Genomic DNA, 144,179 nt, shown 5'->3' with positions numbered 1-144,179 from the left:
TCTTAAATTGTGTTGCTGGTAAGTCTTCTTCATACAGTATCAAATTATTTTTATGTGCGATCTTCTGAGTCATTCCAAACTACAGACATATTGGCCTGCTGATCACTCAATTTAAATTCAATAGCTGTTCCTACTTAGCAAATTTTGTGTATGACATTGATCAGACAATATTTTACACGGGCATGAATGGCTACTAATATACTTTTTCCTAACTTTTAGGGACATCTGTTAAGAATAACAAGTTATGTGCAGGTTTGATTGAATTGACTGTTCCTTAAACATTGACTCATGATTATTCATACCTACTAGGGCTCCTCCCTCAGTGCTACTGTGAGAGTTAGGCTCTGTTCAAATGGCCTCCTGATAGATAAGTGAATAATTTTAATTTTATAGATCTGAATTCTATCTTCCTCCCCTCACTTTGTATCTTGACTGTATGTAAACTTCTTTTAGATAACTTAGAATCATACCATCTCACTTTAACTCCCATTGTAGAATAGGAAAATCAGCATGTTTATTTATTGACATGAACTTGCAGCAATATGGATAGGCAATTAGTTTTGTTATCTAATTACCATCAGAAATACTTCTTAAGATCAATTACTCTAAAACACCATTATTTTGGGCAAATCATCCTGTATCACAATTAGGATTGGCTGTGAGTGCCAGTAACTCAAAAAACATTAGCTTAAACCCAACAGAAGCTTATTTCTCTCTCATATACTGAAGCATACGGTTTATCTCTCACGCTCTGGAGTGCATGTGACTTACCTTGGCCTCTAGCTTACTAGCCACTTTCTTCCTCATTCTTCCCAATCAGCATAATGTCACCAATGTAATGGATCGATGTGATATTCTTTGGGACTGCTCAGATCCCTTTGGACTATGTGATGACAGAGGACAGGCAAGTAAACATAGCTTCGTGGCAAAACTGAAAATGCATTTTTGTCCATTTCAGGTAAATGAGAATGATTTCTGATCCTCTTTACTGACTAGGATAGAAAAGAAGACATTTGCCAAATCAGTGGCTGCATATCATGTACCTGATGCCACGTTAATCTGCTCTAACACAGACACCAAGTCTGGCATGGCAGCAGTGGATGGGCCTATCGTGCAGCAGTCCCTGATCATTCCCCAGGATCCATCCAGTTCTACAGGGGCCAGACTAGCAAATTAAAGGATTCATGAGCTCCTTTTAGACCCTTAAGAGTAGCAATAATCTCTACCATCCCCTGAAACAGACTATTGTTTTTGAGTTACTACATTGGCTACTGGGGGTGAGGGTAAGGGAGTAGAGGGTAGAGGGAGGGTTGTGTTTCATCCACTTGGTCTTCCCTCCTATGATAGCTCTTACCCCACACACAGGCCAAGCACAATGTGGGGGGCAAATCAATTGCCAAGTACGTCCATCCCAATTACACATTCAAAGACTGAGAAAATGACTACCAGGTGGATTCATTAAAAAAAGAGACATTGTAAGCTAGACTTTGGCCCCCATATGCCTCCATGCTAACAGGGGTCCATGATGGTGCCCTGAGTCTCTGTATATCAACGTCAACTCAGAGCCTATGTCCAATAGTCCTCAAAATGTCTGCATATTTCCCTTTCCCAACTGTAGGGGAGCAAAAATAATTTTCCCTCTATTCTTCCAGGTTCTTGGCTGAGATCCTCCTGTAATAAAAGACAGATTAACAGGAGAAAAACAGAAGTTTAATAATATGTATGCCTCCCGTATACATGGGAGAGACCCAGAAAAACTGAGTAACTCCCCAAAATGGCCCAAGCCACCACCTTAAATACCATCTTCAACTAAAAAAAAAAAGATGTTGGGGTTGGGGGAGACCAGTTGTGGGAGGTGGCCAGGAAAAGCACGGTAAACAAGGATAAGGTTGTTATGCAGATTACGTCTTTGCCTTCTCCATTGATAAAGATTCTAAAGATTTAGAATCATCCTTCTCTTGCTGGTACAGAGAGGGAGACACCCTTACAAATGGAGATTTCCCTTATAAATGTAGAATATCTCTTACCAAAAGATAATTTTTACTCGATTTTCAGAACTTCTCCTGTGTCTGCAGTTTCTTAAAAATAAGCAGCCTGTAATAATCCCTATGCCAAAGGCATATTTTGGGGTGGCGAATTCTGCTCCTTTTCACAAGTGTCCAGTCACCTGAGTAAACGACAGCTGGTTCCTTTGGAAAAACACTGGGGGAATCATTGTGGTCTATATTTGCCATAGTGTTGCAGGCTCCTTCTACCTGGGGACCTAAGGACATGGCCCCCTCGCCATCTATTCATTCAAGGGGCTCCAATTCTGAAAACTGGCTCACTAGACAATGAAATGAGCAATGGGTCATGACTGTTTATTGGAGCAACACTTTAAGCCTTTTACACATGCATGTTTGCTTCCTTTTGATTGTGTATATTAAGCAGCACTCTTGTTGTGTACCCATCAGTTTTCCCCTAGGGAGCTATAGTGTTGCCCATAGGGAGCTGTAAGTTTTTAACCATCTTCACAATTTTCTCCTAGTTAAGGCCTCTTGGTGGCTACTCCAAACTTTCTGGTCACGATGATAATTGCGCTCCCATGGCTTCTGAAGTTTAAGCACCACCACCTGGCCTCTATTGCTTTTGAGTCCCACCCCATCATCTCCCTTGCTGTCAACAAGCCAAGCTTTGCGACAGTCTCTCTGACTTAATCCCGGCCTTCATGCAGAGGAAGCCACCACTAAATGTCTTAGTAATGCTGAAACCTGGCTCCCCAGTGCATTTCTGATGGTCTTGGTGAATGGTGTGTTCTCTGGGCTTTTCCATAGGGCATAATCCACTGGAGAGTCATCTGGTCTCATATAATATATGCATTCCTGTCTGCCCGCTTCTCTCAGACTCTTTATTCCTCGCTCTACCATTTGTTATGGCAATTTAGGCATTTCAGTTTGGCTCATCTTGGGCCATCACTTTCTCAGGGCATCTAGAAGCCACCCTAACAATGAGTTTGCCTCATCCCCTGGGATCCTTAAGGGTGTTAAGTCAATAAACTCTCCCCCATCCAGTCATAGTTTTTGGCCCCAGTTCATTGGTACCCCTCAGCTCCTGCCTGTACATGCTTAACAGGTCTTGCAGCTCCATTGGGGTATGGTCCCTTTCCTCCTTTATCAGACCCAGCACTTCCCAGCTGAGTCATGCTGCCACGTGATCCTAGTTATTGGCCTGGCAACCAGGAGATAACGTAGGGCAGATCCTGAGGGTGGACTCCGTTGCCTCGTTAGGGAGAAGTCTCTATAGCATCTTTCTACACTAGAGGTAAGGAGCATGCTAGCTCTTAATAGGGATGAGCAGGCCGCCTCCGAAGGCTCTCGGGGTTCAAAGAAGTCTGGTGCAAAGAACAAAACCCAACTGAGTAAATTTTAAAGATCTTATTGGCTTTATTCAGTGATTTGTGAATCGGGCAGCATCGAATCTATCAGATAGAAAGGAGCTCCAAAGAGTTGTACAATTTGATACAGTTTTATAGACCAAGATGAGTAAGAATAAGTAAGTAAGAAGAAGAAAGTTATGCTGGGCATTTGCTAGTTGGTTAAAGCAGGATTACTTTCTTTGTACCGAGCAAAGAGAAGTGTTGGCGCCAGGTCAGGCAACCTGTGCTGAGCAGGCAAGCACTGATTGGTTGACCTAGGCCTTCCTTTTCGGGGAGAACTGGCATAGAAATTTAGTAAAGTTTTGTTTTGCTGATGTGAGGCTTAGCATGAGTGACTCCATCTTGAGCCTAATGTGGTTTCTTTAACACTGGGAAGCCAACATCTTCAGGGGCATCCACCCACACGTCCTCATCCCACGTAGCAGAGTCCGCGTTACCCCAAATAGCGCTCTGACCTTGACATAAACTGCCTCAGCTGAGCGTTCCATCATCTTTGAAGGTCAGTGATTATTAAATCTTGAGTTTTGTTTTCAGCTTTTCTGTTCTCCCACTGCAAGAGATACGGGCCTCTTTGTAACCTACCAAAGAAGTCTTGGGGCCTCCGCACCTGTTTTTTTCAGTTGTTTACTAACCGCCCTCAGTTTTTCATTATCTCTCTGTGGGCTGTCATTGAAACTTAATAGCAACCAGACAATTCCATTGTTCTTATGTGCATTGCCACCTCCCTCCCTTCCCCACCCCCCACCTCTGGACTTTCAAATCCTTGCACCAGCCAGAGCATTCCCTTCCATTGGAACCTTCTCCCAGTCACCACCAGTGCAAGTTTTAGCAATTAGACCGTGACAATAGGTCAGGGACTCTCCATGTCCTACATGCTATCCCAGATGGGGTCCTCATTGCCAAACAGGTGATGAGTGACCCAGTCACCAATCCCCTTCTTTCCTCCAGCTTTCTCAGACCATTTCCAGTACCAACTGCGTCAGTTCAGGTCCTCTGGGCAGCAAACGGTGAGACAGAGTGAAGAGTGCCTACGGTTTATTGGGGGGAGGTTAACACTTGGGAAAAATGAAGAGAGAGGAAGAAGAATCAACAGAGAAAGGCTTCAAACCGTGACGCAGATCTGTCACCTATGATAAAAGGCAGGGGAAAGTCGAATTGGGCAGAAAGAGCCTCAGACTGCAGTGCAGATCTCACAAAGTCTCAGCCAACCTGGTGGGGAGTTCCGAACAAAGATTGCCCGATAGTGATTACCTATGTTCTGCAGAAACGGCCGGGCCTTTATAGGCACATCATGCTCAGTCTTTGGCTAGGGCTGGCCCCAGAACAGCAGAGCCTCACAATTATGTGCTGACAGAGACCCTGAAGACATTGCATGTGGAGGCTGTCATCTAACTGCACTCCTTGCAGCTGGTGAACAAGTTCTTTCTCGAAGGAAGATGCAAGTGGTGCATCTCTTTGTTCGCCTTAGCAGGCAGTAACACCAGATGTTGACCTCATTTGCATCAGTAGTATGAACACCTTCTATACTAAACAAGTAAGTCGTAGAGGCTTTTATTCTTATGGTTCCTTTTTAAAGAAAACTGCCTCACCTACAACCTCTACAGAGAGAAAAGTAGATAAAGAGTGTGTCACTGCCATTTATTAAGCACCTGGTATTTTTAGATGCTAAGCAAGGTGTCTGGTATAAATTCTCTTAAACCTTTACACTATTCATTGTCCAAGGGTAACCCTAATCTCCAAGGATGGGCCATCCCACGCTATTGTCAAAACTGAATAGAACATAAGCTGCCACCCTCACTGACTCAGCTTCAGATTCACTCTGGTCCCCTTTCTCCCACTGCTTTGTTTTTTCAACTCCAAACTTGTGTGTGACTTTGGCTGACACACATTCCTGGCTTTATCTCTGGGTTTCTTCTCCTTTTGACTATGCCTTAGATTTTTTGGGGGGCGGGGGGGGGATTCTTTTTTTTTTCAATTATTTTATTGAGGTCATAATGGTTTGTAACATTGTGTAATTTCAGGTGTACATTATTATTGATCAGTTTCTGTATAGACTGCATTGTGCTCACCACTAATAGTCTAGTTTTTATCCGTCCCCATATACATATGTGCCCCTTTACCCCTTTTGCCCACCCACTATCCCCTTCCCCTCTGGTGACCACTAATCTGTTCTCTTTATCCATGGGTTAGTTTATCTTCCACATATGAGTGAAATCCTATGGTGTTTGTCTTTCTCTGTCTGGCTTATTTCACTTAACATAATAACCTCAAGGACCAGCCATGTTGTTGCAAATGGGACAATTTTGTCTTTTTTTTATAGCTGAGTAGTATTCCATTGTGTATATATATATATATATATATATATATATATATATATATACACATCTGCTTTATCCATTCATGAGTTGATGACTACTTGGGTTTCTTCCACGTCTTGGCTATTGTGAATAATGCTACAATGAACATAGGGGTGCATAAGTCTCTTTGAACTGTTGATTTCAAGTTCTTTGGCTAACTACCCAGTAGTGGAATAGCTGAGTCGTACGGTATTTCTATTTTTAATTTTTTGAGAAATCTCCATACTGGTTTCCATAGTGGCTACACCAGTTTGCATTCCTACCAGTAGTGTATGAAGGTTCCCTTTTCTCCACATCCTTGCCAACATTTGTTGTTTTTTGTCTTGGTAATTATAGCCATTATGATAGGTGTAAGGTGATATCTCGTGGTAGTTTTGATTTACATTTCCTTAATAATCAGTGATGTTGAACATCTTTTCATGTGCCTGTTGGCCATCTATATATCTTCTTTGGAAAAATGTCTGTTCATATCCTCTGCCCATTTTTGGATCGCGTTTTGTTGTTGTTGTTGTTGTTACTGAGTTGTATGAGTTCTGTATATATTTTGGAAATTAACCCCTTGTTGGATATATGATTTGCAAATATTTTCTCCCAGTTGGTGGGTTGACTTTTCATTTTTTTCATGGTTTCCTTTGCCTTGCAGAAACTCTTTAGTCTGTTGTAGTCCCATTTGTCTATTATTTCTTTTGTTTCCCTTGCCTAAGTAGACATGGCATTCAAAAAGATGCCGCTAATACCGACATCAAAGAGTGTATTGCATATATTTTCTTCTATGAGTTTTATAGTTTCAGGTCTTACATTCAAGTCTTTAATCCATTTTGAGTTAATCTGTGTGTATGTGTAAGATAATGGTCTACTTCCATTCTTTTACACAAAGCCATCCAGATTTCCCAACACCATTGATTGAAGAGACTTTCCTTTCTCCATTGTATGTTCTTGACTCCTTTGTTGAAGATTAGCTGCCCATAGATGTGTCATTTTATTTCTGGGCTTCAGATTCTGTTCTGTTGATCTGTGTGTCTGTTTTTGTGCCAGTACCATGCTGTTTTGATTACTATAGCTTTGTAGTACATTTTGAAGTCAAGGATGGTGATGCCTCCAGCTTTGTTCTTTTTTCTCAGGATTGCTTTAGCTTCAGGGTCTTTTGTTGCCCCATATGAATTTTAGGAGTCTTTGTTCTATTTCCATGGATAATTTGACTGCTCCTTAGATTTGCTGCTCATTTTCACTTGGTTGGCCTTCTAGGCTTCTGTCCCTCAGATACAGCGACCCAGGCTTTGGTCTATTTCCTGACCCACACCCTGGTACTCTCAGGTCTCTGCTCCCAATCGTGAGTTTAAAAGGCACCCAAGTGCCTACCAAGGGGTCATCCCTGCTTGGTCTCCATTAGTTGAGGAGTAAGAAAAAATAATAGGACAAGATAGATATTTTTACCTCTATTTTACAGATGCAAAAACCGAGTCCAAGAGAATTTAGGTAATTGCTCAAAAGCTAGTATTTTTCATAGCTAGGTGTCCTAGCTACTGTTAAGAGACATATTTAAAACTTGGGAAATAAGGGGAAAATTAGGTTGCATGTCCTTTCAATGCCATCTTAGGATGTTTACAGGATCGCCTAAGGATTATTTAATTATTTAAGGGATATATCTGTGTGCAACTGACATTTGCTATTAATTAAGGGCTCAGACTCTGAAGTTATATGGTCATTTTTATGTCAAATAAAAAATATAACCCAAAATTACCATTTCATTGCCCTTCAGACATTAACCAGTTTTGTCTCTAACTTAACAAACTGATTTCAAGCTTCCTTTTCTGGTGGACTGTAAATATTCCAGTCCTCAAAATGCTGTTTGAACCAGCATTACCATCTTATTCATTCCCTCATTAATGAGTTAAATACAATCTTTGGCATAGTCCCACTCTATATTTGTATGAGAGCCATGTTTTTAACTTTTGAAAATCACTCTTTGACACCATGATAATGTCTTAAAAGTTCTTGATCTTTCCCTCTACTAGATGACCTTTCAGTATGGGCATGTTGATATACGTTGGAACAGAAAAAGAGCTGTGATCCCCTGAGGTTAATTTTCTCTAGAATTGAGAGAGATATCTTATGCTGCTTATTTCTGCTCATGTCAAGGATAGGCCCCCATCTTGGGCCATTTGTGTGAGAAGAGCTTTCCTCTTGTAGAGATTTCCGGGGAAAGGAATATCACAGGTACACTGACATCAGATCTGCCTAAAATGTTGTTCCTGAGATCACTGAAATCTTTTTTTTTAAAGATTTTTTATTTTTTCCTTTTTCTCCTCTAAGCCCCCGATACATAGTTGTGTATTTTTTTTAAAGATTTTATTTTTCCTTTTTCTCCCCAAAGCCCCCCGTACATAGTTGTATATTCTTCGTTGTGGGTCCTTCTAGTTGTGGCATGTGGAACGCTGCCTCAGCGTGGTTTGATGAGCAGTACCATGTCCGCGCCCAGGATTCGAACCAACAAAACACTGGGCCGCCTGCAGCGGAGTGCGTGAACTTAACCACTCGGCCACGGGGCCAGCCCCATAGTTGTGTATTTTTAGTTATGGGTCCTTCTAGTTGTGGCATGTGCGATGCCGCCTCAGCATGGCCTGATGAGCAGTGCCATGTGCACGCCCAGAATTCAAACTGGCAAAACCCTGGGCTGCCGAAGCAGAGCGCGGGAACATAACCACTCAGCCATGGGGCCGGCCCTGGAGATCCTTTCTTTTTTTTTTGAGGAAGATTAGCCTTGAGCTAACATCTACTGCCAATCCTCCTCTTTTTGCTGAGGAAGACTGGTCCTGAGCTAACATCTTTGCCCATCTTCTTCTACTTTGTATCTGGGACGCCTACCACAGCATGGCTTGCCAAGCGGTGCCATGTCCGCACCTGGTTCTGAACCGGCAAACCCCAGGCCGCCAAAGCAGAACATGTGAACTTAACCGCTGCGCTACCAGGCTGTCCCCAGATAACTGAAATCTTAAAACAAAGCCTAAGTGCTTGAAGTGGATGCTTATATTCCTCTTTGAGGGCTCTTTTGCTTTGGGAAGCCTTTGGGATATATAAAAGTAAAGCCAAGATCCTATTCCAGAATAGACTATGAAGAGCTAATCTACTCTGTATAATGTACAAAATTGTCTTCATTGTGAGCAGGGTGACATGCTGAGAGTTTATGCTGCTTTGTGTTGTAGGGGAGGAGGAAATTTTCCTCTACTCTTCTAGGTTCTTCTGGGTGATATAAGAATTAAATTGACACAAGACAGAAGAACAGGAGTAAATCAAACAAAGTGTAATAACATGTATACATGGGGGAAACCCAGGAAAACTGAGTAACTCACCAAATATCCAAAGCCACCACCTTAAATATCATCTCCAACTAAAGATAAAAGAGGATGTTGGGGGTAGTGGTTTGAGACTTCAAAGGGGAGCAAGGCAATTCACACGGAAATGGAAAAGCAAATGTTTCATATACAAACGTTTGCTATGCCTTGCAAAGACAATGGGACCTGGAGAGGACTTTAATCAAGTGGGCCTTGCTAGGTTCCTCCTTGTCTACCACACCTAGTTCATGTTATACTATAGTTATCTATGGTGATAGCTCCTTCCTGGAATAGGCCTTCTATCTTAAATTCTTTTTTTCTTTTTAGGAAGATTAGCCCTGAGCTAACATCTGCTGCCAATCCTCACCTTTTTTTCTGAGGAAGACTGGCCCTGAGCTAACATTCGTGCTCATCTTCCTCTACTTTATATATGGGACGCCTGCCACAGCATGGCTCAACAAGCAGTGCATGGGGCTGCACCCAGGATCCGAACTGCTGAACCCCGGGCTGCCGAAGCAGAACATGTGAACTCCACTGCTGCACCAGCAGGTTGGCCCCTATCTTAAATTCTTTTAGGCAGTTAGGGGGAAGGTCAAAGTTTCTTCCTGAGCCTTTTGTTCTTAAAAATAATCAAACGAAAGAGACACATTTTGGGGTAGCAAATTCTGCTCCCCTACAGTATCATGGTGACCATTGTTGCCTGGCAAGATGCTAGAGTCCCTTCTCCTATTTCTAACACACAGAAATTCTAGATAAGAAATGAGAAAATATTTTTAAAACATAGTTGAGCTCCTAAGCAAATCCCCAGTTGTCAGAAGAATGAGGGATGTTGGAATCAAAGCAGTGAGGAAGAATTGAAGCCAGGCAGTTTTTGGAGTATTGGGTCTGGAGATACAACTCAGGGGTTACACTATTGACACAAGAACAGGACTGGAATCCAGGCTAAAGGAACAAGTCACATCAGAAAACCAGACCTAGCCTCTCTAAATAAAGGTAGGCACTAGGAAGGGGTTTCCCTGTCCTTAGTCAGAAAGTAGAAGTAGAGTATACACAAGCAGGGTGCCCTCCTTGAGCCACTGGAGGAAAGAGAGCTGCCTGCAAGCAACTGGAACCCCAAGCATGACCTCTGCCTGGGGTGGCTACAAGTTTGCAGTACCTTAGAGTATGAGTTTTCTCTGCTGAGAAACTTGCTTGAAACTGATCTTGAATTGATGAATTTTGCAAGACTAGAAGAGAGGCAAATGTTAAGCCATCCAGTTGAGAGACCTCCTCAACCCAGGGCACACAGAGGACTCTAATGGAAGCTAATTCCCACTGAAAATAAGCCCACAGCAAAAAAATTACAAACTACATGAGAACAGTCTCTTCCCTGAAAGTCTGCCCTGGGTGATGCTATTAATCAGAGAAGCCATTGCAAGGAACCACAGAAAAATCTAATAGGTGTGGGGGAAGCATCTTCTCCTTTTTCCTTCTTATTAATGAGCCTATTAAAAGGCAGAATTTGCCTCTTTAAGGAATGGAAAGAACTGTGCCTTAGTTTTGGCACCTCCAGAAGCTGACTCTGAGACAAGGATTCAAGTGCAAGTAATTGACTTGAACTGTACAGAAATCACTGGAAGTGGTTGGGGGGGGGGGTGGAGGAGGGGGTGATGCAGAGAAGGCAAAGCAGATAAGGTGCATTATTAAGCCAACTACTCTGGTGGGCACCTGGAGCTTGACCCCATGAGGCAACTCAGAGAAATGATATAAAACACATACCTCAGAATTATCCTGCCCAAGAGCGGGCCAGAGCTGGGGTATTAATAATGAGATACAGTATGATTTATAATGAAGGGAAATAATTATAATGAGAGTTTTGGCTGAGAGCTGTTCTCAGAGAGTTGATTCCCTGGCACTTCTGCACTGCTGCACCAAACAGGGTAGTTCTGGGGGGAAAAAAACCTTTAGACACAGATGCAGCTATTGGCCAGTGGAGGCAGAGACAGCACACTGAAATGATTAAGATGGGAGGGCCATGGATGGGGCACTGAGAGTGTTGGCTATAAGCAACATTTGACTGTGTGTCTACCTTTTCATTCTCTTTGCCTAGGTGGGAGTCAAGAGAGTGCACACAGAATATAAAGCCCCTTCTCAGGAACACATTTGTAAGTTTCTTTTTCCCCTCTGACTCTTCTCTCTTCTAGTCCTGGGAAGCCTTTATATAGCTTTAGGTGGTTCTGATTGATCTGGTCTTCTTCCAGATCTTTCTGTGTATACCCAGAAGCCTTCAGTGCCTTGGCTTTTGATACCCAAACCACTCAAGGTCTTGCAATCCCAAAACCTTTTCTCTCATAAATATCAGCTCTGCAAACAGTTTCAAAAGCTTGTTTTATAGCACAAAAGTAAATGTTTCTCTTTCCTGTGTTTCTGCTCACTTTTAATAAGGGAGGGGATATGGAGGTATAAAGAAATTATCAATAATGAAAAACATATTGGTTTATATTTCAAAATACTATTCTCCTGAGCCAGCCCTGATGGCCTAGTGGTTAAAGTTTGGTGCACTCCACTTTGGTGGCCCAGGTTTGGTTCCTACGCGTGGAACCACACCACTCATCTGTTAGTAGCCATGCTGTGGCAGTGGCTCACATAGAAGAACTAGAAGGACTTGCAACTAGAATATGCAACTATGTACTGGGGCTTTGGGGAGGAAAAAAAAAAGAGAGAGGAAGATTGGCAACAGATGTTAGCTCAGAGAGAATCTTTCCAACCAAAACAAAACAGAACCTATTCTGCTACAGGAAATATGACATTGCTTTGTTTTCTATAAATCACCTTAAATTCCATTTTGAGGATCCATTCCCTCTGGGAAGATGATCTCAATCAATATTGGAACAACTCCCCTCTCATTGTAACATCGGAAACCAGGAGTCTTATAGAGAAAAGGGGAAAAGATCCTGTGTAACAAGGAATTTGGCCTTGCCAAAAGAGTGTTGGCAATCTTGTCTCCTGGAGGTAACTTCTAAACCCTTGGAAATTCCCATGTGATAGGAGTGTCTTTGTTTTTCATAGTGAGCTCCTTGGACCACACCTGATAGTTTATACTAACAAGATGACTCAGGGTGGGGCCAGCCACACTAGATAGTCTTTCTGTGTGGACTGGCCACACTAGAAAGACTAACCATGTGATTGGGGGTGAGGCTGGAGATTGAATTCAACCACAATTCAATCAATCATACCTACATGATTTAGCCCCAATAAAAACTCTGAACAACAATGCTTGGATGAGCTTCCTGGATTGACAATACACGTGGAATATTGTTGGCAATGCTCTGTGCACATTATTACACATCGATGTCAGGAGGGTAACGCATCCTGAGGAGAATGGAAGCTTGGAGTTTGGAACCCTTTGGAACCCTTTGGAACCCTTCCAGACTGTGCCCTGTGCATCCTTGGCTGATTTTAATGTATACATTTCCTGTAATAAATCTAATTGTGAGTATCATAGGTTTCAGTGAGTCTTTCTAGGGAATTATCCAACCTGAAGGTAGTTTTGAGAAACCCCTGCTTGTACACTGTTGGTGGGAATGTAAATTGGTACAGCAACTATGAAAAACAGTGTGGAGGTTCCTCCAAAAATTAAAAATAGAACTACCATATGATCCAGCAATTCCACTTCTGGGTATATATCTAAAGAAAACAAAATCAGGGGCCAGCCCCACGGCTGAGTGGTTAAGTTTGTGTGCTCTGCTGCAGGTGGCCCAGTGTTTTGTTGGTTTGAATCCTGGGTGTGGACATGGTACCACTCATCGAGCCACACTGAAGTGGCATCCCACATGCCACAACTGGAAGGACCCACAACTAAGAAAAAGGAAAAAAAAAAAAAAGAAAACAAAATCACTATGTCAAAGTGATATCTGCACCCCCATGTTCATTGCAGCATTATTAACAATAGCCAAGATATGAAAACAAACTAAGTGTTCATCGATGGATGAATGGACAAAGAAAATGTGAAATATACATTATATATATAGTATACATATAATATATGTAAAACATATATAATGGAATATTATGCAGCCATAAAAAAGAAGGAAATCCTGCCATTTGCAACAATATGGATGGAGCTTGAGAGCATTATGCTAAGTGAAATAAGTCAGGCAGAGAAAGACTAATATTGTATGATCTCACTTATATGTGGAATCTAAAAAAAACAATAAAATAAAACCAAACTCACAGAAAAAAGATCAGATTTGTGGTTGCAAATGTGAGGGGTAGAGGATGGGGGAATTGGAGGAAGCTGGTCAAAAGGCACAAACTTCCAGTTATAAGAGAAATAAGTACTGTGGATGTAATGTATGGCATGGTGACTATAGTTAACACTGCCGTATGGTATGATGAATAAATGAAAAGCTGTAAGAAAAATATATATATTGACGTATATGAGGAAACCATTTGGTTTAAAACTAATTCGACCTGAACTTGTTTTTCCAGAAAAGCCTGACGTGTCCTGTCCAGCATGTGTTGTACATCTGCTTTAAACATTTACAACATCCCAAAGCCAAAAGTGATGCCCTTAAAGACAGAAATGTATGCCTCCCCCTATATCAGCATTTCTTTGAAGATAAGCATTTCTTCCCAGAAACTAAGGGCCAAACTGACCTACTGTGCTCATCTTTGACCACTGACTGCTGTGCTAGCAAAACGTCTTATGACTGTAGTAAGAGAGATGTTCCTATCATACTTGATGTATGTTCCTTGTTCCAAGAAGGTATAGAGGCATACTGTGCACCTCGCTTCTTCAGAGTGCTTCCTTCCTTGGTGAAGGTGTTCTCCTGGGCAATATAGACCTCAAAACTGGCTCATATGATAAAGTCACCCCAATTTTGATTTATAGATTGATTATTTATTATTTGCATGGATAGGTATATTTGAAAGTTGCTAAGAGAGAAAACCCTAAAAGTTCTTATCACTGAAAAAAAAAATTTGTGACTTAGGAGGTAATGAATGTTAACTAAACTTATTGTAGTAATCATTTCACAATATATATGTGACAAGTCATTATGCTGTATACCTTAAACTTATACAGTACCGTATGTCAATTATCTCTCAATAAAACTGAAAAAAAAAAGGAAACCCCTGCACTTGTAGTTGGTGTCAGAATTCTTGAGCAGACTCGGCAGTCCGGAGGGTTGTGCCCTTAACCTTGCAGTTTGGCTAACGCCATGTAGGCCCATGAAAGTTATCCTTTCATCGTGGCTGATTGTTCTGTTGTTAAAGACTGACTTTCCCTTGAGGTACAGCAATCTCCTGCTTTTGTGCCCTGCATGGGTCACAGAATTTGCAGAGGTGAGAACCTCCATGGCTAGGGTCAATGTCCACCTTGCACCAACCCCTTTGAGTGTTTGCTGCCTCCCTGAGATTCTGCCAAATCACTGGCCCCTTTCTCTCCTTTCCATCAAAAGTATTCATAGTAGCACTGTTCGTAATAGCCCCAAATTGGAAACAATCCAAATGTCCATCAAAAGTAGAATGGATCAGTAAATTGTGGTCTAGTCAGACAATGGGATATTATACAGCAACAAGAATGAATAAACTAAATGACACACAACAACATGGATGAATCTCACAAACTTAATGCTGAATGAAAGAAACTAGAAACAAGAGTATAAACTGTATGTTTCCATATGTATAAATTTTAAAAACAGGTAAAACCAATCTAAAGTATTTTAAGTAAAGCTGTTAGTGCACAAAATTGGGCTTCTCCTACCTGATGCATATAAGCAAGCAAATTAATTACAGCATCAGCTTTTGGGAAAAGAGATCAGCTTTATTCTGCGAGATCCATCGGCAGAGAGACACAGGGCTTGTGCCCTCAGATCTGTCTCCCTGATTCAGGATTTGGGATGAAATTTAAGAGGTTAGGGAGAACAGGCTGGCACATGGAAACACTGGTAGGACAGGTTTTGATCAGTGGGCTTCAAGCGTTTATGGTAAGGTTCTAAACATTTATGATGAGATTCTAAACATTTATGGTAAGGTTCTAAACTTTTATGGTAAGGTTTTAAACATTTACGGTAAGGTAGGGAAGGAATTTTAATGCCAGATATTCCCAAATGATGAACCCCTCTGATAAGAGTCCAACTTGTAAGTTCAGGTCCTATTCTGTTCCCTTGGTTCTGTAGGGAGAAGAGTCTTTGGTTCTGCGGTCATTTCAGGTCAAGATTTTTTCTGTGCATGCTCTGGCTACATGACTTTGCAACTTTCTGAAGGACAATTTCTTAATCACTCTGTTGATAAGAGATGGGTTCTGTTGAACTGGTCCTGGAGGGCCCGCGCTTACAAGGATAACAATTGAAGGGTAACAGAATAGGCCACGCCAAAATATGTCTCTCTGGCATAAGAATTATTTTGAGGTAGTGTATTTTTGAGAAAAAGCAGACACAAGAGAAGCTCTAAAAACAGAGTAGAATTTACCCTTTTGTGAGGGACATTTACATTTATAAGGTTAATCTCCATTTACATGGGTTTCTCCCTTTCCATACCAGGAAGAGAAAAATGACTCTAAATCACAAGAAACTCTTATCAATGGACAAGGTGCCCAACTTAAATCTGCATAACAGTCTAACTGTGTTTTTCTTGATAACTTCCCATCACTGGCCTCCCTATGCTCACACCCCAACATCTTTCTTTTGCCTTTAGCCAAAGATAGTACTTAAGACGGTGTCTTGGGCCATTTTGGAGAGTTTTACTCAGTTTTGCTGGTAACTCCCATGTATCCAAGAGGTATATATGTTATTAAGCTTGTGTTTTCTGTCCTGTTGATCTCTCTTTTACTACAGGGGTATGTCAGTCAAGAGCTCAGTATAGTAGAGGGAAAATTGTGTTTCCTCCTTTTCATGGTTATTCAAGGAGATAGTGACTTGAAAGGCTGCACAAGGGAGCTTCCGGGATTCTGGAAATATTCTCTTTCTTGATCTGGATACTGGTGACATGTGTGTTCACTTGGTGAAATTTTGTAGAGCTACACACTTATGATTTGTGCATTATATATATGTTATATTTTAATTAATATGGTATCCCACTCTCCTTTTGCCCTTATGGACATTTCTCTTCAGTGAACTCAGGGTTTACAAAAAATTCCAAGATGGGAGACGTCTTGTACATGACTTTTGCCCAGGGTGACCAACTTGTCCCAGTTTGCCTGGGACTTTCCCAGTTTTTTTATGGAAAGTTCCACATGCCAAGAACCCCTTCTGTCCAAGTCCTGGGCAAACTGGGACAGTTGGCCACCCCACTTCTGCCTACAAATATAATATAAATTTGGGAAGAAGCACGAAAACAATTAATTAACTTTTTGGAATGGGGGGAGGAGGAGCATAAATTATGATCTCCATAAATTACCTCCCTACAACACTTACAGTTTACTCATCATCACAATTAACAAAAGATCTCTCTGTTTGGGAAATCAAAGACACACTACATCACTTTGAAAAGTCAGAATCTGCATTAACCTAAAAGCTCAAGTCACACGTGCACGCGTGCGCGCACACACACACAGAACCATCTGAACTTAGATCCAGAGGGAGATATTCAGTTGGAAAGTTTACATTTAAAAAGGTCAAGTTATTCTCGCTGAAGTTCCTGTAGACAAGTGATTTTAGAGATAGAGGCCCCTTGAGATCTACAGGAAATGCTATTATAATACAAATAAACCTTCATGCAACCCAGCTGTGACATTTGATACCAAAGAGAATATGACTGAAAATACACAGCACCACTCTGGCTTTTCTCAAACAAAAAGGGAATTGTCAGAGACAACTATAACTTGCAAGGACAAAAACCAAAACATGTGTATTTCCATTTATAGTTCAAAGGATAAAGATGCTGGGGGCAGGTGGTAAGGGTGGGCTGCAGAATAGCTATCAAACGGAAGTATTGAGTTCAATCTTGGCCAAACATTTCCAAAATGGGAAGCCAGAGAAGAGAGGACCCGGTTTAAATGAACTTCTCAGTCAGTAAGTCCTTTAAACAAAATGTTGTTCCTTTAACGTCTTCTATTACACAATGATTAAATGGGCTCCCACAAAGATCTGATTAAAAACATTTTCTGGGGCCTGTTTCTCCAATTCTAGTTCCATAACACTTAATGTTCCCTCCAAAATTGCTTTGGGGAGAGCAATCTCCTGTCAGGGAAATGAATTCAAAGTGCTTCCCTGCAAGGGCTGAGGGAAATTCGCACCTTCAATCCCCAACTCAGAAAGTATCAGGCTTTAGATTGCTTTTGGAAGTTCACAGAATAAATTCAACAAGCCTGATATTGAATGAGATCATCTTAGACAGTCTACATACACACTTAGTCTTTAAAACTGTTACCTCACAAAAATGGGGTTCTCCTGCCCAATGCGCATAAAGAAGCCAATTAATTATGGCAACAGCTTTTGGGAGAGAAATCAGCTTTATCCTGCAAGATCAATCTGCAGGGGGACAGGGGGCATGTGCCCTCAGAGTTGTCTCCCCGATTCGGGATTTGGGGTGAAATTTAAGAGGTTGGGGAGAACAGGCTGGCACATGGAAACACTGGTGGAATAGGATTTGATCGGTGGGCTTCAAGCATTTATGGTAAGGTTCTAAACAATTATGATGGGGTTCTAAACATTTATAATGAGGTTCTAAACATTTATGGTAAAGTGGGGAAGGAATTTTAACTGCGAATCTTACTGAATGACAGACCCCTTCCTTCTGATAAGAGTCTGACTTTTAAGTTCTGGTCATGCCCTGGTCCTTTGGTTCCGTGGGGAGGAGAATCTTTGGTTTTGTGGTCATTTCAGGTCGATATTTTTTCTTCTGTGTGTGGTCTGGCTACGCGAGTTTGCAAATTTTCTGAAAGGCATTTCTTTTTTTTTTTATTTAAACATAACTTTTTAATTTTTATTTTGAAATAATTCCAAACTTACAAGAGTTGCAACAATAATAGTACAAATAACTTTTTTCCTGAAACAGTTGAGAGTAAATTGCCAACATGATACCCCAGTGACTGCCTAAAACTTTAGTGTATGATTGCTGCAAACAGGGATGTTCTCCTACATAACCACTATACAACCATCGCAATCAGGAGATTAACATTCATCCATTACTATCCACTAATCTACAAGCCCTGTTCAAGTTTTGACAATTGTCTCAAAGGCAATTCTTAATCACTGTGCTGATAAGAGATGGAGCCTATTCGAACTGGCCCGTGGTTACAAAACTATCATTTTAAAATAGGTGATTACTGATATTCTTCAGCAGAATGTACTTGTTTACGTAAGTAAACTGTTTGAGTAGCATGTTTTGTAATCATTCACTTTTGTAAAATTTCTCCTTTTCAGAGACAGTACTTTAAACTTTTGCCTTCATGACATTTGGACACACTGTGTATTTCAACCCTGCATGTACACAGCTTAGTATTCAGCCATAGACCTCAAAGGGACCCCTATACAGGTTTCTGGATCTTTTCTGTCTAGTCCCCTCCCCTCCAGTACTTTACTCAGCATACACATCTCCCTTCACCAGACAATCTTTCTGGACACATGGATAAAGGAGAGCAGAATTTGCCATCCCAAAATATGCCTCTTGGGCATATTGATTATTTGAGGCTGATTGTTTCTAGGAGGCTTCAGACTCAAGAATATCTCTGAAAGCAGAGTAGAGGTTGCCCTTTTGTAAGGGACATGTATATTTATAAGGGAAATCTGTGTATCAGGGTGTCTTCTTCTCTGTAGGAAGAGGATGACTAAATCTCTAGAAACTGTCACCAGTGGAGAAGGCAATGACCTAAATCTGCATAACAACCTTACCTTTGTTTACTGTGCTTTTCCTGGAAACCTCCCATAACTGGTTCTCCCCACATCTTCTTTTGTCTTTAGCTGGAGATGGTATTTAGGGTGGTGGCTGGGGTCATTTTGGGGAGTTACTCAGTTTTCCTGGGTCTCTCCCACGTGTATAGGAGGTATACATGTTATTAAACTTCTGTTTGCTTTTCTCCTATTAATCTATCTTTTATTACAGGGAGGTCTCAACCAAGACTTGGAAGGGTAGAGGAAAAATTATTTTTCCTCCCCTACATGGGCAATGATGTGCATTGGAAAAGTTTGCTTGGCTTTGTGTCTGCTTGGGAACAAATCCTTCACAGCCTTTGTCACACATGACTCTAATTCTTCCCTCCAAATGGATCCTCTAGCCAAAGCCCTAACTTAACACAATTCCAGGGAGCACCATTCACATAATCCAATGGGTGCTACTCAACTAGAGTTGTGTGATGTCTAGGCCTTGTCTCACCCTCCAGTGTTATTTCTTTTCACCTGAAATGAGTATTGGTCAGTTGTTCACGTTATCCTTAAAGCCATGGTTTCCACGCTTTTTTGATTGATTGCCCCATCAGTAAAAGGATTTTTTGATTGCACTCTCCAAAATATATACAGCCAGCCCTCTGTATCTGCAGATGCGAAACCCATGGCTATGTAGGGCCGACTGTGTTCATCGTACTATGCTATTTTATAGAAGGGACTTGAGCATCTGTGGATTTTGGTATCTGGGGAAGTTCCTGGAACCAATCCCCCTCAGATACCAAGGGACAACTGTTCATACTTATATTTATAAAATATATACATGTGCCAGCACACACAATAAAGAATTTTTTAAAGTTTGAAATACAAATTAAATAGGTATAGAATGTCTAATAATTTTTAAAATCATCATATTGGATGAAAAAGCAAGATCCAAATATGCTGCCTATAAGAAACTCACTTCGAATTTAAAGATGTGAATAAGTTAAGAGTAAAAGCATGGGAAAGTATATCCTATGCTAACACTAATCAAAATAAAGCTGGAGTGGTTATAGTAACATCAAAGTAAATTTCAGAGCAAAAAATAATACCAAGGATACAGAGGGTCATTTTGTAACATTTGTTTGATAAATGAGTTAATTCATCAATAGTATATAACAATCATAAATGTTTATGAGCTTAATAACAGAGCTTCAAAATACCTGAAGCAAAAACTGATAGAACTGAAAGGTAAAGTAGATAATTCCACAATTACAGTCAGAAATTTAAATACCCTTCTCTCAATAATTAATAGAACAAGTAAACAGAAAATCAGCAAGTTTATAGGAGACTTGAAAAACACTATTAACTAATGTGACCTAATTAACATTTATAAAATATTCCATCCACCAAAAGCAGAATATGCATTCTTTTCAAGTACGTGTGGAATATTTACCAAGATAGGTCATACTCTGGGCCATAAAGCAAGTTTCAATAAATTTAAAAGGATTCAAATTATGCAAAGTGTATTACATGACCACAGTGGAATTAAATTAGAAATCAATAACAGAAAGATCTCTGGAAAATCCTCAGGTAACACAACTCTAAATAATGCATGGGCAAAGAAGAAATCAAAAGAAAAATTGGAAAGTATTTTGAACTGTATGAAAATGAAAAATGACATATTAAAATTTGTGGGATGCACCTAAAGCAATGCTCAGAGGAAAAGTTATAGCACTAAACACCTATACCACAAAAGAAGAAAGGTCTGAAATCAGTGACCTCAGCTTCCATGATTAGCTGGGAACTTAACTGATCCTGTACAAGACATGTACAGAGATTATCTCTACATAGATTCTCTTCCTCTGGATTCTCTTTTTTGAGATTCTTACTCTTGGCCTCTTTTGGTGACTGGTAATGACAATGGGCCATATCCCTTCTTTCTGTCACTACCCTCTCAGCTAGGAAGAAGCTCCCCACCCCCATTTGCATCCCCTTAGAAGCTTGAGCAGAAGCCAAGTTCAGGTTCAGGAGAAAGAACACATGAGAAAGGGCGTTGAGGCTAGTTTCCAGTCTAGGCAAAAACAGTGCTCGCTCCTCACTAGTGATCCAGTCCACCTCACCTGGGCTGATGTGCACACAGAGGTTTGGGGGTCAAAGCACTACAGAGTATATACCAACCAGCTTAGGCTGCCATAACAAAATACCATAGATGGGGTGATTTAAACAGCAGAAATTATTTTCTCACACCTCTGGAGAATGGGAAGTCCAAGATCAAGGTGCTGGCCAATGCAGTTCCTGGTGAGCGCTCTCTTCTTGGAATGCAAATGATCAACTTCGTGCTATGTCCTCACATGGCCTTTCCTCAGTGCACTGTGTGGAGAGAGAGAAGAAGAGATCTGTCTCTCTCTCTTCCTCTTCTTATGAAGCCACTAATCCCATCATGAGGGCCCTACCCTCCTGACCTCATCTGACCCTAATCACCTCCCAAAGGCCCCATCTCCAAATACCATCACACTGGGGATTAAGGCTTTAGCATGTGAATTTGCGAGGTAGGCAAACATTCAGTCCGTAATAGAGTGTTCCTACTAAAGACCTCTCCCAGAAGTCTGTAACACGGCAGGTTGCTTGTGAAGAATTCTGGGACTTTGGTTCCAGTCATCATTATTTCCTCCTTGAAGACCCAGCAAATATTGTACTTCCCTTTGGATGCTAGAAGAGAAAAGAAGCCCTTTATGAACTCAGAGCACATAGCGCCATTACAATGTTAGTACAATATCCTTAACAAGAAGAAAGGGAGATATGCTGCAGAAGCGGGTGAAGGGCAGAGAGAACTGCCGAGTAGCTGAATGCCAATGAAGCAAAGGCATGACTTCTTATCCAACGCGACCTTGATTATCAAAGACCTTCAGGTCTTGCCTCTACCAATCATCAGCTGTGGACAAGTTACTTATCTCTCCAAAGCCCAAGTGTCACATTTGTAAAATGAGAATAGTAATAGAAAGCACTTCTCAAGTTTGTTTCGAGAGCAAGAGACTATATGAAGGATACTTGAAAATGTTTATTTCAATGTTAGTGTTGCTAATTATTTGGGTCAGTGTCTTCTCATCCATTATCTCCCGTCAGGTCCACACATCTGAGACACTGTATCACATAATTGTGTTCCCACAGTTTGTACCCTTCCTCCTATCTCCTGGTATGAATACTCAGAGACATTAAACCGAAGTTCAATGCCTTTTCACCCAGTCTGAATGCTTTCATGAATTTTAATAGTCTGAATTATATCATCCCACCAGGACTTCTCCTTGTTAGAATCAAAAAGATCCAACTATCTTCCAACTATTTTGGTTAAATATTTTCAGTGTAGTTTAAGATTATTAAAAAGAAAAATCTATTAATTCATTAACTCAATAAATATTTATTGGGTCCACCAAGTACTGTCCTAGGTACCAGGTATATAGCAGTGAACAAAATAGACCAAAGTCCCTTATATTTCATACTAGGATAAACAATTGTAATAATATAAACTTCTCCAAGTCTGCTGACTTTGTTCCAGAACTAGTGTTTAGACTGGTCATTGTCTCTATTCTCAAATAAAACTGGTATTTAATTTGTATTTTGACATGCAAACTGATGAAAGTATCTTTAGTGTTAGAGATGAAGGGATCTGGAGTAGATTTATCAGATGAAATGAACATCAAGAAAATGACACGTAGGGGCTGGCCCTGTGGCTGCGTGGTTAAGTTTGTACACTTCACTTTGGCGGCCCAGGGTTTCGCCAGTTCGGATCCTGGGTGCAGACATGGCACTGCTCATCAGGCCGTGCTGAGGTAGCGTCCCACACAGCACAACTAGAAGGACCCACAACTAGAATATACAACTATGTACTGGGGGGCTTTGGGGAGAAAGAAAAAGAAAAGATTGGCAACAGATGTTAGTTCCAGTGTCAATCTTTAAAATAAATGACATATAATAAGAAAATAAACATGCTGAGAAGAAAAAGAAAAATCTCTGTGGCAATCATTAATTTCTCATTCTCTTTAAAGGTTTATTTCATAATGTAAGAAGGGAGGAAACATCATGAGGTATTTAGAATATATTACAAGCTCTAAATCCACATTAAACATATCTAAAAGAGAAATGAAAATTTTTGTAAGTAACTTCAGCAATCCGATAATCATATTGAAAAATTATAATGGTGTGTGGGGTTTCTCATCTTTACAGTTTTTAAAGTCACCGTGCAGCTGTTTTGCTAGACTTTCAAAATCAAGTTTGAACAGGGCCCAGAAAGTCAGCTTCATTACTAGTTATGAGATAATCTTTGAGCCTTTATACCAATCATACCAAAACTAGCTAAAGCTTAGCTGCAATTTTTTTTTGCAGCGGGAGAGCTGTCTGTGTCTCCTTTTTCATAGTGAGTCCTTTGATACTGTATGATATGGCAATCTGAAGGTGCCAGTTTTCTAGTTCGCTGGCCCCATGCCTTCTCCAAGTTGCTGACTCACTTTACAGAGTAGAATTAAGAATGCGGCTGAATCAATAGGCATCTGTGGCAGAGAGTGCTAGTTCTTCCCCAACACCCATTTTCTCTTTCTTCTAAGGAAACAGAAATTTTAGCTAGGCACAGCATTAACAAAGGTCGGCCAGATCTTGGAAAGCAGCTCACCCGCATCAGAAGCAATAGCATTAGGGTAAATAAGAAAGATTTATAATGTTGAACACTGTCTGCTGCTTCTCACTACTTTTAGCAACATCCTACAGAGGGATGGACCCCACTCAGAGGTAGCCAGACAGCAACCAAAAATGGAAGAGAACATAGCTCTGTCAGGAGTCATTCGATGCCTGTGGCCTGCGATTTCAGAGCCCCATACAGTTGAAACAGCCAACTGCTGTCTGCAGCTCCACAGTGAAGCAGTTTAAAGAGGCTGCAAAAAGGGGAAGATTTGGCAAAAGATACTACTTTGGCTCCTCAAGCACCTTCCTTCTTGACTGGTAAATGAGAGCCAGAGCAGAGGTAAAGAGGATATTAAGGATGACAACTTCCCACCCAAACCTATTAAGAAGACCTTAAAGAAGCAGCTACCAAGTTGAATGAGAGGACAATGAGTCAGCACAGAGAACCGTGAAACAGCAAGAGAATTTGCCTGGAACAGATCCTGGGCTATGGTTACTTCCTTTTTATTTTTTGTTTTTCAAACTAGAGTTTCTTTTTTGTTATCTTTTTACATTTCTTTTTTTTTTTTAATATATATTTTATTATTATCCTTCTTCCTCTGGAGTGTGCTCAGGGCCACTCTGACACTCTGTCTTTTCATTATCAGCCAAGGAGAGAGGGTTTCGGTAGGGCATAGCTGCAGGGCCTCCTTGAAGTACTTGGGAAGCAGGAAGCCATCAGCTTTCCCTGGAGTCAGAATCACTTCATTGGCAGAGCTGAAGAAAAGGGTTCCATCTGCCAGGGCCAGGGGCCCATTGATGAACATGACCCATCTGCAGTTTGACCACATGCCACTGACACCAGGATCCCCAGGCAGTCCTAGGGCCAGGTGGATGTGCATCCTTCCCCAGCAGGACAGGCCCTTGAGCAAGATGGATGGCCAGTGCTGCCAGAATGTGCCATGGATGAGCATCAGGGCAGGGCCTGTAGGGTCCCCAGGGGCATCAACTCCAACTAAGGTACCTACAGAGAGTGTCCCTGATTGGTCTGGATGAGAAGGCCAGTGCTGGAGTCCCCCAGCTGCAGGGCAAAGCGCTGCTTCCCTTTGGTGTCCACCACACAGTGCACACCTTTAGCTGAGATGCTTCGGAACTGGGGAGCTGCAGGAGGGCGCCCAGGGGCACAAAGCTGTTGGCCCCCGTGGGAAACCTCAGCTTCAGGGCCCCGTGGCACAGGGCGCAGGGCAGAGCCTTGGACAGTTGCACATCTGATTCTTGGGATCTGTGAGTCCTTCTGCCCCCAGGCCCTGCTGCTTCCTGCCTCCTTCCGCCAGAGGAGTTCATGGCCAAGACACACTCCTGCTGCTGAGCAGCTGACCGTGCAGGATGGTTACTTCTATATCTAATTGACAAGCAACAAATAGACCAGAAGCCTATTAAGTGTTACAGGGAATCTAAAAGCCAAAGCAACCAAAAGCCTGGCAAATGTCTGTGATGATTAGAGCATCTGTAAGGCAGGAAAAATGATTTTCCCTCCACCCTTCTAAGTTCTTGGCTGAGAACCCTCTGAAATAAAACATAGATTAACAGGAAAAAGCAAACAGAAGTTTAATAACACATATGCCTCTTGTATACAGGAGAGAGATCCAGGAAAACTGAGTAACTCCCCAAAATGGCCCAAGTTATCACCTTAAATACCGTCTCCAGCTAAAGACAAAAGAAAATGTTGGGGGTGGGGAGCCAGTTATGGGACATTATCAGGAAAAGCACAGTAAACAAGGGTAAGGTTGTTATGCAGATTTAGGTCATTGCCTTCTCCACTGATAAGAGTTTCCAGAGATTTAGAGTCCACCTCCTTTTCCTGGTGAAGAGAGGGAGACACTTAGAAATAGAAATTTCCTTTATAAATGCAAATATCTCTTACAAAAAGGTAACTTCTACTTGGTTTTCAGAGCTTCTCCTGTCTCTGCTGTTTCTTAAAAATAATCAGCTCAAAATAATCCTTATGCCAAAGAGACATATTTTGGGATGGCAAGTTCTCTTCCCCTTCACCTCCAAGCAGTGTTGGGACCCCCAAACTGCTCAGCAGGAAGCAGGCTGTGAAAGCTGAGCAATCGTTGAGAAAGGCCCACTGCAGATGTGACCACAATAATCACTGAAAAGCAGTTCCTTTAAGAGAGCAGAGCTAAGGGCTGTCAGATGAGCTAACTAAGGAATTTAACCCAATGCTAGGACACGGAACTTTTGCATTTCTAAGCCAGTAGGACTCAATATTTGCCGTGAACTGATGAGCACTGAGTGGTTCCACTTCTCCCTTTTGACAAATAGAAGTGGCAAGCAATAGGATATATTGGAGTATATGAGGAAGCCATTTGGTGTAAACCTAATTCGGCCTGAACTTGTTTTTGCAAAAGGACCTGACCCTGGCCGTTGAGCATGCATTGTATATCTGCTTTAGACATTTCCTATGGCAAGAACAAAGGCCCTTAAGATAAAGGTGCAACTTCCCTCCCCCTCCCAACATTTGCATTTCCTTAAAGGTTAAGCATCTTTCCTTAGGCTAGGAACTGATTGCTGCACTCACCTGTGACCACCCAGCTCGAGACAACAGACTTGCTTCCTGCTGCGCCCAGCGAGATAGCAGACCCACTACCTGCTGTATCCATCAAGCGCTGTGCCAACAGGGGAATCTTGTGACTATTGGGGGAGGGACCTTTCAATCATATGTAAAGCATCCTCTTTGGGGGTATATAACCACTCTGTACACCTCACTTCTTTGGTGCCCTTTCTTCCTTTGGGAAGAAAGGCCCCAGGCCATGGTCCTCACATTTTAGCTCAGAATAAACTCTCCCAAATTTTCATTTATAGATTGGTCATGGATTATTTTCATTGACACTTTCTAAGATCAGTGTTTCTGTTCTTGTCACCTTGCTCCTGCTCTACCATTATGTTGTGGATGGGGCATATCACTTGTCTTATTTTTCATAGTTTCCAGGATCACAAGGAGACACATCTGAACCTGACATAGAGGATCATACATCACTCAGAGATCCTGGACTTTGAGATGTATGTAGTCTAGGGGAAGAAAAATAATTTTCCCTGTACCCTTCTAGGTTCTTGGCTGAGGCCCCCATGTAATAAAAGATTAATAGGAGAAAAACAAACAGAAGTTTAATAACACGCATGCTTCCTGTACACGTGGGAGAGACTCAGGAAAACTGAGTAACTCACCAAAATGGCCGAAGTCACTGTCTTAAATACCATCTCCTGCTAAAGACAAAAGAAAGATGTTGGGGAGCCAGTTATGAGACATTATCAGGAAAAACACAGTAAACAAGGGCAAGCTTGTTACGCAGATTTAAGACCCTGCCTTTTCCATGGATAAGAGTTTCTAGAATTTTGGCCACTCTCCTCTTCCTGGTGTAGAGGGAGAAACACTCTTACAATGTAAATTCCCTTTTAAATGTTAAGTCTCTTAAAAAGATGATAACTTCTACTCAGTTTTCAGAGCTTCTCCTGTGTCTGCTGTTTCTTAAAAATAATCAGCTCGAGATAATCAACATGCCAAATAGGTGTATTGTGGGGTGGCATATTCTGCTCCCCTTCAGTAGCAATGGAATTGTCCTTAGGAGTTCTCTCCCTTGGCAACACATATTTTCTATGTGCGGGAAGAAGTGCATGCATAGATGTTTATGTGGCCAGAAAAGCAGAGTGGCAGTGTTGTGGCACAACACTGGGGTTCTGTTGCCTGATGCACATAAACAAGCCAATTAATTATGGCATCAGCCTTTGGGAAAAGAAATCAGCTTTATCCTGCAAGATTGATCTGGAGGGAGACAGGGGGCATATGCCCTCAGATCTGTCTCCTTGATTCAGGGTTAGGGCTGAAATTTAAGAGGTTAGGGAGAACAGGCTGACACATGGAAACGCTGGCAGGATAGGATTTGATTGGTGGGCTTCGAGCATTTATGGTAAGGTTCTAAACGTTTATGATAAGATTCTAAACATTTTTTTTTTTAAAGATTTTATTTTTTCCTTTTTCTCCCCAAAGCCCCCCAGTACATAGTTGTGTATTCTTCGTTGTGGGTTCTTCTAGTTGTGGCATGTGGGACGCTGCCTCAGCGTGGTCTGATGAGCAGTGCCATGTCCGCGCCCAGGATTCGAACTAACGAAACACTGGGCCGCCTGCAGCGGAGCGCGCAAACTTAACCACTCGGCCACGGGGCCAGCCCCAGATTCTAAACATTTCTGATGAGGTTCTAAACATTTATGGTAAGGTGGGGAAGGAATTTTAACACCAGGTCTTCCTGAATGACAGACCCCTCACTTCTTTTAAGTTCTGGTCATATCCCAGTCGTCTCCTTTCATGGGGTGGAGAATCTTTGGTTCTGCAGTCATTTCAGATTAAGATTTCTTCTTCTGCACATTTTCTGAAAGGCAATTCTTTGGGGTTTATTTTCCCTTAAAGACTGGCACCTGAGCTAACATCTGTTGCCAGTCTTCGTTTTTTTCTTCTTCTTCTCCCCAAAGCCCCCCAGTATATAGTTGTATATTCTAGTAGTGGGTCCTTCTGGTTGTGCTCTGTGGGACGCCGCCTCAGCATGGCCTGATGAGCGGTGCTAGGTCTGCACCCAGGATCTGAACTGGCGAAACCCCAGGCCACCGAAGCAGAGCACGTGAACTTAACCACTCAGCCACAGGGCTGGCCCCTGAAAGGCAATTCTTAATCACTCTGTTGAGAAGACAGGGTCTGTTGAACTGGTCCTGGAGGGCCTGCAGTTACAGCAGAGGCAACAGTTTTCCCCCAATATCTGTTTGCCTCTTCTTCTACCATAATACAATTTTGAGCTGAGTATATGACCACCAAAAATAAAAACTTTATTTCCCAGTCTCCTTTGTAGTTGGATGTGGTCATGAGACTAAGTTCTAGCCAATGGTGTGTGAGAGGGCACGTGTGCAACTTCCAGGTTATGCCCTTAAAGGGAAGACACGTGTCTTTCCCTTTCCTCTTTCCTGCTAGTTGGAATATTGAGGTGGGAGAGCCATCTGGGATCAGGAAATCATGGCAGCACTCTATGAATGGCAGAACAAGACAAAAGGAGCCTGGTTTTCTGACACTATAGAGCACTATACTAGCCTAGGCTTTTATAGGAGAAATTTTATTTATCTGTTATACATAGTCAAACTTATATCTTAATTAATAAGTAATTATACATCACAATCAAATTCTAGAAACCCAGAAGAAAATAGTTGTCTAAGAATGACAACTTCTTTAGCTTTGAGCAATATGAAATGTAAAATGTGATAGACAAAGGATTAATAACTATACCATATTAACAAGTCATTTAAATTTATAAGAAAGACATCTAAATCCTGTAGTTAAGAGAATAAACAGTCAAGTGATTCTTGAGGAAATACATATGGTGAAGGAAAATCACTTGGAAGATGTTTATCCTCTATAGATATCAAAGGAGCAAAGATTAAACTAATCAAGAAATTTCATGTTACCCCCTGATAATTATATTAGCTAATGCTTATTGAGGACCTATTTCATGCTAGGCACTATGCTAAGTGTTTTATATCACTTAATCTTCACAGCATTTTATATATGAAAAACCAAGACTTGAAGAGGTTAAGCAACTCACCAAAAGTCACATAATTAAGAAGTACTTAGAGCAGGATTTTAAATCCAGGGGTTTCTGACTTCAGAGTCAGTACTCTCAACTACTAAACTATATTACCTCCCATGCCCAGAGTCACATTTATACTGATGATAACACACATTGCTGGAAAGACCGGTAAGTGGTTTCTCATTCATGGTTGTCCAGTTTGCTTTCAGATACCTTGCTGCCCTTCTCTTGCTCTGTTCTGCAACATGGGAGACTAAATTTTCCAAGTTCCTTTGTTCTCTGGCTTCTAGGTGGTTTTGCCCAACGGACAGTACTTGCGGAAGATTGGAGAGCAAGAAGAGAGTTCCAATTCTTTTCTCTCTCTCTCTTTCTGCTTCTTACAGCATCTCTTCTGTGGACCCAGCTTTTGCCAGACCAAACCTCCCTTGATAGTCCCAGAAACTGCTGGACGGTTCTGACTAGGCAGACTTAGTCATGCTTCTAGTTCCCTTTATTTTTATTTATTTATGTATTTTGAGGAAGATTAGCCCTGAGCTAACTACTGCCAGTCTTCCTCTTTTGGCTGAGGAAGACTGGCCCTGAGCTAACATCCATGTCCATCTTCCTCTATTTTATACGTGGGATGCCTACCACAGCATGGCTTTTGCCAAGCGGTGTCATGTCCATACCCGGGATCCAAACCGGCAAACCCCGGGCCGCAGAGAAGCAGAACGTGGGAACTTAACCGCTGTGCCACCGGGCCGGCCTCCAGAAGAAAGGCTTCCCTCACTGGGAATCGAACCCGGGCCACAGCGGTGAGAGTGCCGAATCCTAACCACTAGACCACCAGGGAGCATCTCTAGTTCCCTTTAGATAGCTCTGGTTTCTGGGCTCTGGTAATACCACCTCATCCCTCCATCCCTAGGGGTGGCAGCATATTTCTGCTGTTGCCAATCTCTGAGTTATTTCACCACTGACTTCTCAGCTTCTCTATTACTTGTAAAGTCAATTTCCTGTTTTATTTTTCTTTTGTTAAAAGTACTAGAGTGGTTTCTGTGGTTTTTGCTGGAACCTGACCTAATACACAGACAATATATCCCTTTTGGGAATAAGGGCAATAATGATGATGATACATGTTGACGTAGTTTTCTACCCTTAAAAATGTAGCCTAAGGAAATAATTTAAAAGAAACAACAGCAAAAGAATTTGCACATAGATGTCTATTTCAGCATTATTTATAATAGCAGAAAATTGGAAATCACCTGAATGTTCAATATTAGGAGAACAGACTAAAAAATCAGGGTATATAATACAATGAAATAAAATGCAGCCATTATAATTATTGTATCAGTCAGCTTTTGCTAGATTATGCTGCAGTAAGAAATGATCCCCAAATCTCTGATTTACCACAGGCTTATTTCTCACTCAGTGATCTATCCTTTGCAGGCTAGCTGCAGCTCTGCAGGACCCAGGGTCTCAAGGCAGTGGAAAAAGAGCAAGAACAGAATAATACAATCACTCTTAAAGCTTATGCCCAGATGTGGGATATGTCATTGCTGCTCAAATTCCACTGGCCAAGTAAGTCATATGACCAAGCCTGATATCGATGAAGCCGATACTGGTCCTACAGTGAATGCCCATCAGGAGCTGGCTCTGTAAATATGGCCCCAGAGGAAAGGGCAGCAAATATTTTCAACCATAATAAAAATCTACCAAAGTAATGAAGACTATGAAGAAACATAGAAAATGTTTGATATAATGATATGGAAAGTAAGAATATACAAAAAGATTTTATATACACTATCATGGTGGCGTCTGCTAGCTGTCCAGCAAAATCCATTCCAATCTGTTTCCTAGGCATATGAAGTTAGATGTAGTCATACGACTAAGATTCTAGTCAATAATACACTCTACCTGGAGATAGCGTCAAATCCCACAGGTTAAGAGCTCAGTCTCACAGTGCTGCGCACCCTCCCCACTTCAGATGCCAATTGCAAGTCCGGGTTGTCACTCATGCTTCTGACCAACTGGCTATAAACTGGAAGTTCCCACGACCCTCTTCTTGGGCTCAATTAATTTGCTATCAGAGCTCACAGAATTTAGGAAAACAATTTACTTACTGGATTACCAGTGTATTATAAGAGGATAGAACTCAGAAACAGCCAGATGGAAGAGATGCCTATGGCAAAGTATGGTGGAAGGGGCTTGGAGCTTCCATGTTCTCTCTGGCATGCCACCTTCCTGGCATCTCTACATGTTCACCAACCAGGAAGCTCTCTGAACCCAGTCCTTTTGGGTTCTTATGTAGGATTCATTAAGTAAGCATGATTAAATCATTGGCCATTGGTGATTAATTCAACCTCCAACCCTTCTCCCTTCCCCAGAGTTTTGGAGGTGGGGCTTAAAGTTCCAACCCTCTAAATACAGGGTTGGTTCCCTTGGCAACCAGCCCCCATCCTTAGGGATCCTTAGGGGCTTTCCAAAAGTCACCTCATTAACCTAAACTCAGGTGTGGTTGAAAGGGACTTGTTATGAATAACAAAACGCACTTTTATAGTTCTTATCACTTAGAAAATTCCAAGGGTTTTAGGAGCTCTGTGCCAGGAATGGGGACAAAGACCAAATATACATTTCTTATGATAAATCACAAGGGCCCACTCTCTTGCACCCTGATTTACTATCTCCCAGCTATTCCCTCCTACATCATTAGGCTCATGACAATGGGTCAGAAAATTATAAAATGAGAAGTTAAGAAAGAATTCTTGTGATGTCACGAATCTCTAATTGAGAGCATGAAGTTTGAGAGTAAACAAATGATTTTTTTTTTTTGACAAAGATTAGCCCTGAGCTAACATCTGCTGCCAATCCTCCTCTTTTTTGCTGAGGAAGACTGGCCCTGAGCTAACATCCATGCCCATCTTCCTCTACTCTATATGTGGGACGCCCGCCACAGCATGGCTTGACAAGGGGTGCCATGTCCGCACCCAGGATCCGAACCGGCGAACCCCAGGCTGCCAAAGCAGAACACGTGCACTTAACTGCTGCACCACCAGGCCGGCCCCACAAATGATCTTTTTAGGTACCAAAAGGAGAAGTTTAAAAAAAAACTCTCTACATAATTTTTCCCTGCTAAAACTGAAATAATAATAAACTTTACTTTTAAATATTTATTATTTCATTAATAACAACTGAACATATATTTACTCATTTTCATTATGAGTTTACACATGACCTCTTTAAGGATAATATCCCCAGACAAATTTGTCCATCCTGTAACTTCTCCCATCCCCAACTCTCCCAAATACTTCCTCTCAACCCATAGTTTCTAGAACACCAAAGATGTGAACTATAGCTTCATTTATTTCATTCCATTATGCTTATTTGTTTATGTGGCACTTTTTTCGAATGGACTGGAAATACCTTGAAGCCAAGGGCATTGTTTTATTCATCTCTATATCCTCAAAACCTGGCTCAGTAAATGTATGTTGAGCAATGAATGAATTCCTAAGGCTATGAGTAAATGACACTCACTGATTCTGGTGTTCCTGACAGAGTTCATTGCATTTGGGAAAGCAAGGGCCGAATTCTCATTTTGGCTGGACCAGTTACCTATTACCTTGGGCAATTCTCTTAACTTTAATCTTCATCTGTCAAATGTCTCTTTGTACTATGCCATGTTTACTATGAAAAGGAAACTCTGTGGTCCAGAAAGATCTCAAGACCATCTGGGAGAGAAAGTGGCTGAAACAGAAGCCATTTTTTTATTTAATTTAATTAATTAATTAATTAATTTCAGGAAGATTAGCCCTCAGCTAACTGCTGTCAATCCTCCTCTTTTTGCTGAGGAAGACTGGCCATGAGCTAACATCATGCCCATCTTCCTGTACTTTATATGTGGGCCGCCTACCACAGCATGGCTTTTGCCAAGTGGTGCCATGTCCACAGCCAAGATCCGAACGGGCCAACCCCAGGCCGCCTAGAAGCGGAAAGTGTGAACTTAACCGCTGTGCCACCGGGCCGGCCCCAGAAGTCATTTTTTCATATGTATTGAGGGCTTGGCTCTAATCTTCCCAAGAGCAATGAAGACTCAGTTACAACATTTTGTCAGCAGTATTAATCCATAAATCACTTACTTTTGGTGTGGAAGGATTTAAATCCTGCCTCTGTCCAAACTTACTGTGTCAACTTAAATTCTCCAGGTTTGTTTCCTTTTGTAGAATTACAATTAATTTAAAAGATGTTTATGGAGCACTTATGTCTTGAGCACTTATTATATGTTGAGCACTAAGCACTAGGCAAAGATAGGATGCATTTTATTAACACAGAATATAAATATTTTTGGTCACTTTGCTTTCCCTACACTCAATCATGGTCTTTGGTGTTCAAACAAGTTATTTCTTATACTCATTGATTCATGGCATATCAGTTTAGAATTTTTTGTTTGCAAGCAACAGAAAATTTATCCTAAACAGGCTTATGTAAAAGGAAAATGTATTAGTTCATGTCACTGAATAGGATAGGGGATAGGACTGGAGTTGAAATGACATCCTCCCGATCTAGTTCTTCTCTCTTTCTCTCCAGCTCTAGTTTCACTTCTTTTGGGTTGGTACCATTTTTTGAGGAGGATTAGCCCTGAGCTAACTACTGCCAATCCTCCTCTTTTTGCTGAGGAAGACTGGCCCTGAGCTAACATCCATGCCCATATTCCTCTGCTTTATACATGAGACGCCTACCACAGCGTGGTTTTTGTCAAGCGGTGCCATGTTCGCACCCAGGATCTGAACTGGCGAACCCCAGGCCGCCAAGAAGTGGGATGGGCGAACTTAACCGCTGTGCCAGCGGGCCAGCCCCGGTACCATTCTTTAGACAGGAGTTCTCACTGTAGTCATGACATGGCTGTGGGAACTCCAGATCTTCCATCCTCTAGAAAAAAGTGAATGTGTCTTTCCTAGATGTCTCAGCAAAAGTCTCATTGCATCTGATTGGCTCTGCCTAAGTCATGTGCCCACCCCTGAACCAATTACTGTGGCCTGAGGATTGTGCAGCTCTGATTGGCCAGGACTGAATAATATAATTACCCTTGGAGCCAGAGTGAAGCCAACTTCACTAAAGGCACATACAGTCAAAGAGAGGAGTAGTCTCCTCCATCTCCCACCAAGGAAAATCTGGAACAATTACTAGAAGAAGGGTTGGTAGGCACAAGACAGTAAAACAACTCAGTCCAGTATACATAGGTTTATTATACAGAGGTCTTAGATTAGGTTCTCTGGAAACAGATTTTGAGATGAATAACTGAGTGCAGGTTTATTGAGAAAGTCTCTTGGGAAATACACCTGTAAGGAAGTAAGAAAAGCAAGATTGGACAGAGGGAGACACTGACCCATGATGAGGTTGTAAGCAAGGCTTCAGCCTATCTTATATAGAGCTCTGGAGCTAGACCGGTCCTGTCACTGACTGGCCGCCCTGAGGAACTCAAGGAGGGGTTTGGAAGCATTTAATTGTTGTTCCAATTTTTTTCCCTTTGTTATGTTAAGGAGATGCAAGCACCAACCAACCACCCGGAACCAGACCAAGCCTCACCATAAGAGCTATGCCTATGAACTTTGCTTTATTTTTAGCGCTAAGATCTCTTCAGGAGGAGCTTAGGTCTTATTACCATCACCTACAGTGTATGTGGAAACATGTTTTCCAAGTGAGCCCGAGAAAGTCAATACCCACCTCTCCCTTTTGACTATTCATTCCCCATCCAAAATAAATGTCCCTGCTTCCCTTTGTTTGGGGATGCCATGACTTTGGAAATGATTCCTCATGGTCTCCTATTTGCGGCAAATATGCTTTACTTTGTGAGACAACTACTTCTGGTATAGAGTCTGATTTAACTCACCAGGAAGGGATCCACTTCCGTTTTGGTAACAGTCCTTCAAAGTTGACTCAAATTCATGCAAGGATGCCAAGTCTTTGTATTTCCACGTCAGCCAGTCATTGGCTGTGGGCCACCCACTGGGAAAGTGCATAAACTTTGTGAGGCAGATCCTTGAAGCAAAGGCACTTCCCAGTGAAGGACATAGATGTCAGCTGTCAGGAACTGATAGTCCCAGCAACTTGGGGATAGATACATTGCCCTGAAGAGGGGATCTTGGTGGAGCACCATAGTGTCCACTACAAATGCTCTCTACCATTGCTGTAATCTTAGTGAGGTCACTCCATATGAACTCTTCCTAATTCACCTATCCACTCATTCTCTTGTACCTGCCTAGCCTGAAATGGTGATGTTTTGTTTTGGAAGGCAAAGTTATGCTCAGAGACTGAGACTGTCTTTGCCAATAGTTTATTTCACAGATTTGCTGTGGGGCTGATAATAGTTTCACAAGCCAACAGCATATAGGATAATGTGTCTTAATAAGCCAGTCAAGAAACACCGGAACATACTCCAAAACAACGATAGATTAATCACATTATTGTTTCAGGCAAGGGGAGATGAAAGGAATCAAGTCCAAATTAATTAAGGTGTACCTTTTTATATGAGTAGGTACTCAGGAGAGATGGCTTGATCAACTGAGAGCTGATGTCTGGCTGCCAGTGCAAAATGAAAGCGAAAAGTCCCCTGTTGCTAAAGCACGTTGCTAGGGAATGATGGTGCTGGTGTTGGAGGGCAGGCTAATCTTCATGGGGCCACTGCGTGATTTGTCACCACTACTGATAAGGCAGTCACCCTTACCACGATAGGAGCTAATGCCCCCCAGTCTTCGGATAGTTTATTTAGGTCAGCAAAGAGTGCCATCCCCAGACCAAAACTCTCGAATAATTTTCACCAACTCTTGGTATTTATAGTCTAAATGTCCCCTTGCCATAGTTGCTTCTCCACATGCTCTTATTGATAAGCCCCAATCAGGTCCCCTCAGCAGCTAGGCTACTGAGTTACTAATGACAACAGATGAGATGATGACATCTTGACACAATTTGCTTCATTTTTATATTAAGACAACTTTTTTCTTTGTCATAAACAAATGAATTAAAATAACTTCACTTAAGTCATAAATAAGTGGATTTGAAATCATATCAAACCAATACACAACAAGTGTTTTCCTCTGCTGTCTTCTCCTACCACTGTTATCTACCCACTGGATCTATAGCAAACTTACCTACTAGCTCATTAGAGAAGAGATTTTTTTTAAAGAAATCTATTTGTGATTCTCTCAGCTTGAGAATTGAGGAAGGTGGGCAACTGTCAGCCTGTGTATGAGGATTCTCTAAGAGCATCGTTGAGCTTATCTAGCATTGAGGAGAGAAAATTGAGAGTCATAATGAGTTTATTTAGAAGTAGATATTGAGCATGTTTTCTACTTTAAATGTGCCTGAGTAGTCCCTCACTGACAAGGTTCCTTGTAGGCTTGCTCCAGAAGAAGGGAGAGCAAGGGATCCCATCAATGGAACCCAGACTCACCCTTCAGGTCCAACAAAGATTTCCTCTCACCAAGGCTCAATTAGCTACTCTTGGCCCAACCCGCCACCTGCAGAAATCAACACTGAGCCACAGTATGGCACCATTTCTAAAGGAGATAGCCAGCCACTTGGGCAAATTGATTACTTTGGATCCCTTCCACATGAGGTGTGTGTGACTGTGCAGAAGAAATTCATTCTTTCCAGAACTGATTCATACTGTTGTTATGTTTGCCTTTCCTATCCACAGTTCCTCTAGCAGCACTACCATTCAAGAGTTTACAAAATGGTCATCTATTGACGTGGTATCCCATACAGTATTGCCTAAAATCAATGGACCCCTGTTATTGCAAAGGAGTTGCACATGACCACGAGAATCATGGGTCTCACCAAATATGTCATCACCCAGGAGCACACGGCCTAATGAAATGGCCCATTAAAGGCCCAGCTAAGCTTTTTGCTTTTAGACCATATCCTGTGGAGTCGGGGTGCCTTGGTGAGAGGAAGCCTTGGTTAGTCCCATGAGTAGCTATTATACTTGTCACCATGAGAGACCCTGAGTAAGACTAGAAGAAGAGCTGACCAGCTGAGCCCAACCCAAATTGCTGACCTACTGCACAATGAGCAAATAAACAGGTTATGATTTTAGACTATTATGTTTTGGAGTGGTTTGTTACGTGGCAATAGATTATTGATACAACAAATGAGGCCAAAATATTTGACATAGTACATAAGACGTATGTGATACAGCTGAAGAAAATACCTGCAAAGTTCTATCACATGCTAAAGAGAGCTTCTGGGCCCTTCCCTAAAGGCTCAGAAGAGGCAGCAAAACCGGTTCTATGACTATCACCCAAACACTCCCTCCAGCCTAAATAGAAGAGGACGAGAAGGAAGAGTTTTATTAGTTGTCATTTTTGAGGGAGTGTTGTAGATTTTCCCTCCCATTGGGGAAGGCAACGCTAAGAGAGGGGGCCTCCGAGAGCTGAGTTAGGAGCGTCTTCACGATGTATCACCCTTCAGCTGCTTGCTTACTGAACTGCAGCTATCTACAGGGCCAACTCACACAGAGAATTTTAGGGAGAGCTGACCACATACCCTTGGAGTTTGGAGAGTGGAGTCAGCATAGACACTGCTGCCCGCCTCTTGCCAGAAGAATTCAGAAGACAGGAAGCTTGCCGGAACAGCAATGACAGGGCAGCATGTCTGTTGCTCCAGCATGGCAAGGGTATGTGAGTTTCCCACGGATCAAGTGACTATCACAGAAAGCAAAAAAGCTTGAGCCTCTTGCTTGTGCCCTCCCAAACGCCGTGCCAGTGGGTGAGGGGATCCTGGCAGTTTGGGTATTCCAAGAGAGGTCTTCCACAAGAGGCAGAGGTTGAGAAGAAGTTAGAAAAGGTTGAGCCTATTTCGAAGAACTGTGCTGCGTGGAGGGTGCTGGAGAAACACATTCACCTCATGAGAGAGCTGGCATTTGGATGCCAGTCACATAGAAGGCATGGACAACCAAGACGGGACTTACAGCAACATCAAAAAGTAAAAGAGACCGGGGGCTGAGGCAAGAGAGGCCAGACAGAGGAAAGGGCATCATTTGTGTCCTAAGATGTACTATCAAATCTTCCCAGTGGGAGATAAGAAGAACCCCCAAAAGAAACCAAGAGAGCAAGAGCCGATTTTAGGCCTCTGCCATGTCCAGAGAGGACAAAGCCATCTTATGACTGTACCTGTAAAGCAATCACTTGCCCACCTCCATTCCCGCCCTCTTCATCTTTGGAGGAGGAGAAACTGGTTAGCAAAATGGAGGAGGAGAAGTAGAAGCCTAAGTAACAGAGAGAGAAGGATTATACCCTCTTTGACTTCAAGCTCCTCACAGGTGGCAGGACCCAACTGGGAGACAGGACAAGATATAACTTTAAATCAAATTTAAAGTTTTGATTATTTTATGGGACTGCTGGTTGTCCCCCCAACCTTTTTTCTAAAGTCAGAATTTTTAGCTAGGTTCAAGACTGCTTAGAATAAGACCACATTTCCCAGTCTCCCTTAATCACAGTAATGTGATTAAGTTCTGGCCAACGGATTGTGAATATAGGTGATGTTAACAACTTTTGGGTCATTCCCTTAAAGGAAATGGGTAGGCCTTCCCTTTCCTGATGACTGGAATGTGACATGGTGCTGAGCCCTTCTGGACCAAATATATTATGGTGTACTCTAGGGATGGTGGAGGAAGAAGACAGGAGACAAACGCCTGCTCACTTTGTGGAACGGAGCTGCTGTGTTAGTCCACTTTGGCATTTAGTAAGCAAAAAGTCTCAGTGCCGTACTATGATGTACATTTGTTTCTCACTCATGGGTTTGTGAGTCAGCTGGGGCAGCTCTGTTTAGTATAAAACCCTGAACTTGAACAAGTCTTCTACGAATGTGAATGTTTTAATATGATGGTCCCCACTACGTGAGGTGTGTGACAGGAGTGAATGGCCCCTTTCTGACCAGATCTGGCTTCCAAAATGAGTGGCTCTCAACACTGTGCTGAACTGTCATCATTGTTTTTTTCTCATCCATCTCCATCCCAGGCCAATAGCTCCCTGAGGTCAGAGCACGTGTTTCCTCAGTTCTTGGCACACAGGCAACTCTGAACAAGACACGTTTGAATGAATGAACAGATGAATGAGCGAGGAAAAATAAAACAGAAGCAGTTAATAGTATGAGATTTGGACGGCTCATGGAGCGCCAAAATGAAAGAGAAAGTTAGATGGTAATGTGAGAAACAGGAGGGCTGTGGCTGCCAGCTGTGCGCCCAGCTCCGATCACACGGCAAGCTCTCAATAACACGAATCAACAAGAGGATGGAGGGGCCGCTAGGACTCTGCAAAGAATACTCGGTGACAAGGAGGGTAGGGAGAAGGAAAGGGATGGAGGACTCCCGGGACGCCAAAGTGTGTTGGCCCTTCGGGCTCTCGAGAGACTGTTATGCCTTTAAGGGACGCCTCTCACTCCCCCGCAGGCTCCCGCTCCGCCCCTTCCTGGGTTTCGTTCTGGGTTCCTCCGCCCCCTTCGTCTCCGCCCCGCGTCTCTAGAGGAAACAGGTAAAACACGGAGAACCGGGTTTTTCTTTTTTACTCCGGGGCCCGTTCTGGGCATGCGTCACTGCCCGCCCGCGCGCAGGCGCAGTAGCTTCCGCAGTAACCGGGACTGCCCATTTTCGATGCAGGGGAGCGTTTGCTCCCAAGCCAGTTCAGGCTACCCTAATTGACCACCTTTCCCGTGGGCCCCCGCCCTCCGATGGCTGTGGGGGAAGCCTCGCGAGATCGCCTTCGGCAGTCCCCGGCGGCGCCATCTTTGTGCCTGGCGAGCGACGGCGCCCGACGGGAGCCCTGAAGCCGGCGGTTCGCTTGCCAAGCACTCGCCGAGACCGGATCTAGGAAATACGAGGCGGGCCTCGGTGGGAGGGACGCACTGAGGGAGGAGGGAGGAAAGGGGGCGGCGGCGGCGGCGGCAGCGGCGGCGGCTCTCACCAGATCCGGGCCCCGCGCGGCGCGCACCCGAGGGGGGTCGGGCGGGGAAGCGGCGCCGGCCCGGACCCCCCGTGGGAGCAGGCGGTGGCAGCGGCGGACGGGGAGCAGCGGCTGCCGGGTGAGTGTCCTCGAGGAGGCCCGTCACCTGCCCAGTGCGTCGGGGGTGGCCCCGGGGTCGTCCCGGTGACCCCGCGCCCGGGCGGTGGGCGTGTGCGCGACTGCGGGTGCCCCGGGGGCTCGGCTCGGCCTGGGGCTGCGGCGGACACCGGGAACCGCGGGGCGGCAGGAGGTCTGCGCAGGGCCTCGCGCTCCCGCTCCCGCCCCGGACGCCCCGGGAGGCCGAGGAGAGAGGGAGTGGCCGGGGGCCTGGGTTGGCCTTGGCCCCTCCAACGGAGGGGATGATGTCCTTGCGAAGAGTGAACCTCTGTGGACGGGCTTCAAGCCCCAGCAAGGCGTTTGGGGATGAGGACTAGCACCGCCAAGGTTGGGGCTGTTGAGGGTTTTGAGAGACGTGGGGAAGATTAGTAGTGATCGTAATAATTGTTCTAAAAGAGGTTTGCAGATGGCTGTTGGCAGGTGTGGAGTCAGGAGAAAGCGTTGTCTCTGTTCGTTTAAAGAAGATCACAGAAGCACTTCTGTGAGGTCCAGTAACAGATGTGAGTTAGTCCCAGTTGGAATTCTCTAGTTTATTACCATGTACCAGCTCGTTAAAGCGCATAAAAGCAGGACTTGGGGGATGGGATGGACGGACAAGGTGGGTTATCCAGTAAGCTACGTATAAAGTCAAACTTTCATATTGGTGATGAAAAGCACTTCTGTCTTTACTGAAACATAATTTTTTAAATTGCTTAAGACATCTTGTCACTTTGGGTCCAGACAGGGCTTGTCAATTCCATGTGTTCTTTCGGGATGTTTGTCAGTTAGACAATAATTTTGGCTTGTGATGTATTTAACTCTGGTTTGTAAAAGGACAAGAATGAATGGGAAAGAAGAACAATTTGACAAACTTCGCTTCTTTGGCACACTTTTTCGTTTTGGAAGGATAAGGGGATTTACTTTTTTTCTTTGCTTTGCAAATGTTTTGCAGTAGTATGCAAGAACATTTGTGAGAAGAAAGAAGCGTTTCAACCAAGAAAGGGCTTTTGAGATCAGAGTTTAGTTTTTCACAGTATTAAGTTATAAAAGGTGTCATCACCCATGGTAAGTTTTGTGATGGTGTCTTTTGATGAACTCTGGAAGAAGAATGCAAGCATATACATGTACATAATTTTAAGTCAGTGTGTGATACAAAGTTTTTCAGCTTTAGACCTCCCCTGCCCCCCATTTGCCTACAACTGGCTTAATCAAGGGAAACGCTTTAGTGAAGGTAAATATTAGATACGTGATTTCCATCTTTACATTTGGCAGAACATAATAATCTGTGTTTTGTCACTCTTAGTTTTCTTCCACGTTTATTTGACACAGCCTTCTCAATTATGGATACCATAGTTTGTGTTGGAGTGAAGGGAGCTAACGTTGAATATATTCAGGCACTGGGCTCAGTGAGTTATGTCCATCTGCATGTAATCCTCGTAGCTACTCTGTGCTAAAGATAATGTTATCTCTGTTGTACAAATATCGACAGTAACCCCAGTATTTTTCACTAACTTTTCCTTTTCGTATAGCTAGTGAGTTGCAGAGCTAGAACTCAAACTCATGTGTGTCTGATTCTAGAATATGTGCTTTTTCTACCGTACTCTGCATAAGTGTATGTGCTGACTAATACAAAGTTTATGAAAATGGAAATTTTTGTTTCAAAGAAACCTTTCAATTCTGTTGGTAATCTCGAAAGCTTTCAGTGTCCTTGACTGAAGATAATCTCGTTTTTTTTCTTTTTATGTCCATTTTCTAGCCAGAGGTAACATTTTAGCAGAAGTCTGCTGATTATTAAAGATTCCCAGTAGCCATTAGAGACCTAGCTGAAATTCAGATGTTCAGCAATTTTGTGTCCAGTTTCAGTACGCCCAAGATAATTCAAAGATCAAATATTTTGTTTATTCTGGTCCTGAATAGTTTTCCAAATTGCATTACTAAAATAAAATATCAACTGTTTGTAGGGGTTTGAATTTGCTTTATCATAGCTGGGAGGTACACACACCCATACCCTCCCACCTACTCACCCACCCACCTACTTCTCCAACAAGTAGAGTACTTGATAACAGACACTGTTTTTCTTCTTTTTAATTTAGTACAGAGGTTTCAGACCCAGTTCGAGGTTTCCAGAAAATACGGCAGCTATTCTGGGATCCAGCATAATCTTCTATGGGGCTAGGGAATAAAAGACTTTCCGGGTTCCCAGGCAGTATCTGAGATGTCTGGCAAACAGGAGGAACGTCTTGCTAGTGCACAGCCATTAGTGACTTTTGTCCCCCACTGGTCTCTGCTCTTGCATCTTTGATGTGCTGCTGAGTTGCCAATCCTGGCCATTATCTCTACTCAAGAGAGAGTTCATCTGGAAGAGTAGCTGCTGAAATTTAAAAAAAAGGAAAGGTTGTTAAGTGTCTGGCATTCATCCTCCAGCAGGTTATTTGGTTAGGTTTACCTGTTGAATTAATTACCCCTGGCTGAAAGTTCTGGGAAAGTCATTATGGAACTTGGGATTTGCTGCTGCTGCTTTTAAGAAATAAATTATTTGGGAGCCTTCGGTTAAGTAACCGTATCTCCCGGAAGCAATGGGCATTAGAGGCTGGAGGCAAAAGAAGTCCTGTGCTCCTCAGGACACATCTGCTCGTGTGTGTGTTATATGGAGTTTGGAGCTTTGCTTGAAATACCTTGGAGTCCTGACAGGCAGCGTTTGGTCTGAAGGAGCAAGTTTTTCATTATAGTTATACTCCCAAGAAAGAGTTAAACATACTTCCTTATTTGTGAAGGTAATTACTCATGGTATTTGGGCTATTGGGTGAAAAAATTGACGAATGATAATGTAACTGAGTGCTCACCAAGTAAATAAAAAAGCTTTTCTGAAATGATTTATATTGCCACTATATAAAGAAAAGACACCAGGAAATTGTCTCAGATGTCTTTAGAAGTTTATTTTTATACCTTCTCCATAATAAGCCTCAATTTATTCCCATGGCCACAAATATTCGTTTGTCTAAAAGTGAAATGGACCTGATGAAATATTTGGAACTGTCAAAATGAGTTAATCCTAAATATTTAAGAGCATTTATTATAGTTTACCTCATGGGCAGTTCTATTCGTTTATTTGTCCGACCCTTCAACATCCCACTTCCCTCCTGCTTCAGATTTCTCTCCTTTTCTTCCTCTTTCTGACACTGCTCTACTGATAACTGGAGCCTTGCTGTAGTTCTCAGTTGACGCTGAAGTCTTTGGGCAGAGTGGCTGCTGACACGGTGGGCAAGGAGACTCCTCTAAGTCGATTCCCCTTCTCCGAATCCCAGTGCTCTAGAAGGTCAAGAGGGACTTGGACAAGACCCCTTAGCCCAGGCCGTTCTTTCTTGAAAAGGAGAATGAGAGTAGCCAGAGTGAGGGAGGCAGTGTTAAGACTCTTGCCATGGTTTCTCTTTTTCTTTTCCTTTCCTCTCCTAAGCGTTAAGGAGGAGAGTGTGTCAAAACCCACTGCTGCGGGAGCAGGCATTGTTCCCTCGTCCTTTTCTACAGCCCACGCCGACCCCCGCACTTTGTCCTCTCTCCTTTTAGCTGCCATCTCACCCTTCATCCTTCTCTCCCAAGTAGGTTTTGCCTTTCTTATCTCAGGATCTCCTCCCACCGAAGCTCTGCCTTTTTGTCCTTCAAACTCTGCAGCCTAATGCACCGCCTTTCCTCGTGGCTCTGCCTTGAACATGGAAGCCTAGGCCTGTGGTCCTAGGGGAGCTCAGACTCCCAGTTAGGGGAGGAAAGAATAGTTTCCGACTTCCAGAATTGAATAGGGCAGGGGCAGTTGCTTTTAGTTTAAGTTGAATGCTAAATGGGTTTTCCCATAGAAACACTGCCCATGCAGGTCTGGTATTTTATTATCCTTCTGTAACCTTATGGGTGTTTAAGCTTTAAGCTTTTGTGTGCTGGTTTGGAAACCTGGTACATAGACCTTTGTTTCCTGGGAAGGCAACTTCTGAGATTCAAATAGATGATTTTAAAAAATCAGCTTGTGCTCTAGAAGTTGTTGGAGGTTCGGTGCTTTTTGTTAATCATTCGGTGGGATGGTAGGGAGTGCACCTTTAGCTATCCAAAATTAGATGTGTTACGTGGATCAGATGGCTCTTCTAGGAGATAGACTGATAGCCTTTTTAGATTGTCAGTGAAGAATTTCTGCGTTTAGGCACATGTTTTGAAATACAGTTGAAGTTCAGTCCATCTCAGGTTAATGTTTGTCATTAAAGCAGATGTTACAGTGTTGTGGAAAGAACAGTTTTGCTTTGTCATGAAAGGAATATCTTGTTCCCACTATTTCTTGCTGCTGTTTTGAAACTTTTCAAGGGTCTTGGAACTCGTGCAGTTATTTTACCCTAGTTTAACTAATGGTAAATGTGGACAGTATGTTTTTCCTGAAGATTTTGAAGTAAAGTTTTAGTAGTCTTGGTGAAGTTAGATGCTGTTAGCGCTGTCTGTAGTGTTCAAACAGTTAAGTGAGGGATTTCAAAGTGATCAAAGTAAAATATATTTTAAATTTGTTCTCCATGAATGTGTTCAGTCTTAGCTTGGTTGAAGAACATTCCTAATAAAAGGCAAGATGGGTGTTCTTTTTAATCTCCAAACCACTCTTTTTTTAAAAATGAATTTGAGTAAGCACCCTTTATTTTAAAAATGAGTTTACCAAAATCAGTGTTACCTCAATTAAAAAAAAGAGTTTACCAAATTATTTCATTACACACAGAGTGCAGTGGTTAAAAACGTGATCTCTAGAGGTAAAAGGCTCAGATGTTCGAATCTTACTTTTGACACTTAACTAGTTTTGTGATGGTCTTTGGCAAATTGCTTAATCTCTGACCTGTTGCCTCATTTTTGAAATTGGGATCGTGTAATAGCTACCTCACAGGACTTTTTTGTGCAGATTAAATGAGCCAGAGGATGTATAATGCTTAGAACATGCCTGGCAATGGTAAATGCTCAAAGTTGGTTCTTCCTGTTATTATTACATTGTCATTGTCATTATTACTGCTGCTGTTACTACTTTAGCTATCTTCTGAAATGACACCTCTTCTGTCTTGGATGTGTGTGTGTGTGAAAGATATACTTGTTTATTCAGTAGTAATTTTTTGGTGCAAAGCTTATGGGGGTCCCGGGAGAACAGTGTATTAACTATTAGATATATCCAAAATTGGCCATAGGGCAGGAAATCCATAACATATTAAGCTAATTTTTTTCAGTAACACCATTCCTATTGTGTTAAGTATAAGGAACTATGCTACTTTGATGTATGAGCAAAACTGGTTATTTGAATAACCACAGTGTCTTTATTAAAATCTGTTTTATTATCTTGGCATCTATAAGACCAGAGTCTGCGTAGACAGAGCCTCAATTTCTAAATTGTCCATTTATAAGACTTTCTTTTTGGAAATCAGCACCATTTTCCCACAGAAATAATGTCATATATGGCCTTCAGATTCCCTGTCCAGCCCAACATATCTGAATTTGAAGACTGATAGTACTAAAAACGAACTTCTCTGTATAATAGTGTCTCAGCAAGAACATGCGCTGAGAATGGGTACTGAGAGATTATGAGAACAGTCTCGAAGATGCGGCAGCGGGGTCACATTCCTTTGTGATTTTAGCAAGGACTCAAGCCTTGGGCGGAGGGCTTTCTCCTCTGGTGGAGGCTGAGGAGAGAGTGGAGGGTGGGACCTGATCTCTAGAAGGCGGGAGCTTTTTCCTGGCTTGGCTCCTCAAAAGGCTGTGTAGTATAGTGCTTGCCCTCAAATCTCTGTTCCATTGCTTACAGGACTTCTCGTCTGTAAAATGCAGGTACAGATACTGCCTAGCTTACAGGGCTCTTGGGAGGGTTACATGTATGAATATATATAAAGCACTTAGAACAGCACCTGGCCCATAGGTGAGTGCATAAGAAGTGTTATATATTTATTATGAAGCTTTACTGTTTTAGAGCCTTTAGAATTACACCAACTCCCGCCCCTTTGCTTGGGTGTCCATGCCCATATCTGTTGTACTTAAATAGGATTGGTCTCCTCCTTTATCCACTGAGATGGTTTCATAACTTTTTATTTTCATCCCTGCCTAAAGTAAGCATCTTTTTTTTTTTTGGAGGCTTTTCTGGGGTTTACTTTATTTAGTAACATTGGAGAAATAGGTAACATTTCTTCTGTGAACCCACCCCTGTCCCCTATGCAGGCCTTGCGGGGATGGCGATACATTACTTGAAGGTACTGACTGTGGACATTTGATTGGGTTGGAATTGAGGTACAAACTTCTCAACCTTTGGTAGTTCACGCTAAGTCCTTTGTTTTTAAGTAAGCTTTTTATTTTGGAGTAATTTTGAATCTATAGAAAAGTTGCAAAGATAGTACTGAGTTCCCGTATACCCTTCACCCAGGTACGCATAACCATGCTTCATTTGTCAAAACTAAGACACTAACATTGGTATATTAAGATTAGCTAAACTGCAATTTTATTCGATTTCACCAGTTTTCTTGCTAATGTAGGATACCACGTTGCATTTAGTTGTCATTTTTAGTTGTTTGCGTTTATATCATTGAGATCTCCTGTTCTTTAGTGAATGAGTTTCTGTGGCCACAAAACCATTTTCTGATTTGAGTTGTCTGCAGGTCCTCAAAAGGCCAGGGGTTTCCCCTGGTGATGGCAAGTCCAGGGATTCATCTTAGCCCTGAACTTTATAGTTTGACATAAAAGTAGAGAGACTTAATGAGAGTGGAAAGAATGCTGTAGGGATGGGGTAGAGACTAAAGCATTTTTATAATTTAAAAAAATGTTTTCACAGGATTAAATGGGTTGTTTTATGTACTGTTCACTTTTGATGGATTTAGCTTCAAAATGACAACTCATCCTTCCTTTTAAAAATGTTAAAGTTATATAGAAAGCATATTTTCTTCATATTGGATATAGAAGGTAACTGGAATGAATGGGAGAAATTAATTTTTTGTACTTATGATTTAATAAGAAATTAATATTTAGTACAATAATTTAATGTCAATTACTTAGCACATTTGTTTATACGTACTGGTTTCAGTTTGTCGTCATGATTGATTTTTTTTTAAGTCTTTTTCAGGAGTACCATATGCTGTGGTGCCATTGTCATTCTAAATTATCACATATGCCTTAAGTTTGACGTAAGAGTCATCATTTAGCGTAAACAGAAAGTTATCTGTTAGGCTGCACAGCATGAACTTGACTTCTAGAAAGTCTTATCTTTTCTGCCTCAGAAAGAGCTTTTGGCTATTAGTCATGGATGGCAAAGAAATTAATTTTGAGTTGATAACATTTGGATGAAAATATTTCAATTGAATATGATATGCATTGAGACACACTGCCAGTAAACAAATTCTCTTGGTGGGTGGAAATCCCCTAGAACTTACAGAAAATTGGGAGAGGGGTGAACTTAACTTAGGTTGTTTCTACTTACTGAGAGCTGCTTATGACCTTGTATAAATCACCCAACTTCAAAGGACCTTGGTTTCTTCATTTGTAAAGTTAGGAAATTTGACTAGATGTGTGAGTTTATTAGTTCATTTCTGAGGTTTGAAAGACCCTCTTATTTAATAAAAACCTGTAAGATCGAGTTGCGTGTCTTTGATCTTTATGAATCAACACTAGTCACTAAATCTAGTTATAAATCAGTTTATCTTTTTGGATTCGAATAGTTTCTAACCAATGTTACTGTAAGTTTGAGAGTCACTAGTTGGTTTGACACCTCTATTAATATTTTTTGGTAACTAGCATGTTGTCTAATACCTGCTTTTTTAGTTTTTGTTAGTTATTTCTGTGCTTTGACCTGAAGCAATGGACTTCAAACTTTTTTGCTGTTGTATCCCTTAACCAATTTTGAAAAACAGATACTGCTTTACACTTAAAAAATAATTTATTAAAGTTTAATATATGTGTAGAAGTACACATCAGTAGTGAACAGCTCAGTGGATTTTCACCAACTGAGCCCACTCGTGTACGAGCACCCAGATCAAGAGAGTGAATGTTACCAGCCACCTAGGAGCCCCTTTGTGTGCTCTTCTGGTCACTTATCATCCTGTCCTCCAATTATTTCCCCACTTTTAACATCACAGATTAGTTTTGCCTACTTTTGTACTTTATATAAATGGAATCTCACTGTGATCTCTTGTGCACCCTTATGAATGTGAGATTTAGCTACATTGTGTGTAGTTGTAGACTACTGGTTCTCATTACTGTATATATCCCATCGTGTAAATATGTTACTATGTATTGTTCTCTTGTTGAGGGATGTGTAGGTAGGCTTCAGTTTTGGGAGAATGTCTTTGTGACCTTGGAGTGGGCAAAGCTTTCTTAAACAGGACTTTTTCAATGATAAATACTTCTTTTAGAATTCTGACTGGAGAAAGAATAGGAGAACTGGTTTGTTTTAATATGGGCATCTAAAAAATTTTTGAGTTAATATATAATAAACTCCTTTACTCTGTAAATCTCAGGGAAAGTGTCCGTATTCATAACTAAATCTTCTAGGTGACTGAGATTTGTGCTTTCATAGCTATTTTGGGTGGAATTCCTTCAAAAATGTGTTATGTACTTCTTTGCCTATTTTGTTGCTGATTTTTAGAAGTTCTTTATTATATGTTAGAAATGAGCCCTTGCTGGTTGCAAGGGCATGGTTTTTTATTTTTAATGCGTCTTTTGATAAACCAAATTTCTTAATTTTAATGTAGTATGATTTATCATTATTTAATGTTTAAACTAGACATCAGATCAGGTTCAGTTTAAAATATCCTCTCCTGTTCTCTCTCATCCTCCAGAAGCTTTATTATTTTGGCTTTCATGTATAGGTCTAGCGTCTGCCTGAAATTGATTTTTGTGCATCATGTGAGAAAGGGGACAATATTATTTTTTTCCACATGGATGGCTAACTGTCCCAGCACACGATCTTTTCCTACTGTTGTCAGGAGTCAAATATCCCTATGTCTAGGGTTCTGTTTCTTGGCTGTCTATTCTGTTCTTTCGGTCCTTGGACTGATACCACACTGTCTCCTTTACTATGGCTTTATCGTAAGTCTCGATGTTGAGTAGAACAAGTCCTTCCACCTGGTTGTCCTTTGAGAGCGTCTTGGCTATTCTTGGCCCTTTGCACATTAACATGAATTTTAGTATCATCTTGTCACTTTCCACACACCACAAATACACACACACACGAACTTGTGATTTTGATTGTGTTTGTATGGAATCTACAGAGCAGTTTAGGAAGAACTGACATCTTTATCATATCGTTTTCTGATTCATGAACACAATATACTGCTCCATTTATTTAGATCCTTTTTAATTTCTCTTGATAATGTTTATAATTTTCTCCAGAAAGTTGTTCACGACTTTTGAGAGTTTTATGCCTAGATTTTTGATATTTTTTGATATCGTAAATTTTTATAGACTTCATTTTGTTTGTTGTTTATAAAAATACAATTGACTTTTTTATATTGACCAAAATCTAGCAATTGTGCTGTTTATTGCTTTTAGTAATTTTTCTTTAGAGTCTTTTTATTTCTTCCTTTCAAATTGTTATACTTTTATTTGTTTATTACTGTGCTAACTAGTACTTAGCTTCTAATATTGAATAGTAGTAGTGATAGAGGGCACCATTGTTTTGTTGCCCTTCTCAAAGGGAAAACTTTCAACATTTCTCCACTAAATGTGGCATTTGCTTTAATTTTTTCCCACTCTATTAAATTAAGGAAGTTTCTATTCTTGGTTTGGTAGGAGCTTATATCATGAATGATACTGGATTTTATCAAATGCTTTCCCTACTGTTAATGTAATCGTATGATGTTGCTCCTTGAATCAAATTATATCAGTTGATTTCCTAATGCTAAATCAACTTTGCATTCCAGAAATAAACCCAGTTTGGTCATCATCACATTTTCTTTTTATTTTTCTAAGGAATTTTGTATCTTTGTTTTTGAGTGAGATTGGCCTCTAATTTTGTTTTCTGGTACTGTCTTTGTGAGATTTTGGTGGCCTTGTAGAATGAGTTAAGGAATATACCTCCTCTTTCTTTTTTTTAAAAAAATTTTTTTAAAACTTATTTTAACTAAAAAACCCAGTTTACCCATTTCTCGCACCCTCACTCCCCATCTCTTAAAACCACCAATCTGTTCTTTGTATCTATGAGTTTGTTTTTTAGATTCCACATATAAAAAAGACCATATGGTATTTGTCTTTCTCTGACTTATTTCACTTAGCATAATGCCCTCAAGATCCATCCATGTTGTCGCAAGTAGCAAGATTTCATTCATTTTATGGCTGAATAGTATTCTATTTTGTGTGTGTGTGTGTGTGTGTGTGTGTGTGTGTGTGTGTGTATACACACACGCGCGCCACAATTTCTTTATCTATTCATCCATTGATGGACACCTAGGTTGTTTCCATATCTTGACTACTGTAAGTAATGCTGCATTGAACACGGGGGTGCATATATCTTTCCAAGTGAGTATTTTCATTTTCTTCAGATACATACCCAGAAGTAGGATTGCTAGATCGTATGGTAATTCTATTTTTAATTTTTTGAGAAACTTCCATACTGTCTTCCATAGTGGTTGCATCAATTTATATTCCCACCAGCAGTGCGCAAGGGCTCCTTTTTCTCCACATCCTCACCAAAACTTATTTTTTGTCTTTTTTTTTTTTTGAGGAAGATTAGCCCTGAGCTAACATCTGCTGCCAATCCTCCTCTTTATGCTGAGGAAGACTGGACCTGAGCTAATATCCGTGCCCGTCTTCCTCTACTTTATAGGTGGGACGCCTGTCACAGCATGGCTTGCCAAGCGGTGCCATGTCTGCACCCGGAATCCGAACTGGTGAACCCTGGGCCGCCGAAGTGGAACGTGTGAACTTAACCACTGCGCCACCGGGCCAAGCCCTCTTGTCTTTTTGATAATAGCTATATTTTGTATATTATTCCCTTATCAGATATCTGATTTGGAAATATTTTCTTCCATTCATTAGGTTGCCCTTTCATTCTGTTGATTTTCTTTGCCACGCAGAAGCTTTTTAGTTTGATGTAGGCCCACTTGTTTATTTTCGCTTTTGTTGTCTTTGCTTTTGGTGTCAGATCCAAAAAATCATTGCCAAGACCTATGTCAAGGAGCTTACCACCTATGTTTTCTTCCAGCAGTTTTATGGTTTCAGGTTTTACATTCAAGTCTTTAATCCATTTTGAATCAATTTGGGGATATGGTATAAGATAGTGGTCCAGTTTCATTTTTTTGCATGTGGCTGTCCAGTTTTCCCAACATCATTTATTGAAGAGATTCTCCTTTCTCCGCTTTATATTCTTGGCTCCTTTGTCATAAATTAATTGATCACATGTGTAGGTTTCTTTTTGGGCTGTCTGTTCCACTGATTTATGTGTCTGTTTTTATGCCAATACCATGCTGTTTTAATTAGTTTTGTAATAAAGTTTGAAATCAGGGAGCATGATGCTTCCAGTTTAGTTCTTCTTTCTCAAGATTGCTTTGGTGGGGGTCTAAGGATTTGCCCTGAGGTGATATCCGTGACGGTCTTCCTCTATTTTTTGTGTGTGGGCTGCCAGCACAGCATGGCCTCTAACAGCAGTGTAGGTCCAGTCCTGGGAACTGAACCGAGGCTGCCAAGGCACAGCACGTCAAACTTAACCACTAGGTCAATGGGGCTGGCCCGATTGTTCTTATTTTGAACATTTCCGAGTGTACATCAATAACAAGTTCAGTGAACCTCTGATGCTGCAGTCATCAGCGTTTCACCATACTTGTTTCATCTTCCCCCAACCCTTTTTTCTGCTGAGAATTTATAGCCTATCAAAGACATTTAATCTCTAAATAATGTCTATAAAACAAGACATTTTCTTACATAACTGCAATGCATTGTTATATACAACACACCTGATAATGGTTCCTTGGTAACATATATGATACTTAGTCCATGTTCAAGTTTTTCCAATTGTCTAAAATGATTTTTTTATAGTCGGTTTGTTTGATTCATCAGAGGATTCAGGTGGTGACAGCTTGATCCCTTCATGAAGGTCCACTTTTCACCTAATGCTTTTACCGTCCATCGACTGTCATTGCATGGATTAGCTATTTAATTGAAAGGTGCAAAATTGTGATTGTTCTAATTTGATCAGTTCTGCAATGATTAGCTGAAATTTTTCTTTATGGAAGAACTTTTTCCTCATTCACTAGGGCTATTTGGTTAACCTGAAATATCTACTAATGAGTTCTTGAGTTGTTAAGGTCCCCTAGTGAGGAACCAAGAGTCTGCTTTCTTCTTTAGCTCAGACTCTTTTTTAATTCACTAAGGCTTCTGATAAGTACTTTTGTCCCTTCTTGAGGAAGTTAAAGTTACTCTTGAATGGTAGACTAGTGATTTCATGGCTTGGCTTGTCGAGGGCCTCCCGGTCCTGAGTGAGCAGTTCTGATTCTACTGAGAAGGGGTAGTGAGGGGACAAAGAAAAAACCGTCAGCCCCTTTCGCTGTTGGGCCTTGCAGTGAGGGTATGGTGCTCACTTGGGGTGTGGAAGTTTTAAAAATTCCGCTTCTTTACCAGAGAATAAATCAGACTCAGTATGGAGTTGTTTAAATTTAAAGACCTCTGGCCCTCAGGGCTGGCCCAGTGGCACAAAAGTTAAGTGCGCATGTTCCGCTTCTCGGTGGCCTGGAGTTCACCAGTTCGGATCCTGGGTGTGGACATGGCGCCGCTTGGCACGCCATGCTGTGGCAGGCATCCTACATATAAAGCAGAGGAAGATGGGCACGGATGTTAGCTCAGGGGCAGTCTCCCTCAGCAAAAAGAGGAGGATTGGTGGCAGTTAGCTCAGGGCTAATCTTCCTCCCCCAAAAAAAGACCTCTGGCCCTTAAAGGCCCTCAGCACAATTTTGTAGTCAAACTCATTACAATTTAATAACTTATTTAATACAATAGTTTAATGTACTTATTATAGGGAGCTGCAGGGACCCCTGATGGTTTGCCAGGAATGCAACTAAGATTCCTCTTGCCAGCTTTCTCTGAAGCCAAAACCTCAGAAAAGCTTTGGCTGTCCCCTCTGCTTTGCCAGCTCTGCCTTAGCCACTAGAGGTGACTGGAAAAGGGTAGCAGGGTGACTCAGGCAGTCAGGTAAACTTTCTTTTCTTTTCTTTTCTTTTTTTCTTTTTTGCTGAGGAAGATTGGCCCTTGAGCTAACTTCTGTTGCCAATCTTCTTCTTTTTGCTTGAGGAAGATTGACCCTGAGCTAACATCTGTGCCAATCTTCCTCTATTTTGTATGTGAGTTGCTGCCACAGTATGGCTGACGAGTGGTGTAGGTCCATGCCCAGGAACTGAACCCAGGCCACCCCAGTGGAGTGCACCAAACTTAACCACTAGGCCATGGGGCCAGCCCCTGAACTTTCTTTTAGTATCTATGGAATGTAAATCTTATTCACTAAAATTTCAGTTAGTAAAGGTATACAGATGGCTGCTTTCTTTTTCCTGACCTTTCATTCATATACTGTATCACTTGCTTGTGCTGTCTTCTTTAAACCTTTCACAGTTTGAATCTTACCTCTTTGGCCTTTCATTTTTTTAGGACAGCGTCTTCAGCCTTTTCTTCAAGATTTTCACCGTGACTTGTTGCATGTCAAACTGGACAAGGTATCTTAGTTGAAGTTTCACCAATTGAAAAATTAGAGGTAAGGAGTGTATATCTGTGTGTCTCTGTATTCTTGTAGCCATATTAGAGCAAAAAACTTTTTTGAAAACTAATCTGTATTGCTCTTCACATGTTTGTTTAACCCATCCCCTCATCCTCATCCCTTTTGTGCATTTAAGAGCAAGGATGAAAAAAATAAAAATGTCCAGGTGATTTCATGTTTAGATTTAGGCCCCAAGTCAGGACCCTAAGCAAATTCTTTGTACAATTTATTTGCTACTAGAAACCTCACCAGCAGACGAAAGGGTAATTTAGCAGTTGATTTGAAATCAAAGGGGCTCATCCCACTCAGAACCTAGACACGCAGTACCTGAAGCTGCTGGAGCTTGAAAGACCTGCTCCAAGGAGTACTAGGTGTGTGTGCATGTGCTGATCTTCCAGCTTTCTAGTTTTTATTGTAATTTTTCTTAATCTCAGATCTATATCAGTACCTCAGTTGTATAGATGATAGATCTAGTATTAATGAATAAGGATATAATTTTTAAAGTGTTATTACAGTATAGTTCTTTTTTTTTTTAAAGATTTTATTTTTCCTTTTTCTCCCCAAAGCCTCCCGGTACATAGTTGTATATTTTTAGTTGTGGGTCCTTCTAGTTGTGGCATGTGGGATGCGGCCTCAGCATGGCCTGATGAGTGGTGCTGTGTCTGCACCCAGGATCCAAACTGATGAAACCCTCGGACACCGAAGCAGAGCGCACGAACTTAACCACTCGGCCGTGGGGCTGGCCCCCCACAATATAATTCTTGCTTTGAGCCGGTGGTAGATCTATATCAAGAAAGACTATATAGCAGTGTCAGCTTTGGTTTCTAGATAGTTTGTTTTTCCACCTTATAAAAATGTTCCCACTCTTTAACATCTGTTTCGTAGTGTAATAACATACGTGGGTGTGTGTTGTGAATTAAACACTGGACAAGATGTTATGAGGCCTGTTTTATAATCTTAGCTTTTTAGCAAGTTTTTAAATCCATCTAGCCTTTGGTTATCTCATGTAAAACAAGGGGATTGTACTGACGTTGGGTTCAGGGTTCCTCAGCTTCGGCACTATTGACACTTTGGGCCAGATAATTGTTGTCAGGGGCTGTCCTGTGTACTTAGGATGTTTAGTAGTGTCCCTGGCCTTTGCCTGCCAAATGCCAATAGCACCCCTCCCCAGTATGACGGCCAAAAATGTCTCCAAACATTGCCCAATTTACCTTGCGGGGCAGAATTGCCCCCAGCTGAGAACGACTCGGGTAGATGATGTGTAGAGTTCCTTCCAGCTTTATAATTCTATTGTTTTTATTTTTAAAAATCCTGTGCTTCTTTGCAACCCAGCTTAAATGTTCTCTCTTCTGTGAAGCTTTCCTTGGTGCTACTTTTCCTTGTCCTTAATTGTTTCTTTTTCTCACAACTTACAGGACTTAATCCCACTCTATTAGAACTATCAGTGTGTCTCTCTCGCTTCGAGGCATGGGCCTCCTGTATCTCCAAGCTGAGTGCTCAGATTTTATTAAATGAGTGAGCCGTGGAGTCAGGAGTATTGTCAGGTTAGACGTTGTTAAAGAAGTGATTATGAATGGCATTTTTGTTAATCTTTCAAACTCTTCCAGTATGAAATTCCAACAGTTTGTGGTCTTGAATTTCTGAGTTAATGAGACTGGTTACTCTTTTTTTTTCGTTTTAATCTTTTAGAAGGTTAAATAGTGTGTGTGAGGGAGCTGCAGAAAAGACATCAAGGCTGCATTTGAGGAAAATACAGTCACACAAAAATTGATAACATAAAGGGTTAAGTTGTTTCAGCTTTCATATCCAGATGTTTCTCAGATAACTCCACTTTGTTAATTAGAATGCTGCCATCTATTCAGATAAAAAGGAAAGGTAGCAGATATTTTTCTTGTATAACCTAGAGCACCTCACCATATTCTGTCAGTATTTCTCAGAGCAACCCACAGTAAGAAATACATTTTAATCATCATCTTGCACATAAACACAGACCTCAAAGAAGTTTTTTGAAATAATGTTACCATACAATGTGTGAAGCACTCTGATATTTTCTGTTATGTTTCTTTCCTTCTTTTTTTTTCTTAAATACTTGTTATCACCCAGTAAATTTATTATACAATTCACTAATAGGTCACAACCCACCATTTGAAAAACACTGTTCTAAGTAATCTCCTTAAGTAATAAAATGTGGAGATGATCTGTGTCTGGCATATGTTACCAGTAGGTTGTCCTGTCTTTCTTTTTAAATAATGTCATATTTAAATAAGTCAAATAAGAGTTGTCCCAACAAAGACCTTGGAACACCTCAGCCAGAGCAAGTTAGATTTCCAATTATTTTAAAGTCCTATATTTTGTCATTTATACTAAGTATTTAGTGTGCACAAGGCACTATAGTTCAAAGAGCATGTTTGGTTTTCGTTCTCAAGATTTATGGTGATAAAACCTAGAGGGGAAGAAAAAGTTAATAAACATTTCAAGTGCTGAAAGTAGTAATAAACACACAGTGACTTCTGTAGGCGTTTAGGAAGGGGAGAAAGTTGTGCTGAGTCAAGTTGATGGGAGAAGGTTAATATGAATGTGGGGTAGATTTTGCATTGTCGTATCAGAGATTAGAAAAAGATTACACGGGGTAGAAAACAGCATTCATGTAGGTGCACGGTACTTCTTGCTCATACTTAAAGTTTATTTTTTGTGTAATGTTTAAGATAAAGTGAGAAATTAAAAAATAAAAAGTATGATAAAGCACTGAAAATATACAGTATATAAATAGGGTGTGTCATTTTAGTTCTATTGTGGTTATAAAATGAGGTTGAGTCAGGAGATTAATTAGAAAGTTACATGCATGATAGCTTTGATATAAGCCAATATTTGCCCTAAAATGATAAAGTTAACATTGAATGACTAGGTTTACTGAGAATGAAGATAATTTCTAAATGATGGGGAGAGAGAATGCTCATCTGTCAAAATAAGCTATTAAGGCTACTATTCTTTAGATAAATTGCTCTTCATGGAACAGAAATGGGTTATATAATAGCATTTTTTTAAAGTTATATACTATTTTGGCTATGCAATTGAAATTTTATATATGCTTCCTAGGCCCAGGCTTCATCCTTTCTTCTCTAAGTAGAATGGGGTCTCAGGATAGTAAGTCACAACCAGGTGTGCTACAGAAGCCTTAAGAAAGCAAGCCATGGCCTATCTTTTTGTCTCTTTGAACTGCTGCTCTCTTCTGTGGGATAATGTAGAATTTAATTACTGTGAAAGATATTTGTGACCTAAAGGAAAAGAAGGAAATTCAGCTTATGATGATACTTGGGAAAGAACCACCTGACCTAAAAGTATGGTCTAGCATCCTGTCTGCTGTTACTTTAAGGCACCAGAAGTCTGAGTTTTTGTCATTTTTCCGTATTGAGTTGAGAAGTTAACAAAAGGATAACTATCTCATTTTGTTAGATTTCCAGACTACTGAAAAGAAGGTGCTTTCAGAGCTGGAGATGTGTATAAGACTCCTGTGCCAGGGCTCATAAACCATCTTGAGGTAATTAAAAGAAAACTTTTAAATATACTTTATTTTTTGGAACAGTTTTAATTTTACAGAAAAACTGAGAAGATAATAGAGTTCCCATCTACGCTGCACCAAGTTTCCTCTATTATTAACAGCTTTCATTAGCATAGTACATTTGTTACAATTAACTAACCAGTTTTAAAACATTGTCACTAACTAAAGTCTGTACTCTATTCAGATTTCCTTAGTTTTTACCTAATGTATTTTTTCTTTTTCAGGATCCCACCAGGATACCATGTTACGTTTAGTCATCATGTCTCCTTAGGTTCTTCTTGGCTGTGACAGATTCTCAGACTTTCCTTGTTTTGATGACCTTGTCAGTTTTGAGGAGACCTGATCAGGTATTTTGTAGAATGCCCCTCAGTTGGGATTTGTCCGATGTTTTTCTCACGGTTACACTGGGGTTATGGGTTTTTGGGAGGATGACTACCGGTAAACTGCCATTCTCACATTCTCATCACATTGTATCAAGAGTATATACCGTCAACATGATTTATCACTGTGAATGTTGACTTTGGTCACCTGGCTGAGAAGGTGTTTGTCAGGTTTCTCTACCTGTAAGAGTACAGTTACTCCTTTTTTTTAAAAAACCCCTTTTTGTACTGTGCTGTTTGGAAAGAAGTCACTATGTGTGGTCCACACTTAAGGAGTGGGAGTTATGCTCCATTTCCTGAAGGGGAATTCTTCTGTGTGGGAGATTGTCTCTTCTCCCTCATTTATTTATTTATTCATTCATTCAGTTATTTCTTTATATTAGTATGGGCTCATGGATATTTATTTTATCCTTTGGGTCATAATCCAATATTACTTTATTTATTTTTTGGCTCAAATTTTTCCAGCTTTGGCCATTGGGAGCTCTTTCTGTTGGTTCCTGTGTCACTTAGACATGCCCCTATTGTAATAGGGTTCTTCTTTTGAGCACATCCTTACTTTCTGGCACTACAAGATACTCCAGGCTCATCCTGTATATCCCCGTCCTAGTTCTAGAATCAGCAATTTCTCTACAAATCCCTGGTTCCTTTTATTAGAGAGTGCTATTGGAAATCAAGATCTGGGTGCTAGGTGTGCTTGTTGCTACTGGGATATCGTTGCCTCTAGGCCCTCTTAGCTGAAATCCCGTGTATATACTATCTGTATATTTATGCACATCCATAAATATTTCTGTGTATCCCATTTCTGTATATCTGTCTGTATCAATATTAAGCTAAACATGAGATCATACTGATATCTCCAACTCTAATCCATTATCATTCTAGCCTTCTCCCCTTGCTTGTCTGTAACCTTCCACTATAACAGTGAGAAACCTGGCTCCTACCATTCACCATTCATTTTCTTAATTGTTCAGCCCTAGTATACGTGTATAGATATGTATCAGAATTGTCAACCTGTACCCCCGTGGGAAACAGTTTTATCAAGTAGAGTACAATGCTTATAGACTGTACTTTCAGGGATCATTTCTGTAGGTTGTTACTAGAGTACAGTGCTTATGTACAGTTCCCTCTGCTTTTAGTCTTATAGATTCCGCTCATTTCTAAAGTTATTTAGATCAGCATTTTCCTCCCTCATCCCCTGCAGTGGTACTGTTTCATACATTTATAATACAGTTAGATGCTGTCATACGGTCTCCATTCCTTCCTGGGATTCCCCTGACCTCCTAAAAGGCTTTTTAAAATTTGCATGCTTTAAGGTTTGCTCTTTGTGTTATAAAGTTCCATGGGTTTTGACAAGCGCATAATGTCATGTATCTACCGTTACAATATCATACAGAATAATTTCACCGCCCTAAGCATCTCCTATGCTTCACCCATGAACCCTCTCTTCCTCCCCACAAACCCCTGGTAACCAGTGATCTTTTTACTTTCTCTATAGTTTTGCCTTTTCCAGAATGTTCTTGAGATATTTTTAGTCACTTTATAAAGGAAATCTTTGATTTCTCTAACCTAGATACCATTTTTTCCCAACCACCAATTCAGTATTCTTAATTGAACAAAATATTTCTAGTAAATAAGAATGAAGGCTTTTGCATTTCTTTTTCATACACCATTATAGAAGGTCATTAAACTTTGTTTATTTTTTAATATCTTACCTCTTTGTTACTGACCTCGGAACTGGGAGGAGATGCCAAGTACCTTTATTTTTGTTTTTGTTGGACAGGTTAGTGGAGGAAGGCAGGGGGTGGCCTGTATGATATGTCCTGCATAGGTGACAGCTGGCAAACAGATAGTCACTTAGGGGGAGGATGTTAAGCTTAAATTTAATCTGAATATGTTTCTATTTGTTTCTGGGGGGCTACGTTTAATGTGAAAATGCTTTTGATGATGGGGCTGGCCCGGTGGCACAGCGGTTAAGTTTGCACATTCCGCTTCTTGGTGGCCCGGGGTTCACTGGTTCAGATCCCGGGTGCGGACATGGCACTGCTTGGCACACCATGCTGTGGTAGGCGTCCCACATATAAAGTAGAGGAAGATGGGCATGGATGTTAGCTCAGGGCCAGGCTTCCTCAGCAAAAAGAGGAGGACTGGCAGTAGTTAGCTCAGGGCTAATCTTCCTCAAAAAAAACAAAACAAAACAAAACAAACAGACAAACGAAAATGCTTTTGATGATTCTTTTAATATGAATATTATTTTGATCCATAGTATATCTCTTTTGAGAATATAACAGTATGAGATAGATGTCGTTAATATGTAACTATTTCAAAATGGTTTCCACTGTAGGGAAAATCATATAGGACAATTGTCTTAGAAATTATTTGGAAGGCTCGTTTAAGGGAAATAATAATCACCATATTCCTATCTCTCTGTTGTTATTTTGGTAGCACCTTTGCATATAAATGTGCAAAATCCTGAAATTAGGACCCTTACCTCTGCCAGTAAAAGACCATTTGTTATGCCCCAATGTCAGCCACTTGTTGTTGCTGTTTACCTTGAAGAATTCACAACCTGGTACAAAAATTCTTGTTTTAAAAGCAGGTTTTGGTTTAAACTTTACACTGTCTTTAAGAGTTATGATATCATCAAAGTCTTACCATGTGGCCAACAGTACAGGAGAATAATGGTTAAAGCATAGCCTTCAAGTTTGTATCCTAGCTTTGCTGCTTGTTAACTGTGTGACCACAGGCAAATTATTTGATTTGCCCTTTCTGAGCCTCACATTTCCTCATTTGTAAAATGTGGATGATGTTATTCTGTCTCCCATGGATGATAGCAGAGATTAAATGAGATAAAGCACTTAGCACAGCGCCTGGGACATAGATATGGCTCAAGAAATACTATCTAAAATTAAAACCTCTAAAACAGCAAGAAGATGGATGAATGTTCCAAAGCTTTGTACTAGTATACGTGTTTTTGTTCAACCGTTATTACTTGGACAAGACCAGTCAGAAAAATGAATGATTCCTTTATTTTTAATCTTAAAAGTCCTCTCAGGACGATGCTAACTTTTCTTCAAACTTGGGAAATGCTCGCCTCACCAAACAACATGCTAGTAGTGGTTGTCAGCCCGAGATCCTGTTGCCTGTCCAGGGGCCACTTGGGGGGGCTGCTGGGATTTTACAGGAGGGGCCAGGATGCTAAGCACCTTGCAACACACACAACAGGCTCGCATTATGAAGAATTATTGTGCCCAGATTACCACATCAGTAGCATACTGTTGAGACACACTAGACTAGACTGATAGAGTATTATCTTTAAACCTCACTGTCGAACACATTTCAGGTGTCACAGACCCAGCAAGTATATCAGTGAGTGAAGCAAGGCTGGCCTGAGTGTGTGGGACACCCTAGGGAGTGTAGGAACTAGGCAGGCTGGAGAGTATGTGTCCTTTCTAAATGGGAGCAACGCCTCAGCTTTAGCCAATTGTTGCCTACTGTTGCTAGCTCTTCTGATTTTTTCAGAGAAAAGCTAGATATCCACAGTTTTATGTAAAATTTCCCTATTTTAAAGTGTGGCTCAATTTTTTTTTTTTTTTTTACACTGCCAGAGCCAAACCAAGCAGATCAATGAACTGGATGCGGCCCACAGACCATTGGTTTGTAACCTGTGATATGATTATTTTAGGAAGTGAACTAAAATTCTGGCAGAGGTAAACAGTCACAGCCACAGCAACACTGCCCTGCACGTTTGCTGAGTTGGAAAAGTCTGTGGAAACAAAGCACTCGGTGTCGAGGTCATTTTCTAGAGTGTGGAGAATGGCGGCATCAGAGCAGAGCTCTGGGGGACCTGCCTCTCTGATTGGGAGCAGGAATTCTGTGGGAGAAATCCCAGCACTTGCTTTCTGAGGGACACAGCCCACTGGGCCTTGTGGTGCTGGCACTTCTGAACGAGGTGGGTAGCTGCCCCCCTGGAGGAAGCCTCAGAGTGGTTCTCCTGCTAAGCGTACCATCCTGGCCCCCCATTCTCCTCCTGCTTCAGAAGTTACAGGAGTCCCTGCAAGGCTGCGAGGCGGTAAAGGCTCCACCCTGCAGCCTCCTGGTTTATGTGGCTTCGGGACTGGGTGACGATCAGAGGATTTAGGCCTTCGATATCTCTGCTTTCTTGATCTAGGGTCACCGCCTACGTAGCTCCACATTCCACAGCTGTGGCCATCTGTGCTTTACTGGAGGTGTTTCAAGGGTGTTCCAGGAGTGGGGTCACGTCCTGGCCTAGCCAGGACAGTTCAGATACTGCTTGAGTCCTCTGCCTAGTTTTAAGGTGTCAAATCATCACCCATCACTTTATTATAAAGTTGTTAAGAAACAAAGTCCATATGTTTTTGCATAGTTGTTGTATTCATCGATATATATGGACTGGAATAGATTGTATGTTTTGATCTGCACCATATCCAAATCTGTAATATACTATATGCCAATGTTCCATTGTAGTTGTATTCTATGGGATTAATTAAATACAAAAATACAGTGTAGTACTTTAGTGTAAAACTTTAAGTGCTTTTTAAGGAAACAGGCCCATCTTATTGGCTGGAATATATTCTGTTTGTTAACTATCTATTGGCTTAACCTCCCAGTGGGCAGAAAGGAAATTGCTTTTTTTTTTTGAGGAAGATTAGCCTTGAGCTAACATCTGCCACCAGTTCTCCTCTTTTTGCTGAGGAAGCCTGGCCCTGAGCTAACATCCGTGTCCGTCTTCCTCTACTTTATATGTGGGACGCCTGCCACAGCATGGCTTGACAAGCAGTGCCGTGTCTGCACCCAGGATCCAAACCAGCAAACCCCGGGCCGCCAAAGCAGAAGGTGTGCACTTAACCACTGTGCCCAGGCCGGCCCAGGAAATTGCTTTTTTAAAAGAAGTATATTAACATTTTAATAATCATCAAGAAATTACTAAGTTTATTTGAGAGTGTTATTTTGAAATACTTAATGATTATCCATGTCTGTTAATGCTTGTGTGAGCGAATGTTTGTACAGGACAGAGTGCTAACCACTATTAAGATTACATACATAAGCCCTTAAAGAGAATACATTTTTATCAGTTTAGATTCCTACTCAAAAAGTAGGTCTACTATTAATCATTTTTTCAGACGATAGCCATCTTTGTGGGCGTGTAAGTTGTTGGCTTCAATTTTAAAGATGCTTTCTAATATGTTTTTTCAAGGGCAAGTATTTGTAACCATTTTTTTTTTTTTAAAGGCAACTTCTTCCCTTTAGCTCTGCCTCTTGTGTGTCCTAAAACAGCTTGTTTGTACAAGGATTCTTTCCTCCCCTCTCAGCCCTCCACCTTGCAAATGCCTGTAAGCTCCTATTTGGATGATAAAACTGATGAGGGTTTGCTTCTTTTTTTCCCAGCCAGTCAAAGAAGGGCACTCATCATCGCTCTGCTGGGAACGTCCTTGATTCCTACCAATGACATAGTGGAAAGAACAGAGATTTTGGAGAAGGCAGGCTTGTGTTTGAGTCATGTTTCTGCCATATGCCCATTCTCTGAGTTTCTTTTCTTATTTGTAAAGTGGAGATGATAATAGCTACCTTTCAGGGCGTAGTTGTTCAGTAAGTGATAGCTGACGATAATAGTGATAAAATTAATGGTACCTTTGGCCTTGGTAGCATCTGAGGTTCTGATGGCTGACAAAGCTGAGAGCTAGCAGCTCCTAGGAGCTTTGAAATACACGGAGCCCAAGCTCTTGACGCCTGAAACCTCTTTGTTCTTGTTGACCCTTGTTGCCTTTTCTTTCTTCTCATAAAAAGGCAATTGTATTGCCCTTATATTTTAAAGACTTGACATTAGGATTGAGAATGAATAAAACTGTTCTTTGAAGCCACTAGGAAAGCTCAAGTTAAGCCTTTGCGTGTTTCAGAATCTCTTTACTGACAATGATTAAATAGTCATCAAGTATTCGGAATGTGGTTAGCCCCTCAAATATTGAGGAATCATTCCTGGTAGGAAAGCTGTTATTTCTGTAGACACAAGCAGAGTTGATTACCTAAGGTCATTCCTATCATTAAATTCAGTGAATTCCGTTTTTTTTTCATTTCACCTAACAAATATTCAATAAATACCTGGTCTGTGCCTAGTCAGTTGTATACCCTTAAAGGACATGCTGAATTGGAATCTAAGAGTTCTAGGTCTTAGCCTGTCATTTAAATGAAAATCCTGAAGTCTTAAAGCTGTGCTGTCCGATAAGGTAGCTGTGACTAACTACTGGTGGCTGCTTAGCACTTGAGATGTGGTCAGTCCGAATTGAGATGTGCTGTAAGTGTGAAATACACACTGGATTTCAAGGACTTATTTTGAAAAACGTATGTAAAATAGCTTATCAATGATTTTTATATTGATTTTATGTTAAAGCAGTAAACAGTATTTTTGATATATTGGTTTAAATGAAATTAAAATTAATTTTACCTGTTTCTTTTTACTTTCTTTTTTTTTTTTAATAACTTTTTTTTTTTTTAAAGATTTTTATTATTTCCTTTTTCTCCCCAAAGCCCCCCGGTACATAGTTGTATATTCTTCGTTGTGGGTCCTTCTAGTTGTGGCATGTGGGACGCTGCCCCAGCGTGGTTTGATGAGCAGCGTCGTGTCCGCGCCCAGGATTCGAACCAACGAAACACTGGGCCGCCTGCAGCGGAGCGCGCGAACTTAACCGCTCGGCCACGGGGCCAGCCCCTCTTTTTACTTTCTTAATGTGGCTACTAGAACATTTAAAATGATTTACATTATATTTTTATTGGACAGCGCTGCCTTAGAGCTTCAGTGACTTAGCAAGGTTGCTCATCTAGTTAGGACTCCAGTGGCTAGTGCAAATTATGGATTGCCTTACTGTGAAAATGGCAGGTAATGTTTGCTTTGATCAAAAGGGTGGATAATTCAAACCTTGTTTGAGAAAAAAATTAACATTAAGGACTTTGAAATAGTTTGCATTTTAAATTAAAGCCTAGATTGTTAATCTGGTAGAATCTCTTAGCATTTTGGATTTGGGGTATTTTAAAAGGGGCAAACTGTAAAAATATTCTCATTGATTCAGTGGCCTAACCCTATTTTCCTTTTTTTATAAGCATTCACAAATCACTCTACATAGGTGATCTCTGATACCCCCAAATTTTTATTGGGAGTTTGTGCAGGAGGAGGGGGGCAAGGTTCATCTAAAGGTTCATATATATATTTCTCTGTCTTACTAGCTAGATTGGTTTAGTATAGTAAACTTAATTCTTCATCATTTAACAAACACTTGAACGGGTACTAGGTGCAAATGCAGTGGTGAACAATGCATAGCCCCTAACAGAATTGCAGGCTTTCTGTTTGGTTTTATTTTGTTTTGACTTTTTATTTGGAAATAATTCCAAACTTACAGAAGTTGCAAGAATAAAAATAGTACAAAGAACATGGTATACCTTTTAACCAGATTCACCTGTTGTTAACATTTCTCCCTTTTTGCTTTGTAATTTGTTCCTTCCCTCTGTGTGCATGTGTGCATACACACATATATAGGATATGTATTTTTTCCTGAACAATTTGAGAGTAAGTTGCATATGTCATGCCCTTTACCCCTAAATGCTTCATTGCTTAATTCCTGAAAATAGGGATATTTTCATATATAACTACAGCAGTTATCAAGTCAGTAAACTTAGTAGATTCAATAAATTTAACATTGGTAGAATACTTTTCCTAATCTATCATCCACATTTCAATTTTATCAGTTGATCCACTTATTTTTTTAAATATTTTCTTCATTTAGTATAGGATCCAGTCTAGGATTTAGTTGTTATGGCTGTGTCTTCTTTAATCTGTAATATTTTTCTAGCCTTTGCCTTGTATGACGTTGGCAATTTGTGGTTTTTTTTTTTTTTTTTTTTGAGGAAGATTAGCCCTGAGCTAACATCTGCTGCCAATCCTCCTCTTTTTGCTGAGGAAGACTGGCCCTAAGCTAACATCCATGCCCATCTTCCTCTGCTTTATACATGGGATGCCTACCACAGCATGGCTTTAGCCAAACAGTGCCATGTCTGCACCTGGGATCTGAACCAGCAAACCCTGGGCTGCCGAGAAGTGAAACGTGCGAACTTAACCGCTGCACCACTGGGCCTGCCCCGACATTGGCAATTTTAAGATGACGTTCTCACTACCCTACTCCCTGCTTTTTTTTTTTTTTTAAAGATTGGCGTCTGAGCTAACAACTGTTGCCAATCTTTTTTTCTTTTTAATTGCTTTTTCTCCCCAAATCCCCCCAGTACATAGTTGTATATTTTAGTTGTGGGTCCTTCTAGTTGGTGGCATGTGGGACGCCGCCTCGACATGGCCTGATGAGCGGTGCCACGTCGGTGCCCAGGATCCAAACTGGCAAAACCCTGGAGCATGCGAACTTAATCACTCGGCCACAGGGCCGGCCCCCTCCCTGCTTTTTTTAATAATAGAACATTTCTCATTTTGGATTTATCTGTTTTCATGAGTAGTTTCAGGTTATGCATTTCTGGCTGGAATACCATATAATGATATATTCTTCTCAGGGTATCACATCAGGAGGTGTATGCTGTGCATCTGTCCCTCATTGGTGATGTTTTGATTACCTAGTCAAGAGACTGTTGGCTATATCCACTCTATAGTTAAATTTTTCCCCCTTGCAACTAATAAGCAATTCTTTGGGGAAACACTTTATTAATATATCCTACTCTTTATCCAGATTTCCCCCTAGATTTAGCATCCTTTGATGATTCTTGCTTGAAGTAGTCTGTACTGTGATGGCTGCAAAATGATGATTTTTCCAGCTCCAACACTCTCTGCACATTTACCAGCTGGATTCCACTGTAAGCAAAAGCCCTCCCTTCTCCATCTATGTATGTTTGTATTTAACTGTCTACTTATTATTGATGTGGACTCATGGGTTTCTCTTTTCTACAGGCCTATAATTCATTACTATTTTTAATTATTTTGGTGCTCAAATTGTCAGAGATTTAGCCAGCGGGAGCCTCTTCAAGCTGATTTCCAGGTTATTCTAACAAACAAGCTCCCACCTTTTTTTTCCCCCCTGAGGAATATTGGCCCTGAGCTAACATCTGTGCCAGTCTTCCTCTATTTTTGTATGTGGGTTGCCACCACACCATGGCTGTGGACAAGTGGTATAGGTCCATGCCCAGGAAGTGAACCCGGGCCACTGAAGTGGAGGACGCTGAACTTAAACACTTGGGCATGGGGCTGGCCCCTACATAACTCTTGACAGTCTTGGCTTAGAAAGAAGAGAGAGAGCTAGATGCCCAGTAAAAGTCAGCAGATTGCATGCAAAATGAAATTCCTTTCCTATAATGAAAGTCAAATTTCAGATTACATATTTATTTTTTAATTACATATGTAATTATAAACCAGCAGAAGTAATTCAATATTTTCCTTAAGCATTTTTTATTTTTAAAATATTCTCCATAGTTCTCTACATTGCCCCAAGTAATGGTGTAATTTAAGTTTTGGGGCCTATTTGCAAGAAATAAAAGATCTGGTGTGGGATGATACTCTCATATGTGTGTGGTTTAGACATGTATCTTATAATCATGGTTTCCGTGTATCCTATGAATATGCAGGTGTTTACTTCTCATTCTTAAAAATATTTGACTATCTAGTGAGTGAACACAGGAAAAATATTACGAGATTGTATGGTATACACTGTATGTTTTTTCCCTTTTAAAAATGGGAAATACAAGTTAAACAGTGGATCAGTTAATTGTCCCTTGATGCTACCAGTTGATTTATCATTTCATTATTACTTTACTACAGTCAAGTGTTGCTTAATCACGGGGATTTGTTCTGAGAAATGTGTCGTTAAGCGATTTTTTCGTTGTGCGAACATCATAGAGTGTACTTACAAAACGTAGATGGTACAGCCTACTATACACCTAGGCTATATGGTACTAATCTTACGGGACTAGCCTTGTATATGCAGTCTAGCGTTGACTGAAATGCTGTTAGACAGCACTTGACTGTAGTTGCCTTTATTTATATGGGTGCTTAATTTGACTAGTGCCAGTGAGATTTGAGGTCAGTTACCTCTAATCAAACTGTCCCCGCCAATCCCACCATCTTCGCACCTGTGCCAGTCGCACAGAACTAGGCGAAGGCCTAGCTAGGCAGGTCTGGCTGATAGTAGGCTACCAGCATCATCTTTGAAAACAAAAGATTCTCCATTTTCATTTTTCTTTGCCCAGTTGTTTCATTTAGACGTTGGGTTTCCTTTACCTGGACTTCAAATTTGAACCTTTTGGCTTCAAAGTATAGGGAGAATATAAGGCAAAGAGGACAAGTATGCCTTGCAGTGTTGTTATCAAGTCTTTCCTTATTTTATTATTTCAGACATTAAAATGATTCCTCTGCTTTAGAGGAGTGATGTGATAGCCTTTGGGAAACTGAATGATTATACACAAGGAGGATTTCTCAAGGCTAGAAAAATATGGTGGCCAAAGAATAATACTCTATTTTTAATCTAGCTGCTTGTGTTTTTTTAAACAGTAAAATGAAACTGAAGTTTTGGGGAATTTTTTTTTTGGCTTTTTTTTAAACCAGTGATTGGCTGTATTACATCAGAAGGGCTTTGGCTAAATTTAATTTGTCAATTTTCCAACTTTGGAATTAGATATACTTATTTTAGTTCTCTCCATTTTAATATATTGATGATTTCTGTTTGAATAAAGTGAAATATGTAATTAAATTTAACCATACTTTAATTTCTTTTAATAGAAAATGATTGTAGCGTTGGAAGATCATTGCTATTGGAAGGCCGGTTAGCATCCATTTCCTGAGAGAAACTTGACCACCATTTGCTCTGGCATGGCGCAAAGCAGTCCACAGCTTGATATGCAGGTTCTCCATGACCTCCGACAACGTTTCCCTGAGATTCCAGAGGGTGTGGTGTCTCAGTGCATGTTACAGGTAGATTGCCCACCATTGATAGTGATATTAAGTTACAGTTTTCCTTATTAGAGCTGGCTTTGTGTCGTGGTGACTAGAACTCAGTTAAGTTTTCTTAGATATGTGGTGCGGGGGCAGCATTTAGAGCAGGATTTCTCAACCTTGGCGCTGTCAACATCTTGGGCTGGATAATCTTTGTTGTTGGAGTCTGCCTTGTGCATTATAGGATGTTTCGCAGCATCCCTGGCCTCTACCCTCTAGATGCCAATAATATCCTTGCAGTTGTGACAACCAAAAATGTCTCCAGACATTGTCAAATGTCCCATGGGAGGCAAAATCTCCCCCATTGAGAACCACTGATTTAGAGAAAAGAGTAGAGGCATGCAGCAAAAAAAAAAAAAAAAGGTTCTCCTCACATTTCCCTTCTTAAATTTTTTGGGTTGTCTCATCAGTTCCCAAATCCTTAGAATTGAATTTTGAATCTCAAATTTATCATTATAACTTCTTAGACTATGTTCTCTTGAGCCTATTTTTCAAAGTTTGTAGAGTCCACTTCTTATTGTTTTTCTACTTGGTAAATGCTTACTAATGCCTAATTTGTAAGTGTAAGGCTACTTTCTTTAGTTTAATCATGTTCTTTTTGTCTTGTTGTCTTTTATTGAAATAAGTCTTTCATCTCTGATAGAACATGTCTTCCCAGTCAAGGGGCAACAGAGAAACAGGCCTAACACTCCCCCTGTTGAGTTTTGCATCATCCTTCACAGGATCTCAGTAGGTTTGGGGTTATAACATTTCCCTATTTGGTTGACTTTTGGGAGCAGCACTTCTGTCCTGCCCACTGGACTTCTCGCACACACAATCAGTTCAAACTCTGCCTTATGGCGTAATATGCAAACTGTACCTTATTGCAGTGTGAGCGGCTCAGGATACAGCCTAAGTCTATATACAGTTGAGGTTAATCAGAAATAGAGACTCACTGAACAGTGGTGGTAACAGAGCTGCTTCCTTTATTTGCAAGCCCTTCTACTAGGTCTAGACTTTTGGGCTTATGGGTTTTGTGCTATAGCTTGCTTTTGTTTTTTCTAACGCACATTCCCAGTCTGAATTTACACTCTTTATTTTAGCCCCATTTTGGTCTCTGGTAGAACAAAGGTACTTCCCACTGACATGAAACCAAACATGAGTGAGGCCTCTAGTTAAAACCACTTCCTAGCAGTCACCTTCCACACCTATCTTAGGACCGCACCTAGCTCTAACCTTGTTTTATTTTTAACTTAATTTTATTTAGCCCTTTATTACCTGTATTTTTTCATAGCTTAGTGTCTTCATCTCACTTAGTAAACTGAAGGAATGGAACTTTAAATTCAACTCTGAACATTTGTTGATAACTTACATTGTCCTAAGTCTTTTACTTTTTTTGTCCCTTTGGCATTAATAGAGTTTATTGGTAGGAAGACTTACCACCTACTGGCTCTGGAAAGTTTCTCTGTTGGCATGAAAATATGAGACTCAATAGTTTGCATTTCATATACAAGCCTTAAAGCCTCTCTCTGGTCTGTCATCCCTTGATTTAGGATCACTTTTTAGGAGTATGACGCTTATGTGCCTAAGTCCTTTCAAGAGTGTTCATATGTTCTTAAAAATTCTGACCCCTTACACGCCACAACTAGAAGGACCCACAACTAAGAATATACAACTATGTACCGGGGTACTTTGGGGAGAAAAAGGAAAAAAATAAAATTAAAAAAAAAAATTCTGACCTCTTTATCCAACTAAACAATTTTGATTTCTTTAACTATTCTTCATATTTACTGTTTGATAAATTTTTATCCAGTTTTTTTCTTTTAAGACATTTAGCAGGTCAGATATGACATTTGCATCTATTCTGGTGGTATTCTTTTGAAAATACTTCCATAAAGATAATACTTAAATATCTTGTATTTGTGGTTTTAATTTCTTTTTAAAAAAAAATTTACTCAACTTGTCACTGTAGACATGCATTTAAATTGGCTGACAAATCCAACTTTGTATCATTTCGAATTTGGATCCTTTTTGTGATGATACTGATTAGGCTACCTAATTCAGTGTAGAAAACATGAAATTTCCCGATCATTAATAAAAATGTCAAATAGTAAAGTGACCACGACTGCTTTAGTTTTCAAATAAAACTCTAGTTTTTGTTCTCCCCTTAATCCATAGGTTTATAAACAACTTGAAGGAGATACTTTATTTTCACTTTTTATATATTTTTTTCTTTAGATAGCTGTCAGTGACATTTTCTAGTAGGCACTCAGTTTGAATCCTTTGGCTCCAAATTTGCTAAACCTAAAACGCTAGTATTCATTCCCTTTGAAATAACTTAAAGTTTCCCAATTATGATGACCTTCTCTCTAGTTCATAAATATACATAGATATGCACATACATATATTACTATATATTTATTTTAGGAAAAAGTACATTTTATGTAAAAATGAAACACTTCACTTCTGCTGAGAATCAAATAAGGTTAAACCTAAAACAGGACATACAATGCCACAATTTCAGAGTGGGGAGAGTGCTTGGGGTTCATCTACTCAAGTAATTTACAGATGAGGAAAGAGATCCTGGGAAGTTACATGGCTTGACAACAGGCGCTTAACTAGTTAACTGGAAAGCCAGTTCTAGATTCTTGGTCTCCTGACTCCCACTGTTCTTTCCACTATAACAGTAATTTCAAGAGAGAGGATGTCAGGCCAAAAGTACATTACTATACTGAAGCTTTAGGAAGTAGAAGAGATTCAGTCAAGCAAACCTTTGCAAAATGAATTCTCAGAAATTTAAACAATTGGCTGTATCAAACTCCATAGATAACTTTTATCCTTTTCCTTATATAAAGTTTTTGATACTAAAATTCAAATACTTTAAAAAATATTTTCTGAGCCATAGGAAAAAAACATAATTGTTGAAATATAAGAAAAATAATAATGAAAACTCAAAGTTTGGGCTTTCTCTTTCTTTCTTTTTAAATTTTTTTCATTTTTAAAAAAGTTTTTTTTAAAGATTTTTATTTTTCCTTCTCCCCAAAGCCCCCCAGTACATAGTTGTATATATTTTAGTTGTGGGTCCTTCTAGTTGTGGTACGTGGGACGCTGCCTCAGTGTGGCCTGATGAGTGGTGCTAGGTCCACACCCAGGATTCAAACCGGTGAAACCCTGGGCCGCTGAAGCAGAGCACGCAAAATTAACCACTCGGCCACAGGGCCAGCCCCTGGGCTTTTTCTTATCCTGTTTGAAAATCACGTTGATCAAGAGAGAGAAGCTTGATATTAAGCAAATTTGGAGCCGGAGGATTCAAACTGAGTGCCTACTAGAAGATGTCACTGACAGCTATCTAAAGAAAAAAAAAATACAAAAAGCGAAAATAAAGTCTCTCCTTCAAGTTGTTTATAAACCTATGGATTAAGGGGAGAACAAAAACTAGAGTTTTATTTGAAACTTAAAGCAGTCATGGTCACTTTACTATTTTACTAACCTAATTTTACTATTACTCTGAATTCTGTGTTTTAATGGAAAACCTACGTTATAACATCCTAAAATTAAAAAAGCGGGAACCTTTTATTAGTTTGACTACTGCTGATTGGAACATCTAAAATGTCAATTTACTATTACCATCTTTGCATGTGTATATAACTCAAAAAAATCAAATCTTTAAATGATTTTGCAAGTTTACCCAGCTACCTTTCAGTGGATAAAGTTTTGAGACTCTGGGAGCGTGAATGAATTTCGTTAAGGCAGTCAAGACTTGGTTTTTTGTGTTAAATTGCCATAGCTTTGGTAAAGTCATAGAACCATAGTTCAAAAAGTGGGCTTATTTTTTACTGATTTCTCTCTTTAGCTTAATTTTTCATAATGATACAGACAGTTGAAGTTATATAGTGATAACTTTGGTTAAAAGGAAAGTGAAGGCTGCTTTAGAATTTTTATTGTTTTGACTCTTCAGGAATTTCATTATAATTTTTTTTCTCCTTTTGTGGTCTTTTGAAAACTAAAACATCGTTATTTTCATGTTTATCAGTTTAAATATTAATGATGGATATTACTTATACTTGTATATTGCAGCAATTGTGGTGAATCCAAGATTAGCCCAACATTTTAATTTATTGAGATGCAACAAGTATAAAATGAGTCCTGGATTTGGAGTCAGAACAGTTGGGGTTGAGTCACAATGTTCATTAGTAGGTACTTTACGTTTCTGTAGCAGTAGCAGTAGTGGTAGTACTAGTCACGTGAGCTAAATGTCTGTACAATAATATGAAATGTTTGGAATCTCCTTTTCAGGATAGATGACCGTGAAGCTTTTTGTGCTTGAAGTAGTGTTCTCTAATTATTCTAGGACAATTGTATTTGCATAACTCTTTGGCAAAGCTTGACTTCCACTATTAGGGTGTGTTAATTTTGCCAATGTTACTTTTACCATTTTTCTCCCTTAGAATAACAACAATCTTGAAGCCTGTTGCCGAGCCCTTTCACAGGAGAGTAGCAAATACTTATATATGGAATACCATAGTCCAGATGACAACAGGATGAATAGAAATCGCCTTTTGCATATTAACCTGGGTATCCATTCTCCTGGTAGCTACCACCCAGGAGATGGAGCACAACTTAATGGTGGTCGAACACTGGTACATAGCTCAAGTGATGGACATATTGATCCACAGCATGCAGCAGGTAAACAGCTGATATGTTTAGTTCAGGAACCACACTCGGCTCCAGCTGTTGTGGCTGCTACTCCCAATTACAATCCTTTTTTTATGAATGAACAGAATAGAAGTGCAGCTACTCCTCCTTCACAGCCACCTCAACAGCCATCTTCCATGCAAACAGGAATGAATCCATCTGCTATGCAAGGGCCTTCACCACCACCGCTGCCACCTCCTTCATACATGCACATACCTCGGTATAGTACAAATCCAATTACTGTTACAGTATCCCAAAACCTACCCTCTGGACAGACTGTACCAAGAGCTTTACAAATTCTTCCACAAATTCCAAGCAATCTCTATGGGTCTCCTGGTTCTATTTACATTAGACAGACATCTCAGAGTTCACCAGGAAGACAAACTCCTCAGAGTGCGCCATGGCAGTCCTCACCGCAGGGCCCCGTGCCTCATTATGGCCAACGTCCTTTACCTGTTTATCCACATCAACAGAACTATCAGCCTTCTCAGTATTCTCCCAAACAACAGCAGATTCCTCAAGCTGCTTACCATTCACCACCTCCTTCTCAGTGTCCTTCACCCTTCAGCTCTCCACAGCATCAAGTGCAACCTTCCCAGTTGGGCCACCCAAGTTCTCATGTCTTTATGCCACCTAGTCCTTCAACTACTCCACCCCATCCATATCAACAAGGACCTCCTAGCTATCAGAAACAGGGAAGCCATTCAGTAGCCTATCTCCCATACACAACATCTAGCTTACCCAAAGGATCCATGAAGAAGATTGAAATTACAGTTGAACCTTCTCAGAGACCTGGGACAGCAATTAATAGGAGTCCTTCACCTATCAGTAATCAACCGTCTCCACGGAATCAGCATTCTCTGTACACAGCCACCACGCCACCTTCAAGTTCTCCTTCAAGAGGGATATCCGGTCAACCGAAACCTCCATTTAGTGTTAACCCTGTGTATATTACATATACACAGCCAACCGGACCTTCATGTGCTCCATCACCATCTCCTCGGGTGATACCAAACCCAACTACAGTTTTTAAAATTACAGTAGGCCGAGCAACGACTGAAAATCTTTTAAATTTAGTGGACCAAGAAGAGCGTTCTGCAGCCCCAGAACCTATCCAGCCCATTTCAGTGATACCGGGCTCTGGGGGAGAAAAGGGAAGCCATAGGTATCAGAGGAGTTCTAGTTCTGGATCAGATGACTATGCCTATACACAAGGTAATTTTCACCCTTTTATGAAATTTGATCTTTGTGGGGAGGCAGCAATCTCCTGTTCAAAACAAAATAGTTTAGTTTAATTAAATATTTAGTATTTATTAAATATTGGGCAATAGCATTACTATTAAGAATAGGGTTAGTGCTTCAGAGTCATCTATAGACTTTGTTTAAAATATGAAAATGTAGGGCCAGCTCCAATGACCTAGTGGTTAAGTTTGGTGAGCTCCACTTCGGCAGCCCAGGTTTGGTTCCCAGGCATGGACCCACACCACGCGTCTGTCAGTGGCCATGCCATGACGGGAGCTCACATACAAAAGAGGAAGATTGGCAGTGGATGTTAGCTCAGGGTGAATCTTCCTCAGCAAAAAAAAAAAAGAAAGAAAGAAAAGAAAAAAGAAAATGTAGACATGATAATAGTGACGTAATAAGCCTTTGTTTTAGGAAGAACATTGGGAGAAAAATATAGACAAGTGAAGTTGATAGTGTCAAAAATACAAACTACAGAATGGGAAAAAGTATTCATAGAGGGTGGACTAGTGTTCACTAGGTGAAAGAATTTGAATCTTTTCTAAAGAAGATCTCCTCAAGGGTCTAATGATATTTATAAGTAATGTATATTTAAGAGAAGCGGGATTAGTAATGAAAAACATTGTTGGATTAGTTAATAGTGGGCCTAACTAAATGTAAAGGAGAATAGAGTATGTTAGAAGTCTATCTATTTCAAGATACCTGAGAATTTACCTTATATACCTTTCAGTATATAAGAAGGGAAGTAGTTATGATTGTAATTCACTATGTGTGGTATTGAGCCTGTTTAAAACACACACAGCTATAGTTAAAGAGATTCTTAGGGAAACTAGGGAAAGAGGGATGTAGAGGTGGTGTCATTTTGGCAGTAGTTACAAGAGCTAAATTAAAGCAGATATGGAGGGAGAGTAGTATTAGAAAGACATGAGAATAAATGCCAACTCAAATTGGATGACAGGGTTCCTTATGGGTATTTTATACATTAGCAGTGCATATAAAAATTTCCTGGTCACTTGTTCATTGTTATTCTCTGCAATGACTTTATCTGTAATGCTATAGCCTTGCTGTTACATCAGCGAGCAAGGATGGAGAGGTTAGCAAAGCAATTGAAACTTGAGAAAGAGGAGCTAGAGCGGTTGAAGGCTGAAGTGAACGGTATGGAGCATGACTTGATGCAGAGACGGCTCAGAAGGGTCAGCTGCAGCACTGCAACCCCAACGGTAAGTGACCTGTTGGGATGTATGGATAGGAAGGTGGGCGCTTTGGCTGTCTAGGCCGCTTGTTTTTCCTTTAGGTTCTCTTCCTGGCAGAGTTTTGTTTCTGTTTTCTAAACAATAGATGAAGGACTTTGCCTTCAGTAGTTCTCAAATTTGATAATTTGACATAATTTGATGCTTTTTTTTTTTCACATGTATAAATTCCATAGGCTCATCAGAATTTTCAAATACTGACCATTACAATCAGGGTATAGCATCTCATTTACCATAAATTGCTTTCTGTCAAAATAGAAATGAAAAGTGCACTGTGACCACATATTTTGTAAATAGTTCTTATGTGTTCATTTATTCTTCTAAGCAAAAATATGTTATTTTTCTAAGTACATTAATTCAAACGAGTTAGAATGAGATCAGTTTGAATTTGGGGAAAGTGTTGACTCTAGACTATTTTAAGGCAGAGCAATTTTGTTAGGTGTGAATAGCTGTAGAAACTAAGACGACAGTATTGCCGGTGGTCCTAACAGGAACTGCTCTCATGAAAGGATTCAGATAATATCTATTTAACATGTTATTAATATTTATGAATTCTTAACATCGTAAACAAGTCTGAACATTTTGAAACCAGTCTTCTAAAATCTTGTGACATCACAAGCTTTCTATGATCCAACATGTCATTTCACCTTTTCACATTCATTCATTCAACAAGCATATTTTTAGTTTATGAATGTGGTCCTATGCTAGGTACTTAGTGCATACCTGCTAGTGGGAGAAATAGATCCATCAACAGATAACTATACTACAGTGGTAAGTGCCATGTATGCTCACGGGTCATGAGAGAACTCATACATCAACTAGTTTCTGTATATACTTGACACACTTCTCCACTCTCTCACATTATCCTCCAGTTGGAATGCCCTTCTAAAGCTCTGCATGTATAAATACTGTCTGTTCTTCAGGGCTCGCCTTAACCTCTACTTTTTCCACAGAGCCATTCCTTATTTTTCTACCTTCTCTAAATGGAGAGTAATCTCTCAGAGTTTGCAAGTTTAGAGAAGTGGGCAGGTATGTCAGGCCTCTTGGAAGACAGCATGTCTGCAGCTCTGCCCTCATAGAGCAGTTTTTAACTGAGGTTTGTGGCTTCAAAGGAGATCTGTAAATACCTGAAATTATGTGCAGAGTTTCACATGTGTGTTGATATGGAAGCGGGTCTGTAGCTTTCATCTGATTTTTATAAGGTTATTAGGTTGAAGGGAAAAACAGTGAGGAACCAGTGCCCTCAGTGGTATAATATTGCTATATAGGTAGTGAGCAAAGGGGAAGGCAATTTAGAAGGGGAAAGAACAGGAGGTAACGAAGGCTTGAGGGCAAGACGGAGCCTGACTTTAGGGAGGCAGTGAATACAGTTCTCACTTCAGCTGAGATTTCTGATGTCTTAACAAGTTAATGGGCATAGGTGGAGTGGGGCTTAGACCCTAAGCTTGAGGTGTTTGAACTTGATTCTGCTGGTAATAGGGAACCAGTGGAAGTTTTTGAGGAGGAGATAATTGAGAAATAGGCATATTTAATATTTTAATGAAATTTTTTCTAATATTGTCTAAATTCCTAAGTATAGTCAGTATTAAGAGTAAGAAGGGAGGGTTTTACTTAAAACACTTGGAAAATTACAAAGCTATCTTTAAGTGAAAGGTAGTATTAGTGTAAATCAAATTTCTGCCTCATTTTTTCCTCACTTGAAATCTTAACTGAACCCCCTGATTGGGGGCGATGCTGAAGAGCGTAACCTATGTGGGAATCCACCTATGGTTGTTGGGCACTTTGGAGCCCTTTAGGTACTTGTAGAGCATAAACAAATTCTTTGTAGCATGGAAGTCATTGTCTCTAAAATAGTCCTATAAGCTTTGTCTAGGAAGCTCTTGCTGTGTGATAATCCCTGCTCAATAAAGCCCTGTTGACTTTTTGTTGTTGGAAGTGGAGAGCTGTCTAATGTAGTATAGGTTAGTGCTACTTCAAAACAACAGATTTTAGATGAGAGCTTATATTGATAAGACTTCCTTAGAAAAAGAGGGAAGTTGGTGAAACTGCTGCCCTGGGCTGTAACTTTATTTTTAACTTTTTATTGTAGAGCATTTCAAAGATATATAAAATAGGCAGAAAAGTATAGTGAACCCCCCCTCCCCCCACCATAGCCATCACCCAGCTTCAGAAATTGGTAGCTCATTTGGGTGATAATATTTGAGAGATGAGAAATTTGAGTGTGTGATTCCCATGTGTTTCTGCTGCCAGGCCTAAAGTAAAATGCAAGACTATTAGGAGTGCATGGCTGAGGGACAATTATATGTGGTGGTTAAGACAGTGAGCTTCCAATTCAGGTGTGAATTTGAAACCTACTTCTGCTACTTATGTGTCACTCATATCTTTGGATAAGTAACTTTCTCTGTGCTTGTTTTCTTATCTACAATATGTGTGAGTACCCATCTCATGGATTTTTGTTAGGATTAAATAAGATAATATACATTAAACAGTTTATACAATGCCCAACAAATAGTAAGTCTTCTTGTAAAATAAATGTTGAAAAATCTACTTGAGATATCTATATGTACACAAATTGGAAGCATTTTGCAAAACTTTGATTTCCTTTTAACTTTAGGACCATGTATAAGCATGAGAGTATATTATGTAGGAAATTAATCAAGAAATAAATATTTTGTTAGAATTTTTTTTTTCTTCATGGGCTCATTTGAGGCACAATGACATAGTTGCAAGCTTCCATATAGGCTGTGGAGCCAGAATAGCTCTGGTACTTGCTGGCTTTATCTAACTTCTCTGCATTTGATTTCCCTTATCTGTAAGAGGGCATTATAACAAGTACATTTTAATCTTGTCAAATAAAGAGACATTGTATGTAAAGTACCTTAAGTGGAGTAGGTGCTCAGTAAATGGCTATCCTTATCATTGTCCCACTCATGTAGGATTACGCAATAGAGAATTGACTTTTTTTACTTTCAAGTTTTCAAACTAATTTCTTATCAAGCAGTGTATAAAAAAATTGGTTAGAAATGTGTGTGCCTGGTGAGACTGGAAAGCACATTTGAGACCAGTTACATATGCAGTTGCAGAAACTTAGAGGGATTTAAAATAATCTTTCTAAGAAGGGCAGAAGTGCGAGATGCATGAGGGCCATCATTTTCTCAATCTGCTATTTGCAAAGCATTGTATTAGATGCTGTGGAAGATGTCATCTCTTAAAGAGATCTGTATGTGACACGATATGCATTTGTGTGTGTGAGAGAGAGAGAGAGAGAGAAGATAACGTAAGACAGTAAATCAGAAGTGCTGGCCAGCTCAGTGGCAGTGATATGAAGTAGTTTCAGAGTTCTGAGGTAGAAATGTTAGCTTTTTGCTAGTAGGGGTCAAAGATGAGACAGTTTCCTGGAGGAGGGGAATTTAAGTTATACCTTGCAGGGTAAATAAGATTTTAATAAGTAGAGAGCTGCCGACTACCCGTTCCCCAAGTCCGTCTCCCCGCCCCTCCCCCCCAATCCTGTTCTGATTTGATTTTCGGACTAACCCACAGCTTTGAGTCCCCAGCTGCACGATTGGGGCCAAGCCACCAAAGAATATCACTGGTCTTACCTTGGTCTCTGTGAGACAACTTCTTAAAGTGCTGAAACAGTTGACTTAATAAGGTATTTCTGGTCACCTTTTGAAAAAAGCTTAGAATTTTTTACTTTGAGATGTTAGATATAAACATCCTGGTATTTTACAAACAACTCTAAATTACACACAGCGAATCTTGAAACCCCTCCTCCATGAAAATACAGCATATTTTTTGACAAATGAAACAGCTTTTTCCCCCCAAATTTAATCAGAAGCTATGAAAAGGGACATAGGAATCATCAAACTGTCAGTTTGGTGAGTTCCAGTGCTTCTACTGTCTTTGGAAGTGAGCCTGTTGACCGGAGCTGTTTTTGTTGTTGTTATAAGCAAATGTGCAGTAGCCTCTTGACTATAAAGTGTATTATAGTATTTCCATACTTAGTTACAGAGCTTTACTATTTGGGACCACCATGGCTGCAACATCCCCCCATCCCCAAAATAAAATAGGAAGGATCAGCTCCTTCAAGTAGTTGACTTCCCAGTATGATTCTACAAAGAAAATAGCTTCTTTCACAAATTCCTAGGAAGACAGCATCACTCTTTGAAACCCCTGAACAAGTGTTTAATCTTTACTATAAATGCTCAGGTATGTTTTAAAGTCATTTAATATTGCCTGATAGACAAGCTGTAAACATGTAAACATTTTACATGTTAATCTCACATAAGGTTTGCCCATAGGAATGAGAAAAGAAAAGCCATCCCTAATATTTCTAAATGCCTTCTGTGTTCCTCTAGCATTTTAAGGGATTATGGCCCTTATTATATGCTGCCCGTTTTATCACTTATTGTAAACTTTTGATAGCTTTTAATTTACTGGGCATCCCCACCTATTCCGATGACACCTCCTAACACAGCATAAGATCTTGCATTACTGTGAATTAAGATAGCCCTTTTTCCTCATTTTTCTTATTGTGAATTAAGATAGCCCCTTTTGCTCATTTTTCTCCACTCTTAATATATTTGGTTTTTAGCAGAATACATCTTTTTAACAGAAGAGGATTTTATTCTGTCTTCCTATCATAGCAGATATTTATCTTTTACTTTATATAGTTGAAATCACTTTAGTAACTGAGTTACCACCTGGCTGTGCTGAAGGCTTCATTACCCATGCTTCTGGAGTCTAAACCCTAACTTTATTTTTTACTATATATATATGTATATGTAAATAGTAAAGAAAGTCAGAATGTCAGGGGAAATAAAGGCTTCCAAAAAGCTGTATTTAACTGAAGAGTAGGGCTCTCTTCACATTTGTGTCTCATGTATGCCCTTCAAAGGCCTAGGGAGCAGGCTGGACTGGAAAGGTCGAGGCAGAAGGAAACACTGTTGGAGAAAGAATGGAATCCATTTCTTCCTGAAATTTTCATGTGCTACGTTAATTGCTTCCTTCGATCTAGGAAAAAAGACAAAAAGATTTCTTATAAATTTATATAGAAGACTTACCAATTACTAGCTTTTATAACTTTGGGAAAATCGTATAACCTCATTGTGCCTTAGTTTCCTCATCTATAAATTGGGAGTGATATTAGTATTTACCTTGAAAGATTGTTTTAAGAGTGAGAGAATTCTGGTGAACACGGTGCCTGGCACTTAGTAAGCTCTAGTTGAAATTAGTACTGTTGTAATTTTTACCAGCCTGGACAAGACTAAAATCATGGACATTGCTTGTTTAAAAGATTTATCCTTACAGTTTTCCCTTATCATGAAAACATAGACGTAAAGTATTCTCAGTGCTCTGTGATTAAAATGGGAGTATTTTGTGTGATAGAACACAGTCTAGTATTAGTCTGCCACATTTTATGCAGATTTTGTTTATATGTGGCCACACTGACGTCCCCATTATACCTGACTATTCCTTGAAAAACATAACATATAGGACTTCTTAAACATGCCCTCTTGTGGACTAAGGCCATATTCTTGATAATAACCAATCAGAACGATTAACATGAATAGCAGTTCTTAAATGTTGGGCTTGATAATGACTTTCCCACAATTGCTATTTTGGGTCCTTTCTTACTAGCCTGAGGAAATGACAAGATTGAGAAGCATGAACAGACAACTCCAGATAAATGTTGACTGTACACTGAAAGAAGTTGACCTCCTTCAATCTAGAGGTATAGACTTGATTATTTGGTAAACCATAAGTAATAGTGTGGTGTTTTAAGCTGCTTAAATAGCAATCATTTGGTTTTACAAGTTTAAGAGAGAGTTTTTATCCATTATAAGATTCCAGTCCTGGTAAAGAGATCCCTCCAACCCCATGGTCAAGAGATCAGATTTGAAGGATCAAAAAATAGTTTTACTTCGGCAATTTCATCATTAAGTTCTTATCATTAAGATTGTTCTATGTTGTTACTCTGCGTTTATCCTCTTTTAGTCATTTACTGTGAATATTTTATAAATTGACGGGTTTTAAATCTAAAACTTATTCGATTCATACTGTGTGATATTCATCTAAAGTATCTGTAAAAATAGGGATCCCAAATCAGAATATCAGATTTCTCAGTTTTAAAATAAATTCCATATGCCACTTTTTTATATTTTATCTATTACATGAAAACATCCAACTCTATCTTAGAGGTTTTGTTTTATTGGATTTCTTACAGAAGTGAACTGCAGTAAGTAGAAGCTCTCTTAACTGACTTTCATTTACCCAGCTTACTAGGTTAGAGATGTTCTTCATTTCCTTTGTAAAATAGAAACTGACCGAGTCCACAGCCACTGCATCCTCCTGACTAGGAGGCTGTGTTCTGGCATGGCCATGTGCTTTTGCCCATCAGTTGGATTGTCTACTTAGCAATAGTCAGTTGTGCCTCTTCCCCAAACGTGTCTATGCCAATTACTGTACTTCTGTAATTTAATTTAATGTCTCTTAAACTGACATGAATGCAGGAGAAGCTTTTTCTATAAAAACCAAATGCTTTTTAAAGACTCAAAGGCAACTCACTAAGAAAAATAGGGACTGTGCATTAGATATGGGTGAAAACAACTGAAAAGGGTTAAGGAGGAAAATCATAAAAATCTCTCTCAGAGGATTCTATCCTCAAATTAAAGTATCTTTCTTATTCCATTCTAAAGAAATCAAAACAGGAAAGTACAGATCAGGGTTAAGCAAGTTAGCCTGCTGCCTGTTTTTGTAAATAAAGCTGTAGTGGAGCCTAGCCATGCCAGTTTGTTTGCCTATTGTCTGGGCCGCTTTTATGCTTCAGCAGCACAGTTGAGGGCTTGCAACAGAGGCTGCATTACAGGTCCACAAAGCCGAAAATGTTTGCTATCTGGCCCTTTACAGAAAAAGTTTGCCCACCCCCACTTTAGGTCATCATAGGTATAGTTTAGGTAAGAAAGACGATAAAGAACTTGAGTCAATAGACGTAAAGGAAAGATCTTGGTCCAACATTAAAATATTGCTATGTTTATATATTTTGTTATATTAAAGTTGACGTGATTTTTCTTAACAATTTTGTGTTTTAATCAGCCCCCCCCCCCACCATGGCAGCTAAGAGAGCTTCTACTGTACGTTAAGAGTATATAATAAAGTACCCCATTGCCATTTTTAGGCAAGACTAAACAGTAGAAGCAAGACAACCCGAAAAATAAGGAACTGTGTGAACAATAGGCAGAAGCAAATTTGAATGTGAAAGTTGAGCAACCTAGTCAGGTACCCTTAAAGTTATTTTCAGAAGCCTAGTCACTCTACTGCCTACTAGTTTTAAGCAATGAAAGAATTAGTATGCATAATGTGGGGGTTATACAAACTATGGCTACTATATTAGAAGATTTCATCAATTTTTTTTTTTGCTGTGTGTTCTTTGAAGCAAAGAAAGAAACACTCAAACATTTGGTTAGGCTAATTATAGTAAGCCTTATGGGATCTAGAAATTAGAACATCAGCTGTAACTTAAGTAATTGAAGAAATATATATGCAGCATCTTAAAGTATAAAAAGACCCAATTAATATAGCATTGTGGCTTTCATGAGCCATCATAGGAATTATTTTCAGAACTATCTTAAAATAGCATATCCAAATGGATAAAAGCATTTGTAATAAATAGTTCCTGCCGGGGAAACCACTACTAAGGTTTTATAAGCGAAGAGCTGTGTTTTTGGTCTCCATTGGGCAGCGAAGAGCTCTTTTTGGTGCTTAAGCATTTCTAAATCTCCTTTCATAAAGGGTCCAAATATATCCATTTTATACTAAACTCTACTCTTTCGTGTTCTGGAAAAATTTTATTCTGAGTTTCCAATCTAAACTTTTAAAAAAGTGAGAGAAGGAACCTGGACATTTTTTTGGGAAATTTAGACTAGATGCAAATCAGTGAATGATTTGATGAAGAGCATCTTTATTGTTGGTTTTGGTGAGGAAAACTTTTGTTGGGAAAAAAATTAGGTCTAGAAATAAAGAGATCCAATATATTTGAACTACCAGTACCATATAGCATCTTCTGTAAGTAAGCAAAAGTACAGTTATAAAGCTTAATTAGAATTGTGCAGAACAAGCAGATTGCAGTGTTAGGTTCACAGCAAAGCTGCCACTGGATCCGAAGTGACCTTGGAGGACTCATGGCAGGAGATGCGGCTGAAAATAGACATAGGTAGATCAGAGAGTGAACATTTTGAGAGAGGTGAAAATTTTGTGGCAAGACAAAATTCTCAGGGATTGTTCTCTTATTCTGAAATTGGCGCCATGTCATCTTTTATCATTGAGAAATCTGTAAGCAACATTTAAGTTTTTCTTGAAGATAGGAATCCATGAGCTACTGCTATCGTGCAACTTGATTAATCTTTGTAAATTTATATATTTGGCTTCTTCCCCAGTTGAATTTATAATGGATAAAATTTTAAGGTAAATTATGAAAGACATGAAAGTGAACTTTCAATATTTAAATTTTTTCATTGTTCATTAAAATTTTTTAAAAAAGGCGAAAACAGTTCAGCCATCCTTTCATTTCTCTTCTTCATTTCCCTCCCTAAATGCGCCACATGCTTACTCCTGCCTAAGGACACTCAGCTTTACAGTCAGAAAAATATTCCTTTGGGTGACAGATTTTAGACAGGACACTGGTGTGGTAGTTTGCTTGGATCTTTTCTCACAAATTTCAGTGGGAGGAGGGTAAGATGATATAATGAGTTTTAAAACCCTGGAAAACAGTTTCCCCTCTTAGATAAATAACAAAAAATTCAATAGCAGGAGAAAGAGTTCTAAATGCCTGGTGATTTTATTTTCTTTACAGGAAACTTTGATCCAAAAGCCATGAATAATTTTTATGACAACATAGAACCTGGCCCAGTTGTACCACCCAAGCCATCTAAAAAAGGTGAGTAGGGAAATGTCACAAACATCATAGAAGTAAATATTAAAATTTAAAAGTCTTACGTTAGAATGGAAAGTTTGATCTGCAGTAAATCTAAGATTATTTAATTGACAGGCCACGAAAGAATCCTTGTGTTCTCAACAGGGAGCATAACGATTAGATAGGGACTAGGTGTTTTTTCACCAAAAACAAAATACATCCTGGGGCCAGCCCGGTGGTGCAGCGGTTCGGATCCCAGGTGCGGGCATGGCATTGCTTGGCATGCCATGCTGTGCAGTAGGCGTCCCACATATAAAGTAGAGGAAGATGGGCACAGATGTTAGCTCAGGGCCAGGCTTCCTCAGCAAAAAGAGGAGGATTGGCGGCAGATGTTAGCTCAGGGCTAATCTTCCTCAAAAAAAAATAAAAAATAAAAATAAAAATAAATCCTACATAACCAAGATTTGGAAGAATCACATTTCTATGTAACATTAAAGGCATCAAACCTGTTCTCCTTATTTTTATGTACCAGATGTTCAATTGGCATTTCAGTGTGTTAAAAAATTAATTTGAATTAAATTTAAATGTTGTCATTGAATTTAGATAAACTTCTGCCCCATTATTATAATAATGGCCCATGTTTTATAAATTCTCAAGACTGAGCTAGGGGCTGGCCCCGTGGCCGAGTGGTTAAGTTCACACGCTCCGCTGCAGGCGGCCCAGTGTTTCGTCGGTTCAAATCCTGGGTGCAGACATGGCACTGCTCATCAAACCACGCTGAGGCAGCGTCCCACATGCCACAATTAGAAGGACCCACAACGAAGAATATACAACTATGTACTGGAGGGGCTTTGGGGAGAAAAAGGAAAAAATCTTAAAAAAAAAAAAAAAGACTGAGCTAAAGTATATGCATTTCATATCTTAATCCTTTTTGCTTTAAGCAAGTCAAGATAGATTGATCATGAAGATAGAATAGTGGAGAATGCCTTACTTAAAAAAAAAAATTACCTAAGGATGTAACATTTTAAAATCTCATCAGACATTTTTAATCAGAGAATGTATAAACTCTATCTAAATAATGTTATCTGACCTAAATTACTTATATTTTGGTTGAATAGCTTTCAATATATTTTAAGCTCAGTACGGAGTGTTTTTTTAAGTATTTCCTTTATAGGTTGCAGTGAAGTATTTGTTCTTCTTTTTATTGTTTAATACTACCATAGATGTTTCATCTGATCTGCATTTAAAATCACTTTTAACCATTTGGATTAATAATATGAGAGTCTTTAAACTTGATTTTGCCTGAGTGTCTTTTAAAGAAGCATTACTTACTTGATTTAAAGGAGTGCACTGAAAAGTTGTTAACGGAACAGAGGACTAACAGAGGACTAAGTTGATGAGAAATGGTGGACAGTATGTCTGACATGACGTGAGCTACCTCATTAGCATAAATTCTCAGGTATGGTCTGAAGGGCCCACCATAAATAATAAAGACACTCCTATCACTTGGAGAAATTTCAAGATTTTCTTTACTACACAATAGTTAAAACTTGTGTTTAGAAAGAAATTTTTATAGCTTTAAAAACTTATATAAGACAAGATCTAAAATCAATGACCTAAAATTCCACCTTAAGAAACTAGAAAAGAACAAAGTAAATAGAAGATAGAAAATAGAAATAACAGAGTTAACAAAGTCAATAAACCCTAAAGTTGACTGATCTAGAAAAAAAGAGAAAGAACACAAATTACCAAAATCAGAAATGAAAAATGGTTTATCCATTAAAATAATAAGGGAAGGTTGGGGCTGGCCCCATGGCCGAGTAGTTAAGTTCGCGCTCCACTTCAGCGGCCCAGGGTTTCTCTGGTTGGGATCCTGGTGACGGACCTAGCACCTCTCATCAGGCCATGCTCAGGCAGCATCCCACATAGCAGAACCACAAGGACCTACAACTAATATATATAACTATGTACTGCGGGGCTTTGGGGAGAAGAAGGAAAAACAAAAAGGAAAATTGGCAAAAGATGTTAGCTCAGGTGCCAGTCTTTTTAAAAAAAAAAAAAAAAAGGGAATGTGATCTTTATGCCAATCAACTCGACACCTTAGATGAAATAGACATGTTCCTTCAAAAATATAACCTACTGAAAGATTAAATAGGAAATATTAATAGCTATATATCTGTTAAAGAAATTGAATCCATTATCAAAAATTTTTCCACAAAGAAAACTCCAGACCCAGATAGTTTCACTAGTGGTTGACTTCTCTCAAACATTTTTTTTTTAAAGATTTTATTTTTCCTTTTTCTCCCCAAAGCCCCCTAGTACATAGTTGTGGGTCCTTCTAATTGTGGCATGTGGGACACCACCTCAGCATGGCTTGATGAGCAGTGCCATGTCTGCGCCCAGGATTTGAACCAGCAAAACCCTGGGCCGCCGCAGCAGAGCGCACGAACTTAACCACTTGGCCACAAGGCCAGTCCCCTCTCAAACATTTAAAGAGATAATGCCAATCTTAAACAAACTCTTGGAGAAAATAGAAGAGGAAGGAAAACTTCTCATTTTTTTTTTTTAAATGTAGCCAGCAGAACTCTGATTCCAAAACCTGAGGCGACATTACCTACTCATCCCCCGAAAAGAAAACAAAATTACAGATCGATATCCCTCATGAACATAAAAGTAAAAATATCCTTAATTCACAATATCTAAAAAAGATGAAACATCATGACCAAGTTGGGTTTAGCTCAGGAATGGACTGTCAACAACATAAAGGAGAAAAGGCATATGATCATTTCATTAGATAGAGGGAAAGCATCTGACAAAATTCATTTACAAGGAAAACCTAAGAATACTGAAAAATAGCTATTAGAAATAATAAGTCAATTTAACAAGGTCTTGGGATGCAAGGTCAGTATACAAAAAACTCTATTTTTATATATTAGCAAACAATTTGGAAATGAAATTAGAAAGAAAATCACACCATCAAAAAACATGGCACAAATAAATTTAACCAGAGATATGTACATTGAGTAATATACCATGTTTGTGATTAAATCAATATTGTTAAGATACCTGTTCTTTTCATACTGATTTGTGGATACAATGCACTACCAATTGTAAATCCACTAGGCTTTTCTCTTTTTTTTTTTTTAAGATTTTATTTTTTTCCTTTTTCTCCCCAAAGCCCCCTGGTACATAGTTGTATATTCTTCGTTGTGGGTCCTTCTAGTTGTGGCATGTGGGACGCCGCCTCAGTGTGGTTTGATGAGCAGTGTCATGTCCGCGCCCAGGATTCAAACCAATGAAACACTGGGCCGCCTGCAGCGGAGCACGTGAACTTAACCACTCGGCCACAGGGCCAGCCCTAGGCTTTTCTTTTTTGGTAGAAATGAATAAGCTGATTCTGAAGTTCACATGGAAATGGAGAAGACTTAGAATATCCAGAACAGTCTCAGAAAAGAAGAGCAAAGTTTAAATTCTTATGCTAACCAGCTTTAGGCCTTACTATAAAGCCACAGTAATCACAGTATGGTAATGGCACAGAGATTAAAAAAAATAGATAATTGGAACAGAATAGAGAGCGCAGACTAGAACTTCACTTATACTGCCAATTGACTTTTGACAAAAAGCACCAAAGCAACCAGTGAAGAAAGGAAAGTCTTTTCAACAACCAGTGCTAGAAGAACTGGATATCCATATGGAAAAAAGCCAAATTTGGATTCTTACCTGATTCTATACACAAGAATTTGAGAGGTCGTACACACCTAAGTGTAAGAGCTAAACTGTAAAGCTTCCAAAATAAAACATAGAATATCTTTGCAACTTAGGTGTAGATAAAAATTTTTAGACAGGACAGAGGAAGCAATGAAAAGAAAAACAATTGGTAGATTACCCTTCATTAACATTCAACACTTCTGCTCATCAAGAGACACAATTAAGAAGAAAGTGGAAAGGCAAGCCATAGACCGGGAGAAAATATTTGCAAAACATATCTGGTAAAGAACTGGTATCCAGAATATGAGAAACTTCTATAACACAATAATAACAAGACCCCGCCCTCCCCCCAAAAAGGGCAAAACATTTGAGCAGACACTTCACAAAAGAATATACATAAATGGCCAATAAGCACATGAAAAATGCTCAACTTGAGTAGATATTAGGGAAAGGCAAATTAATATCCTGAGATACCACCTCACACCCACAAGAATGGCTAAAATTCCAAAGGTATATGAGACATTAGTGAGGATATAGAGCAATCAGAAATCTTACACATTGTTGGCGGAAGTATAAAATGGTGTGACCATTATATGAAATTCTAGAACAAGCTAAATTATGGTTTTAAAAAAATCGTCAGAACAGTGGTTGTCTGTGGGAGTTGAGGTTGGGGATGAACTGGGAAAGGGCATGGGAGAATTTTCACGGGAGGATATTCTAAGTCTCGATAGGGCTTTGGACTACCCAGGTGTGTATGCGTTTGTCAAAACTCGTCAAGTGGTACACTTAAGGTTTGTGTATTTATTTCATCGTATATATTTTACCTCAAAAACTCACAAAGAAAAGGAGAATTCACTCACAGTTTTCTAGCAGTGGTGATATTAGTGTTGCAGGGATGTCCTTCTGTGGTTGAGACCAACACCAGGTATTTGAGGTGAGAGGTTCCCATTTGGGTACTTCTCAGCTGGGAATTGGCAAGGCTTGCCTTAATGTGCCCTTAATATCAAGCTGCATCTACCCCTCTACAGGTGCCTCTACACTAAAAGGGCTCTTTTCTATGGCACTTTGAATTCAAACAAAATTAGCTCCAACTATCTTGGATAGTCCCTTAGAGTCAGCCGTAATGGGATTCCAATTTCTCTCAGTTTCTTAAATAAGTCTCCAATGCACAATATGTAGATGGATGATGTAGACAGATGCTGGGCGCCACAGAGGCAAAACACGACTCCTACCCCGAGCAGCTTACACCCCGCAGGCAGAGCTTTAGTAAAAGTAGACCAGAAAGCCAACTAAGGAACATCTTCACTATAAGTGAATTTCTTTAGAAATCAAATTGAGGTTTAATTACTAGGTAATACATGCTGTTGGTGAGTATAAAATGGTGCTGTTATATACCGTGTAGTTTTTAAACCTTTCACCTTTTTCTGTTAAAACTTATAAAACAACAGAACTTGATTAAATTCTATAATTCTTTAGGAAGCCTTTTATCACAGATTCATAAAAGCTATTTGTTTTTCTCTTTGAAGTCAAATTTGTTTTCTTTTAAACTAAATCGGCCTTTTCTACAAGTTTATCTAGTTTAATACAGATTATCTTGCAGTACCACTTAAGTTTAAAAAGCAATTAAAATGTAAATAACTCGTAGAATTGGTTTATTGGTTAGAATAAATGTCTTGGAGTTTATGTACAGATATATGCTAGAAATCCAAGAGGAATTTACACGTTGATCTGAATAATAAGTGTGATAATTAGGAAGAAACAGAAGGAAAGACAGGGAACCAGGGAAACCTGTTAGGACTGGACTTTGCAGTTAAGCAATATAGTATGCGTGTAAGCTCCTCCCTCAGCTGATTCAGCAAGTACCCCTCACCCTATCATTCGTAACTCATAGCGGAGAGGGCGCTGGCCTTGGTGTCCCTGGGCTTGCGTGCCAGTCCGGGTTGTCTTGGCCACCTGACCTTGTGCAGATCCAGTCTGTGCACCAGAGAGGTGATCAGTCCAAATGCTCAGCTTGTGTATTTTGTAGGGTTGTTCCTAAGAGTCAGTGAAAGGAGGTGTGATACTATAATAGAACTTTAACCTTATTCTTTGGAGCCTAAGGAGATGTTTATTCTGCTTTTGTTTACGCTGATAATGGAGTGTTTAAGTGCCTGAGCACCAGTTTAGGATTCTGGAGCAGTGATTTCCAAACCTGGGTTGTGCTAGGGGACTGTTTATATATAAGGGCTCAGAACTAACTAAAAATGCAAGATCTTTTTTTGGTTCTTAAGGGCAAACAATATGTCTGCCATTTTTTGTTTTTACTTAATACAAAGGACTACTTACTAATAACTTATAAATTAATAGAAATAATACCCTAGCAAGAAATGGGGACACCTGCAGTACATGTTGTAAAGTGTCTCCTGGGCTTTTATACACATCGGTAATTGGAATTTGTGAAAATGATTGGGGAGCACGTGGGATCAGTACATGGTGTTCAGTTCTGATTTTTCAGGTACTGCTATTCTTCCTCTTTAATTATAAACTGTTGTAGTTTAATATTGTAATGGTTTCTTTAGTTAGCCCTAGGTGGACAGTATACTTTCTAGTAACTTGCTTAATCAGGGAATTGCTAAAGTATAATCTCCTAAATTTTGCTTACACGTTGACATTGAATTACTATCACTAAGTTTGTGCCCCTAACCCACTAGAAAGTGGGAAACTGGTGAAATAAGGCACTTATTCCAAGTAATTGCAGAGGATGGAAAAAGTTGTCGAGCCACTGCTCTGTATAGGTTGTGAAAGCAGGATTAAATATGCCCTCAGAGAAGGTGAGGCAACATGAAGTAACAGAAAGGGTAGCACTCACCTGGGCGAGTCCTGTGAGCGATCCTTGTGAGCTTGTCCACTCTTCTAATGAATGGCTTGATCCCTTCTTCCTGGCTTCACTTCTTATGCAGACTCGTCAGACCCCTGCACAATTGAGAGGAAAGCCCGAAGAATTAGCGTGACCTCCAAAGTACAGGCGGACGTCCATGACACCCAGGCAGTAGCTGCAGATGGTTCGTACTTGTGTGTCCAGAGTTTTTGCAAAATGTCCAAAGACATGCTCTAACCCACAAAGAGTGACGTGTAAAGACCGACTTTATTTTTCTTTAAAAAGTTACTCTATTGAGTTTCTACGGCTGCATTGTCCCATAGAAATGTAATACAAGCCACATACATTACTTAAAATTTTCTAGTGGCCAAATTAAAAATGTAAAAAAAGAAAACAAATGAAATTAATTTTAATATCTTTAATCTAGTACAGTCGTGCCATTTAACAACAGGGATGCATTCTGAGAAATGTGTCATTAGGTGACTTCGTCATTGTGTGAACATCATAGAATGTATTCACACAAACCTCTTAGATGCTATAGCCTGTTACACACCCAGGCTATATGGTACTAACCTTATGGAACCACCATCATATATTCAGTTCATCGTTGACCAAAACGTCATTATGCCGTGCATGACTGTATATATATATATACAAGGTATTATAATTTCAATAAGAAGTCAATATAAAATTAGTAGTGAGATATTTTACATTCTTTATTTCATACTACATCTTTGAAATCTGATGTATATTTTACACTTACAGCACATCTCAATTCAGAGTGGCCACATTTCAAGTGGCCACCATATTGGACAGATCACTCTAAGATACTAGTATCTAGAAAGCAAGGCCAAGTAAATAATTTTAAAAACTTGAAAGCTCTGGACTTTATAACTTCTCGCTGAAGTTTTCTAATGCTTCTTGCACTTTATCCTGGGATTCAGTTGAAATAAGGTTTCTAAAAATATTATATATGTTTGAGTTTGTGCGAGTATTCTACTTGATATTTCTTAAATTCCCCTTAGTACAGAAACAATAATGATGGAAAGATCCCAACCTAAGAATAAGCCAAGAATGAAACATTATACTTCATATAATTAAAAAACAGATCCTTCCTCCTTTACCGTTGGCATATTTCCCATTATTGGAAAATTAACAGCTTTTCTATGAGTTTTTCATTTATCTTAGAAACTAGAAAATATTTAGAATTTTTGAAATTTTAGTTGCATCCTTTTGAGTAGTTTGTTTTCTATATTCTAATTACTATATAATATAAACAGTATTGATTAAACTGATAAATTGTTGATTTGTGATGTTTCTGAGGATGGTCATTTTAATGGAAATTTAGTCTATTGCAATTAATCCACTTAAAAATAGTCTTAAAGGGTATTATGTTAAGCGAAATAAGCCAGTCAGAGAAAGACGAACTCTATATGACTCCACTCATAGGTGGAAGTTCATATATTGACAAGGAGATCTGATCAGTGGTTACCAGGGAAGAGGGGGGGTGGGGGGAGGGCACAAAGGGGGAAGAGGTGTACCCACAACATGACTAACAATAATGTACAACTGAAATCTCACAAGCTTGTAATCTATCATAACATTAATAAAAAAAAAAAGTCTTAAAGGAAAAACCTATTTACTTCAGTTCTTATTTGTGTATAACTATGCGTATCCTTTTCAGTTTTTATTTTCCATGAGGCCTGAAATATCTTAATTTCTTAAATATTCCATGAAAAAGAAAAGATTTCTTACCTGTAAATCAGATGAAAGCAGACAGCCAAAACATCTTTCGGATTTTAGATGCTTCCCTTTAAACAGTACTTCCCTATGACGGAATGAACAGTGTCTTTTGTAAGGATCAACGATAACTCTAAATTAGATGCCTTTTAAATATATTTTTTGCTAAGTTACTTCAGAGTGATTTATTCCAAATTAAAGCGTTATGGTGCTGAAGGGTAGCAGAATATGCCACCCTAGAATGTGCCTTTGGCCTTGGGATTGTTTTGAGAAACTGCAAGAGCAGCTCTGAAAACAGGATGAAGTTACCCTTTTGTAAGGGATATTTACATTTATAAAGACAATCTCCATTTTTAAGTCTCTCTCTGTACTTAGAGTCTTGTGACTCTGGATCACGAGAATCTTATCAGCGGACAAAGGCACTGGCTTAAATCTACATAACAAACCTGACCCTTATTTACTGTGCTTTGCCTGTTAACCTCCCTTAACTGGCTCCTTCACCCCAACATCTTTCTTTTGTCTTTAGCTGAAGATGGTATTTAAGGTGATAGCTTGGGCCATCTGGGGGAGTTACTCAGTTTTCCTGGGTCTCTCCCGCGTATATGTGAGGTAGACGTGTTAATAAACTTTGTTTTTCTGTTATTAATCTGTCTTTTTACTACAGGGAGGGTCTCAGCCAAGAATTCAGAAAGGTAGAGGGAAAAATTTTTCCTCCCCTACAGTATTAAACAGTCAAGAGAATCCCTAGGTATCCTGGATTAGTTAGGTTCAAAGAGGTTTATCAGTTATGTGTGTAGTTTGGAAAAAAGAGGAGTGTGAAAAACCTTTTCATATTAAACATTTGCATTGCCACAATCTAAAATTGAAGGCTGTTTGGAGTTAGCATAGACGGACAGAATGTAACCATTTAGTAGTTTAATATCTTAAGTTTTCCCACCCTGTGATAAATACTTCATAACATAAAAAGTCGCCTGTCCTAGAAAAGTATTAAAGTGAGTTTTTAGAGCCTGTCTATTAAAAACCAACAGCAGTAAGATAAGGTTTTTTTTAAGTGTTCGGTTTTCGGAGCATTTTGTTCTTTTAAAGGGTAAAGACTACTATATGAGAAAGGATCTTTTCTGGAAATGGCACACAGAACATTTTTTCTGTAACAGAAAGCTTTAACAATATACATTTTATTCTTCCACGAGACAAAAAAGAAAACTGTTTTAAAAATCTGCATCTTTTTGGAGTTATGAGCCAAAAGATACAAGGTGGGTGATAAGGGCAGTTAAAAGCGTCAGTTGAGGCTGGAGAAACAAGTTCATCTCCTTTTTCTAGTGCTAGGAATAGGCTGAAGAACCCAGGAGTTTTTGGTTCTGTTATAAGGCCCAGATCACCTTCCTGGTTGAGCCCGAGCCGCCTTCTGCCTCCGTAAAGGTTCAGGGTCTAGAACTCACTTCTCTTTACCTCCTGGGAATGTTCACGCCAGCCATTTGGCATGAAAGACAAATTGATAAACCACAAGTCGGCTTATTAGTTTCCAGTGGAAGATGTGCTTAAGCCCCAATGGTAACTGCTGAAAGCGTCCCCAGATCTCAGTGCCTTTTGTCCCCTGCTTAGGAGGACTGCTTACCTTAGATCGTAATCTCGTGTACAGTTCACAGTGAGCGTTTCCAGTGTTTTCACACGTATGTTTTCTGGCCTCCTGACCTTGCTCCAGATTCCAGGGCGAATTCCATCTGGAGGTCTTTAGCCTTTTAGTCACTGACCTCACTTTCAGTAGGGACTGTTCCTATAAGAGGATTTACTGATTAACCTAGAAGCAAAGAACCTTTTTGAGCACAAGGCCAGAGAGAACGAGGACCTAGGAGGCATGTAAGATAAGTTTCAGGTTTTTAACATAAAATCCCAAGAACCAACATAAGGTTGCCAGGTATAGACATTTTTTAAAACTAAGATCTGAAGGACATTTTAATGCCAGAAAGGTAGGAAAGAATCTGAGAATAAAAGACCTTTTATTTTGAATTAATTTAGCTTTGTGAGAAACTAACTGTAGAGTCGTTATCTTTTTACCATTCTGGGAAAAACTGTTATGAAATGTCAGTGCCATTTATGAACCAGTATTATTAAAGCCATGCATATTGTGGAGCTGAAGATCTCCTGGGAGAAGGCCCACATTTAATATCGTACAGCTAGTACTATGCAGGGAAGACGCGGCAGGCTGAAGTTGTCAAGGACGACCCAGGCAGAATGTAACGTTTCTCATTTTTTTCATTTGGCTGGAATATAGCATAACTATCCACTATCTATGGATACTGAACTAGGAAAGTAATCTATGCTAGACTTGTATCTATCTTCTTAGAGCGAAAAAGGAAATTGTTCAGAACAAAGTAGAATACATATCATGAACTTCCTGTTTGGTTCTGCATTTCGAGTAGCTGTGTGTACTCATTGGCTTTCACATTAGGTAAGGTAGGAAACGACCTCCAGGGCTTTTTTTGGATAGTTTTTCATTTCAGTTTGGATTATACTTGGAAGAAATTCAGTCTATTTTCTCTCTCTCTCTTTTAATCCTAACTTCCCTCAGAGCATCTAACTGGCTCCAAACAGAGTCCTCGAACACAACCCCGAGATGAAGACTATGAAGGGGCCCCATGGAATTGTGACAGTTGCACCTTTCTGAACCACCCAGCGCTAAATCGCTGTGAGCAGTGTGAGATGCCACGGTACACTTGAATTCAGAAGAGTCTGCACCAGGTTGAGAGTGAAGCTTTGAGCACCCATTAGAAGAAAAGAAAACCCCGGGAATCTGTTCAGCCTTTTCATTTCAGCTTCCGTGGTGGGGGGAGGAGGAACACTGTAGCTGCTTGTGCTCACTACAGGAGAAATGGGGAGGGTTTTTTTCCCTTTCTTAACTCACTGCAGAGTGAGAGATAGAAAAGGATACTTGAAACTGGGAAAGGAGTCACTCCTGAAAGAACGTACACAGAGAAGCCTAGAGCTCTTCTGTGGAATCCCAATTGTTAAAGTTACTGCTGAGCGACCCTTATTTTATAAACTAGAACTCTGAATCACAGTGTGACATGTTACAGTTGATGCAGACAAACTGTGAATTCCCAGAGCAGACTTACCTGGTCACAGCTCTCTGGAAAGCCAAGGCTCCCCATGCTTCTTCCCGTTGCTTCCTGCTGAAGAGGAGGACAGGAAAAAGCACCCAGGATGGGGGTAGGGTTTTTTTGGGCAAAATTATAAGGCTATCTGTAATTGCTGCTTTTTTCGGGGGTAATTTCAAACACACAAACAAGATGTTTTACAATGTGATTTGTAGCAGTCAGGAATTAGGCATATGGTGCCCTTTGTTTGAGAGTACAATCAGAGGTGATAAGATCCCTTTTGCTTGTACAATGATTCATCAAGCTGTATCAACACTGGTAACTAAGACCTAATTACACCACATAATAGATAGATTTTTTAAGTTACTGCATGCTTTTATTAGGCCATTGGTTTTAAAAATAACAAACAAGTCCTTACAAAGTATGATTTTATGAAGGACCTTCTCGTAAAACTGCGCTTTGCCAATAGCACAGTGAATGTATGCCAAATATAAATCTATTCCAAAATCCATTTGGAAATCTTGAGCTCAGCTGTGGTTCTATAAGAAATGTTTGCAGTCCATAGGGCCTTTTTTTCCCTCTTTCCAATTTGTGATAAATTCATGATGTTTACAGCACAGATAATACTTTGTGCCATAATCCTAACTTAGCTGAAAGAAAAATGTTATCTGTTCAATAAAGATTTATTTGCATGTATGTTAATAAACCAGCGTGAGGGAAATTGCACTTGGCCAATATCATAAAAGTTGCACACTGCATTATTTGGGGAGGAAGAGAAGGCTAGTCAAGAAATATGATTAAAAGAAAGGTGATGACAAAGGACTTTGAAAAAATTTAACATACTGTATTCAGAGATAATATTGAGTTCATTCAGGTAGTTCAGGTGATAATAAAGCACTCCTTATTTATGAAACCAGAACTTTAGGGTGTGAATAACTGAAGAGATATAAAATCATATGACTCAATGGGTGCACCACTGGAAAATTATCAGTAAGACATTTAATTAAGGTCTCTACCATGATTGAATTTCCTTCTTAGCTCAGAATTGGATTTTGGAATCTTGCCCTTATTTGGGTGAATACAGACAGCAACAAAATTGGTAGATTTTCTAATCCTAAAAGATTTCACCTGATAGAACCTTAGGAATAGCCACTCTCCCATACCAGGTGCCCCCAGTGTGCACACATGCACTCTTAAAGCTGTCCTTGTGTTCTAATTTAGCAGTCATCTCTGGCAGACCTGGAAAAACAAGCTGCACTTAATAGCAAAATGAAACCAAAGGCATAATAACTCATCAGTTTTCCATCAAAATTATAATTTCACACTCTACCTACAACTTTGAAGACGTTTTTTCCTATGTGGAAAATTCTCTAAAAAATATCCACTCGTCTCACAGTAAACGTGGCTATGTAATTACACTGATAAAACATCTCTCCTACAACAACTGTGGCAAAACTGTGAAAATCATGGTGAGAAAGCAGATGGGCTTAAAAGCATTAACCTGAAAACAGCATTCTTTAACGGCTTTTGTAACACTGGTGCCTGTCAGTCTCCCCTAACAGCCTGTCAGTCCCGCTGTTCTTTCATATGCCAGTGCCTGTGCCTTTGTATGGTTTCATATCTCTTTAGTGATGGTCAACCCTACTGGTAGTAAGTAACCATTTAGGGGAATAATATATATACTGCTTGGTGTTCTAGCTAAAGGTTTACCAGTATTCTTAGTGATATGCTGAAGTGGCAGCAATTAACTTGGCAGTTGTCAGTTGAGAATGAAAGTAGCATGTATGAAAACAATTTGATGCTTTATTAAAACCATGTAGATGACTTTAAAACTATTGCATGACCATCCGTCCAGGTTACTGAGCTGTTGTCATACAGTAGATGCATGGTTCCAGTCCTTTGGTGATATATCTAGTAAATCATTGTTTTCACCTGCCAGGAAAATGAGAAACCAGTCTGTTTGAAAGGTGTAGAGGGTGGGATATGAGACATCAGAGACTGATTTTAAGGAAGTTTTGTTATGTGTTCATTTCTGGTTGTGCACAAGTTTCATACGCCAACATAGGCTATATTCAGTTTTTAAAATAAGCAAACTTATTTGACAGTGATAAATTTGGTATATTTAACTGTGTCCCATATATAGACTACTACTTGCCTGTGACCAGTTTGAATAAGAATTCAGTCACCTTTCAAGGTGCCTTTTCAGCAGGATCTCGCGGTCAGCCTGCTGTGACAGGCCATCGGCGTTTCAGTGGTAGGACACGCAGCGGCTGGCGCCCGCCTGCCAAGGCGCCTGTGCTCTTTGGATCAGTTGTTGTACATCTTGTTTCGAGTAAAAAGTTGTTTTCTTCAAATACGACTAGTTTGATGTATCTGGTAACACATAGACCTGACTCTACATTTTACGTCATTTCGCTGTTTTGGAAACTGGGTTTTTAGAAAGCACATCTGCCGTTTTGTTAAAGTACATTGCCCCTTAAATCTTGGAGTAGGTCTTAAATGTTTAAAGTGGTAATAGAGGAGCCAGAAACTTTCTGAACATTGTAAAATGTTTCGAATTGATAGTGACCTTGTTTGGGAGAGTGTGGAGGCAGGGGGTTTTAAAGAAACAAAAGAAATGCATTGTTAAAAAAAAAAAAAAGGGTAGTTTTAGAGCAGATTTAATGATGGTGGGGAAAGTGTTGTTAATTTGTTTGTTTATTTCCCTGAAAGAAATGGGAAGTGTGACGAGCAGTTTAATAATTTTTAAGGAGCTGGTCTCAATTTAGTACTTTTTAATTATTAAAAGAAATAAATGTTTCCTTATATCCTGTCATTGCTTTTCCCAGTTATCTAGGGTTCATATCCAACTTTCTGTGGAAACTCAATTTTATATCGTATTTTGAAAGGTAATTGTAATGTCTTTGACAGTATATAAACAAAAGCAAGAATATAAGGCATAAAAAATGATGTATCCTGGAATGTGACGATGTCCCTTTATAGTTAAAGTTGATTTATTTTAATATTGTAATTATTGTTCAGACTTTGAATGAGTCCATGTTACAGTGTGTCTGTATATCTGTAGAGAAAGAAAAATGACAATTGAAATATTACTTTAAAAAATCAGAATAAATTGGGCACTGTCTGTGTTGCACCACTACTGTATCTGTTTGAAAGAATTAACAGTATTTTCTTATTGTAAAAGTTAATTCTGATGACGTTTTCACATTCACCAGACATGCATTTTTTTTTCTGTATTATTTGCATCCCCAAATATTTAATACGAGTAGATTTTGCATGGCTTGGGCATTCAGAGATTAATAGAATGATGACTGAATTTTAGTTTCTAAAGCCATGAAATATTGCTTTGAGACTGAACAATTCTGATTCTTATTTATAATGACACCCAATGTCCATGTTTCTCTACTGTAAAAGAATTGATCAGTTTCTTCATTAAAACAGCAAGAACTTATTAAATCTTGTAAATACCAGTCTCTTTCAGATTTCTGTGTATGCTGTGAATCAAATTATTTTGAGGTGAAATTGTACAAAGCATTTTAAATTAGGCTATGCATGCATCGTACCTCCAAACAGTACATATTCGGAAAGTCAGATTCCTGCAAAATAAATTAATAAACTAAAAGCAAACACTACATTCTGCATCTTTTCTGTGTAGTTAGAGATGATTTATAGTATCAAACCAGCCCTAGTTCCAACATTCATATTTCTGGACTGAAATATGCTGTCTCAGAAACCTAATCTTTCTGCTCCTCTCTTAGAACGTGTAGTAATGTTAGATTTGGGATATTTAGTGTATGTTAATTCAAAAATTGGGCAAAAGTATATTTAAACAAATTTTATATAAAAGGTGGAATATGTTAGGAACTTACATTTTTCAGTCCACTTCAGTATGTTACTTACAAAAGAATGAGTAATTTTCTTTTTTTATCTTTATATCATTTGCAGCTAGTTTTTCAAAGACAATCGCAGAGGTCCTGACCCTCATCTTGGTCTGTAGCCAACTTTCCCAACTTCTGCGCTGAAATCACCACAGATGAATTATAGTCATAGGCTTTTCAGTGATTAAGCAAAGTCAAAATCATTTCCACTGCATTTTGTTAGTACAGTCGTGTACCGCCCAAGGATGCTTCAGTCAGCCATGGACCTCAGAGGATGGTGGTCCCGTGAGGTTAGTACCATGTGGCCCAGGTGTGTAGTAGGCTATTCCATCTAGGTTTGTGTCAGTACACTCTATGATGTTCGCACAACAGCAGAGTTGCCTGATGACACATTTCTCAGAACACATCCCCATCACTAAGCGATGCATGACTGCATATGAAAGTCTGCAAACATACACAAGTACAGAAGAATTAAAAATGCTCCCCCGCTGTCTCATTACCCAGCTTCCAAAATTATCCATGTATAAGCAATCTTACCACATCCATATTCTCATCCACTCCCTGATTATTTTGAAACAAATCCCAGACATCATAGCAATTCATCTATAAACTTTTTTAACATAAGCACCATATGACACCTTACAAGATAATTTAATACCAATATTTAGTGTTAAATTTACCAAGGAATCTGAAACTTTAAAAAAAAAAAATCTAAAATTAGGGTCCATCTGGAATGCTTGAAATTGATGTCTCTTACATCTTGAATCTGTAAATATAGTTTCCCTTCCTCTCTACCTCTCTCTATGGGAAATCGTAAGGAAGCTTTCCCTCATCAATTATTTGGTGACCCTCCACCACCTTTGACAGTAAAGTAATGCACAGGAAGAGCATCAAAGATAACTTGAAAAATAGTCTGTGAAGTATTTTTCTTACTCCCCTCCTCCCCTTGTCATTTCCCACATCCTGGGTTGTCCCTTTTAAACAACTGATTCATTTTGAAATAGAAAATTACTTCAAATCTGTTTGGTTACAATAGTGATTCCTTATGGTGCTCATTTTGCTAGAGAGGCACCGTGAGAATTACAGTGTCTATCTGCAGTCCCGCTGTTCAGAAAATGATTTCTCTGTAAGTATTGACCAGCTCTGTGTTCCACACAGAAGTGCAGGGCACTGGTAAGTGTGGGACACCCAGTGTTTGTCTCCTGCCTGCATTCCTCCAAAGACTTCCTGACTTTGGCCTCTTGGCCTTTTCCTAGGTCATTCCCAGGTGATGTTTCATGATGGAGGCTTCAGAGGTTTTAGTAGAGTATATGCGGGTGAGACTTTGGCTTGCCAGTTTCAGATTCTCAGAGCGCTCCAATCATCTCGCTTGTCCCCCTCTCGAACGGTGGTGGGTGTGCTCCTGTACACGCTTTCATGACATTCCGGTGCTAAGAAATCCATAGTGTGGGAAAAGTCAGGTGATGGAGCCCAGAGTCCTGGAGTTTTGCATTGTGGTTGGGAAGAAAATGCTAGTTACTATATTCTGTGTTACTTTGCTTCCTTTTGACTTATTTGTACATTTATTCTCTTGGGGACTGAGGCTGTTTGAAGGTAGTTGTACTCCCTGGATGAAGAAGTGCGAATATTTATAACCATTTCTAAATCCCGTCTCCCAATTCTGATTTCTTTTAAATCACTAAGAATAGTCTGTTTTGGGTGTACATGATTCAAAAAAAGATAATCATTTGAAAGGCATTTGGGGTTGAGGGGAGGAGAAAATTGGGTTAGCAGATTGAAATAGCTTGCATTCCCTATACACTTTGACAGTGAACCAAATGGTCACACATGGTGGGGGACTCCTATTTCAAGATTACAGTTTGAGTTTCTCTTCCCAAATTCCACTGAAGTAATTACTGAAAACATTTTTAAGAGTTGGAGAATAGGAAAGGGTGTTCTCGGAGTAGGAAATGTGCAGATGGGGACGTATCGAGGGCTGTAGCAAACAGCGTCAGCCAGCCCACAATTCCAGCTGCCAGTGAAGGTCAACCTGCAAAGCAGGTCCATGGGACTCCCCAGCAGAGCCCACGAAGACCCCAAACTGAGCAGCAGGCAGATGGAAGAATCTGCGTGCTGGCCAGGAAGCACGAGAGGCGGCCACATTCACTGTCTGTCTCTTGCGCCACGGTTCAATAAATAAGGAAGGCACTTAAGGGGAGTGGTGGGCCACGTAGATAAGAGGCGTAACTGCAAGCTGCCACAAAGAACATGGAGGAAAAAACTTGGCTTAGCTTTGGGTTCCAGTGGAGCAATTTGTTTTTTCTTTTTGGTAAAATGTCTTCTTATGGAGAGTTAGTAGGCAAAGGTACAATGAATCCTCTTGTAGCATCTTCCTCCTCAACAGCCATCAATTCAGGGCCAAACCTGTATCCATCTCCAAGTATTGCCCCCCCCGCTCATCATTCGGAAACAAATTCAAGACTTCATTTCATTTCATCCATGTTTTTTTCAGCATGTGTATTTAAAAGATAAGGATTCTTTTGAAAAACAGGAATAATACTATCACCCCTAAAAATAAATAATTGCCTAATGTTATCAAATATCCAGTCAGTGTTCAAACGATGTTTTCCCATAAATACAATGAGTAGCTTAAAAAAAAATAGTTCATTGGAATTGGGAGTCAGACAAGATTGATTCTATTGTGATTGGTTGATGTGTTTTTTAAGATTCCTTTATAACTTTTGCCTCCAACCTTTTTTTCTTGACACTTAATTGTTGAAGAAACTAAGTTGTTTGTCCTGTCGAGTTTCCAGGGAGCAGTTTTCAAGCCCACGATAAATACCTAAAGCAGCGCCCCCTGGTGCTCGCTTGTTGACTGGCTAAAAACAAACGCTTAGCAAAGCAGTGAACTTCCCTGTCTTTCCTCTCTACTCTGTAATCAAGTAATTTCTAACCGAGAAAAATAAAGCTACAGGAAAAAAGTAGAAAACTATGCTTTCTTTTTCATTAAGGATTAAAAGATTTGAGCGGTGTGACCCACATAATCTTTTAAAAAAATCCCTTAAAAATCAGTGAATGTATGGAAAGATTTAGCATTCTGAAAGGACCTCATTCTACAGAATCGGCGCAAAAGAGAAAACTTTAATTTCTCATTTTAATTCCAAACAAAATTTACAGCAATGTCCTATCTCTCAAAAAGGATCAGTCAGATCAGAAACGGTTGCTTTCAAATGAAAACTACCTTTTAGGAAATTCTAAACTACACAGGTAGTGAAACTGCAGAAAACTGAGCCCATAAGAGAAATTATTCTAGAATTCAGAGGAAAGGCATAAAGAGGTGAAGAGCTAACACGTAAAAAGAGTGAATTCTAGATCCAGAAAATGCAACAAGGAATACCAGAAGGAAGGAACACAGCAGACAGGGGAGAAGCAACAAATAAAGAAAAAAGAAACATTGGAGGGGGAGGGTTTAAAAAATAGTACCTACAAAGATAAACTATAAGCAAAGGTGACATCAGAATTCTCCTAAATCTTTATGTACAACTCGAACACAACTCTGATTGTGACATGCAAAACAGACATCATAATAGTGAATATTATAATCACCTTGGTTAAATCTCCATAATGAAATTTTGTATCTCACATGAACTCAATATTCTTTCACAAGTCCACCAAACATTTGCAAACAAAGAAAAAAACAAATCAAGAAAACCTCAATTTGTAGAACAATTCTACAGGCCACATTTTTCTGATTGCAAGACATTAAATCTAAAAATTACTGAAACAAATCAAGCCACCTGGAAGAAAACTTAAAAACTCTCCTAAATAACTCGATTGAAAACTAGAATTAAAAATAAAGTCAGATTTGGTTCAGGCAAATCCTCAACAAGGGGCTTTAGCAAAGGCATTATCTCAAACTAAAGAGAAGCCTTTCAATTCCCAGAAAACAGGGCAGAATAAAAGAGTGCAGTATGTCAGCGACGTTTTAGAGAAGGCGTCTGTTGAATTATTTCTAGATCCAAATAAATTGTCCACACCTGTCTCAGAACAAGTTGCTCAAAGAAATGATAATTCAGATCTTGAGTTGACGAAATACATTTCCAGCACAAGATGTCTTTGTGCAAATTCCAACAGTGAAAGCGAAATGTGGAAAATCACAGCTCAGCTATCCTCTGAGAGAACACGCTGCGTCTGATGTGGCCAGTGTCAAGAATCCTTACAGCTGCAGAGCTGCAGGGAAGAGCTGGAGGAGAGGTACTTCAAGGCCAAGCTGATGTGTGACGCGCATGGAAAAGGGTTTTTAGAAGCCAGCACCTTGAGAAGGTATGTGAGTACACATAAAGGAGTCACACACTAGGCCTGCCACATATATGGAAAGATACCCAGTGTAACCAGCTGAAAATTCAGAGAAGTCATTCAGGCGAGAAGCCGTACAAATGTGAACTTGGTGACAGAGGCTTTGCTCACAAATGCCAGCTCCTCATCCATAGCTGCATGCGTTGTGGTGAGGAAAAACCCTATAAACGCGATGTATGTGATTTACAATTTACAGTTTCTAGTAAACTGAAGATTCACGGAAGGATCCACAGTGGAGAGAAGCTGCTATGTCTATGACAGGAGCAGACGAAGATTCACCCAGGCCAGCACACTGACCTGTCACATTCACAGGCGTACCAGAGGAAGGCCTTGCGTGTGTCAAACACGCGAGAAGCCATTTGCTGTCCCTAGGTCTCCTATCAGGCGTGCTCGGAACATACAAGGGAAAGCCACACAGCGGTTTTCTGTGGGAAAACTTTAGCTCAACAAAAACGTTTGATCTCATTGAGAAAGGCCACTTATGTAGAAATTGTTACAAAGCTATTAAAAATGAAAAGCATAAAATGAAAGTCCATTCTGGAACAGACACACCTCTCGATTCCAGTGCTTTGAGAGAACAAGATTCCCTACAGAAACGTCCTGTGTCAGAAAGCCGGGATTTGAAGCTTTCTGAAATGACTTTACCACTAACTAGATCTCCCATTTAGGACTGATCATCAGTCTCCTCCGTCAGATGCTTTGCTGTGGTGAGCTGGGGACTAGAGTTGAGTTGTTGTTGTTGTTGTTGTTGGAACTGACTTCGCGAGGACTGCGGAATTGCTCCAATGTCTCTGTTAGTAAACTTAAGTATCTGGTAACTTTCCTTCACCGACGTAAAAGCACCTGATGCTGCATCTTAACTGTGCAATGATCGTTTTGATTTTTGGCTTTCAAGTCTACATAGCACCTAGCTTTTTTTTTCTTTATTCAAGTTTTTTTTTTTTTGAGGGAATAAAATTTGCCTACATTGAAATGCAACAATCTTAAGTGTAGAGTTCAATTTTTTTTATGATCTTTTTTTTTTTTACTGAAGTCACGTTGGTTTATAACATCATATAGATTTCAGGTGGACATCATTATATTTCGGCTTCTGTACACACTGTATCATGTTCACTACCAATAGTCTAGTTGCCATCCGTCACTGTACACGTGTGCCCCTTTACCCCTTTTGCCCTACCCCTACCCCCCTTCCCCTCTGGTAACCACTAACAAACAAATAGGACTGCATCAAACTAAAAAGCTTCTGCACAGCAAAGGAAACCATCAACAAAACGAAAAGTCAACCTAACAAGAGAAGAGATTTGCAAATCATATATCTGATAAGGGGTTAATATCCAAAATATATAAAGAACTCATAGAACTTAACAACAACAACAAAAAACAACCCGGTCAAAAAAATGGGCAGAGGATCTGAACAGACATTTTTCCAAAGAAGATATACACATGGCCAACAGACACATGAAAAGATGTTTCAACACCACTAATTATTAGGGAAATGCAAACCAAAACCGCAATGAGAGAGCACCTTACACCCAGAATGGCTATTGTTAAAGATAAGAAGTAACAAGCGTTGGAGAGGATGTGGAGAGAAAGGAACCCTGGTGCACAGCAGGTGGGAATGCAAACTGGTGCAGCCACTATGGAAAACAGTATGGAGATTCCTCAAAAAATTAAAAATAGAAATACCATATGATCCAGCTATTCTTCTGTATATTTGTTCAAAGAACATGAAAATGCTACTTTGAAAAGATATGCACCCCTCTGTTCATTGCAGCATTACTCACAATGGCCAGGACTTGGAAGCAACCTAAGGGCCCGTCGATGGATGAATGGATAAAGATGTGATATATGTACACAATGGGATATTAATCAGTTACAAAAAGATGAAATCTTGCCATTTACACACAGCTTTCTGAGGAATGAATTGCTATGGCAGTACTTTAAAATTGTTTTTAATTTATTTATTTACATTTTTATTTTTGAATTTTTAAAATTTTTAATTAATTTTCTTTTCAAGCTGCCTTTATTCCATTTTTATTTTGTAATTTAGAATTGCCCTTCATTTATTTAGGTAGAATCTGCGTTGTAATCCATCCAACATATAATCTATTAATATGATTTACTTTTCATGTGAGATTTTTGTTATTCTTTTTTCCTCAAAATTTAAGCAAAATTTATTATAATATCAGCCCAAGAGTTTTGCTGTTTCTATAGTTCATAGACCAATAAATAAACTATGGGGAAGAAAATGGAATTTCAGATTTCTGACCAAGATTTTTGTGCTGTTTTTCTCTTGACATATTCAATTGGAAGCAACTTTTCTAAGGAAGTATGAAAGAAAAGCTTCTCATTAAAACTAGAAAACTGTAGGGGCCGGCCCCATGGCCCAGTGGTTAAATTCATGCGCTCTGCTTTGGTGGCCCAGGGTTTTGCCAGTTCGGATCCTGAGCGCGGACATGGCACGGCTCATCAAGCCATGCTGAGACGGCGTCCCATATAGCACAACTAGAAGGACCTACAACTAAAAAGACACAACTCTGTACCCGGGGGCTTTAGGAGAAAAAGGAAAAATAAAATCTTAAAAAAAAAAAAAGAAATCTGTGAGAGACAATTACAGGATCTACACAGATAATCAAGAAAATTGTAGCTTCCCTACCTTACCAAATCTTGTCAATTTTATTCATACTTTCCTTCTCTAATGATTTTTTAAAAATTTTTGGGTTTTTTTGTTTTTTTGAGGAAGATTAGCCCTGAGCTAACATCTGCTGCCAATCCTTCTCTTTTTGCTGAGGAAGACTGGCCCTGAGCTAACATCCGTGCCCATCTTCCTCTACTTTCTATGTGGGACGCCTGCCACAGCATGGCGTGCCAAGCAGTGCCATGTCCGCACCTGGCACCTGAACCAGCAAACCCCGGGCTGCAGAAGCAGAACATGCAAACTTAACCACTGCGCCACTGGGCCGGCCCCTATACAGAAGCTGTTTGAGGCCCAGACATAAAGTTAGAATCTCTGCTGTTGTTATCACAAAATATTTTCATTTTAGAAGGAGGACTTGTACTAAAGTATTTGTACTAAACCAAATAAACAAAAGAACAAACATGTCTTTCTACCGCATCAGTATGCTAGTTTCCAACAGCAAATATCAATTACTCTCAGGATTAACGTTTAGGTACAAAAAACAAAAGTTCACCTTCTGAATGGCCCCAGTGAATGAAGCACAATGAATGAAACACTCCATTTGTGTTTTTTTCTCTAAAATAAACATATTCCTCCAATGATAAGCACACACACTTACGTACTCCATTTTTTTATGCCACACACATTCCTATTACAGGGTTCTCCCTTATTTAAGGAGTGAGAAGTGCCTGGACCATTAATGCTTACAGATTCCAGCTGTTCAGGCGGACCGCCTGTCCTATCTACACGTTTCTTGTCTTCTACAAGTTGCTTTATTTTCCTCAAACTCACTCACCTCACCTGTAACATGCGGATGATGAAAGCACTCTACCTCACTGGTTGGTGTGACGATTGAGTGAATTATTATATTGGAAGCATGTAGAATAGTTCCGAGCACATTTTAAATGCTCAAAAGCTGTTAGGCATTATTATCATTATGTCATTATTACTATTTTAAAACTATCATTATTATTATAAGATATATGAAGCAAACTGACAGAATTGAAGGGAGAAATAGTTATACAAACAGTTGGAGACTTCAATATAACACTTTAAATACTGGATAAAATACCTAGACAGAAGATCAATAAAGAAATAGAGAAGTGGAACAACACTATAAACCATCTATACCTAACAGACACATAGAACGCTCTATCCAACAACAGTGGAATGCGCAGGGAACATTCTCCAGGACGGAACATATGTTAAGCCACCCAACAAGTCTCAAGAAATTGTAAAAGATCGAAATTACACAAAGTATCTTCTCGAACCATAATAGAATGAAATTAGAAATCAATAAAAGAAGGAAAACTGGAAAATTCACAATCGTGGAAACTAAACAACATATGCAACCAACCAATGGGTCAAAAAAGAAATCACAAGGGAAATTAGCAAATACTTACAGATGAATGAAAATGAAAACACAACAAAACTTTTGGGATGAAATGATGGCAGTGCTCAGAGGGAAATTTAGATCTGTAAATCCCTGTATTTTAAAAAAACATACACAAAGATCTTAATAACCTCACTTTACACCTTGAGGAACTGGAAAAAGAGCAAACCAAACCAAAAGCTAGTGGAAGGAAGGAAATAAAAGAGCAAAGGCAAATAAAATAGGAAATAGAAGAAGAAGAGAGAAACAATAGAACCAAAAGGTGGCTGTTTGAAAAGAAAAACAAAATTGACAAACCTTTAGCTAGGTTGATGAAGTGAAAAAGAGAAGTGAGGCAAATACCTAAAATCAGAAGTAAAAGTGGTGACATCACTCATGTTACAGAAATAAAATGGATTATAAGAGAATAACAAATTAGATAACCTAAATGAAACGGACAAATTCCTAGAAACACACACGTTACCTAACTGATTCACAAAGAAATAAAAACCCTTAACAGACCTATAACAAGCAAAGACATTGAATCAGTAATCAAAAACCTCCCAAAAAAGAAAAGTGTAGGATCAGATTGCTTCACTGGTGAATTCTATAAAACATTTAAAGAAGAATTAACACCAATTATTTTCAAACCCTTCCAAAGCTAGAAGTGGAGAGAACACTTTCTAACTTATTCTATTAGGCTAGCATTACACTGATACCAAAGCCAAATAAAGACATCAGAAGAAAAGAAAGTTACAGACCAATATCCCTTACGCAATAGATGCAAAAATCCTCATCAAAATACCAGCAAACTGAATATAACGGCGTATCAAAAGGATTATACTCCATGACCAAGTGTGATTTATCTCAGGAATGCAGGAGTTCAACATAAGAAAAATCCATCGATGTAATATATCACATTAATGGAAAAAAGAGGGGGAACTCCACATGATCATCTCAATTGATGCAGAATAGGCATTTAACAAAATCCAACAACCTTTCATGATAAAAAAAAAAAAAAAAAAACACTCAGGGGCTGGCCCAGTGGTGCAGCGGTTAAGTTCACACGTTCCACTTCGGCTACCTGGAGTTCGCAGGTTCAGATCCCAGGTGTGGACATGGCACTGCTTGGCAAGCCATGCTGTGGCAGGCGTCCCACATAGAAAGTAGAGGAAGATGGGCACGGATGTTAGCTCAGGGCCATCCTTCCTCAGCAAAAAGAGAAGGATTGGCAGCAGATGTTAGCTCAGGGCTAATCTTCCTCAAAAAAAAAAAAAAAAACACTCAGAAAACTATGCATGGAAGGGAACTTCCTCAACACGATAAAGGGTATTTATGAAAAACCCACAGTTAACATCATACTCAGTGGTGAAAGATTAAAAGCTAAGATTAAAATTTCCCCCTAAGATCATGAACAAGACAAGGATGCCTGCTTTTACCACTGCTATTCAACATTGTACTGGAAGTTAGGGCCAGAGCGATAGACAAGAAAAAGAAACAAAAGGCATCCGTGTTGGAAAGAAAAGTAAGACTATCTCTACTCTCAGATAACATATCCCATATATAGAAAATCTCAAAAATAAAAGCTACTAAAGCTAGTTAACAAATTCAGCAAAGTTGTGGGAGTACAAGAACAGCATACAAAACTCAGTTGTTTCTATACCCCAGCAATGAACAATTTAAAAAGGAAATTAAGAAAGCAATTCCATTTGCAATAACATCTAACAGAATAAAATACCTAGGAGTAAATTTAAAAGAAAGACTTGAACACTGAAAACTACAAAACATTGTGGAAAGAAATTAAAGACCTTGGGGCTGGCCCCGTGGCCGAGTGGTTAAGTTCGCGCGCTCCACTGCAGGCGGCCCAGTGTTTCGTCAGTTCGAATCCTGGGCGCGGACATGGCACTGCTCATCGAGCCACGCTGAGGCAGCGTCCCACATGCCACAACTACAAGGACCCACAACGAAGAATATACAACTGTGTACTGGGGGGCTTTGGGGAGAAAAAATAAAATAAAAATAAAAAATCTTAAAAAAAAAAAAAAGAAAAAAAAAAGAAATTAAAGACCTAGATAAATGGAAAGAAATCCCATGTTCATGGATGAGACATCTTAGTATTAACATGCCAACGCTATCCAAAGTGATCTACAGATTCAATGCAATTCCTATCAAAATTCTAACAGCTTTTTTTTCAGAAACAGAAAGGCTGATCCTGAAATTCATATGAAATCTCAAGAGGCCTGGATAGCCAAAACAATCTTGAAAAAGAACAAGCTGGAGGACTCAATTTCCCGATTTCAAAACTTACTACAAAGCTACAGTAATCTAAACAGTCTGGTACTGGCATAAGTGTAGATGAGTAGACCAGTGAAATAACATTAAGAGTCCAGAAATAAACCCATGCATCTATGGCAAACTGATTTTTAACAAGGGTGCCTCATCCATTCAATGCAGAAAAGAATAGTCTCTTCAACAGATGGTGCTAGGACGAATGGATTTCCACAGGCAAAAGAATGAATTCGGACCCCCACCCCACACCATATGTACAAATGAACTCAAAATGTATCAATGACCTAAATATAAGAGCCAAAACCGTACAATTCTTAGAAGAAAACACAAGGATACATCTTCATGGCCTTGGATTTGGCAATGAATTCTTATATATGACACAAGTATGAGCAATAAATAATAAATAAATTGAACTTCACCAAAATTAAAAACTTTTGTGCATCAAAGGACATTATCAAGAAAGTGAAAAGACAACCTATGGAATGGGAGAAAATGTTTGCATATCATGTATCTGGTAAGTTTAATATCCAGAATATGTAAAGAACTCCTACGATTCAACAACAAAAAACAACCCAATTCAAAAATAGGCAAAGGACTTGAATAGACATTTCTACAAAGATATACAAATAGCCAACGAGCACATGAAAAGATGCTCAACATCATTGGTCATTACAGAAGTGCAAATCAAAACCACAGTGAGATCCCACTTCAAACCTGTTAGGATGGCTATAAAAAAATTTCAAAAACCCCAGAAAATAACAAGTGTTGGTGAGGATATGGAGAAATTGGAACACTTGTGCGTTGTTGGTGGGAATGTAAAATGGTGCAGCTACTGTGGAAAACAGTATGGTGGTTCCTCAAAAATGTAAATGTAAAATTACCATATGACCCAGCAATTCCGCTCCTGGGTATACCTCCAAAAGCATTGAAAACAGATTCAGATAGATACTTGTACACCAATGTTCATTGCAGCACTATTCACAATCGCCAAATGGCGGAAACAGCACAAAAGTGTCCATTAGCAGAGGAATGGATAAATAAAATGCTGTATATACATACAATGGAATATTATTCAGCCATTTTTTTAAAAAAGGCATAATTCTGATACATGCTATGACATAGACAAATCTTGAAAACATTATGCTAAGTGAAATAAGCATAATAAACACAAAAAATGAAAGAAACACAAAAGGACAGATATTGTATGATTCCACTTATATGAAATATCTCTAACAGGCAAATTAATAGAGACAGAAAGTAGATTAGAGGTTACTGGGGGCTGGGGGAAGGGAGGAATGGGAGCTATTGCTTAATGATTTCAGAGTTTCTGCTTGGAGTGATGCAAAAGTTTTGGAAACAAGATAGTGGTGACAGTTGCACAACACTGTGAATATAATTAATGCCACTGAATTGTGGACTTAACTGGTTAAAATGGCAAATTGTTACGTCTATTTTACCACAATGAAAAAGAAAGAAAAAAATTATGGGCCTCCATTTAAAAAATGCAAATAATCAGGTCCCCCTCTCAAGAATTCTGACAGTACATCTCAAGAGGGACCCAGAATCTTGATTTTAATAAGCCACTCTTCCCCCAGGGGATTCTGATACAGGGAGTCCAAAGATCTCACTTTGAAAACACTCGTATTGTTCCTCTGGTGTAAAAAGCACACGGGCTCCTTCATCCATGGGGCTCACACCCACAGCTTTTACACCTAAAATTTTTATTTGAACCTTAGAAGGAAAACAAACCTTATTTTTATAAAAGATGAAAATTTCTCACCATTGTATCAAATTCTGTTGGTTTAGAAGGGTAGAAAGTGGCAAGTAACGGTCATTGATGCCCTATTTCCACTTCCCAGAGACAACCACTGTTATAGTATATTGTGTGCCCTCCAGACAGGAAAAGAGGACTTCTCTGCTGTAGGCCTTCTCAAGATCTTTAATATGCTAATATGCCCCGCGACTCTCCAAAAGATGGGCATGCAAGGATCCCTAGACCCTTTTCATCATGAATCCCGTTTCTTCCTGATTGATACCTGCCGAATGAATGTTCCATAAAATATTCTTTGGGACATGCTAAACCACATAACATATATACATATGGTATTTCCAAATGCGTATATATGTCTTCAGTCCCAGATATTGTCAATTAGCACTTGGCATTCCTCCTTCTATTATGAGGGCTAGAGGGTTGAAAATTTTATTTCCCAGACAGCCTTCCGCTAACTAGATACAATTTAAGTTCCATCAATTCATGTGAGATTTGGATGGAGGAGGAGAGACAAATCATCTTGTAGCAGGGGTTGCTGATAGTTCTTAACAGAAATGAATTTTTGCAGTGGCCAGATTCCCCACATCACTGTTTAGACACCAGCTTTGTGGAGAGGAGGGCATGGAACTAGATGCTTTTCTGGAGTTTTCTGGACTTTCCTCATCTTTGGATCTCAGTTCCATCAGTGTGATCTGAAAGACCATGGCGGCCCCTCCAGACTCCTCCTCCTCCATCCCTTCCAACGATTATGTGAGCGTCTAATTCCCTGTGTTAAATAACTTCCTGCTTGGCATAACTAGAGTGGTTTCCATTTCCAACTGCACCAGTAAAATTTCTGCAATACCCGTTTCAGATGATTTAAACTTGTATCATCTGGCTTTTCTTCCTTTCCTAGTAAATCCAAGCTATTAAATCTAGTAATAAATATTTCAGTTGGTATATTTCAAAATGCTAAGTAAAATGCATATATGAGCAAACTGTGATATAATCCAAAAAAAATTTCAAAGTTATGATTTCTTTACAACCCAAATAGATTTCCTTCATCCTTTAAAAATATTTTTTTCTTGATCCAGACTAGATGTGTTGGCACACCCCTGTCCACACAATGTCAAGATCAGATCAGTGCAAATCCCCTATGTAAAGGATATTTCTTAAAATACAGTTGGAATTATCTAACCTTGTTTGGATATAAAAAGGTAAAGCAAATGATGGGCTCTGAATTGGGGACATTTTTCTGCAGAATATTATGTCTTTCTTCATCTTGAAAAACAGGTGCATAGACTATACCAACATGTTTAAAGGTTCAGTTATGGAAAATGTTCTGTTTAAAAATGCAAAATACACTTCCCTAGGACCAAGTGTGTGATCAAATTTGCTCTCTTGGTCTTGGCCTTGATGGTTCTCAGCTCCTCTTCCACTTTGCTAGTCCATATCACTGAGGTCTCAGCATGCCTAGAAGGCAAATTTAAGATGCTTACAGAATAGATTATAAACTTAAGTAAACCTAAAGTAAAATACTGGAAGTCTTAGCTCTGTTCATTCATCCACGTGGATGGGTTATGTGGGAGATCAGAATTTGCCACCCTAAAATGTGTCTTTGGCTCGATTATTTTTAAGAACAAAAGACTCTGAAAGAAACTTGGAGTTTCCCCTAACTGCCTAAAAGCATTTAAGATAGAAAGCCTGTCCCAGGACAGGCCATCACCATAGATAACTCTGGGTATGGCAGGCTGGGAGGATCTGTGCCAAGCCCATTTTTATCAAAGTTCTCTCTCCGGGTCACATTGTCTATAGATGGCCCAGCAAGCATTTGTTTACCAAACATTTGCTTTTCCATCTCCATGTGAATTGCCTTCCTCCCCTTTGAAGTCCCAAACCACTACCCCCAACATCCTCCTTTGTCTTTAGCTGAAGATGGCATTTGACGTGGTGACCATTTGGGACAGTTACTCAGTTTTCCTGGGTTTTCCCCATGTATGCATGTTATTAAACTTTGTTTGATTTTCTCCTGTTATTCTGTCTCATGTCAATTTAATTCTCAGACCAGCCAGAAGGACCTAGAAGGTAAAGGAATAGTTCTTCCTCCCTTACAGCTGCTTTGCCAAAATATCTATATATACTTCAATTAAACAGATATCAAATAGTGAATATGATTATTTATATTGAGATATTAATGTGTAGGAATATCATTAGATCTTAAACTGCCATATCATCTCTTAGAATAGCACAATTTACTCAACAGAATTGAATGTCTTATTATGTGACTTAAAGATTGTCACATTAATTATAGGCAATTGAGTATAGAAGACATTCAACTAAAATTGTGAGGATGTATGAATTTAGAGAGAATCAAAGGTTGATCAGCTAACCATTAGGATGCATTGTGTTAAATTTAAAGCAGATGAAGCTTAAACAAAACATGTCCTAACTAGTGAAGGGCTCTCTTGTGTACATGAATGACACCTCTTCTAAGATTACACATTGTTTATCTGAAAAGAACATGCCACCACTCTTTTTCTGTGCAATCTTCTTCAGTGGTGCCAGATGAAATTATTTGCTCAATCAGCCTGTTTGCTGCAAATCTTGACTGAACCCAAAACCATTATTAATATAAAATGCTATCATGGTATTATCCTTCGGTTACATAAGATGTCACCATTGGGGGGACCGAATGAGGACTCACGGGACTCTATGTGCTACTTTGCTGCTTCCTATGGGTCTGCAATTATCTCCAAATTAAAAAGTTTTAAAAATGATGTCAAAAGTTTGTAAAGACATCAAATTACCTTAGGTACCCAACCATAACCGTGCTCTCCAAAGTGATTCACTGAATGCTGCGTCCAGACTGGATCTAGTTTTCACAATGTTGCCACAAATCTTCATTGACAAGAGTGCTCTGTAACACTGACTTTCAAAAATCTAAATTAGACCCAGGTGAACCTTATCTTAATACAAGAGAATCATAATCTATTTTCCACTTTGATTTTTTTTTTTTTTGGAAGATTGGCCCTGAGCTAACATCTGTTGCCAATCTTCCCTTTTTTCTTCTCCCCAAAGCCCCAGGACATAGTTGTATGTCCTAGTTGTAGGTCCTTCTAGTTCTTCTATGTGGGATGCCGCCACAGCATGGCTTGAGGAGCAGTTCATAGGTCCGCACCCAGGATCCAAACTGGCAAACCCTGGGCCACCAAAGCAGAACGTACGAGCTTCACCACTATGCCATGGGCTGGCACCACCACTCTGATTTTTAAATATAATTATAGAGATTTCCACAACAACATACCAAGAGTCACTATTTCATTACTCCTTTCTCAGTCATAAGAGTTTTTTAAACTATTGCTTTAATCCAATCACTAAAAAGAGAGGATAATTATGGTAACATGATAGAGATGCTAATTATTGCTACAATGGCAAACATATTACTGTATATAAATTACCCAATTTACATGTGCACCGTAAATTTCACAATGTTATATGTCAGATGTATTTCAATAAAAAAATAGGTAAAAGAAAAATAAATAAAACACTGTTTACTTCATTTAAAAAACCCCACAAAATGGTGACATTAAAATTTACATGTCCTGGGGCTGGCCCCATGGCTGAGTGGTTAAGTTCGTGTGCTCCGCTTCAGCAGCCTAGGTTTCACCGGTTTGGATCCTGGGCGTGGACCTAGGAAGCCATGCTGAGGCAGTGTTCCACATAGCAGAACTAGAAGGACCTACAACTAGAATATACAACTATGTACTGGGGGGCTTTGGGGAGAAGAGGAAAAAAAAATTTCCACTTGTGCTGTTGGTGGTGTGAATCTTTGTCACATCCTGATTTCAAACTATACTACAAAGCTACAGTAATCAAAACACTATGGTATTGGCATAAAAACAGACACATAGATCAACGGAATAGAGAGCCCAGAAATAAACCCATGCATATATGTCAATTAATTTATGACAAGGGAGCCAAGAATATAGAGTGGGGAAAGGAGAGTCTCTTCAATAAATGGTGTTGGGAAAATTGGACAGCCACATGCAAAAGGATGAAACTGGACCACTATCTCACACCACAAACAAAAATCAACTCAAAATGGATTAAAGACTTGAATGTAAGACCTGAAACCACAAAACTCCTAAAAGAAAATATGGGTGGCAAGTTCCTTGGCATCAGTTCAGCAATGAATTTTTGGATTTGATGCTAAAAGCAAAGGCAACAAAAGCAAAAATAAACAAGTGGGAATACATCAAACTAAGAAGCTTCTGCACAGCAAAGGAAACCATCAACAAAATGAAAGGGCAGCCTACTGAATGGGGGAAAAATATTTGTAAATCATATCTGATTAGGGGTTAATATCCAAAATATATAAAGAACTCATACAACTCAATGAAAAGAAACAAACAATCCAATTAAAAAGTGGGCAGATGATCTGAATTGACATTTTTCCAAAGACATACAGATGGCCAACAGGTTCATGAAAAGATGCTCAGCATCACTAGTCATCAGGGAAACGCAAATCAAAACCACAATGAGATGTATCACATCAGACCTGTTGGAATGGCTATTAGCAAAAAGACAAGAAATAACAAGTGTTGGTGAGGATGAGGAGAAAAGAAAACCCTTGTGCACTGCCGGTGGGAATGTAAATTGGTACAGCCACTGCAGAAAACTCTATGGAAGTTCCTCAAAAAATTAATAGAATTTCCATGTGATCCAGCAATTCCATTTCTGGGTATTTATCCAAAGAAAATGAAAACACTAATTCAAAGAGATATCTGCACCCTTATGTTCACTGCAGCCTTGTTTACAATAGCCAACATATATCAACAACCTAAATATCCATCAACAGATGAATGCATAAAGAAAATGTAACACACACACAATTGAATATTATTCACCCATTAAGAAAATGAAATCTTGTCATTGGCAACAACAGGGATGGACCTTGAGGGCATTTTGTTAAGTGAAACAAGTCAGATGGAGAAAAACAAATAGTGTATGATCTCACTAGTACGTGGAATCGAAGGAAAACAAAAAACCAAGCTCATAGATACAGAGAACAGATTGGTAGTTGCCGGACGGAGGTAGGGGTTGAGGGGTGGGCCAAATGGGTCAAGTGGGTCAAAAGGTACAAACTTCCAGTCATAAAATAAATAAGACATGGGGATGCAATGGACAACATGACGACTATAGTTTATAACACTCTATTGCATATTTGAAAGCTGCGAAGAGAGTAGATCTTAAAAGTTCTCGAGACTTCCTCCTGCTCCCCTGCTCTGCACTCTCAGGTGTTCCATTTGTCACCCTCTGTGCTTGCCCCATAAGGAGGGAGCCATATCCAAAGGGGCACTGCCACGGCCCTGGGCACCACCATGGCCCAGGAGCCCCCCTCCAGGGCCTGGTGGGCACCCCCCTGGCCATGGCCCAGGGCACCACCATGGCCCAGGAGGCCACCCGCCAGGGCCCGGTGGGCACCCCCCCCACACCCACCTGGTCCACATCATTGAAGAAGCAGAAGCAGCAGGACACAAGAATGGCGAGCCTGAGTGGGTTGCCGTGCTAAGCTGGCATGGGGCTTGAACCAGAATCTTCTAATAAACAGCCTCCTGGAGGCCATGTTTTACTCCTAAAAAAAAAAAGTTCTCATCACAAGAAAAAAAATTCTGTAACTGTATGGTGATGGATGTTAACTAGACTTATCATGGTGATCACTTTGCAATATACAAATATCGAATCATTTTGTTGTACACCTGAAACTAATATGTTGTATGTCAATTATATCCCAATAAAAATAATTGCATATACTTCTGCTGTTGGCGATGTGAATCTTTGTCCATTCATAGAGAAATATAGGACACAAGATGGACCCTGTCTGCTTAGATTTCCATTTTTCCCCAGAATCATTGTGTGTGCCCTGATGAAAATTCTTATAGACCACGCCTTACTCCAATTGCAAATTAATTCTTCCACATACTCTCTCCCTGGGAGCTGAGATGAAATAAACGAAGCAATGTGTATTGCAGGTACAAAAGTGTGTGCATGTGTATCTCGAATGCTATTGCCACTTAAAATGTGTCTAATTTTTAGGGTCTTTTGAACTGTTTCACCAAAAAAAAAAAAAGGTTTAGAATTCTAAATTGTATCTCAAGTCCATGGTTTTAAAACCAAGCTAAAACTGATTATGATTGTTTACAGAAGGAGGATTGGGCGAGGTTTGGCATCAGGTGAGTTCACCACTGTGTGAAGTTAGGACTCGAATGGACTGCTGCCTTATGTTCCTGAGTTCAATGTAACTGTCACAAGTGGGGATTTTGACAGCAGCATCTGCTGATCTCATTTCCCGTCTCTGGGTCTCCTCTGAGGGAGCCCCCTGTCTCATCTCCAGCAATGGGATGGAACTCGTCCATCTCAGTCATAGAAACTTGAGGAGATTAAGTTTCATACCCCAGCTTTGAGCGGATGACTTTTGTCCTTGGTTTGGTCTTTAAGGATGTTCACCTGGAGCATGATACCTAATGATCGGGTCCCCTAAGATTCCGGGAGTTAAGGAATTTCAGTTGATGGATGGATTATTGTTTTATTCCCTTTATTATCTTTTTAAACCAATGTGGACCACAGATTATTCCTCAACCTTCTAAGGCACAGCGCTGGTCTACAGGATTAGATCTTCTTCACACCTCACCCTAGTCTGCCTGAGTCAGAATTTATGGACGGTGGGACCCAGGAATCATTATTTTGACAAAGCTCCCTAGGTAATTCTAATCTCCAGCCAGGGATCAGAACCACTGGACAAGACAAGCCTGGTTACGGTGTCCGAGCACCAGGATTTTGTTGGGAGACGCCACCTACTTCAGCGAAATACCCGAGATCCTCTGTGCATGAAGCAATCCGTCTCAACAATTTGACTTTGCCAGTTCCCTGGGAGTAGGGCTCCTTCCCTCTGAGACATTTAAGTGTGTCCTTATTGGAAGTGAGTCATAGGTTTGGTTGAATCCCATGCTCATCAAAATCTATTTGGCCTCAAGTATCCTCACATCATTAACTCTTTTTCAATTCTGATCAATTTTGTGCTGCTGTTTTTGGCACAAGAAAAAGTCAAATGAAAAGAACTGGAGAACTCGCTCTCCCCGCACCCCTCCCCCCTCTCTTTTCTCCCCTTCCCCTCCCCCTCCCCCTCCCTTTCTCTCCCTAGGTCTCCCGTCCCTTCTCCATCCCCCACCCTTCCTTTTCAATCTCAGCCTTAGAACTCTGGCTTGTTTTCTGGTAATCAGTTATTGGGATTGCTATAAACATATTACCTTTGGGTGATGGGCAGGCTTTCCATGTGGAATATTCTAGGTTTCCTCTACTCTTAGAAGGAAACGTAACAGCATTTTGCCTGACTTGGGGCTGGGACTTGAATCTTCTGGTAGGTAGATTTAAGCAACATATTTCTACTTAATTCCATTCCCTGATTTATATGCTGCTGAGGGGACACATAGGACAAAAGAAAAACTCAACCCATGTCCCCAGCGACGTCTTATAGACACGAATACACGGTGTGCACATTGCCTGGCAAATAATAAATGCTTGCTGAGGACTCGGTTGAATGAATGTCTGGTATACTTGGGGCAATGAGTGGAGGCGGCTGCCGGGGGTGAGGAAGGGAACTGACAAAAGTGCTATTTTATGAGCGAACAGCGGGACCACTGAGAGAGATTTTGTCATAAGGGAAAGAGAAGCTCGATATGGTAAGCCAGTCTCAGCTGAAGGTTAAAAGGAGGTGACAGTTCTGCCCCCACTGTGAGACTACGGCTGCATGGCAGTGCCAGAGCAGCTCTGGCTTAAGCCACCCAGGAGGTGTGCCCGATCTGAGCTAACTGCAGGGTTTCTGGGCCGGCGCCCTTCTTTAGGTTCAGTCTCCTACCGAGAAAAACAGAGGGAAGGAGCGCCCTGTGCCTTTCTTCTTTGGAGCGGAAATGGTGGAGAAATTTTGAGACAAGTCTTTTTCTTTTTCTTTTTTTTGAGGAAGATTAGCCCTGAGCTAACATCTGTGCCAATCCTCCTCTTTTCGCTGAGGAAGACTGGCCCTGAGCTAACATCTGTGCCCATCTTCCTCTACTTTATATGTGGGACGCCGGCCACAGCATGGCTTGCCAAGCGGCGCCATGTCTGCACCCAGGATCCGAACCGGCGCACTCTGGGCCACCGCAGCGAAACGTGCGAACTTACCTGCTACACCACCAGGCCGGCCCTAGAAATAGTGGAGAAATTTTGAAATGATCAGGAACGGGCATGAAGGCACAGCTGAGGATTTCACTCCAGTGGCATGTTGGTTCAGCAGTGGAATCCCAGCTCCTCTAGCCATGACAGTCTTCGCCCACCAGAACTGGGGACACATGGAAAGGGTCTTGGGGACTCCCAGAAACACCAGGTCTGGGACGGACCCCCTAATTGTCCTGCAGAATTCATTTTCCACATCCGCTTCTTAGTTCTAGAGCCTCTGAGTTTGAGTTTACGGCATACAAGTGTATGGCTTCTGTTGGTGGTATTTCCAAGAGTTTCTATTGTTTCAAGGAGAATCTTTATTCTCCACGCTACTCCAACCTACTCCAGAAACCCCTCCATCGTATCATACAGGGATTTTACTAATATCCTATAACGCAAAGCTAAAGAAAGAGTTTAATACACAAGAGAGATGTGAAAATAATAAACACATACAGGTAAAGAAACATGAGAAGATTAAGTGGAAAAACTCTATAAAGATAGACCAATGTGGCTTTTTTCACACCACCAATCCAATTCTCTGTGACACTGACCAGGGTGTTCTACAATTCACCTCAATTCTGACACCATTTCCCTGGGGATAGAGTCAGATCTCACAGTGTAAGGGCTCAGTCCCACAAGACTGCCCCCTCCCTCCCCACTTCAGATGCCAAACGCAGTGTCCAGGTCGTTCCCTGTACTTCTGACCCACTGCCTATAGATCAGCGGTTGCCACGACCCCTCCGCAGGTTCAGTTAATTTGCCAGAGCAGCAGAACTCAGAGAAACATTTTACTTACTTACTAGATCACCGGTGCATTGTAAAAGGATATAATTCAGTAACCGCCAGACGGAAGAGACGTCCGGGCGGGGTCTCGGAGCGTCCATGCCCTCTCCAGGCGCACAGCTCTTCCCACCTCTCCACGTGTTCAACCAGGAAGCTCTTCGGACCCTGTCCTTTTTGGGTTTTTATGGAGGCTTCCTTACATAGGCACGATTGATTAAATCATTGGCCGTTGGTGATTGATTCAACCTCCAGCCCCTCTGCCCTCCCGGGAGGTCTGGGGGATGGGACTGAAAGTTCCAACTCTCTAATCACATGGTTGGTTCCCCTGGCAACCAGCCCCCATCCTTAGGTGACTTAGGGGCATGCCAGAAGTCACCTCATTAACATAACAAAGACGTCTTTATCATTCTCCTCACTTAGGAAATGCCAAAGGCTTTAGGAGCTCTGTGCCCGGAAAGCACAAATATATGTGTCTCATTATAAACTATAATATCACAGATAGCAAGAATTTAGAGAGGATAATAAGTCTGTTTCCTTATATGAGTTACTGATAAAAGCACATAAATCTTCACCACACAGCCTGAAAAATTTTACATATGTAGACATTGCTGTAACCATCGCATCAAGATTTGGAATATTTCCAGCACCTAGAAGGCTCCTTTGCGGTCTCTCAGGGTTAGTTCTCCCCAAAGGGTGACCATTATTTTAATTGATCATCATACATCAGTTTGCCCACTTTTATATAAAGAAATCATGCAGTCTGTGGGGCCTTCTTTGCGGAGAGGATAGTTTTAAACTAAGATTGCTGTAGCCCAAGGGGGCCGGCCCGGTGGCGCAGCGGTTAAGTTCGCACGTTCCGCTTCTCGGCGGCCCGGGGTTCGCTGGTTCGGATCCCGGGTGCGGACATGGCACTGCTTGGCAGCCATGCTGTGGTAGGCGTCCCACGTATAAACTAGAGGAAGATGGGCATGGATGTTAGCTCAGAGCCAGGCTTCCTCAGCAAAAAGAGGAGGACTGGCAGTAGTTAGCTGAGGGCTAATCTTCCTCAAAACAAAACAAAAAACAACAACAACAACAACAACAAAAACAAAAAAAAGATTGCTGTAGCCCAGAGGACACTTGATGATGGTGATGAGGATCAAGGCTGCCCCAGGGAGAGAAGCTCAAGGTGACTTGGTCCTTCAGACCTATGATCTATATCATCCTCCGGAAACGTCCTGGCTTGATCCGATCTGATTCTTATCTAAAGTTATAGGACCACCCAATAACCAGACCCCACCTGCACTGCTACCATTTTAACGATATTTTTCATGATCTTTCCTTTGTCTTGTAAAGAAATAACTCACATACCTAAGCCTTATAAATTTAGCTCTAACCCTCAACACATTGCGGCTCTTCACTGCCCATGGGTCCTGTCCCCATGCTATTCTCTGAATAAAAGAGCACTTCTACCAGACCTTGAGAGTCCAAGAAATCTTTCTTTCACTCCTTGACTCACCAAACCCGCATCAGTGGGATTGGGGGGTGGGGGGAAGCAGTGAGTAGAATATAAGCAGTCTCTTTGCAAGTCACACTGTGGAAGCCTCTTCCCACCAGAAAAAGCCAGAGTGTGCTAGAAAACCCTTCTCAGCACAGCTGAGGAAAACCACTGCTTATCTGAAAAGAAGGATTAGTGGCGAGTATAGTCTCATCGGAGGAGGGTGACTGTTAAAGGTTTGAGTGACGTGGATCTACCTGTGGAGGCAAATGGCATCACTAACAGCTACAGCCATGAAGACAGTGGCTGCGATGTGTGGGTAGAGACCAAGAACCCTTTATACTCGGGATGTCCACTCTGCACCCAGGAGTCCCAAGGGTTTAAAACGGTGCTTGGCATACTGTAGGCATATTCAGCAAACATCTGATGAAAGAGTGTGGAAATAAATGAATAAGTTTGAAGGAAGACTTCTAAAATAATTATCATATTGTATTTCCACCACCCAGAAAGTGGGAATAAGCTGAAGGACAATGGTACCTGTTTTTGTGAACCTTCAATTTTCCTTTTTAAAAATATCCCAGTTCTGGGGCCGGCCTGGTGGCTCAGCGGTTAATTTTGCACGTTCCACTTCCGTGGCCCGGAGTTCACCGGTTCGGATCCTGGGGGCGGACATGGCACCACTTGTCAAGCCATGCTGTGGTAGGCGTCCCACATAGAAAGTAGAGGAAGATGGGCACGGATGTTAGCTCAGGGCCAGTCTTCCTCAGCAAAAAGAGGAGGATTGGCAGCAGTTAGCTCAGGGCTAATCTTCCTCAAAAGAAAAAGGAAAAAAATCCCAGTTCTAATTCTCTCGCAAGCAAATAACCATAAAACAACATGAGCACAATTCCCCAAGCAGCTTTGAAACACGTTAATAGCCCCTCAGTTTATTGCTTCAATTTTTCCTCGGGTACTAGGGCAGAGTTTCCTGGAAAAATGTTAAACTGATGTTATTTATTAAATTGGCTGGATTTGGATAGCCTCTTAACATGCACGTATTTTAGGATCAGAAATAGAATTGTTCTATAATTTTTTGTTGTCTAACGCACACTGGATGAATTTTTTTTTTTTAAAGATTGGCACCTGAGCTAACAACTGTTGCCAATCTTTTTTTTTTTTTCTGCTTTTTCTCCCCAAATCCCCCCAGTACATAGTTGTATATTTTAGTTGTGGGTCCTTCTAGTTGTGGCATGTGGGACACTGCCTCAGCGTGGCCTGATGAGCGGTGTCATGTCCACACCCAGGATCTGAACCAGTGAAACCCTGGGCCACTGAAGCAGAGCACGCAAACTTAGCCACTTGGCCAAGAGGCCAGCCCCTGGATGAATTCTTTTTGTTTTTTTTTTTTTGAGGAAGATTAGCCCTGAGCTAACTACTGCCAATCCTCCTCTTTGTGCTGAGGAAGCCTGGCCCTGAGCTAACATCCGTGCCCATCTTCCTCTACTTTCTATGTGTGACGCCTACCACAGCATGGCGTGCCAAGCGGTGCCATGTCCACACCCGGGATCCGAACCAGCGAACCCCAGGCTGTCAGAGCGGAACGTGCGCGTTTAACCACTGCACCACCAGGCCGGCCCAGGATGAATTCTTATAATTAAATTAATGCCATAATTAAACACACTGTGGTATCCTAGATTGGATTCTGGAATAGAAAAAGGATATTAATGAAAAAACTGGTGAAATCCAAGTATAAAGTTTGGAGTTCAGTAAACAGTAACGTACCAATATTCACCTCTTAGTTTTGGCAACTGTATCATGGCTATGTAAGACGTTAACATTAGGGGAAGCCAAGTGAAGGGTGTATGGGAACTCTCTGTACTATCTCTACAGCTTTTCTCTAAATCTAAAATTGTTCCAAAACAGAAATTTTATTAAAAAAAATAAAGCAGTAAGCCTTTGATTACTAGCCTTTGCTACAGAAGATCGTGAATGTTTGCCATTTACATCATCTTATTAGGCAGAATTAGACTCGCCAGCCAATTTACAAACTAATATTAAGGCAGGGAAAAGAAAGGCTCTCTTATGCTTCTTCTCTGATATCATAGGAGCACACATCTAGAAAGATCTTTGTTTCATTAAATATATACACATTAAGACATTTTAAATAGTTGAACTCACAGGTGGTAAGGAAGAGTGAGGGTGGGAGGTGATGAATAAATGAAAAGCAATAGGATATATTGGAGGATATGAGGAAGCCATTTGGTTTAAGATTAATTCGGCCTGACCTTGTTTTTCCAGAAAGGCCTGACATGGCCTAGTGAGCATGCATCATACATCTGCTTCAAACATTGACAGTGTCCCAAAGCCAAGAATGGTGCCCTTAAAGATAGGGATGTTGCCTCCCCCATAGCAGCATTTCTTTAGGCTAAGCATTTCTTCCTGGAAACTAAGGATTCATGACAGATCTGCTGACCACCGACTTGCCGTGCTCACCTGGTGACCACTGGCCTGCTGTGCTAGCTCAGCGTCTCGTGACAGTAGTAAAAGAGGGATTCCTGTCATATGTGATGTCTGCTCTTTGCTCCAAGATGGTATATAATCACCCCGTACACCCCACTTCTTTGGAGCGCTTGCTTCCTTGGGAAGGAAGCCCCTGGCCTATAGTCCTCAGACCTGGCTCATATCATAAACTCACTGCAATTTTGATTTATAGATCGATTATGGATTATTTACATCAACAAAGGGAAGCGGTTATGGTTATAAAAGGGCAACAGGAGGGATCCTTGTGATGTTGGAAATGTTCTATGTGTTGACTGTATCGATGTGACACAATTATGATACTGTATCTTCGTTTTTTGAGATGGGAAGAAATTGGGTAAAGGCTACACAGGATCTCTCTGTATTATTTCTTACAACTGTGTGTGAATCTCCAGTTGTCTCAAAACAAAAAGTTTAATTAAAAAGACAAAAAGAAGGTAAAGAAAGGGAACAGTAGTTGTGCTCAAACAAAATATTGATAATGCTACAGATATAAGATTTGATAATTATGAGCCATATGAATATTGATGTCCTTGGTCAAATTGGACCTGTAGAGAGAAGAAATTAGCAACTACTTTTCAGAATGATCAGAAAAGTTTTCTTTTTCAATTTGTACTTTATAATAGGTAATGTAACCAAAAGGCTTATCATCCAAATATTACAGAGAAGCATAGAAAGAAAATCAGCCCCTCCACCTCTGTCCTCGCCTGTCCACTTCTGCTCCTCAGTGACAACCCCTGTTACCGGTTTTAGAAGGAGCACTAGATTTGAAAGGCACTGAAATAAAGTGAATCATCTGTGAATCAGATCTGTCCACCTTGGTGAAAAAGCAAACGACATGCCTGTTCGTAGGACTGCCACGGTTTTTCTTTTTATTTTTTTAAATTTTTTTGAGGAAGATTAGCCCTCAGCTAACATCTGCCGCCAATCCTCCTCTTTTTGCTGAAGAAGCCTGGCCCTGAGCTAACATCCGTGCCCATCTTCCTCTACTTTATATGTGGGACGCCTGCCACAGCATGGTCTTCTGAGCGGTGCCATGTCCACACCCGGGATCCGAATCGGCGAACCCTGGCTGCCCCCGGCTGCCAAAGCAGAACGTGCGCACTTAACCACTATGCCACCAGGCCAGCCCCATATATTTTCTTTTTTTTTCTTTTTCTTTTTGAGGAAGATTAGCCCTGAGCTAACTGGTACCAATCCTCCTCTTCTTGCTGAGGAAGACTGGGCTAACATCCATGCCCATCTTCCTCTACTTTATACATGGGACGCCTAGCACAGCATGGCGTGCCAAGCGGTGCTGTGTGCACACCTGGGATCCGAACCGGCAAACCCGGGGCCCCCAAAGAGGAATGTGCGCGCTTAACCGCTGCACCACCGGGCCGGCTGCCATGCTTTGGTATTACACTTTTGGTAGGAGCATCCGCTCACAGTGGCACCCCTCCTTCCCCGCCTCCAGGATCCCATGCTTTCAATTACCTTCCCTAAACTCTGCTCCTTCACTGGCTCCTTCCTCCTCAAATATGCCCAAGGCTTCTCCACCCTCAAATTCCCCATCACCTCGCAAACAGCTTACAACCTACAAAGGAAAGAACAGTCGCTCCATAGTGGAGAAACCTGGCAGACCCCAACTAAAACGAGTGGCAAAGTGCGCATCACCAGCAACGCAAGCAACCCATGTTGGGTGGCTTCTGACAGGAGGACATCCTGAGAATTACACGTCACTCATGTGGTATTCCTGCCGAAACTGCGCAACTGAATTGAATCGTAAGTAAATATTAGAGAAACTCAATATTAAGGAACACTCTACAAAACAATGGCCTCAAAATATCAATGTTAGGAAAGACAAAGAAGGCAGAAGAATTGTTCTATATTAAAGAGACAGGACAACTAAATGTAATGTGTGAGATCCTGAATTTGCTCCTAGACCAGGAAAATTTGCTATAAAAACATTATCATGAAAATTGACATTTGAATATTGACCATGGGTTAGGTAGTATCATATCAAATAATTTTCCTGATTTTGAAAATCGTACTATCTTTTGTAAGAGAATGTCTAATTCTTAGGAAATATATACTTGAAGTATATAGCGATAAAAGGGATAGTATCATTAATGTATGTTCAAATTGTTCAGAAAAAAATGTGCATATGTATATAGGTGTACATATATGTATATATAGTATACACACATGTGACAATGATAAAGCAAATAGAGAAAAATGATATTTTTTTGAGGAAGATTAGCCCTGAGCTAACATCTGCTTCCAATCCTCCTCTTTTTGCTGAGGAAGACTGGCCCTGAGCTAACATCCATGCCCATCTTCTTCTACTTTCTATGTGGGACACCCAACACAGCATGGCTTGCCAAGCGGTGTGTAGGTCCACACCCGGGATCCCAACCAGCGAACCCTAGGCCACTGAAGCAGAATGTGCGAACTTAACTGCTGCACCACTGGGCCGGCCCTGCAAAATGATTTTTATATCCACATAAAAAGTTATTCCTGGGGCCAGCCTGGTGGCGTGGTGGTTAAGTTTGTGTGCTCCACTTCAGCAGCCCGGGGTTCACAGGTTCGGATCCCAGGTATGGACCTACACACCATTCATCAAGCCATGCTGTGGCAGTGTCCCCCATACAAAATAGAGGAAGATCGGCAGAGATGTTAGCTCAGGGAGATTCTTCCTCAAGCAAAGAGAGGATGATAGGCAACAAATGTTAGCTCAGGGCCAATCTTCCTCGCCAAAAAAAAAAAAAAAAAAAAGTGTTATTCCCCCCAAAATCCTCAAGAATTTGAGTTCAAAGTTGTGGAATGGGCACAGGTAGTATTTATCTTCTCCCCATCAAGACTCCATTAAAGTGATAAAGGAATAAAAAGCTACAAACCCACAACATTAAACAAACAGAATGGGGGCGATTGAGGAACAAGCGATCACAACAAATTTCTGGTGGGCAGTATGAGTGGACTGACGACAGAAGATAGGAGTAACCAGCATCTAGAATATCTGCGAAAGATCTTACAGCCGAGGAGACAGCCAACATTACCGCAAGGTCCTGAACAGGTTTCAGGTTGAGTCTACAGGTTCTGTGGAGGACGGGAGAGAGAAGTGGAATGGAAAACCATCAAATCCCCGCATTCTTCTCCCAAACTCCAGCTCAAAACTGCTTGCAACCATGTGTTTCATCATCCAGCAAAGCCCAACAAAACTGAGGACATTTCTCCAAAGAAACGGAACAAATTGGAGCTACCGGCAGCTTCCTACCAACACACTCTGCCAGAGAACAAGTCCTGTGCCCAGTGAGCCCTTTAAAATAACCAACAATCAAGGATCACCAGACAGTTGAGTAAGCCTGCAACTTACAAGGAACAGATAACTAACCTCAGCAAAAAACCAAGATCATTCAGGGATCAGAAGAAAACTTAAGAAAACAAAGCTCATTATTTCCGTAAGAGAAATATGAATAGAAATTGTGTTCAGTAAGCTGGAACATGATGCTGTAGCAGGAATAATCAGAATGGAATAAAAACCCCTTGAAATTACAAAATACAATTACTCAAATAGTAAGTATCTATAGAAAAGTTGGAAGTTGAGGAAATCTCCCAAATGTACAGCAAAACACAAGGCCAGAGAAAATAGGAGAAAAACGAAGAGAAATAGGCTCAACTCAAGAGGTTCAGTCTCCAAATCCTGAGTTCCAGAGAGAAAACAGAGGGAGAAACTTATCAAAGGAGAGACACAAGAATGTTCCTCCAGTTTAAGGAAAATACTAGGATTTACCTGGATAAATAGCGGAAGACCTGCACACCTCACAGAGACCTTCTTAAAAACGAGCAGACTCAAAAAGCTTCCAGGAAGAAAAAAGTACATCACCTAAAACGAATTAACAATCAGCCTGGTGTCAGAACGCTCAACATTAACACCACATGGGTTTTCATCCTAAGTGTTGGGCAGAAATGATTTTCCAACTAAAATTATATACTTAAGGACTTTCAATTAGGTGTGAAGACAGAATAAAGACACTTTTAGACCAAGCAAGGACTCAGCAGTTTACCTTTTCCGTACCCTTTTGGAGAAATTTCTAGAGGATATGCTCTGGCAAAATGAGGGAGTAAAGAAGGAGGAGGAGAAATGGTAACTAGGTACCAGGTGGTGCCTCTCAGCAGAGCAATGAAAAGAAGCCTCCAGATGATGCTGTGCAGAGGCAATCAACTCAGATGACAACAGGCGGACAGAAGCGAGTGTTCTCGCTTCTTAGAAACTCCAGGAAATCACACATTAATACCCAATTTGGTTCTACAGTTAACAAAGTCATAGCAATACGAACACTACTGATTTTTAACTTTTAGAATCAACCTGGAGGCCAAGCCGCAATGACTAAACTGTGGTTAGAAGTTGGAGTATAAAAGTTATCAGTGTGGTCAATGTAAAAGTACATATGACAGAAGCAGGGAGGTGAGACCGGTGAACGGAGACATGAAGAGGGTACTGGCATTGAGGTCCCAATATGATAAAGTGGAGAGAAAGGACACTGGCTATAACTGATGACATAAGAAGTAGAGCTCTAAGCATATTATTAAAAGTTTCAATGGCAACTGAGTAGGGAACTAAAATAGTGACATGACTCTACTGGGAGGAAAAGGGAGATAAGGCATAGGTGTAAATGAGTTCAATCCTCATATGTGAAAACAGAAAGCCACTGGGTTTTATCTAAATTTGATCAATCAAGAACTTTTTGGGGGGGCCCGCCTGATGGCACAGCAGTTAAGTTCACACGTTCTGCTTCTCAGCAGCCTGGGGTTCGCCGGTTCGGATCCCAGGTGCGGACATGGCACCGCTCGGCAAAAAGCCATGCTGTGGTAGGCATCCCACATATAAAGCAGAGGAAGATGGGCACGGATGTTAGCTCAGGGCCAGTCTTCCTCAGCAAAAAGAGGAGGATTGGCAGTAGTTAGCTCAGGGTTAATCTTCCTCAAAAAAAAAAAAAAAGAACTTTTTTGGGGTCTTCTCGTTGTGAAATCAGGAACTTGTATAAACATGACTTAGAGACGCAACACTGAGCAGAGAAACAGTTATCAGTGTTTACCTCTGGGCGGAAGATGGTTGCTTGTCAATAGCAGCCCTTCGGTATTATCTGAACCATGTGCATGAATCACTCTGACTTTTTAAATGTACTTTTAAATTCCCCACTCATTTCCTCCCAGTCCTTTTCATAGACACTTGTTGCTTGAGTTAGCTCTCTACTTTTTCTTGACTACTGCCCATTCCTCTGCCACAGACTGGACTCTGCCGAACTGCTTGCTGAAAGTGTTTTTCAACTTGAGAATGCCATGGTCACAGGCCTTGTCTCACTTGACCTTGTGAGGTTAACTGCAGCTGCTTCTCTCTTGTCCTGGCCTCTAAGACCTCAGACCTTCCAGGGTTCTTCCCACTCTTGATGACTTCCTAGCCTCCTTCTTGGATTCCGCCTCCCCTGTGCATCATATTCATGTTGCTGACACAGTGTTTCATCACTGACCCTGTTTTCTTTTCACTCCATGTCCTCTCCTTGGACAAACCCATCCACCCCCTGCCAACTATCACTTGGACACTGATGACTCCTATCTCCATTTATGGCTAGTCCTGAACTTTCTCTCAAATTCCAGGCCTGTTTTCATCTTCCTACAAAATCGTTCCACCCAAACATTCCACAGATAACTCAGACTCAACCCATCAAAAGACAAAAGATGGGGCCGGCCTGGTGGCGCAGCGGTTAAGTTCGCACATTCTGCTTCAGTGGCCCAGGGTTCGCTGGTTCGGATCCCGGGTGCAGACATGGCACTGCTTGGCACATCATGCTGTGGTAGGTGTCCCACATATAAAGTGGAGGAAGATGGGCATGCATGTTAGCTCCGGGCCAGTCTTCCTCAGCAAAAACAGGAGGATTGGTGGCAGATGTTAACTCAGGGCTAATCTTCCTCAAAAAAAAAAATTTAAAAAAAAGATAAAATAAAATAAAGACAAAAGATATCAAAATTTATGGGATGCAGCTAAAGCAGGGCTTAGAGGGAAGTTTATAGCTGTAAACACCTACGTTATAAAAGAAAGATCTCAAATCAATAACCCAATCTTCCACCTAAAGACATTGAAGAAAGAAGAGCAAACTAAACTCAAAGCAAACAGAAAGAAGGAAATAATTAAGATTAGAGTAGAATTAAATGAAAGAGAGAATAGAAAAATACTAGAGAAAAATCAATGTAAAGTTGGTTATTTGAAAAGATCAGCAAAATTGGTAAGACTTTAGCCAGACTGACCAGAATAAAAAGAGAGAGAACTCCAATCACTCAATCAGGAACAAAAGAGGGGCCATCACTACTGACATCATTACAGAAATAAAAATGGTTGTAAGGGGATATTATGAACAACTGTATGGCAACAAATTAGAAAACAGATGAAATGGACAAATTCTTAGAGAAACACAAACTACTGAAACTAACTCAAAAAGAAATAGAAAAATTTAATAAGGTTGTAACAAATAAAAAAATTAAAAACTTCCCACAAAGAAAATCCCAGGCCCAGATGGCTTCACTGGAGAATTCTACTGAACATGTAAAGAAGATTTATTACCAATCCTTCACAATCTTTTCCAAAAAACAGAATAGGAGGGTACACTTTCAACTCATTCTATGAGACTAGTAATACTGATATCAAAACTTGACAAAAACATCATAAGAAAACTACACATCAAGATCCCTTATGAATATTGATGCGAAAAGCCTCAACAAAATGCTAGCGAATTGAATCCAAATAAATATAAAAATGATTATACACCATGACCAAGCGGCATTTATCCCAGGAAGGCAAGATGGATTTAATATCAAAATCAATGTAATACATCATATTAATAGAAATAAGGACAAAAGCAACATGACCATCTAAATAGATGCAGAAAAAGCATTTGACAAAATCCAACACGCTTTTGTGATAAAAACACTCAACAAAATAGGAATAAGGGGAATTTGCCTCAACATGATTAAGGGCATTTATGAAAAACTCACAGCTAACATTATACTTAATGGTGAAAGATCAGATGCTTTCCCCCTAAGATGAGGAACATGACAAGGCTGCCCACTCTCACCACTTCTATTCAACATTGTACTGGAGGTTCTAGCCATAGCAGTTAGGCAAGAAAAAGAAAGAAAAGGCATCCATATTGCAAAGGAAAAAGTAAAACTATCTTTATTCATAGATGACATGATCTTGTATACAAAAAGTCCTAAAGAATCTACTAAAACACTACTCAAATTAATAAATGAGTTCAGGGCCGGCCCGGTGGTGAAGCAGTTAAGTTCTGCTTCATTAAGCACGTTCTGTTTCGGCGGCCCGGGGTTTGCTGGTTTGGATCCTGGGTGTGGACATGGCACTGCTTGGCAAGCCATGCTGTGGTAGGCATCCCACATATAAAGTAGAGGAAGATGGGCACAGATGTTAGCTCAGGGCCAGTCTTCCTCAGCAAAAAGAGGAGGATTGGCAGCAGTTAGCTCAGGGCTAATCTTCCTCAAAAAAAGCCAAACAAACAAACAAACAAAAAAAACAAACAAAAAAAAAACAAAAAAAAAATGAGTTCAGCAAGGTTGAAGGATACAAGATCAATACAGAAAATCAATTGCATTTCTATACACTAGCAATGTACAATATGAAAAGTAAAATAACAATTCCATTTACAATAGCATCAACAAGAAGAAAACTCTTAGAAGTAAAATTAACAAAAGAAGTGTGAGACTTGTACATTGAAAACTAAAAAACATGGTGTAAAGAAATTAGAGATCTAAATAAGTGGAAAGACATCCTATGTGTATGGATGGGAAGACGACATTGTTAAAATGGTAGTACTCCCCAAATTGATCTACAGATTTACTGCAGTACCTATTAGAAGCCCAGCTGATTTCTTTGTAGAAATTGACAAGCTGATCCTAAAATTCATATGGAAATGCAAGGGATCAGAAGCCAGTAAAACCTTGAAAAGAAGAAAGTTGGAGGACTAACGCTTCCTAACTTCAAAACTTACTACAAAGCCACAGCATGGTCCTGGCATAAAGACAGACATAAAGATCAATGGAATAGAACTGAGAGTCCAGAAATAAACCCTTACATTTAAGGTCAACTGATTGTCAACAAAGGTGCCAAGACAATTCAACAAGGGAAAATACTCTTTTCAACAAACGGTGCTGGGACAACTGGATCCCCACATGCAAAATAATAAAGTTTGACCTCTTCCCTGCAACCTATACAAAAATTAACTCAAAATGGATCATAGACCTAAATGTAAGAGCTACAACTATAAAACTCTTAGAAGAAGAAAACATGGGAGTAAACCTTCTGACTTTGGATTACGCCACTGTTTCTAGATATGACACGAAAAGCATAAGCAACAAAAGAAAAATAGATACATTGGACGACATCAAAATTAAAAACTTCTGTGCTCCAAGCAATACCATCAAGAAAGTGAAAAGAGGGGCCAGCCCAGTGGCGCAGCAGTTAAGTTCACACGTTCTGCTTCTCGGCAGCCCAGGGTTCGCCAGTTCGGATCCCGGGTGCGGACATGGCACTGCTTGGCAAGCCATGCTGTGGTAGGCGTCCGACATATAAAGTAGAGGAAGATGGGCACAGATGTTAGTTCAGGGGTAGCCTTCCTTGGCAAAAAGAGGAGGATTGGCAGCAGATGTTAGCTCAGGGCTAATCTTCCTCAAAAAAAACAAAAAGAAAGAAAGAAAGAAAGAAAAAAGAAAAAGGAAGAGAAAAGAGACTCCACACAAATATGGTGACATAAGAGGCTCTTGAATTTCTCTACTTCCATAGATACACTGAATATACAGCTACACACAGAGAGAATTCCCTTCGAGAGAAATCCAGAAACTAGTTGAGTGACTCTTACACATTGGGTGGCTAAGGAAATACCCATATCGAAATGGGTAAGAATGGCTGAGACAGTCTCTCACCATAAGTCCCACCCCAGCACAGCACCATACAATTGGGAGGGAATCCCCAATTCCCAGCTTGTCCCCGAGGAGCCAAAGGTTTGAACCACACATTTAATGGCCCAACTTGAAGGCTGCCTCTCAAAGTATGGGTCACCAAACCACCTGGCTCTGAAAGTCAATGGGTCTTGCATTCACAAGTCCCATGGGATCATAGCAAACAAAAAAGCAGTTGTTATGGGCACATGGGCACTTGTTGCAGCTATCCCCCTGGGCTCAGTGCAGAGGGAATGTGTTTCCCGGGAATTCATTCTGTGTGTAGCTGTATATTCAACGTATCTATGGAAGTAGAGAAATTCAAGAGCCTCTTATGTCACCATCTTTGTCTGGAGTCTCTTTTCACTTTCTTGATGGTATTGTTTAGAGCACAAAAATTTTTAATTTTGATGTCGTCCAATGTATCTATTTTTCTTTTGTTGCTTATGCTTTTGGTGTCATATCTAGAAACATTCTAGATATGTACCCATCTCCCAATCTTTCCCTGGAAGGGGTTTGACTGTATACTTTACAAGCTGCTGCCTAACAGTCCAGCTTCCAATCAGCATGGATCTAAGTGTTGACTGTGATCTTCCCCAGAGTCCAAAAGAGCTGAAGGGCACTTCCCCAACCTCCCGCCTCCAGCTTCCTCCAACAATAAAGCCAAATTGCCAGCATCTCCCTGGAAGGAGCTTGTCCACACACCTAGCACACCAACTTTAAAGGCTGCCACTTGAAGGATGGGCCCTCAAATAACCCACCTCTGAGAACCATTGGGGCTTGCATTTCATGAGTCCCACAGGACTACAGCAAAGAAAGAAGTGATTGCTAATGGGTGTGCAAGCACTTGCCACAGATATCACACCAGGGCTCAATGCAGACATAGCAGGAAAAAGTGCCCACCACCAGTCTTTCCCAGGAAGGGGTCTGACAGCATACTTTACAAGCTGCTGAGCGTCCAGCTTCTAAACGGCCTGCACCTAGGTGCTGAAAGATATTCTCCCCTTTGGAACATTGATGGGTGTTACACCCTCAACTACTGGGATCCACTGAGAACAAAGATGGCAGAAAGGTTTGAGAGGCAACCAGGTGCTCTGGCTGGGCTGGTTGATGAGGTCTATCTCCTACACAAGACCAGCCTATCAAGACTGGTAGAGGTGGCTGTTTTATCTAATGTGCAGAAACCAACACAGAGATTCAAGGAAAATGAAGAAACAAAGGAATATGTTTGAAACTAAAGAACAAGATAAATGTCCAGAAACTAATCTTAATGAAATACAGGTAATTTACCTAATAGAGAGTTCAAAATAACAGTCATAAAGATGCTTACCAAGGTCAGGAGAGCAATGCATGAGCAAAGTGAGAATTTCAATAAAGATATGGAAAATATAAAACAAGTACCAAATAGAAATCATAGAGCTGAACAATATAATAATTGAGATAAAAAATTCAATAGAGGGGTTCAAAAGCAGACTAGACAGGTAGGAGAAAGGATCAGAGAACTCAAAGACAGGGCCATGGAATTCATTCAATCAGAAGAGCAAAAACAAAGAGTGAAGATAGCTTAAGGGACTTATGAGATACCATCAAGTGGAGCAATATATGCAATATACCATAATAATATATTATAATGATATATAATATTACATGATATTATATAATAATATAGAATAATGTTATGTTATATGGATCCAGAAGGAGAAGTGAGAGACAAAGGGGCAGAAAATTTATTCAAAGAAATAATTGCTGAAAACTTCCCTAACCTGGAGAAAGAAATAGACATCCAGGTCCAAGAAGCCTAAAGAGTCAATAAGATGAATTCAATAAGAATCCATGGGGCCAGCCCATGGCTGAGTGGTTAAGGTCGCACACTCCACTTTGGTGGCCCAGGGTTTCATCGGTTCGAATCCTGGGCGAGGACATGGCACCGCTTGTCAGGCCATGCTGAGGTGGCATCCCACATGCCACAACTAGAAGGACCCACAACTAAAAATGCACAACTATGTACCAGGTGGCTTTGGGGAGAAAAAGGAAAAGTAAAATCTTTAAAAAAAAAAAAAAAAAAGAATCCAGAGACCAACACTGAGACGCATTATAATTAAATTGTTATAGTTAAAGACAAAGGGGAACCAAAAGCCACAGAGAAAGCAGCTTGTTATGTCCAAGTGGATCCTCATAAGACAATCAGTGGATTTTTCAGGCAGAAGGCAGTGCGGTGAGATATTCAACATACTGAAAGAAAGTAACCTACCAATCAAGAACACTCTACGCTGCAAAGTTGTCCTTCACAATTGAAGGAGAGAGAGCTTCCCAGGTAAACAAAAGCTAAAGGAGTTCATCACCACTAGAGAAGCCTTACAAAAAATGTTAAAGAGAGTTCTTTGAGCTGAAACAAAAGGATGCTAACTGGTAACAAAAAAACTTATAAAAGGTGAAATCTCACTGGTAAGGGTAAATATATATTTAAATTCAGGGCCAGCCTCCATGGCCTAGTGGTTAATTTTGGCACGCTCCGCTTTGGTGGCCTGGGTTTGGGTGTGGACCTACAACACTTGTCTGTCAGTGGCCATGCTGTGGTGGTGGCTCTCATATAAAATGAGGAAGACTGGCAATGGATGTTAGCTCAGGGCAAATCTTCCTCAGGAAAAAGAAAAACATATGAAAGTAGAAATCTCACTGGTGGTAAAGGAAAATATATAGATAAATCCAGAATACTCTAATGCTGTAATGGTGGTGAGTAAATCACTACTAATTCTATTACAAAAGTTAAAAGACAAAAATATTAAAAACAGCTATAACTACGATAATTTGTTAATAGATACACAATATAAAAATGTAAATTGTGACATCAGAAACATAAAATCTTGGGGAGAGTGTAAAAATGTAGAGCTTTGTATGTGTTTGAAGTTAAGATGTTATCAGCTTAAAAGAGACTGTAATAACTAATAAGACATTTTATGTAAGACTCAGGGTAGCCACAAAGCAAAAACTATAGTAGACAAAAGATAAAGAGAAAGGAATCACAGTATACCACTACAGAAAATCATCAAATCATGAAGGAAGAGAGCAAGAGAGGAAGAAAGGAACAAGTAACTACAGAACAGCCAGAAGACAATGAACAAACGAGCAACAGTAAGTCCAGATCTATCAATAATTACTTTAAATGTAAATGGACTAAACTTTCCAATTAAAAGACAGAGTGGCTGAATGGGTAACGAAACAAGACCCAATTATATGTTGCCTACAAGAGACTTCAGCTTTAAGAACGCACATAGGCTCAAAATGAAGGGATGGAAAAAGATATTCTATGTAAATGGAAACCAAAAGAGAGCAGAGGTAGCTATATTTATATCAGATAACATAGACTTTAAACCAAATACAGTAACAAGAAACAAAGAAGATCATTATATAATGATAAAGCAGTCAATTCATCAAGAGGGTATAAAGAGGCCGGCCCAGTGGCACAGTGCTTAAGTGCGCATGTTCTGCTTTGGTGGCCCGAGTTTCGCTGGTTCGGATCCCCGGTGTGGACATGGCACCTCTTGGCAAGCCATGCTGTGGTAGGCATCCCACATATAAAGTAGAGGAAGATGGGCATGGATGTTAGCTCAGGGCCAGTCTTCCTCAGGAAAAAAAAAAGAGGATATAACAATTGTAAATATTTATGCACCCAACATTAGAGCACATAAATATATTAAGCAAATACTAACAGATCTAAAGAGAGAGCTAGACAGCAATACAATAATGGTAAGGGACTTCAATACTCCACTTTCAACAATGGATAAACGATCCAGACAGAAAATCCACAAGGAAACGGACTTAAACTACATGTTAAATCAGCTAGACCTAACGGACATATACAGAGCACTTCCTCCAACAGCAGCAGAATACACATTCTTCTCAAGCACGCATGGAACATTCTCTGGGATAAATCATATGTTAGGCCACAAAATAAGTCTTAATAAATTTAAGAATTTTGAAATCATATCAAGTATCTTTTCTGACCACAATGGTATGAAACTAGAAATCAATGACAAAAGGAAAACTGGAAAATTCACAAATATCTGGAGATTAAACAACATGCTCCTGAACAACCAATGGGTCAAAGAAGCAATCAAAGGATGTCTTGAGACAAATGAAAATGCAAACACAATGTACCAAAATTTATGGGATGAAGCAAAGCAGTTTTAAGAGGGAAGTTTATAGTGGTAAATGCATATATTAAAAAAATAGGCTGGCCCCGTGGCCGAGTGGTTAAGTTCAAGTGCTCTGCTTCGGTGGCCCAGGGTTTCACAGGTTCAAATCCTGGGCATGGACATGGCACTGCTCATTAAGCCATGCTGAGGTGGCGTCCCACATACCACAACTAGAAAGACCCACAACTGAAAAAAAAATACACAACTATGTACTGTGGGGCTTTGGGGAGAAAAAGGAAAGAAAAAATAGAAAGATCTCAAATAAACAATCTAACCTTACAACTCAAGAAAGTAGGAAAAGAAGAACAAACTAAGTTTATAGTTAGTAAAAGAAAGAAAATAACAAAGATGAGATGGGAAATATATAAAATAGAGACTAGAAAGACAAAAGAAATGATCAACAAAACTAAGAGCTGTTTTTTAAAAAAGATAAACAAAATTGACAATCCTTTAGCTAGACTAAGAAAAAAAGAGAAAAGACTCAAAATCAGAAATGAAAGAGGACACGTTACAACTAACACAGAAATAGTAAGGATCATAAGAAACTACTCTCAACAATTATATGCCAACAAATTAGATAACCTAGAACGAATGGATAAGTTCCTAGAAACATAGACCCTAGCAAGACTAAATTATGAAGAAACAGAAAATCTGAATAGACTAATTACTAGTAAGGAGATTAAATCAATAACCAAAAACCTCTTTACAAGGAAAAGTCCAGGACCAGACAGCTTCATTGGTGAATTCTGCCAAACATTTAAGGAAGAACTAATACAAATCCTTCTCAAACTTTTCCAAAAACAGAAGAGGAGAGAACACTTCCAAACTCATTTTATGAGGCCAGCATTACCCTGATAGACAAGCCAGACAAAGAGAGTACAAGAAAAAACAAATTACAGGCCAATATCCCTGATGACCATAGATGCAAAACTTCTCAAGAAAATAGTAAACCGAATTCAACAGTACATTAAAAGAATCATACACCACAATCAAGTGGGATTTATTCTGGGGATGCAAGGATGGTTCAACATCTGCAAAACAATGTGATACACCACATTAATAAAATAAAGGACAGAAATCATATGATCATCCCAATAGATTTAGAAAAAGCATTTGACAAAATTAAACATCCTTGGGCCAGCCCCGTGGCCAAGTGGTTAAGTTCACACACTGCTTTGGTGGCCCAGGGTTTCGCCAGTTTGGATCCTGGGCACAGACCTAGTGCTACGCATCAAGCCATGCTGAGGCAGTGCCCACATAGCAGAGCTGGAAGGACCTACAACTAGAATATACAACCATGTACTGGGGAGCTTTGGGGAGAAGAAGGAAAAAAAGATTGGCAACAGATGTTAGCTCAGGAGCCAATCTTTAAAAAAAAATTCAACACCCTTTCATGATAAAAACTCTCAATGAATTGGGTATAAAGAGAATGTAAAGAGACCTCAACATAATAAAGGCCATATATTACAAGCCCACAGCTAACAGCATACTGAATGGTGACAAGCTGGAAGCTTTTCCTCTAAGATCAGGAAGAAGACAATGATACCCACTCTCACCACTTTATTCCACATAGTACTGGAAGTCCTAGCCAGAGCAATCAGACAAGAAAAGGAAATAAAAGGCAGCCAAGTCAGAAGAAAGAAGTAAAATTATCTGTTTGGAGATGACATGATGTTACATATAGAAAACCCTGAAGATGCAACCAAAAAGCCATTAGAACTCTCAATGAATTCAGTAAAGTTGCAGGATACAAACATCAACATACAAAAATCAGTTGCATTTCTATACACTAACGATGAAACAATGAACTATTGGTAAAGAAATTTAAAATCAATCCCATTTACAATAACATCAAAAAGAACAAAATACTTAGGAATAAATTCAACCAAGGTGGTAAAATATCTGTATACTGAAAACTATAAAACATTGATGAAAAATTGAAGACGACACAAATAAATGGGAAGATGTCTGTGTGCCTTCATTGGAAGAATTAATATTGTTAAATGTCCATACTACCCAAGTGATCCACAGATTCAATACAATCCCTATCAAAATTCCAATGGCATTTTTCACAGAAAGAGAAAAAATAATCCTAAAATTTGTATGTAACCACAAAAGACCCTGAACAGCCAAAGCAATCTTGAGAAAGAAGAACAAAGCTGGAGACACCACACTTCCTGATTTCAAGCTATATTGCAAATCTATAGCAATCAAAACAGTATGGTATTGGCACAAAAACAGTCACATAGGTCCAAGGAACAGAATTCAGAGCCCAGAAATAAATCCATGCATATATGGTCAATTAATTTATGACAAAGGAACCAAGAATATACAATGGGGCGAGGATAGCCTCTTCAATAAATGGTGTCGGGAAAACTGGATATCCACATGCAAAATAATGAAACTGGACCCCTATCTTACACCATACACAAAAATCATCTCAATGTATTAAAGACTTGAATGTAAGACCTTTAACCATAAAATTCCTAGAGGAAAACATAGTGGGTAAGCGCCTTAACATTGGTCTTGGTAAAGAGCTTTTGGATTTGACACCAAAAGCAAAGGCAATGAAAGTAAAATTAATAAGTGGGACTCCACCAAACTTAGAAGCTTCTGCATAGCAAAGGAAACCATCAACAAAATGGAAAGGCAACCTACGGAAAGGGAGAAAATATTTGAAAACCACGTATTCAATAGGGGGTTAATATTCAATATATACAAAGAACTCATATAACTCAATAGCTAAAAACCAAATAACCCAATTAAAAAGTGAGCAAAGGACCTGAATAGACATTTTTCTAAAGAAGACATACAAATGGCCAACAAGTACATGAAAAGGTGCTCAATATCACTACTCATCAGGGAAATACAAATCAAATCCACAATGAGACACCACTTCACACCTGCTAGGAGGTCTATTATCAAAAGGACTGATAAGTGTTGGTGAGGACATGGAGAAAAGGGAACCCTTGTGCACTGTTGGTGGGAATGTAAATTGGTGCAGCCATTGTGGAAAACAGTATGGAGGGTCCTCAAAAAATTAAAAAGAGAACTACCATTTGATCCAGCAATCCCACTTCTGGGTATATATACAAAGGAAATGAAATCACAACATTTCATATTCCCATAAAAAATGTGTGAGGCTTCCAATTTCTCCATATCCTTGCCAACACTTGCTATTTGTCCTTCAAAATATACTTCTTACTCTTGGATGGAAACCAAAAAAGATCCCAGCTGCATTCCATCTTGTCTGATGTGGGGCCAATTCCTCAGGCTGTCTGTGCCTCATTGTCCCTATCTGTAAAAAGGGGATAACAAGGTTACCTGTATCATAAGGTTCTACAAGGATGAATGAACTACTTTCATTACAACACTGGCCATAATAACTGCTCAAAAACCATTAGCTATTATCATTACTATTATTGTTATTATTATCTATAGAAAACTGGTTTTCTGCCTTTTCTCCAGATGATGTATTTCTTATTTTAAATCTACTATCTTCTGAGTAAGGTTCAGGTTTTCCGTATCATTTTCAGTTTGTGGCAGTGTTAGGCAGGAGTCCTTACTCCTTGCTTCCAATGTAGCTTTACATTTGGAGAAACAGTCCATAAAAGTAGAATTCCTGGCCTTTCTCTGCTCCTTTGCTGAGGGCGGTGACTTGTCTGTCTGCAAATCTGGGAGGATTGCCCATCTTGATGATTTTTCCTCCCTATCCTCAGGCACTTTCTGTCTGCACAGAGCGTGTAGTCTACTCTGTCCCTCCCTGCTTTAAGTTTCACAGGGGCTGCCCCCAACCTCCCCAAGGGTGGCCTGAGGCCATTCATTTCAGCCAGGGACTGTGAGTGGCGTGAAATTCTCAATCTGTAGCTCAGTAGCATCAGATTCATAATCTACGCCATCTCCTCCGGGCCAGGCCTAACCAGTAATGACAGCAACAGTTATTCTCTTTCTGCCTTACTCCTGGACCTGTCACTTAATTGGTTCTAAACTTGAGTGGAAGATTGACGGGAAGGTTATTATTGATCCCCCTCAAACTCCAATACACATCTATTTTTGTCATACCCAAGACTACAATTTAAATGACTTTTTAAAGCTCACCAAATTACAAAAGAATAAACATGTCAAAATGGAAATATAACAGTGGAAAAATGCACTACTGTATTTTACTTAAGTCTCTTAGAGGGAGATTGTATCAATCAGCTATTGTTGTGTAACAAAGCAGCCCAAAATTTATTGGCTTAAAAGGATAACCATTCATTTAATTCATAATTCTATAGCTCAGCAATTTGGGCTAGGCTCAGCAGGGAAGTTCTGCTGGTCTTGGCTGGGTTCACTCACGTTTCTGTGGTTAGCTGCCACGTTGGCTGGGGGCTACTTGGTTTTGGGGGGCCTCAGCTAGGACAGCTTATCTCCATTTTGTCTCTTATCTTCTAGCAGGCTAGCCCTGGCTTGATCACATGGTGGCGAAATGGTTCCAAAGCCACAAGAGAGTAAAAGCTGTAAGGCCTCTTCAGTCCTGGGCTCAGAACTCTGCACATCTCTCACACTGTGTTGTATTCATCGACGCAAGCCACTCGGCCAGCCTAGATTGAAGGGCTGAGGAAACAGACTTCACCTCTTGGTGTGAAGAGCTGCAAAGTAGTGCGGCCATTTTTACAATCTACCACATATGCACCAGAGAATAAAGACAAGTTTGCAGAGATGTAGAACTTTATTTGTATAACATAAAATTATCTGGACTAAAATTTAGCTAGCCTAAATAGTATTCATTTCGTACTGTTCAAGTGTGTAAGCCAATAATAACAAAGGTACCCTTACATTTTGGCGTACAATATGGAGAGAAAAAAGCTTAAAGAAAAGTAGTCATATTCTAAATTTTGAAATAGAAACCTCCCATGTAAATCTAGGGACTGACAGGTATAAGATTAAATATGAGAGTCAATGAAAATGTTAATCCATCATATAACTTTTGGTTAGTTACATGATTTGAAAGTGAGATCTTGGGGCCAGCCTCGTAACCGAGTGGTTAAGTTTGTGCGCTCTGCTTTGGTGGCCCGGGGTTCGCTGTTCGGATCCTGGGCGGGCATGGACCCAGCACTGCTCATCATGCCATGCTGAGGCAGTGTCCCACACAGAGGAACTAGAAGGACCTGCAACTAGGATATACAACTATGTACTGGGGAGAAAAAAGAAAAAAAAAAAAAAAAAAAGAGGAAGATTGGCAACAGATGTTAGTTCAGGGCCAATTCACCATGAAAAAAAAAAAAAAGAAAAAGAAAGTGAGACTTTCCATAACAATACAAATGGTACAG

The 144,179-nt window shown here is 40.0% G+C and overlaps 1 protein-coding gene, 1 long non-coding RNA gene and 2 pseudogenes across 5 annotated transcripts; 2 read left to right on the top strand and 2 right to left on the bottom strand.

Moving 5' to 3' along the window:
• Window positions 1–24,145: 24,145 nt before the first annotated feature.
• On the bottom strand, window positions 24,146–24,883 carry LOC106832723 (tRNA 2'-phosphotransferase 1 pseudogene; annotated as a pseudogene).
• Window positions 24,884–39,651: 14,768 nt separating this feature from the next.
• Window positions 39,652–99,984, top strand: TAB3 (TGF-beta activated kinase 1 (MAP3K7) binding protein 3). Of its 4 annotated transcripts, none has more exons than XM_014843567.3 (12): window positions 39,652–39,671; window positions 53,844–53,946; window positions 57,403–57,487; window positions 57,733–57,855; window positions 66,624–66,747; window positions 68,663–68,854; window positions 73,303–74,764; window positions 75,851–76,011; window positions 81,682–81,775; window positions 84,893–84,976; window positions 91,600–91,701; window positions 95,827–99,984. In XM_014843567.3, the coding sequence occupies exons 6-12, from the start codon at window positions 68,753–68,755 to the stop codon at window positions 95,973–95,975; spliced, it is 2,154 nt and encodes a 717-aa protein (XP_014699053.2). In that variant the 5' UTR covers window positions 39,652–39,671; window positions 53,844–53,946; window positions 57,403–57,487; window positions 57,733–57,855; window positions 66,624–66,747; window positions 68,663–68,752; the 3' UTR covers window positions 95,976–99,984. The 4 variants fall into 4 exon arrangements, 3 of the variants coding, with proteins under 3 accessions (XP_014699053.2, XP_044619305.2, XP_044619304.2); XM_044763369.2 differs by lacking the exon at window positions 39,652–39,671 and adding an exon at window positions 39,763–40,218; XM_044763370.2 differs by lacking the exons at window positions 39,652–39,671; window positions 91,600–91,701 and adding an exon at window positions 39,762–40,218.
• Window positions 76,033–95,820, bottom strand: LOC123282433 (uncharacterized). Its single transcript, XR_006522501.2, has 4 exons — window positions 94,873–95,820; window positions 93,273–93,345; window positions 91,509–91,612; window positions 76,033–81,054 (listed from the first exon to the last, which is right to left on the bottom strand). It is a non-coding gene; the product is annotated as an uncharacterized lncRNA (long non-coding RNA).
• On the top strand, window positions 96,323–107,250 carry LOC106832705 (myoneurin pseudogene; annotated as a pseudogene).
• Window positions 107,251–144,179: the final 36,929 nt, after the last annotated feature.

Source organism: Equus asinus, chromosome X (genome assembly GCF_041296235.1).
Source record: "Equus asinus isolate D_3611 breed Donkey chromosome X, EquAss-T2T_v2, whole genome shotgun sequence".
Lineage (NCBI taxonomy): Eukaryota > Metazoa > Chordata > Mammalia > Perissodactyla > Equidae > Equus > Equus asinus.
Note: the sequence above shows the minus strand (reverse complement) of the source record. Positions and strands in the feature narration are given on the sequence as shown.

Excerpts from the sequence above, each read along its gene's own strand:
- TAB3 (XM_014843567.3), top strand. The coding sequence starts at position 68,753 with ATGGCGCAAAGCAGTCCACAGCTTGATATGCAGGTTCTCCATGACCTC. Across the intron at positions 68,855-73,302 it reads TGTCTCAGTGCATGTTACAG|AATAACAACAATCTTGAAGC; the intron begins GTAGATTGCCCA and ends TTTCTCCCTTAG. Across the intron at positions 74,765-75,850 it reads TGACTATGCCTATACACAAG|CCTTGCTGTTACATCAGCGA; the intron begins GTAATTTTCACC and ends GTAATGCTATAG.